The sequence below is a fragment of the Pinus tabuliformis genome, chromosome 4_2 (assembly GCF_031772625.1).
Source record: "Pinus tabuliformis cultivar Carrire ecotype Pingquan chromosome 4_2, CPIR1, whole genome shotgun sequence".
Classification (NCBI taxonomy): Eukaryota; Viridiplantae; Streptophyta; class Pinopsida; order Pinales; family Pinaceae; genus Pinus; species Pinus tabuliformis.
The window spans coordinates 819,982,135-820,126,313 of NC_142304.1; the positions used below are offsets into that span (position 1 = coordinate 819,982,135).

The 144,179-nt window shown below is 41.3% G+C and overlaps 1 pseudogene; it reads right to left on the bottom strand.

Moving 5' to 3' along the window:
- Positions 1 to 65,733: 65,733 nt before the first annotated feature.
- LOC149172186 (18S ribosomal RNA) lies at positions 65,734 to 67,471 on the bottom strand (annotated as a pseudogene).
- Positions 67,472 to 144,179: the final 76,708 nt, after the last annotated feature.

The window sequence follows — 144,179 nt, forward strand, 5'->3', positions numbered from 1 at the left end:
CTGGTGGACGACCCGTGAACGATGGGCGGGCGCCCCGGGTGGACGACCCGTGAACGATGGGCGGGCGCCCCGGGCGGGCAACCCGTGCACGATGGGTGGGCGACCCAGGTAGGCGACCCGACAATGCGACGAACAGTCGAGCTATTTGCGACGAACAACCGAGCTGCAATTTTACACTTAGTGCGAAATGGGAAAAGGGCCGAAGCCTTATACCTTTGCGTTGGAGGCTTTGCCAAGGGCAAAGGCCGACTTGCAAATAAGTTAAGGCAGGGGCTTGTACATGAGTTTTGAGGGGTCGACCTAATGGCTTGACACCCCTTCACCAAAGGCAAGCAAGCGTATATATTAGAGGACGCAAGGCTTCATTTGGACAAGCAAGCACAACACACTTATATCTCTCTCTCATAACTGCGAAGGGGTAAAACAGGGCGCAGAAAGGGAAGTGCGCATAGCTCATGCGCTTCTCTTGAAAGTGCAGTCTTTACTGGAGGTCGAAGTTTGGCAGAGGTACGAGTTGGGTTGAATTGTGTGCAGAGCCGAATTGGAGGAGTTCTGGTGTCTCGGGTGAGCACCCTCCTACCGTGTGCGGTTGCACATGATTGTAAAAGACTGATTGTAAATATTTCTAAGTGTTGGCCTTGGATTTTTCCAGGCACACTTGTATGATGTATTATTGAAGATTCTCATAATATATTGTTATCGGGCAGACTTGTTCGAGAGTTGCCCCTCCCTTTATACTTGTGTGCAATTGTTATGTTCTCGGTTTAATTGTATATTGGTTAATGAATGTGTATGGGCTTCATTAAGTATAAAGGTTAATGCATTTTACTTGGTTGAGAAAAACAAACTAAGTATGTTAATGTGGAAAGGCGTAGTCCATGTGCACGAGTATTGTTAAAATGAAAGTGTACGGTGGTGCCGCACCTCGCCGGACACGGTTGGAAGACTACCGTAGACCTGGGGGCGTGACAAGCTCCATCTTGACATCTTCGTTCTGGCTGATCATCGCCTCCTGAGCTCCCGAGGGACCAGCAAGAGGGCTTTCTGAAACATTCACAGGATCTGCAGAGGGAGTCTCCATGGCTCTCGCGGAGCCATCAGTTGGCATCGTCCCCCGATTGTCTCTAGAATCGCTTTCATCATGGGTCTCCTCAATGAAGAGCACCGAAACATGGGCGTTGATCCGGGGACGGTTCAAAGAACTGTTGAAATTTAAAAGTTATATCTACCTATTCTATATCTATCTAGATAGATATAGAATAGGTAGATATCTGTTAGCGGGTAGAGGGAATCGAACCCGCATCGTTAGCTTGGAAGGTAGGGGCTCGACTGATAAGGAGAGGATGCATAAGCATGCTCGACTGATAAGGAGAGGACCGTTAGGGGCTCAACTGATAAGGAGAGGATGCATAAGCATGCTCGACTGACAAGGAGAGGACCGGTAGGGGCTCGACTGATAAGGACCTTTAGGTGCTCGACCAAGAGGACCTTTAGGTGCTCGACCATAAGGACCTTTAGGTGCTCGACCATAAGGACCTTTAGGTGCTCGACTGTTAAGGATGTGTAAGCAGGCGAGCCAAAGGCGGGTGAGGAAGAGGACTCAGGAGCGCTGGCATCCAGGAATTGACTGGACCGAAGGGGGTTTGCACCATGAGTGCGATGGCAATGGCAATGGCAGTAATGGGGAGAGTCTTCGTCGACAAGGGGGCGCGAAGATCCACCTCAGGAGGTGCCTCGACGGCTAAGCATTCGCTGTCGAGGCCGAACCATGACTGCAGGGCCAAACAGAGTTTCTATGCCTGAGGCCGGGATAGAGCTCAAAGCTAAATTGAATTCCAGAACAGTCACGGGAAGACCATATGCAGGCGGGGGAGTAGCCTAAACAGAAAGGCAAACGCTTGGAGTGGCCAGCAGCACCAGAGGCTGCATAAAAAAACGGAACAAACCCTGAATTTGCACTGTGAATCCCATCCCGCAGCCATATATAACACATCTGCCTATGCCTCGAGGCCCTCCCGCCATTACTGTGGCATTCATGGGAGCCGAGGAGCCGGACCCTGCTTTGCGTGCGGAGGTGAACGGAGCATTTATGCTCCCCTGCTGAATGCCTTTAATTCCAATCCCGCGTAGCTGAGAGTGTCCCTTCCCCCATGTGTGAACAGCTCCTCTGCGCATCGCTGGCAGGTGGCCGCGGGTGATCACCCATCCCATCTCTTCAATCACCCGCATCCGGGGTATTATTATTATTATTATTAGATTGATTTACTTATTAATTTTACTTATTCTATTATATATTTCTAACAATTTTAAATTAATTTAGATTTATTAATATATTAATATATTTGAAATTAATTTATTTTATGATTTACTTATTATATTATATTAATTTATTCTATATTAATAACCGAATTTCCTTAAAAAAATAAAAATAAATAAATAAATATATAAATTAATATAATGCCCCTTATCATAAAATAAATAACTATATAAATAATATAAATTAATATAATGCCCCTTATCATGGTCAAACTAGCCGTTATAACTAACTAATATTTGTATCTAACAGTTCAAAATTAATTTTATTCTTATTCTTATTAATTAATATATTTGAAATTATTTATTTACTTATTATTATTATTTTTAATAATTTACTTATTATAATATATTAATTTTACTTATTCTAGTATATATTTCTAACAATTTTAAATTAATTTAGATTTATTAATATATTTAAAATTAATTTATTTGAAATTAATTTATTTTATGATTTACTTATTATAATATATTAATTTATTCTATATTATAACTGAATTTTTTTTTATATAAATAAATAATATAGATTAATATAATACCCCTTATCATGGTTAAACTAGCCGTTATTAGGTCAAATCGAGTTGTTGTCTTTTTAGCCGTTACCTTATCCAGAAATTTGAGTCATTGGATATTCCGCGCGATCTATTTAAAGTGCATAGCCAATATGCTCATTCAACTTGTCCTGATGATGAACCACGTTGGTTGGTTCGAAAAGCGTCGACAAAAATTTCTCCATGTGATTTTCGCCGAAGAATTCTTCAAAAGTCTTGAAAGTTAGTTTAATTGGTTTAAAGTTAGATGTGAAATTTTTTATATTATTGTTAGTTATTTTAGATTATAGTTTTAATTTTTTAGGTGAGGGTGTATAATTAGGATAAACAATTTATCTAATATTTTAGAAAGTTGTATCCTTTCATTCAAGTAAAATAATAATAATGATGTTATAATATTTTAATTAATTAAATTTAAGTTTGTTAGATTTAAAAAATTATATGTGATTTATAGATAAAATAGTTTTTTTTACAAGAATTCATTAAAATATGGCAATACAATTTCAAGATTTCTTGTTGTTTAAAATGTATTTTTGAATGCATAAATGGATTCGGTGCCCTAAAAAACCCTAGAGCACTTGAATTATGTAGATTGAACAATTTAAACTCAAGTTTTAAAAAATCTTTATCGAATATTGATTAAAACCAACCAGAAAAAATGGCGTGAAAAAGGTCATTTCGTCTATAAGTTAGACTACACATGAAAAATGTCATTTCCTCTATAAGTTAGACTACATCGTTGACAATTAATTTAAAAGTAAAAATAAAAACAATAGTTTTATGGTAGACTACCTTGTTGACAATTAATTTAAAAATAAAAATAAAAACAATAGTTGTATGGTAATCGTATCCTTTTTTTAATGTCGTTCCCACATTTTTGAGAGCTTGGGAATGGGAACAAAGCATTTTGAAACACCAAAGAGCTTGGGAATGGGAACAAAACATTTTGAATATGTTGGAAACAATTGCTAAAAAAATGTCGTAGTTTAGTGAATGTTCTGATATTATTAAGATGGGAGCTTTATAACTAGTTTCCAATACTATCTTAGATCCTTCTTAATTTGGGATCTACCAAGGGTCTAGAGGGATCAAATCTATTTTCACTATAAAAGAGGTTTGCATCTCAAGAGATGAAGTTGGGTAGGTTTGGAGTTAAGATGAATCTAGGCTTATTTAATTAGTAATTAAAATTATTATTTTTTAATTTTATTTTTTGTTTTATGTAATTCTACAGAGTTAAAATGTTTTATTGATAATTATTATTACTAAAGGTGCAAAGGTACATCGAAGGAATAAAAAAATTGGGAATTGTCAATTAGTAACATCGGTGAATGTTGGAACTGCAATAGTAGGTTATCCTATGGCTTCAATGTGTTACATGGAAGTTGTATTCACCTTATCTTCATCATGTGGCTCCACTCAGTGGACGACTCTAAATATCAGTGCTGGCCAAGTCGAATTCTTTGAAAGCGAACATCGTTTCTTTGTTTTTTTTACCGAATTCAGGCATAACTCAGGTTTACCGCTTATCAAGATCCACCACCTATCAAGATCCACCACCATAGGTTCTGGACTAAACCAGATTTGAATATTGGCACACCCAACCAGCTTTGCAAGTTCCTCCCCTTTCCAGTTCTCAACACATCAACTACATTGAAAAGTAATGGAAGAATTGGTTATATGAAACTCTTGATTATCGTGGATTTTTCATTTATATGTTACGTGGAACAATGAAAGTTGTATTCACCTTATCTTTATCATGTGGTTTGACTCAATCAATGACTCTGAATATCAGTGAATTTCAAGTCAATTCTTTGAAAGGATGTGGCAAACATTGGATTCTTTTTTTATATTTAATTTCATCAATAGTTTTGACAACTTTGGTTTAGAAGAGACAAAAATTAAATTTCAATGTTTACAAAGCGAGATAAACTTGGTGAAGAATTGTGACAGTAGAGAGTTTCAAAGTGGAAGTTCCACGATTCTTCTATATTATGCATTTGTTCACGGTGAGGATAAACACAGCTAAACTCAATAGTAAATTGATGTGTGGGTGAAAAAAGGGTTCCACTTTACTCATAATGTTAACGATTTAAATGGTATAGTTTTCTAAATTATTCACATATTTTCCAACAGGGTTATGGGCATTTTCCTACCCATAAGACCCCATCTCCATTGAATTCATACGATCATCCCCTGCCTTTCCCTCTTATACAGGAGGAGATGATGCGTTAGCATCCTCCTTTTTCCAATCTTTTTAAACAATGTACATAATCAGTTGCATTGCTCATAACACACTTCAACTCCATTTGGTTCATGTGAATCAACTGATCCAATAAACATGAGAAGATAAATCCCTATTAATATAACATCAATTATGAGTGGATAATTGAATTTCTTATTAAATTGAGTTTTAATTAAATATATCTTTTCTTTATTGTCATCTCTTCGATTCTATTCATATATACCTCTATCTCCATTAAAGAGCTTTAAACAATTTCTTTGAAAAGAGTCCAAAGTTACACATTAGAATTGTATTAAATATGAAAAATTTAAACAATTCCTTTGAAAATACATTATGAAGTTGTAATATTACTAAATCATAGTAAATGATATTGTATTTCACCAAACTATGATAATGCAAAATTATTATATACTCTAGAGTGGGTCTAATCCATAGTATATTATTCGTCTCACTATTACACATATGGTAGGTGATGCGTTGAGCCAACTCATTCAATTAATTTACATACCATGCCATACGACACCTTGTGCTACATTTGCCACTTAACTTGAATCGAGTTTGACTTTGAATTTTGTTGAGAAGAAGGTGAGAAGGAAGAAAATTAAGATTCATCTTTGTTGCAATGGATCGTTCCACGGTTCCCTTGGTAGTAAGAAGAGTGATAGGCAATGTTGTTGGCATGTTTGTGCCTTCAATGGACTTGGCCATCTGCTAAGGATCCAAATAGATCACCATTGGTTGCGAGATCAAGCCCTCTGCTACAAGTGAGTTCCCCAATGTGCAAATAGCAGTTGGACTTTGGCTGCGAGATCAACCCCTCTCTTCAAGTTATGCAAATATGCAGGAATGGCTTCACTAGTACCCTAAATTCCTTCCCTTCTGCTCTATTTAATTTCTCTGCCTCATCTAATTGAGGCATCCGGAGTAGCTAAAAGGAAGGGTATTCCAATAGCTCTGAAACTCGTGTGGGGTGCCTACATTACAATAGAAAGTATAGAAGAAAAATCATTGATTTGAAAACGGATAAGCAAATTAACAAAATCACTCCCCACCCTCCCTTCAAGTAGCGACCTTGCGGTTGATAAGTTCTCTAGTTACCTTGTTTTACACATTGGGGTTTGATTTTTGTTTGGAGTATCAGTTGAATTAAAGTTTTTTTTTTTTTTTTGTGTTATGCTACTCTTTTTTTGGGTTTTAAACAAGGCTTGAATATCTTCCGTAAGTAATTTTAACTTGTTGTGACCATTTTCAGTTATTATCAAATCAATATAGTAATATCTGAAGTATTTGGCATTCCAAGCATCAAGATAGTTGCTCATTTTTTTCATAAAATATGATTTTTTGAGGATATGAACAATTAAAGCTTGGTTTAAAAGAATTTAGGCAAGTTTAGGTATTTGTTGTGTTTGATTTGTGCCAATTGAACTTGTTAATATTGAGTTTTTTTGCATGGAATGTAGTGTTATTTTCAGTGAATATCGAACGTTTACTACACTAAGCACCTTTTGATGATGTACAGGCATTCTGTCCATAAGATATATGTTCATTTTGCAGACAAAAATGTAAATTTTGAAAGTCAATGGATATAAGTATATCGAATGTATCCCTTCTAATAAACATTCAACACTTCTTGTTGTTTATGATTCAATAATTATGCAAATGAATAAAGTAGCGAAGAAAATTGGGATTCATCTCTGTTGCAATGGCTCATTCCACAGATCCCTTGGTAGTAGGAAGAGTGATAGGTAATGCTATTGAAATGTTTGTGCCTTCTTGACATGGTCGTCTATTATGGATCCAAGCAGATCACCACTAGTTGTGAGATCAAGCCCTCTACTACTATTGACTACCACAATGTGCAAATAACAGATGGGAAATGGTTGCAAGATCAAGGCCTCTCTTCAAATTTTGCAAACATGCAGGAATGGCTTAACTGGTATAATAAATTCCTTCCCTTCTGGTCTCTTGAATTTATAGAGAAAATGCATAAAGAAAGAAAAGAAAGAAATACTATGTAATGGAGATAATATTTAGTTATTATTAGCAGGTCTAATATGCACATCGAAGTTGCAAACTTCATATCTCCAGTTTCAGTATTCTCGAATTTGATACATCCAAGTCAGATATGCATGCTCGAGCTTCAAAGCCTTTGAAATCTTACATATCTTATCATAGTCTCTAGTGCATATTATACTATATCCATAATTGCAACAATCATAATATAGTTTGGAGGAGAATGGAGAATTCGAACAAGTGGTGATCTTTGGTGCAGAAAATAGAGAAAAAACAACGATGAATACAATTGCAAAGTCTCATTTTCGTTTACCTCCATCAAATCAGAATTAGACACGTGGAACAACTGAACCGTGGCATGTGGCTAATCAATTCCAAATCCCACACAATCTCCTCTCGATCTTTGTCCAAGTCTTGTACACCTCGTATTGTATTTCATTGTCCATATATTTCACTTCATTATTGTCTTCCACATTCCCCATTCCTCCTATCAACGTTTCTTTGCACCTCTTGGTGCAATGGCTAGTTTTTAAATGTTTTGAGACTACCTCTTTTATAGCACGCATGAAATGCAAATGGAAAGACTATATATGAACCTAAAAATTATATTTTTATTTGAAAATGTGATATTATATTTATGTTTATTAATTCTTTAATTATTTTTAAACAAACTCTTTAAATTTTAATATTTTTTTAAATAATATTAAATTAAATAAAAGTCGTATCGCCATTTTGTCCTTGCGCCATAGAAGGTCTTAAGTGTACACCCCGATCTTCATGGAATTGTTGGAAAAATCACATGCGTAAGATAGTCAGTCACCAATCAAAACCTGTGAGCTTGTTGTGAACCCACGAACAACTCTTCCTCCGAAAATGCACCGATCACCTGTGAGACCATTACGGCCCCACAACAACCCTTCCTCCGGAAAAGTAAACTAGAGTAAAATAAAATGGATGGTAATTGAACCTGTGAATTCGCTATGAGCCCGCAGGCAACCCTCCTCCCTCCAAAAAAATAAACGAGTCCAATTTTGTATGCGGCGAATGGCTGGCGAGGGGCAAATGGCTCGCCAACACTTTACATGTGTCCAGTTTTCAGTGGACAGAAGGACGACAATGGAGAATGAAGATTGGTCGGGATGAACAGTGTTTGCCCAAACAATTCCATAAAGAGAACACCTTCGGTGTAATTATTAGTTTTATTCTATTTTTATTTTTTTAATTGTATTTTGATCTAATCAAAATGTTAAACATTCTCTACCATATTCAATTGAAGAGAGCTCTTGGATCAATAATATATATATATATATATATATAGATAGATAGATAGATATTTTATATTAATAAATAATAATTTGAATTTTTTTGTTGTTTAAAACACATTTTTGAAAGCATAAATTGATTCAACACACTCAAAAGCCCCAAATGCACCAAATTAAACAAATTAAACTCAAGTTTTAAAAAATCTTTGCGAGATTTTAGTTAATATTAACCATAAAGATGTGGTGAAAAAGGTCATTTCTTCTATAAGTTAGACTAGGCCATTTTTTGGGTAACTAGGCTTGGGTTGGCCCGTTTATTGAATGGAAGAACAATCTACATTTTTTGGATGGAAGAATGGATGCCCCTTTAAATAATTTAATTCTCTCAAAAGTGATTGTCGTCCTCAACCGCTCCCCATGAGGTTTGAACGTAAGAACCTCTTGGAGACTAAAATCCACTCAAATCAATTAGTGTACACTTCATGGGTTAACTACAAGTACATCTTATTTAAAAAATTATTAAACATGAAATTTTAATAAATCAACTTTTATTAATAAAACAATTATCCTCACATGTTGTTATTAATCAATCACATTGTTGATTTTTATTGTATTTCCATATTACAAATGTTAGGCCAGGAGGTAACTCCATAATGTGAATTGTGGAGTTACCTCCTAGCCTAACATGGTATCAGAGTCAACTTCATTTTAGCCTCCCTTTGCCCTTGTAACTCCCTCCTATTCTACCTATTTTGCAGAACTGACACCTTTGCTTGTAGCGCTAATCTGTAGCCTTAATGTGGATTCTCCTCTCAATTCACTGGTTAATACTCAGTCCCTCAACATTCTAGTTATTCTGACCTCGACATTCTGGTTATATTGTGGTGTTTTTTACGCTGTGGTATCAGTCGACTCTGCAGTATGCGCCATACCACAACACTCCTCCTCTGATATTCCTGGTGACTGGTACCCCTCGACAGTCCCTTCGGCCCATACTCCAGTCTCTGTGGTAAAGGTCCTTACTCCCATACCACTGTTGACTCTAGTCCCCAAACAGTCGACACCCCTCATGAGTCGGTTGCATCCCTCCTATACACCTACACAATCCCTTGTCATTCAACAGCTTACCACCAGGCTTCGACTGTGCTCCTCACACCTCGCGAGTTTGACTGTGCTCCTCACATTCCCTCGACTCCTGGTCACTCTGATCCCTCGACTGTGCTCCCACAACACCCTCACAGTCGCCATCTCTCCACCCGTTGCAGTTGCACTATCATATATTACTTCTTGGACACCCTCAACTCCTATGCACAGTGGCATTGGTTCCCTCACATACAATTAATACTAATTCCCAATTCAATACCACCCTCCCCCATATAATAACTAACCCAAATACTCCCTACCCAAATTATACCTCTATCATATATAGAGAGTGAAATTTTTACACCAGAAGTGCATTTTTGCCACCAAAAGTGCATTTTTGCCACTAGAAGTACAATTTTTTTGTAGTATACATTTTTAAATGCATTCATTGATATCTATTATTGTAGTAGTTCTCTCTGGAAATAGAACTATCCATAATGGTCGCGGAAGATAAAACACACTCTCATTTTCAATGAGTTGTGGAAAGGAGTCTGTAGGAATTTACAGGGTAAGTTCCACAGAAAGAATACCAAAAGGACACCGCTCACAACCAGATCTCAAATCAATACACCAGTATTTTTGACGTGGTTAAAACCCTCAGAGTGCAAGGAGGGAAATAGTCCACGGCCTGTCCCAACGTGGGTACTACAGGCAATTTATTAATCAAAGAATGAAAATTTACATAAGCTTCTCTCATGCACAGATTACTCGAACAATGACCCTCCATGCGCTTTAAATAGAACTCATGGACCAATCGGGTGTCAAGCCACGGATCAAGTGTCGGTAATACCGAGGTGAGAGTGAACCGTCGGATCACTACATATCGTGACCGTCGGATTGTAAGTTACAAAATGTACAACGGTAAAGAAACACACTTTACCTAACTCTATACTAGACCAAGTTGAACTTAACTATATCCTATGTGTCGGAATATCCTAACATCCCCCCTTAAGAACAACTTGGGATAGGATTGAAGGATTTACAAATATGACACAATAGGAGAAGGAAGGAGGCACTAGAGCCTATCCCCCCTTAGGGACAACTTCCTGAACTCCAAGCATATATCGAAGTTTAGTGAACTTCGCCTCTATGAGAGCCTTTGTGAAGATGTCTGCAACCCGATCATCTGTTGGACAATATTGCACTTCAAGGACATGGTCATGAATGAGCTTTCTGATGAAGTGCATGTGTAGTTCAATGTGTTTGCTGCGCTGATGCTGGACTGGATCTTTGCATAGCTGAATGGCACTTTGATTATCACACCAAAGTGTGGTTGGATGATGCTGCTCAAAGCCAAACTCTGATAGGATCTGACGAAGCCACAAGGCTTCCTTACTAGCTTCCACGGCACCACGATACTCTGCTTCTGCTGACGAAAGAGAAATGGCAGCCTGTTTCTTACAAGCTCATGCAATAGGTCCTGAACCAAGAGTGAAGACATAACCGGCAGTACACTTCCGATCATCAGGGTCACCAGCCCAATCAGAATCAGTGAAACCAATTAACAGAGGAGCTGCTTTGGCACTGTAATGAATCCCAAACTGTACTGTACCTCGAACATAACGAAGTATTCTTTTAGCTGCTTTCCAATGACTTTCACGGGGGTTTTGCATAAAACGAGCAACAAGGCCAACAGCAAAGGAAAGATCAGGACGAGTATGGGTTAAATACAAGAGTTTTCCAACAAGTTGACGGTATAAGGTAGCATCAACTTCAGGAGAAGTACAAGAGACTGAAAGTTTGACTCCAGACTGAAAGGGAGAAGGGGCTGGCTTACAGTCTTCCATGTGAAAATGACGAAGAATATCACAAGCATACTTGGACTGGGAAAGGAAAATACCCTCTTGGGATTGCAAGACTTGAAGACCGAGAAAATAGTGTAAATGTCCTAAGTCTGTCATTTCAAATTTCTTTTTAAGGCTGGACTTCACATGGTTTATAAGGTTGGGATCACTACCAGTAAGAATAAGATCATCAACATAAAGAACAAGGATGATAAGAGAGTTGCCCACTTTCTTGGTGTAGACAGTATTGTCAGAATGACACCTAGAAAAGCCAGATTCTAAAAGAAAGCTATCCATTTTGGCATACCAAGCCCGAGGAGCTTGCTTGAGGCCATAAAGGGATTTCTTAAGTCGACAAACAAGGCTGGAGTCTGTTTGTATGAAGCCAATGGGTTGTTCCATATAGATTTCTTCCTGCAAGTCCCCATGCAAGAAGGCAGATTTAACATCCATCTTATGGACTTCCCATTTGAAAGAGGCAGCAAGGGAAAGAACAAGGCGGATAGAGTTCATTTTGGCAACAGGGGAGAAGGTTTCAGTGTAGTCAATGCCTTCGACCTGTGAAAAGCCCTTAGCAACGAGACGAGCTTTATGTTTATCAACTTTCCCATCTGGTCCATACTTGGTTCTGTAAACCCATTTACATCTAACAAGTTTGCGTCCCTTTGGTAGAGGAACAAGATCCCATGTATCATTTGTCATTAATGAATGATATTCTTCATTCATAGTTGCTTCCCAATGTGGATGGCCTGAAGCTTCTGAAAAAGTGTCAAGATCATGATTTACTGGAGCTTGAGCCAGTAAAGAAGAGGCTCTTTCAAACTGAGAACGTGTACGTCGCTGATCTGAAGGATCACCGGCAAGATCACCTGCTGCATCCCGAGTAGCACGGACCCATCTTGGAAGTTGAGGATCCTGAGAAGGAGGGGGAGGATTATCATCCTCGCTTTCATCATCTGAAGAAGAAATGTTTTCAAAAATAGAAGAGATAGGAAGAGGTGGCACATCCGCCGGACTAGGCTCGCAGGCCGATTTATTTTCATCAAATTTTACATCTCTTCTAATGATAACATTTTTGGACTTAAATGGAATAAGTCTATAACCTTTTACATCTTCAGAATATCCAACAAATGTACATTTCTCACTCTTAGGTTCTAAAGCTTTATGCTTTTCATCTGGAATATGGGCCCATGCTTCACTTCCAAACACACGAAAGTGACTTACATCTGGTTTAATGGAACTCCAAGCTTCTTCTGGAGTGATATTCTCTAGAACCTTAGTAGGAGTGCGATTGATTATATAATTTGCACAATTAATTGCTTCGGCCCAAAAACTAAGACTGAGTCCTTTAGATTGCAGCATACAATTAGCCATTTCCTTTAAGGTGCAATTTTTCCTTTCAGCTACACCATTTTGTTGTGGAGTGTATGGAACAGTATGTTGCATTTGAATTCCATTTTCGGTGCAAAAGTTGATGAATGTGTTTTTAACATATTCTCCACCATTATCAGTTCTTAGCTTAAGAATTTGATGTCCAGATTGTTTTTCAACAAAGGCTTTGAAGGCCAAAAAAGTGTTAAATACTTCGCTCTTGAGTTTTAAGAAGTATACCCAAGTGCGTCTGGAGAAATCATCAATGAAAGTTAAGAAGTACTTGCAGCCAGAGAATGAAGCAACAGGAAGAGGACCACATAAATCACTGTGTACAAGTTGTAAAGGGGCTGAGGCGTGCCAAGAGGCACGTTTGTCAAAACTGTCCCGATGATGTTTTCCGAGTACACATCCGGAACAAACACCATCTCTGCAAGATACCATAGGAAGACCTGTCACCATATTTTCTTTACATAGATGCTGAAGGGAGCGATAGTTTAAGTGACCAAATCGCTCATGCCAAAGTTTGCTCACTTCATCATTATGAGCAACAAATACTGAGGGAAGATTGGATGACCCAAAGTTGTGAAACTTATACAACCTTTTGGAATCATCAGCAAGACCAGTAGCTAGAATCTGTTTAGGATCTTTTAGATCCTTGATTACAACATCATGAGGTGAAAATTCAACAATTTTACCTTCACCTGAATGAGTTATCTGATAGACAGATAGAAGGTTGCAGGATAAGTTTGGAACACATAATACATCATTAAACTGACCATTGTCTAGATGAACAGTTCCAGTCCCTACAACATTAAGAGATCTATCATCACCAATATATATATTTTTGGTGTTACAATCATTTAAAGAAGAAAACATGGCTTGGTTTTTGGCCATGTGACAAGAGGCTCCAGAATCAATGAGCCACTCATGAGAATGAGAAGAAGAAGAAGATACATTTAATGCATAACCAGACTGAGATGATTGACAATGACATGCAGAAAGTGCCATTCCGGAAGTTGAAGTTGAAGTAGGCTCCACATGGATGTTATGTTTCTTCATTGCGGCTTCCAAGGCTTCCATCTTCTTAAAGCATTTAGATTCTAAGTGGCCATCTCGATTACAAAAGTTACAATGTCTATCAGTCTTCTTCCATTTGTTTTTAGTGGTCTTATCATTTTGCTGAAATGATCTTTCATTTTGAGGCTGAGATGGTTTAGGACCATTCTTGTGAGGATATGACTTCTTAGGATTCTTGGAGTTTGGTTGCTGCTGGGCGGCTAACGCTTTCGTGGAAGAGTTTCCAAGATTAAGAAGACCAAGGTGGAAGAGTTTTTCTTGTTCTCTTATTAAGGAATCACAAAAGGAGTCAAAGGAAGGGGCCTTGTAGTCTTTTCCTTGACAAATGAAAGCTTCCCTTGTAGAATGGAAAGTGGAAACAAATACAGAGTAGGCTGGTCCCAACTTAGTAAGGATGGAATAAATAAGGTTACCATCGTCTTTCTTAACTTTAACACCTTCCAAGAGATATCTAAGGGTCTTGAATTTGGACAAGAAATCTTCAATGCAAGAAAAATTATTAGGATCCAAAGTAAGCAGCTCATTTTCAAGTTGATGGGCTCTAATTTCATTTTTAATCCCAAAAATTTTAGCAAGTTTTTCTAATGCTTCATGAGGAGTCTCAAGTCCTACAATGTGGAATCTAAGATCAGGAGAAATAGACATCCCTATCAGACCACGTGCTTGATCTTGTCTATTTTCCCATTTTGCCGCCTTGTCTTCATCTTTTGGTTTCTTCTCTTGGTTTGTGGCTATTCTGAAGAGACCTTTACTTCTAAGTAAATCTTCCATGTATTCTACCCATTGGAAGTAGTTAGTGCTGTCAAGAATGACTTGGCAAGGAATTTCCATTTTAAAAAAAAACTGAAGCTGAAGATGCTGAAAGTAAGTGTTCCAACGGATAGTTCTCGAAAAAATAGGCGGTTTAAAAAAAAACGGCTCTGAAAAAGACTTCCAGATGAAGAAGTTATGGCTTTTTGAAAAAAAAATTGTTGACGTTGCCGGCAAAGTGCGCGAATGTGCGGGAATGAAAAAATCCGCCCCCACAAAATAGAGACTTGAACCCAAGACCTCTACTCTCTTAAAATAGCTTTGAACCAATTGATCTATACAAAAAATTTGAGAGAGAGAGAGAGAGAGAGAGAAAGAGGGGGGGGGGGGGGGGGGGGGGGCCTTGGTTCGCGTGCTTGCCTTGAGAAAGCTCTTTTTCCCTACAAAACACAAAACACAAAACCCAACACGAATATGCAAAGAAAAACGAACCTTGCGGCTCGAAGTTAGCTTTAGCCAAAAAACTAGAAATTAAAAAAAAATCTCAAAGTTAGCTTTAGCCGAAAAACTAAATATTTTTCTCAATGTTTCTGATTTTCCGAGATCACACTAAGGTGCAGGGAAAAGAGCATACGCATGAGAAAAATCCTTCCTTTCTGTTTCTGATTTGCCCAGATCGCACAGAGTCGCAGGGCAAAGAGCATACGCAGAAATGAAAGGTATAGATCCGGTTAAAAAAAAAGGCTAAATAAACTGAGACCGAAATAAGCAGAGAGAAAATAACAGTAAACTGCAAAAAAAAACACTGTATACCTCCCGATCTGGAAAATGACGCAGCTAGGGCTACCGGAAACCTTTTCGCGTGAAACGAAAGGAGTTCCTCATTGGAACAGATGCTCCGAACGCAACAGAGCAGTCCTCTCGGCCCGAAAGCAGTCAGAAACAACAGATCTAGGAAACGACAGCCGCATGCAGTTCTACCGGCTTCAGATTTGGATCACCAACGGACGCGGCCCTCAAATAGCTCTAATACCATGTAGGAATTTACAGGGTAAGTTCCACAGAAAGAATACCAAAAGGACACCGCTCACAACCAGATCTCAAATCAATACACCAGTATTTTTGACGTGGTTAAAACCCTCAGAGTGCAAGGAGGGAAACAGTCCACAGCCTGTCCCAACGTGGGTACTACAGGCAATTTATTAATCAAAGAATGAAAATTTACATAAGCTTCTCTCATGCACAGATTACTCGAACAATGACCCTCCATGCGCTTTAAATAGAACTCATGGACCAATCGGGTGTCAAGCCACGGATCAAGTGTCGGTAATACCGAGGTGAGAGTGAACCATCAGATCACTACATATCGTGACCGTCGGATTGTAAGTTACAAAATGTACAACGGTAAAGAAACACACTTTACCTAACTCTATACTAGACCAAGTTGAACTTAACTATATCCTATGTGTCGGAATATCCTAACAGAGTCTGTGTAGGAGAAGGAGATGATGAACCTACAAATCCCACCTCAGATAAGGAGATCGCCATTTGGGAAAACAAGAAAAACAAGGCCTATGCCTTGATTGCAACATCTGTAAATGAAGAGATGAGTCGCCATATTTCACCATTTTCAAATGCTTTTGAAGCCTTACAGAAGTTGAAGGAACTCTATGACTCACACTCTGAACTTGAAGTTGTCTAATTGATGATTAAATTGTTAAATATTGAATTGAAAATGATGACCCTCTTGCTTTAGCATCAAAATTAAGATTTATTATGCATGATATTAAACCACTGGTGTTCAAATAGGCATTTCTCTGATAGCTTATGTCAAGGAACTATATCCCACTTATTCAAATTATCTCGAGTCATTGCAAGCAAGTGGAAACCTCAAGGAGATTCCCTTTGACTCCATTAAGAAGAAGTTTGCTGAGAGAGAGAAGGCTTTTCGGAAGAAGATAGCTCCTCAGTCTTCTGAAGAAGTCGTGTGTCTTACACATTGAGAGAAGAATCATGCACAAGATTCTTCTAGAGGAAGAGGTGGTCAAAGAGGAAGAGGAAGAAGAAATTTTAGAGGCAGGGGGGGAAAACATTTCCAAGGAGAAAAGTCTGATCTTCATTGCATACGTTGCAATAGAGATGGACATGATGCATCCACATGTAAATTGCCTTGGGATAGAATTGAGCAGGAAAGAAATGAAGCCAAAGGTAAGACCCATGACAAATAGAAAGGTAAAGCACGTGAATCCGATCACTATGTCATGGAACATTATAATATTGGAGTAACTAAAGACTTGTTTAATGCTTCACTTTCTTCTTGGAAAAATGATTGGTTGTTTGATTCAAAGGAAACTTGCCACATGACTTTTAGAAGAGAATTTTTTAAAGAATTTATTGACAATGTTGATGGAGCATTATACTTTGCAGACAAATCAAAACTCAAGCCATCAGGGCTTGGCACCATCAGGCTCAAATTGTCTAGTCTTCCAAACTTTCTTCTGCATGATGTTTTATATCTTCCACACCTGAGGAGAAACTTGTTGTCTTTGGTCCACATCCGCGATCAAGAACGCTCCATTCATATGTTTGATGGCAATTTTGAGGTTAGAAAAGCATTAGATCGCTCACTTGTCATGACGGGGATAAAAGAAGAAAGACTTCTCAAACTGCATGGTACCTCTACTCATGCACCAAACTTATCATGCAGTTCTCATTATGATGAAGGTACACTTCCATCAAGTCTTTTATGGCATGTTATCTTTGGACACTTGAATTATGACAACCTTTGTATGTTGAAGAAAAATGGTGTTACTGGTTTGCCTACAATTCCTAAGAAACTGAAGCAATGTGATGCCTATATTCTAGGAAAGCATAGCAAACAACGTTTTCACGATTCACATTCCAGAGCACATAGAAAACTTGAACTCATTCATTGGGCCACTCAACATCGGAAGTTTATATTCCTCTCTCAGAAGAACTACATTGGAGATCTGTTGAACATGTGTGGCATGGTTAAGTGCAATCCTTTGACTACTCTAATGGACCAGAACTTGAAGCTCACATCCACTGAAGGAAAAGAATTTGAGGATGCAACAAAGTATAGGCAACTTGTAGGAAGTCTCAGCTACCCTACTACTACCCGACTCGACATTTCATTTGTTGTTGGAATCCTCTCCAGGTTTATGAAAAAGCCTTGTGAGGGACATTGATTTGCTGCAAAAAGAGTTCTAAAGTACTTGACGAGAACTCAAGACTTTGGACTCAAGTATACACAGGTGGGTGACTTCATCTTGATCGGATACTCTGATTCAAATTTCAATGGAGACAAAGAAACTGGGGTATATACTTCAGGTTATGCTACGAGTCTTGGATCAGGAGCTGTCTCCTAGAGGTCACACAAACAATCAATTCCAAAAGATTCCACAACAGAGGCAAAATATGTGGCAACAACTAAAGCAACAAAGGAAATTGTGTGGCTCAAGAAAATTCTGGAAGATTTGTAGGTGAAACAAGTGCATTCAACTCCAATCATGATTAACAACACTTTTGCAATAAAGTTGGCAAAGAACCCAAAGTTCCATGATCAAACGAAGCACATCAATACAAAATAGCATCTGATTTGACATCATGTTGAGGCAAAGAAAATTCATCTATGCCATTGTTCCACAAATGAGCAGATTACAACCATCTTCACCAAAGCGCTTGGAAGAGAAAAGTTCGAAAGATTCATAACGATGCTTGGACTCACCAACATCCCTTCAGATTAAGGGGAGGAATGTTGACACCTAATCATTGGGATTGGGTGAATATATGTAAAATAATGTAAATAGTAAATAAGGAGAATAGGGATATGAAGAGACATTGGGAGGTGAATACCAAGAGTCTCTCCTTCCATGTATATATCCATGAGCAATCTTAATGCAAAATCAAAATTCGCATTGTGGAGTTACCTCTTGGCCTCACAACAAAAGTAATACTATTTAACTTTTTTCTTATTGTACAGTTTAAATTTACAAAAATATTAGAAGTTCATATAAAAATATAATTTCATAAAAGTGTTACATATATATATATATATATATATATATATATATATATATATATATATATATATATTGTTTTTCATCTTCTAATTAACCAGTATTAATTTTTTATTTTTAATATTATTATGATATTAAATATCTTTATACCATCATAGATTCATCTTAAAGACGAATCTAACATGAGCAGAGAGGGATCCAATTTCTTCACGTGCAATTTTTTTTATGAACCGACATTATTTAAATATTTTGTATAGTTATTTAATTTTTTTTATTTTTATTTGGGCCAAAATGAGCAAAATTTCAACTTTGATGACGGACAGACAACATTACACATCATACTGGGCTGTAAAATGAGCCTCTCAAATCAATAATTACTAACACAAATTTAATGTTTTAATTTTCTAGATTTTAATACAATTCAAAAATAATATTCATTAATGTTAAAAGTTAAATTTAATATATTAACATAATTATAGGATTATTATGATTAGTTTATTTTTAAGAGTGGTGATAAAGTCTTTCCTCTAATTACAAGACCATTAAGATTAGCCACGTTTTAGCCAAGGTGTACAACTTATTTTGGAAAAGAAGATTAAATTATGGCTTAAAAACCATGGTAAAAGAGTTAAAGGTCAACCTGTGTTTAAAACATTCATTTAATTGCGGATCATCTTGTTACTATTAAGGTAATTGCAAAGGAATGTCGTAATAATAACGTTGATCTCTATTATTGTTTTGTCAATTTTAGAAATCCTTTTAACACTATTCCTAGAGCAAAGCTATGAAAGAGGCTAGAAAAGGTAATAGTTCTATGACATCCCTTGTGGATTTGTTTCCCCTTGTAAACATTGTAATAATTCGTTGCAATTATGTAATTATAAATTAAAAAGGCCTGAGAAATGGACACATATTCCAGAGTTTGAGGAAGGGATATTACTTGGGAAGTTAGGGATGTGGTTAATAGTATTAGCAATGGAGCTAATTGTATTATTAATGTAGCCAAAAGACAAGGATAGGCCCATGCTCCTGTTGGGCAAGAACTACAAGTAAAGGAAAGGAAAATTTAAATGGGTAGTATGGGTTGTGTTATCGAGGCTGGTTGGTTTGCGTAGGCCACTCAAAAAAGGAAAAAACCATCATAGTTGAGAAAGAAGGGGGATACTCCCTCATTCAGTAACAAGGACGACGAGAGGAGGGGACTCCTACGCGGAAATGAGAAAGGAGGTCAAGGAGGCTCCTGTTGGAAAGAAAAAAGGAGGACGAGAAGGCTCTTGTTGGAAAGGGAAAAGGAGGCTAAGAAGCTCCTACTAGAAAGGGTAGAAGAGGTCAAAGGGTTGGAGGAAGGACATATGATTCATGCGCACAAGAATAAGACTTTGTTTACACAGAGGGAGCGATTAGAGGTCGAGAGGCTCTTGGTAACATTTCTTCCATTCAGAAGGGAGCAGAGTTAGCACAAGGGGGGAAAGAAAGCACACAATTCCTCATGAAGATGAAGGAAATAGGAAAAAGAAACTCAATAGAGAGGGAGAACTCAAACTAAAAGCAGACCAGCTAAAGAATCTAGGAGGGTTTTCTAGTGGAGGATAAAGAGCAATGGCTTGCCAAGGACTGATGAAGCCACCAAGAGTGATTTGTCTTGGACTGAAGAACCCACTAGGAAGTTTGTGGATTGATGAAGCTACTAGTCAAGAGACAAAGATACTCAGGTACTTGGGTGTTGAGGAAACACCAGGGGTGGTCATGAGCTGGGAATACTGGTGCTTGTATTCTCTAAAGAAATACCTAACAAGGGTGATCTTTGTGCTCTCATAGCAGTTTCTCTAGCTGAGGAACCTTCCTTGTTGAACTCCCATCCTCATGTGGTTGCCCAAGGACTAAACAAATTACCTAGTGTGGCTTGCCTTGGGAACCATTGGGAAGATTGTTTTTTGAAGAACCTATTGATTTATCAGAAGTTTGTGACTTAAGAACCTTCCCATATCTGCATATTAAGCTCTCCTCCTCTTGTAATTGAGAAGTGGCGTGTCTAAGGCTGAAGAAACCACCAAGAGTGGTTTGCCTTAGGACTGAAGAAATAATTGGGAAGCTTGTGGTCTGAAGAACCTATTGATTTATCAGTAGCATTCCACTGAAAAACTTCCTATGTCATAAATAATATCACTCTCTTGGTTTATAGAGGTGATTCTATGTGATATAAAAGACCCATGTGGCGAAGCTGACAGAGATCGGACCCTTTGACATGACAGTGGGAAGCTGTTGTGAATAGTTGACGGAAGTGAGACAATATGCATTTGATTATCTGATTAGCTAGTGGATAAAGGTGGGTTACCTTGGAGATCCTGTTTCAGTTGGAATTATTGAGTTTACATGGTTTAGCACTCCATCCTCAAGCTCTGGAATCAGGCTCAAGGGTGACTACTATAAGAAAGACTTGGCTACAGTGTGTCTAAACATGGGTGGAGAGTTGAAATCACAATCCTAGGTACCTAGTTCAATCTATCAAAGATAAGTGTCTCCTATGACTCTTATGTTTTGAATACTTTATGTTTGCTTAATGTATTGATTTATCATGGACTGTAATGTTGAGGAATGAGGCATTCTTGTTTGGATGAACATGGTTGTTTTAAAAGCATGGATAGGGAATGGTTTAGATTCCTATGTTTAATTTGAGCATAATCCTAGTCTAGATGGCTTATCTGCCAAGAATGTTTGAGTCTCATGAGTCCTTGATTTAGAACTATGGTCTATGTGCTTGAATATCAAAGAGATGGGTGAATCTCTGCAATGTTTATATTCTGGCAAAGGAATGGTCAATAGGTTATGTTTCTAATATGTACACGAGGAAGGCTAGAGGTTTTGTAAGGGGAAATGTGCTAATTTAATGCCTATGATATTGTTGAGGAATGTTAATTCCTATGTGAATAAATGATGCTAAATATCGTGTGAATGTTGAGGGATAGTTGATCCCCAGAGGATGATATATTATTGCTTGTTCATGCTCTTTGTGTCATTATTATTTGCTAGCAACATAGTCAATAATTACTTATGTTAATGTTTCTGAATCCTTAAATCAATCTATATGGTTGTGTATAAAAGAGATAGACATATCTTTGTTAATTTAATGGATGTCTACACTAAAACAACTTGGCCATCAACCCGGTATTTACTCATAAGCTCAGGAAGGATAATGTTTTTGATACATAATTATAGGTCTATATATCTATGTATTCATTGGCTTGTTTGAGGCCTTGGGAAGCTCAGAAGAGATAGGGGGAGGTCGGTGAAGGTGAAATCTCCATATACATGCCACAGGGAAACGAGGTCTGAAAGGATACCAAGCTCAAGAGGGATATCTATAAAGAGTTGTGTAAAGCCAAATGGGTGTAAGCCCATGTATTTGCGCAGGGTGGTAATTACCTTATACTTTTCGAGGAAATGTGTTAATCCTGGTTACAACCTTGCGTCCATGTGTTATAACCAGGCGCAAAGGAAAAAGGTATTTGGATCGTCGATCTAAGCAAAGTGTTGTATAATCATCCACATGCCCTAGAGGCTTGATACCCTAGAGAATTCGATGGGAGGTTGGGCAAGTCCCGTCGGGGTCAAAATGTCGAGACGATGTGGCGAGTGGGATCAGATGTTAAGCATTGGTGTGATGTGGAAAACCCTTGAATCACATATAACACGAAAGAGATAAAATCGCAAGGGCTCAAGACTTATGTGGGACCCAAGCCACGTGGAGGGTGTGACGATAGATGACGTTACCTCAGACCCCAAATATTTTGAATGGAGGGCATGAAAAAGCTTCTGGTCTTTAAGTTCCGAGGCGACATGGTGCGTGGGTCCATTCGATGGGGAAAAATGTCGTGTGGTGTAAGAATGTTTATCTACGGGTCAAGGGGAAGACTAAGCCATTGCCATGTAACCTCAATACTTGTAACACCCAGAATTACATCAAAAGATGTTATTAATAATCGACACAAAATATTAGTAAAGATTTTAGCATGAATTTTCAAAAAGCCATAAGCATGGAATACTTACCTATAAAGTGAATATATGTCGTATTATTGATTATGGAGTTGTGGCGCTACTTGAATCACGTTGATTGCAACAATTTTTTTGGGACGACTCTCCACCCAACTGTCGGCACAACTACACAGAGTTTTTCTGGCCACCCTCGAGCCCTCAATCAACTACTACTGCCAAGGAATCCTCTGTCTCACAACATTCTCCTCTAGAAAGAATGAATGCTTCTCATCTCCCTTTTCATCCATTAAATAGAACAAATTGTTCCAAAAATGGAAGGGGATTGGAAAGGGATCCACATGCACATAATCCATGTGTCAACATGCCAACTTTTATTTATGTCTTAAGTTTTACTTAACATTTTTCTTAATTTAACTCTTGCTTATTTTATTCCTTTTTACTTTTTGTTAACTTTATTTATTCTATATATATATATATATATATATATAACTTCAATTTATTATTTATTTACTATTATTATTTTTTCTTCTTTATTTATTATTTATTTGTTATTTTTTCTTCTTTATTTTATTTATTTATATATTAATATTATTTCATTTATTATTATTACAATGCATCACAGACCCCCCTCTTTAAGGAACTTCATCACAAAGTTAAGTTTAATCATTTAACTTCTTCTCTTTTTTTTTTTTTTTTTTTTTTACTTCACCTTCGCCCTACACCCTCTGTTGAACTAGTATATTAGCAGGCATCGAAAGTTACACAACACTAAGGAAATCCCAAGGAATCTCAAGTATTTTTTCCCAACCTTTCGAAACCAATCATAAAGTCTCATCAGTCTATACCATAGCCCTAAGGCAGACACACAACCCAGTACTCTAGAAAGCAGTACTCCAGGAATCTCAAAAGGTTGGCCTAACTCTCTCCACGCTCACTAAGGTGCACAACCCTAGGCATTGAAGTCATACACACACTCTGGACTCCAACATCCCAATCCAATATCTGGCACTAGGTCTCCTCAAGATGGTCCCATAACCCTTCAAGAGTTATTCATCAAAAGTTATACAAGGCAAAAGAACCACAAGCATATGTAGTGTTGCTTAAGTATGTCCCCAACCCATATGGTGTTACATATTCTCCCTCGCAGGTATGGACTCCCACAAGATCATCAAATTACCTGACCCTCTCGGTTTATTTGTGGATTTGTTTTATTTATTTATATATTAATATTATTAACTTTCTTTTCTTTTTTTCTTTTTTTTTTTATCTTCACCTTCACCCTACACCCTCTGTTGAACTAGTATATTAGCAGGCATCGAAAGTTACACAACACTGAGGAAATCCCAAGGAATCTCAAGTCTTTTTTCCCAACTTTCGAAACCAAGCATAAAGCCTCATCGGTCTATACCATAGCCCCAAGGCTCAGACCTCATTTGCCCCAAGGCAGACACCCAACCCAATACTTTAGAAAGCAATACTCCATGAATCTCAAAAGGTTGGCCTAACTCTCTCCAGGCTCACTAAGGTGCACAACCCTAGGCATTGAAGTCCTACACACACTCTGGACTCTGACATCCCAATCCAATATCAGGCACTAGGTCTCCTTAAGATGGTCCCATAACCCTTCAAGAGCTATCCATCAAAAGTTATACAAGGCAAAAGAACCACTGGCATATGTAGTGTTGATTAAGTATGTCCCCAACCCATATGGTGTTACATATTCTCCCTCGTAGGTATGGACTCCCACAAGATCATCAAATAACCCGACCCTCTCGGTTTATTTGTAGATTTCCAATCAGTAACCACACCTCAACATGCAACTCATACATTAGTTATAATCATAACATCATATAAAATAATACATCTGCCCAATCTTGCTCACCATATCTATCATGAAAAGCCAACATCATTATCACAACAAAATAAATAAATAAATGGCGCATATGCATGACATGATTAACTTTTCATCAAAACTACGTCCAATTACCACATACCATCACATCATGAAACATCATCATTGTTGATATGTGGTTATCATTGATGTCAACCCAAGCAACACCAGAAGATGCCCTGCTTTCGTTGACCAAAATGACATGGCAATTCATGATGTTTGTGTCAAGATCATCCTTGATGGATTCTCCTCATCAAGATGATTCTGGTGGGGTATGTGGCATGCCATGATATTCTTCATGGTTGGGGAGATATGCTCGTTTGAAGATAAAAGCCCCCATCTTGTGGGAAAAAGCCCAAAGCTTAACAAGGTGGCAACTCTTGTTGACCAGGTCAAAAAGTTAAATTCATATGACTCTTCTCCAATAAATAAGGATATTGCAAAGGGTTATTCTAAGGGGCCTCCAAATCAAAGTTTAAATATATAATATCTAATGAAGGGGTTTTAAATTTCAAAGTTGAAACCCTCAAAGGGGTTTTCCTTCTTATTTGAATTCAAAAATTCAAAATTCCCCCTCCCATAAGGGATTCCAACTGCCTCACAAGAGCACTTCCAAAACTATAAAAGACATGTATCCTCCCTCCTAAAGGTTGCACCATGATGAACATCATTTGACTAATTGATCTCTGAAATTTAACATGGCCGTTGTGGAGCATTGGAAGATCAAACGAGAGGGTTTGGAAGGGTTGTTTTGGTTATGAGTTTTGATCTTCTGGGATTTTTTTTGTATGGGTTATGGGCTTTGTTTAGCATTTATTTCTTCCAGATAAAGTCCAAAGTATCTCAAGAACTTAAATCCCTATGGCCATCTTATTTTGCGAAGCATGGAATTATTTTGGCCCTCTTAAGGCTACATTCATGTACTTGGAAACGTATTGCAAATCACCAATGAAGAGTTATTGTGTGGCCTTTCTTGAAGAAGATCTTGGGTTAATTAAGGATTGTTGCTATGCTTAAGGTATATTATCCAACTTTGACACCTAACAACAAAAATTTATGGTATCATGTAAACACAAACACCTACCAGTGCTACATGTAAACATTACGAGCATGGAAAACAAACAAGGGCTGAATTCAAGACAAAAGAACATTCCAAATCAAAACCATTGGAAATGATACACACTGATCTATGTGGACTGATGAAGACTAAAGGACTAGATGGTGAACAATACTTCATGCTAATGATTGACGATTATACCAGGATGACAACAATCAACTTTTTGAAGAAAAAGTCCAAAGCATTTGAATGTTTCAGAATTTACAAGGAAATGGTTGAAAATGAAACTGATTTGAAGATCAAATGTTTGAGATCGGATAATGGTGGAGAATTCACCTCCAAAGCATTTCAACACTTTTATGAGGAAAATGGAATAAAGAGACAGTTCTTAGCAGCTAGGACACCACAACAAAATGGAGTTGTCGAAAGGAAAAATAGAACTATGGAAGAGATGGTCAGAACAATGCTCAATGATTCAAAATTGGACAACAAATTTTGGGTTTAGGAAGTTGATACAATTGTGTACGTTTTGAACAGAGGATTTCTTAGAAACAACTCTAATAAGACTCCATAAGACCAACAAATGTCAAACATTTTCAAATCTTTGGAAGCAAACGTTACATTAAAAGGGAAGACCAAAAGACATGAAAATTTGACTTTAGGGTAGATAAAGGCATCTTTGTTGTTTATTCATGCAAAAGGAAAGCATACAGATGTTATAATCAAAGTCTCAATCGAATAGATAAATGTAACATTTGATGAAGCTCGTGGACCAAAAATTAAACAAGGAAGCTTATGTTCAAGCAAACTAGAGACATAAAAGGAAAAACTAGAACAAGTCAAAGAGGAAGCCCCATAGAAAGTGCAATCAAATGAGGAAACAACAACCAACCAGGAAGAGACAAGAGATGAACAAGATGCACCTTTGAAGATTCCTAAGAAATGGTATCAAAAGAACCATCCTTCAGATCAGATCATTGGGGACATCAATGAAGGCACAGGTACTAGAAGAAACTGACAACTACACACACCAGAACAAGCCCATCTCGCGCTCTTTGCCACATTTGAGCCTAACAAATTTGAAGAAGCTATTCACGATGAACATTGGGCAGTATCCATGAATAAAGATTTGGATCAAATTGAAAAGAATGATACTTGGGAATTGGTTCCATGACCAAAGGACAAAAATGTCATTGGCACAAAATGGGTTTTTAGGAACAAGTTGAATGAGGATGGACAAGTTACCAGGAACAAGGCAAGATTGGGCTAAAAAGGGTTTGCACAAGTTGAAGGAATAGATTTCGAAGAAACATTTGCTCTCGTGCCAAAATGGAATCCATATTAATATTCTTGGCCTACGCATGTTCAAGGAAGATCAAAGTATACCATATGGACACAAAATCAACTTTTCTGAATGGAGAATTAAAAAAAAAAAAAAAAAAACAAAACAAAAAAAAAAAACAAAAAAAAAAAAAAAAAACAAAAAAAAAAAACAAAAACAAAAACAAAAAAAAAAAACAAAAAAACAAAAACAAAAACAAAAACAAAAAACAAAAACAAAAACAAAAAAAAAACTGAGGGATTTTTGCTCACTGCTGGTGGGCTCCAGTATTGTAGCAATAATGCTACAACTCCTGGAGCTTCCTTCTCTAATTTTATCAACCCGGTAGTTCGTAACAAACTTGGAAGCGACGGTTCTGTATGCACAAGTACTAGCTCTTGTCGCAACTGTCACTTGGTCAGCTGGCACAAGTCCGCTAGGGCTCAAGCCAACTTCTATATGTTCTCAGAAGAAGATTTTTAAGTGATGAACGAAAGCTATCTCAAAGGAAATTAACCTACTTTGCAAGAATGAACTGAAAGCCAACAAAACATGGAAACCCTAGTAAACCCTAATTTTACCAGCTTAATCCTTACGATGCAGTGGTGGGAATGCAACTTCTAAAAGTGATGCCATTACTTCTATTGAGATGAGATGCATGTGTCTAAACTACTTTCATCTGAAGAGAACAAGTTTTTGTACTTTTGCTCAAGTGGTTGGAGTTATTATGACTGTGCTTCTTACTGGGTCTTGAATGTGCAGGGGTAGATCAAGGGGAGGAAGGCTTGGAAAAGGTCAGGAGGACTTCTGAGAGGGTCCAAGGGATCCCTAACACCATTCCATAGAAGTTCACAAAGTTCAGATGCCTGTCAACCGTGTTTGCAAGCTTCTACAGGATGTCTGCAGGGGATTCTACAGGAAGTTCAGGATTTCTACAGAAAGTCCCGTAACTTCTACAGGATGTTCTGCAATCGGAGTTTTAAGTGATGGATGAGTGAATGAGCTGTATGGGTGGATAGGGAGGTAGGAGGGGAGCTGGTGATGGCTTATGGATAGAGAGATGAGATGGAGAGGGGGTGTGTAAGGCTGGTTGGTCTAGAGGAGGTTAGAGGCAATGGAAGGCCGAAAAGATAAAACAACGTGGATGATAGAAGAGTTGGGAGGAAAATGATCTAACTGGGAGATAAGTAGATGGCCTAGGTACGACTTAGAAGGATAAGGAAATGATGGAGTGGTGCTGCGCAGTGTAAATGAAACAAATCACCCATGCCTTGCGTATAACCGAAATGTCATCAACCTACTCTAACTGTTTTATTAGAAACCAAAGAACAGCAATGTCGTTTTTAAGGGAAAATCGTGCATGGTGCTGAAACAAAGAGTTATTGCTCAAGATCTAAATGCATGGACACTTCTACAAAGCGGAAATATTACGTTAAAGCTTGCATGAACATGTAAAACTGTGTTTTTGGTAGTTGGCACGGTTTGCACTCCCAATCTCTAAACAGAGGTGGAAGTGAGTGTGCAATCAACCCTTTTTTGGAGCTCTGATTAACTCTAATCTCCTTACTCTAATCTAAACTACTGAAAGCAACTTTATCCATAAAACTAACCTACTTAATCACATCAAGAAATTCAACTCAGCAAACTGTGTTTCCAAATGCATGTAAAGGGAAAGAAATACAATGCTGAAAGAAAAGTAACAATACAAGGAAAGGAGGTCTATTGCTCTCAGGTTGGGCCCAACCCTGAGAGCTATAGCTCCTCTAAGAACTCAGAATGGAACTCAAATCTGCCTGCCTTTTATTAAAAGATAATAGTCATCAGTCTCATAACATGCCAAAAATGGCTTACAAAAAGCAAAACAGAGCTATAGCTCGTAATTCAGAATCTGCAACAAAGGTTCAAAAGTTCCCATCGAAGGCTACAGCCTCAATATTTATACATTATGAGGGCCAAGCTGGCCTCCTAAATTAGTGGGGCTTGGCTGACCAACTAAAAGTAAACTGTTGTTCCCTTAGAATCCGTTGGCTGCCTTCTAGCTCGGTGGTGATAGCTGTTGGAGCTCGGAGTTGTGGGTGGAGATCACGAGGAAGGCCATTCAATGGCGTGGACAACCTTCCTACAAAACCTCAATGCCACCTTGGCTGTCTCCTAGCCTTCATCTGCGTGGTTTTGCTCCATTTAATGTCAAAAAACCTGAAATAAACATGTATTAGCCACCTAGGAATAGTGACTGCCCTTCATTCGTACAAATAACATAAATATACTAAAAAATGATGCATAAGTCATGAAAAATGAAGGGTTGAGCAAGGGTAGTGAGGCCAAATGAGCCCAAAATGTTACCAAAATTGAGGCTCATCATCACCCCCAGCTAAAATATTTGCTCATCCTTGAGCAACTAATCCATCTCCTCATCCTTCATTGCCTTTACTGCCACCCTTACATCCCAAGCCTCTGTAGTAGTGTCCTCCTTGCTGATATGGAACCCAGTCTTTCTGTTCACCTCTTCCCACTGTTCATTATCATCTTTCTCTGTGCTGCCTTCCATCAATCCTAGCAGCAGTGGTGGGCTTAGCTTGAGGCCAATCCAGCTGGCCTGGAGGTTTTGCATGGATTTCTTATAGAGGGCCACCCGGATTAGAGCTTCCCTCATCCGAGTTGGGGTATGATACTCTCTGATTTTCAGACTGTGGGCCAATGTATTCCATCGACGGGTGCAAGCTTGGACAGAGTTGTCTCCTAACAGTCTCTCCATGTCCTCAAAATGTGCTATGGCCTGGGCTTGCTGATCCATATATCTCAATGAAGCTTGAGGGTCAGTGGACAAGTGTTGGTGTGCCGAGATTAGTGCAACTAGATCCCCTGGTTCTGCTCTAATTAGCGATGGCTCATTCAGCTCTCGGTTCATGACCGCTTTGGCTTCTGCTGCTCTTTTGTCCTCATGGTTCAACCATGAGCCAAATGCCATTAATTGCATATCTCCTAAGGCCGTATTGGGATCCCATGAAATTACATTAGGCAGGGCCAAATTATGGAGGTAGAACTCCGCCAATTTGGCCTTATCCTCTGATGAACTGGTACTGCATAATTCAGTGAATTGTTGTGGGTCTTGGAGCTGAGAGATACCTATTTGCGCCAAGGTATTGATTTGAAATTGCAGCCATTGGTCTTTCAGGTACACGCCATAGGATTTGGCCGGCTATCTGCATTGGATAGCATCCATGGCCCAACTGGCCATGCATGCCAATTGTGCCTCTTTCTGCTGCAGCTGTTGTCTGAGAGCTTGCACCTCAATTTGTGCTAGCTGTTCTGCTTCCTGTAGATGCAAGGTTGGCTCCCCAAGACCGGTTTGCAGTTCCTTTTTGCCTTGCTATCCTGCTGTGATGTCCCCTGAGGGTGTACCTGTTCCTGTCCTCAGCTCCTGTAGCTGCAATCTAAGCTTTTCGTTTTCTTCCTGTAGGAACACTCGTTGGCAATTTGCCACGTGTTTAGCCATGGCTAATTCACTTCTGGCCTCCTTAAGTTGCTCTTCCAAGGGACCTATGTCTGCCACACCTTTTGATTTGGCTATTTTCATCCACGTGTGTGATCGTACTCTCTCTTCCTCCAATGCAAAGAACAGTGGCACAGTGAATTTCTGAGGTATAATTTTCCAGCCTCTAAGAAGTTGTATTATGAACTCAGACTTGGCTGAGGGCTAGGCTCTGGAATGTGCTCTTTTTCTACTTCTCTTGGTGGCTCTACTTCGCCCTCCCTCGATGGTGATGAGGGTGCTTCTCCTTCCATTCTCTCTGTTTCCTTAAGCCGGGCTAAGGTTTCCTGTAGAGCATCCTCAACATCCGGTAGCCGAGCTTTTGAAGCCAATTGGTCTAACCTTTCTTTCCAAGTAGTTTTCTTCGGGCTCCCCCTCTCATAGGTGACTGATATCCTTGAGGGGGACCTCTCCTTGGGCGAAGTAGGGGCATCATCTATAGTGATGGGGCTGCTGGACGGAGGCTGTGGCTTGCCCGATTTATTCTCACACTTCTCCTAGCTTTAAAATATAGAGGGGTCTCCCTCTTTCTCTTCTCCTTGGGCTTAGGAGGTGTACTGAGGGCGGCCAGCACAGCTGCTGCCTCCCTTGCAAGAACATCGGCTTTCTTTCCCCTTGGTTCTCTTTTTTCAGGGCTTCCTGTAGAAGACCCTTTTTCAGTTGATTTCTGGCTTCCTATAGAAGCTGGTTTTGGTTTTCCTGTAGGAACATGTGGCACCACTTTAGGTTGCTTTGCTGAGGGTGTTTTACTTTTTGACTTGGTTGCGGCTGCTGTCGAGGTGCCTTTGCTGACGCGGACCTGCTCAGCCTTGTCCACTCTGCTTTGTAATCTTTTCTCTCTGGCCGTCAACATGGGTGTGTCATCCTTCTCTTTGGCATCCTTTTTCTCTTGTTTCTTCTTTTGCTCTTTCTTCTACTCCATGGTCGTGGTGTTCTGGCCTTTTTCTTTCTTCCCTGCGGGCACTGACTCCTTCTCCTCACTGCTGGATGAACTGAGCTCTTCGGTCAACATCTTTATATCACCATCCTTGGTCAAATTTCTGAAGGCTTCCCATGAGAGAGGAACCTTGTATGTGTGGAGCGCATCCTCCACAAGGAGTTTAATGAGTCCATGGTGGGCTACCTGGTCTGGTGTGCCTTCTTTCAACTTGGTGGCACATTCAATCATAGACTGTAGTAGAAAGTAGGGGATACTTAGTTTGTTTTCTACAGGTAGGTCCATCTGATGCCTTAATTCCGTGAGTAACCGAAAATGGTACCCATATACAATGCTAAACCGACCTTCGCAGGTGATGTACTTCATAATATGGAGGCTAACTTCACTCCAAAGTGGCAGTAAGCTGGTTCTACGAACCCCGTTTTTATCTTCTGAGAATTCCTCCTCTGGGGGGGGAGAATTCCTTCTTAGCCTTCTGGCCCAATTTCCTCTCTTCTTTATCCCATGGTAATCCCATTGGGAGCTCAGTAACTCGGCTGATGAATTGTGGGGTGAGTCTGAGACTCAAACCCCTGAAGTTGACGGTGGCCAATGTTTTGGATTTCGGCTTCAGAGCTTGCAAGAACTCCTCTGCCACCTCATCGTCATAGCCCTGCAATTTGTCGCAGAACGACATCCATTGCGCTTACGTGAACAGCTCCACCACCTCAGGATTCTCTCTTAGCTTTGTTGAGTCGATTGGTTCCCTTCTCATGAACCCACCCGGCATGGTGAAAAACTGCTGCGTTAGCTGGAGGTGGCAAGTGTGGAAGAAAATTGGCCTACTGGGACAGAGCGTAGAATTACGCCTCTGCCACGCATACACTTCACGAAAACTTATCTCCCGATGAGCCTTAACACGACTTAATTATAACTCACATCCTGTAGGACGACAATTCATGCAAACGGCAGACAATACTTGCAATTTTTTTACGACCAGACTGTAGAACGTCGACTCTGCCACCCTCGAAACCAATTGCATGGAAGGTTCAGGCTTACCTTTTTAATCTGCCACCTTTTGACGTGAGGAACCCAATTTCCTGTAGAAGCAGCTTTCCTGTAGAAGCAGCGCACGGGTTCTGGAGAACACTGCAGTGTTTCTGCGCTCTCTGTGCTGCTTAACAGGCGTTCGAACGGCCGAAGACTTGGAGTGTCGAGCTTCAGAGGAATCCGGATGCTCACTCGACTTTCAAACGGCTGATGATAAATGCGTGGGGTGGCAATCTAGCCGATTAGATTTGAATCCGGCGGAATCCGTGGCGCGGGGGTGAGCTGTCCCTGCCGGACCGTTGGATGACGTCGTCTACTCATTCTTCTGCAAGTTCCCTTACTGCCGCATCATTCCCCGCAGATCCGCCGCCGTCATTTCTGTTAAAACGCGCTTCTCCCCGACTGGATGGCTCTCACGTGTGCACTACCCGTTCCTTTTGCCACGACCACCGTTTACACATCCGACTGGACCATCTGACTGGTCGACGTGGCCAGTCGAATGGCCATACGACCGCTCAACCCATTCACTTCACACTTTGCAAACATTTCAAAGTAATATCCATGTAATTTGACGAAAGAAAGGGCGAGGCACTTACCTGTGCGGCCGCGACATGATCTTTCAAGCTTTTGGACGACGATGACTAAATTTGCTTGCTGCTGCTGGATTGCACAGGTCCGGAGGTTCCTCTTCACAGGCCGCTAATGATGAAGCTTATGACTCGGCTGCATGTGCCTGCGTTTTCATTGCATGTTGCAGGCGCTTGAATGGTGTACACTCTAGTTGGCTTAACTGCTACAGGACTCCTGTAGGATGTCCTATAGCAGTTTTTCCTCCTCGGGTGCATGCTGAACGATGGAGGCAGTGGCATCACGATCATGCTCACAGGGCCCCTGGATAGCTGTGATGGGTATTGCATGGCATCTCATCATCTTTTTTATTAAAAAAAATCGCTTCCTCTTGGTAACTCACTGATTTGCTTTGATTGTGCAAGTATCTTTTTTGCATGTCGACAGGGGTGGTAGAAGGAGGTGACAGCAGTGTGTGAGGGAGAAAATAGTAGCTTGCATGCGTCCATACCGGACCTTGGTCGTTAGATCTCCTCATACAATTAGTTCTGGGCCGTCCAAAACTTTAGAAAGTCTGTAACTTCCTGTAGAAAGTCTGTAACTTCCTATAGAAGACTAAGTTGTGATGAAATCGTGCCCATACCTTGGAGAAGATGAGTGTTCTCAGAGGAGGTGCTGGTAGGGTCTCCTGGCAGCATGATATGGATCCTTGTCTTCAAGTTGAGGGACCTCTTCTTCCTTCATAAACCTGCAACCTGCATGCATTACCACATTGTGAACTCGCTGTCCCTGTTTTTTTTTTTTTGAAAGACATCAGGGGTGCCTCAATGAGGTTTTCACCCTTGCCATCTGCCTCAAGCGCCTCGGAAAGGTTTTCACTCAAGGGTCTTTTTCATATATATATATATATTTTTTTGAAAGACAACAGGGGCGCCTCAATGAGGTTTTCACCCCTACCATCTGCCTTGGGAACCTCAGAAAGGTTTTCACCCAAGGATCCTTTTTTTTTTTTCTCTTTTTTTTTTTTTAGATCTTTCAGGGTATGCCCAAAGCAGAGGCAGAACCCTTCTCTATGACCAGCACTTATTTCTCCATAGTTTTAATGAATTCTTGTCTTGAGAGAGGTTTCCTGTAGATTTTCAGTCGATGCCCATTGACAAGCATGGGGATGGCCTCCTCATCAATGGTCCGAATAAGAACAGATCCATTGTCATGACATTTTTCCACTGCATATGGTCCCAGCCATCTGGTTCTCAGCTTCCCCTTGAAATCTTTATGCCTGGAATCATACAACAGCGCCCAATCTCCTGGCTGGAATTGCTTGTCATTGAGGTGTTGGTCATGCCACACCTTCCTCTGAAGTTGAACCACTTCTGTGTGAAGAAGGGCCTGCATTCGGTGCTCATCCAATCCATTCAGCTGCAATAACCTTTCTTGTTGGGCATGGCTGAGATCTAGGTCCAGCTGAGCTGCCAACTTCAAAGTGTTGTATTCAAATTCAATTGACAACAAAGCTCTCTTCCCATAGACCAGCTCATAAGGTGTGAAGCCAGTTGTGGTCTTCCAAGTGGTGTTGTAAGCCCATGTGGCCTCAACCAGGCGATTTGCCCAATCTTTCCTACTGCTGCTCACCACCTTAGTCAAAATCCCTTCCAATGCTCTATTGGTGACTTCCACTTGCCCATTTGCTTGAGGATGATAGGGGGTGGAAGTCCTATGCTTGATTTTGTGATGAGCTAGTAGGTCTTCAATTAAGTTGGATGTGAACTGGCTTCCTTGATCGGTGACTAGCTCTCTTGGGTAGCCAAATTTGTAGAAGATGTTCTCTCTCAAGAACTCAGCCACCTTTTCTCCTGTTATTGCTTTGATTGCCTTAGTTTCTGCCCACTTTGTCAGGTAGTCAGTGCACACAATGATGTAAGACCTTTGCCTCGAAGGAGGGTTGATTGGACCCACAAAGTCCATGCCCCACTTCTCAAATGGCTCAAGAGTCACTTGAGGTTGGAGAGGCATCTCATCCCTTTGAGTCGGTTTCCCCATTCTTTGGCATCGGTCACATTGGCTGATATATCTTCTGACATCTTGATGAAGTGTGGGCCAATAGTAGCCTGCCTGCAGGATTTTGAAGGCAGTCCTCTTTGCTGCAAAATGTCCTCGACAAGGCCCATCATGATAGGTGAGGAGGATATCAAAGACTTCCTCCTCCCTTACACAACGCCTTAAGATCTGATCAGGGCCAAGCTTGAACGGGTTGCCCCCGATCCAAGTAAATGAGGCACTTTTTCTGATGATTCTGCTCTTCTCTCTTGAAGATAGGTGCGGAGGGAACTGTGCTGAAACAAGGTAGTTCGCTATATCAACAAACCATGGAGAGAGTACTGAAATAGCAAACAGATGTTCATCGGGCATCTGGTCATCCACTGTTCCATCCTCATCTGCAGACAAGTCCAATCTAGATAAAAAGTCAGCAACAACATTTTCTTTACCTGGTTTATCAACAATGGTCAAATCAAACTGCTGCAACAAAAGTAACCATCTAATAATACGAGCATTCACATCTGGTTTATTCATTAAATATCTAATTGCAGCATGATCAGTATGTACAAATGTTTGATAGCCAGTGATATAATGTCGGAACTTGTCCAGTGCATGGACCACAACCAAGAATTCTTTCTCGGTTACAGTGTAATTCAGTTCTGCTTTGGATAAGTTTTTGCTAACAAAGTAAATGGCATACAGAAGTTTTTGTTCAACTTGTCCTAAAGCTGCCCCTATGGCTTTGTTCGAGGCATCAGTGTGGATGTGGAAAGGTAGGGCCCAGTTTGGACCTCTCAAGATTGGGGCAGACACCAACTTGTCCTTTAATTCATTTAGAGCCCTCTGACAATCGTCAGTCCATTTAAACTCCACATCCTTTGCCAAGAGGCCAAACAATGGCGAGGCTAACTTGCTGAAGTCTTTAATGAATCTCCTGTAATACCCTGCTAATCCTAAGAAACTCTGAACATCCCTTACCTTTTGAGGAGGTGGAACCTTCTTGATGAGAGCAATTTTGTTAGGATCCACCTGTAACCCTTGGCAAGAAATGGTATGGCCTAGCACGGTCCCTTCAGTCATCAGGAATTCACATTTTTCAGGACTAAGGGACAGGTTCATCTCAATGCATTTGGTTAGGACTTTTCCCAGGTTGGACAATGCTTCCTGGAAGTTGGACCCATAAGGAGTGAAGTCATCCATATAGATTTCCACTGCATCATGGACCAGCTCCGAGAAGATGATCAAGACAACTCTCTGGAAGGTAGCAGGAGCATTGCATAGCCCAAAGGGAAGAACTCGGTAGGCAAAGGTACCTCAAGGACAAGTGAAGGTGGTCTTATCTTGGTCTTCCGGGCTGATTTGGATTTGGTTGTACCCGCTAAACCCATCTAGGAAAGAGAAGAACTTCTTTCCTGCCAGTCCATCCAACACTTGATCTATGAAAGGTAGAGGAAAATGGTCTTTCTTGGTAGCTTTGTTCAGTTCTCGGTAGTCCACACAGATTCTCCACTTCCCATTTTTCTTGGGAACCAACACCAGAGGGGACACCCATTCGCTATCCGAGATGGGGTAGATGAATCCGGCATCCAACAGCTTTTGCAGTTCTTCCTTGACAATGTCCTTAAGGGCTGGATTCATTCTCCTCTGGGGTTGCCTAACCGGTTTATAGTCCTCCTTGATGTATATGTGATGGGTACAGACTGAAGGATGGACTCCTTTCATCTCCTTATAGCTCCAAGCAAAAGCATCTAGATGACTGGCCAACAGGCTACACAGCTCCTTTTCCTGGGAAGGAGATAGGGAGGAGCTGATCTTTAACGTTCTCTCAGGGCCGAACTCCACATTTTTGACTCTGGGAGTGACAAGGTTGGTCGCACAAAGATCCACTAAGGCGCTGGCTTGGGCATCCTCCACCAATTTCTCTAAGGATAGTGCACTGGGAGGTGGATTCTGGATCAAGGTCTCAATCAAGTCATCCTCGGTTGGGGGGTCTCTTCTAGTGGTGTCTAGGGTGCACAAAGGTGCTGAGTACACCTCATCCTCTTCTCCTTCCTCCAACCAAAGTGGTAAGTCATGCTCTAAGGAGGGTTGGGCAGGAGGGTATAGGACTAGCTGCTTGGACATAGGACCATTTTTGATGGTCATGTTTCCTGCACGACAACTTATGTAGGCATCTGCGGTGGCTAACCAAGGCCTCCCCAAAATGAGAGGGTATCCAGTAAGCTTTGCATTTGGTTGCAGAACCAAGAAATCTACAGGGTATTCCCAAGAGTCAACAGAGACCAACACATCCTCCACAATCCCTTCGGGAGTCACGGTGGAGCGATCTGCTAGTTGTAGGACTGTCGAGGTCTTCCTCAAGGAACCCTGAAGGTTGAGTTTGAGCATGGTATCCCTGGTCATCACATTAATGGTAGCCCCCAGATCAATCAAGGTGTGAGGTATGATGGTGCCATTGATGTGGACATCTACTACAGGACTCCCAGGATCTAGATACTTTGGGCAGATGACTTGTCCCAACATAAGGTCAGACAACTGTCCTAAGACATTGATGGTTGAAGCATCTCTCTTTCGCCTACCTGGGTGTCTGAAACACTTTTCCTTAACCAGTTTGTAGTATATCGGCACATCCTTGATGGCTTGGTGAAGTGGTATTTTCACACACAACTGCTTGAGCTCTCCTAGAAGCTCATCCTCCTCTGGGTTGGGTTGTGTGGTGGTTGTTAGTCTCTCAGGAAAGGGTGGAATAGCCTTTGGTTCGCTTTCCTGTTTGTCTTCCTCGTCCTCTGGGGGAGGAGGTTGGCGATCCGGAAGAGTCTTTCTAGATCGCAGATTGATCTCTTAGATCTCCACAGCATAGGTAGGGCATGATGTTTCCCCAGTGTATACCTGCTGGGCCTGTCTATTGTTAGGGTTCGGGTTCGGTTAAGTAGGCATTTGAGGTTGCCTTGGAGGAGCAGGAGGTAATGGTTGAGGTTGAACTAGTGGTGGAGGCAAAATGACGGGAGGAGTGTTGTACTGGGGCCTCCACCCCGATGGAGGTGCATTCCACTGAGGCTGTGGTTGGGCCTGTGAGTGATACGAATGAGTAGTGGGTTGAGTATGGTACTGAGGTGGATAAGACCATGGAGGAGGCACAGACTAGGAAGGATGAGCAGGGGGACCCCAGGAAGGCATAGGAGTAGATTGGTTGGGGCTGTAATAAGCTTGGGGCGCCCCTTGCATCCCCTGCTGGTAAGGTCTAGGTCCCTGTGGCCTCCTTTGGTTGAGAAATAGAGAGGTTCAGTGGGGGCTTCTGTCCCTTGATACATGGCTTTAAGCTCAGGTAAGGTTGGACACTGGTTTGTGGGGTGGTCCTCCTCAAAAACGAAACATACTTCAACTGAATGTAATGGGCATTCGTTCTTAGGGTGTCTCCTTGTACACCTAGGGCAGAAGATAGCCAAGGCCCTCTCAGCTTCTTCCTTCTTCTGCTGGATCCTGAATGTATCAAGTTGCATGGCAATGGTTTGTCTCACCTCACTTTTGAGATCCTCTAATTGATTTGCAAACTCATGTTTGGAGAAAGGAATACCAGCTGAGAGGAGGTTTCCTCTACCTTGTTTCTGGGCTGCCCTAGAGTGGTTTCTAAACACAGTGTTTATGTCCTCATAAGGCAGTTGGTAAATATCTCCTCTAGCTAACATGTGAAGGGTATCTAAGAGGTCTTCAGGGACTCCTCGGAGCAGGACCAACTTGAGGGATTCAGGGTCAAGTGTGCACCTAGCCCGTTTATAGCTAAGTTGGAACCTTTCCTCATAATCCTCTAAGGACTCATCATTTCCCATGGTCATCTGAAAGATTTCTCCCTTGGTTTCCTTGGACCTACAGTAGTCCCGGTATTTAGTGTTGAAAGCTTGCTGCATCTGAGCCCAAGTGGTGATACTGTTCCCAGGTAAGCCCATGAACCAACGTAATGCTGCATCCTTAAGGGTTGAAGGGAAGAGTTTCAGCTTCTGCTCATCTTCAGTATAGTCATAGGTTCGACAAAGGATAGCAAACTCAAACAGGAAGGTATCAGGATCTTCAGTAGTCAGTCATGGAAGTGAGGTAAAGCGGAGGGGCTAATGTTCTTCATTTTCATGTCTCCATTGGTCTCTCGGATGGGGAAGGCACCTTCTATTCTCTCATCTTCTCCTCTATTGTCAGCCATAGCTTCAGATGGAATGGTCTCTAATTCCTCTTCTGCTATAGGATCTTCGTATATCTCAGGAGGTTCACCTATAGGTTCTTCTGGATCACTGTCACCGAAGAAGAGAGAAGGGTGACTCAGTGATGTGGTGGGGGTGTTGGGTAAGAATTTTCTTGTTTTATCTCGATTCCTACGAGGCATGAAATGAAAATACTTTTGATTGCTTTTGTTTTTTTTCTCTAGTACCTGCAAAAACTGAAACATATTGATCTACAACTAACTATCTTGCTGAAATGAAAATGCAGAATTGAAATGAAAGCAGGAAAGAACTAATCTACTTTGCTCAAATGAAATTGCAGGAATGGAAATGCTAGTCTACGCTTGCAGAATTGAAATGCTAATCTATGCTTGCATAAAATGAAATTGCGGAATTGAAATGTTAATCTATGAAAGCAGGAAATGTCTATGCTACTTTTGCAGAATGGAAATGAAATAAACTACTTGGCAGAAGGCGAGAGTAGGAAAATAGAAGAAAAACAACAATTACTAATACTCTGACGCTTCCCCGGCAACGGCGCCAAAAAGATGGTGGGTTCCAGTATTGTAGCAATAATGCTACAACTCCTGGAGCTTCCTTCTCTAATTTTATCAACCCGGTAGTTCGTAACAAACTTGGAAGAGACGGTGTTGTATGCACAAGTACTAGCTCTTGTCGCAGCTGTCACTTGGTCAGCTGGCACAAGTCCGCTAGGGCTCAAGCCAACTTCTATATGTTCTCAGAAGAAGCTTTTTAAGTGATGAACGAAAGCTATCTCAAAGGAAATTAACCTACTTTGCAAGAATGAACTGAAAGCCAACAAAACATGGAAACCCTAGTAAACCCTAATTTTACTAGCTTAATCCTTACGATGCAATGGTGGGAATGAAACTTCTAAAAGTGATGCCATTACTTCTATTGAGATGAGATGCATGTGTCTAAACTACTTTCATCTGAAGACCCAGTGAACCAATTTATTATGATTTTTGAATCGCCATATATGTTCAAATCCATGCAATTATGACCCAGTGAGAAATGCATTAGGTGACAGAGTAATTAACTCTGCAAAATTATTTGTGCACTCACCCAACCCCATCTTTACTTTGTAGTAATGTTGTTCGTTAATGTAAAGAATGAAACCACCGCCACATCCTTGATGTTTTGCAACACCATCAAAAAAGGCCCATGGGGAATTTTTATCAATAGGAGCAGGAGCATGTGGTCTACGGGGTTGAGGTTTGTGAGGCTCAGGCAACTCATGATAGGCAGATATAATTTGAGCAATAATATGAGGCCAGCAAACAGGTCTGTCATCGAATATAATTCGGTTCCGAGCCAGCGATATATGCTAGCAAATGATTAAGGGAAGGCATTGTAGTTTAGTGCCTTGATGAAGATTACACCAGCTTTTCCATGCTTGACCAATGTTGTCTCCCTCATAATGCTCAATGATATGAATAGTAGAGGAGATATTCTGCCAAAGATTGATCAGGGAGGTGCAATGTAGAAATAAGTGAGGGGTCGATTCAGATGAGTTCTTACATAAGACACACCAGTGAGGACCATGGAAAGATCGGTGGGTAAGTGACTCGCCCGTGGGAATTTTGTCTCTGAGGATACACCAAAAGAACAACCTAGTTCTTGGGGGCGATACTAATTTCCAGATGCTCTTCCACCAAAAAACTGTCTGCTCCGGCTGTTTGTGTGAGATCAGATTGAGATATCCGGTCTTTGGTGAATAGATACCATTCTCTGCAAGACTCCAGATCAGTTCATTTGGTCCTTCTTTGATCCTGATGTGTGATTCACATAGTGCATTTGTGTATTCCTGCCATTCCTGCTGCCACTGTGGGGGAATATCAAGTTGTAAGGCTGATTTCCATCCTTGAGAGAAAATGTTGGTGCTGAGAGGATCCACTATATGTGCTATAACCTTGATCTCATGTGAATGAAGGTGCTGGATGAGATCTCTTGATAACTGGAATCTACCTCCACCTCCAGTCCAGGGATCCAATCCTATGCGAGCCTTTGTTCCATCATTTATTCTCCAGATGAGGTTGTCCCTGATGCTAGGAAGAGAGTGTAGCAGAGCCTTCCATACTGATGAAATACCAGTTTTGGGCCAGCTGGGTAAACAGACCCAATCCATAATTTGTTGTGGCCAAATGTACTTGTGATATGTGATTGTAGTCCATAGATTTTGCCCAGTCAGTAGAGTCCAACCCATTTTTGCAGCCAGGGCTTGAGCAAATATGGGGAGGTCTTTTAGACCCCAGCCTCCCCATTTTTTAGGCAAGGCAATCTTATTCCAGCTGATCCAAGCAAATATTTTTTTGTCTTGGTGGCCATTCCATAGATATCTGCTACAGAGTTGTTGTAATCAGGCCAGAATGTTCCTGGGGATCCATGCTAGTGCCATCCAGAAAACAGGGGTGGCCTCAAGTACAGATTTGATGAGCACAAGTCTGCCAGCCCTGGATAAATATCTATGACTCCAGTTAGAAAGCCTTTTCTCCAGCTTGGTGACAAGCCAGACCCAGTCTGCAATTTTCTGGCTGAGAGGCTTAATCCAGAATCCCAGATATTTGAAACCCCTGTCCAGGGGAATGATGCAATAAGGGAAGTGTTGTTGTGCAAGTTGAGACTCCTGGATGGAGGTGAGGGCCAAGGTGATGGTAGATTTTCCATGATTTTCCTGCATACCTGTAGCCGATGAGAAGAGGGAGAGAAGTTTGGAGAAAGTGAGAGAGTCTCGAATGCTCCCATCCAGGAAAATGAGAACATCATCCACAAAAAGGAGATGTGTGAGAAAGCAGAAATCAGTAATCTTGAGACCACGTAGGCTGCCGTCTCTATTGGCAGAGGCTAGTAAACGACTGAGCCCATCCATGACAATCAGAAAGAGAAGAGGGGAGAGGGGGCAGCCCTGTCTGAGTCCCCTCTCAGCATGAAAGAAGTGGGAGGCAGATCCATTGATGAGGACACTGTAGGTAGGGGAGGTAATGCAGGCCATAATCCAAGCAATGAAATCATGGGGGAATCCTAGATGAATAAGGAGCATTTTGATGTAGAGCCAACTGACACGGTCAAAGGCTTTAGCCAGATCGATCTTTAATATGATGGATCTGCCAATTCCATTGTAGAAAGGCTTGCTAAACTGGCCATAGATGTTAACAAGGAAGTGTGGTAAAGGTAGAAAAGTCTTGTATTTAAGATTCTGGGAACTGGAAGGAAATCCTTCACATATCTATATCCTATTTGGTACCTCAGATTAGCAGATCAAAATGGTATACTCTCGCCTGTGACAGTAATTCAAAATGTGATCTTAAGGGGCCATAGCATCTTCCCAGAGGAGGTCCTTGTCATCTCAGGTTGTCTTGAGAAAAAGGGGCACATAGTCAGTTGAAAGGGATTCTTTTGAATATAAAAGAAAGCTTGAACAAGTAGCAAAGTGAATATGGGTGTCTACGTGGGATTATTCCTTTTTGAATTGGCTTCCACTTATCATGATGTGGCTAGCACATATAACTAGTGAGTGCAACCCACCACATTCCAACTGGAATCCTTTAGCTACAAGGTTGCGGGTGAGGCTATCGCAGGTATTGGTGTACAAGTAACATGAGCACAAGCACAAGCATGTCATTGGATCAACTTGAACTCTGCTAGGGCATGAAAAGCACTCTACTTTCACCAACTTGGAAAGATACCTTTGACAATGGGGATTCCCATTTTCATAAAGCACACTACAGTCTCGTCCCTTTTCCATTATGGAGTAGATGAGCTGAAAAATGAGTCCGATGAGGGAAGATGCTCAGCTCCCACTCTTGAATCCAGGAGCCATAAGAAGAGCCCATGACGGACTCTTAGTTTGTTTGTTGAAAGGGCGTGGAGGAATGCATTCTAGTATGCTCTCTCCACAGCTATCTTGCTTGCTTTTTTGCGGGGTACGAGGACACGAACTATTTGCTTTTCCCCATGCCACGAGGTGGGAGGACACGTGGGACGAATGTCATTCCTGTGCTTTATTTGCTTTACAGGGTACGAAACTATATCTTTTTCCGCGAACTCATATCCAGCATGAGACCTCCCCGCGTAGGAGGATAACGGCCAATATGATCCTTTCCGTTCGGTCAGTCTCAATCCTACAATCTTGAGGCGTATGTGTGGACTGGTTTAAGCCTGCGTTTTCCAGCGACAACTCAGTATTGATACCCCACTTCGTACGACAACATAAGCAGCATGATACCTCCCTACGGTAAGATAACACCTAGTATTATACCTGCACGAACTGTTTCAATTTCTAATGAATGTAGTACAGGCAACCCAGATGCAGCCACCCAATATGTACAGGAGCTATTATAAGGTGTTTATTAATATCGAATGACTGTAGTACAGATAGCTCTGTAGCGGCCACCCAGGTGTACGTATCTATTCTGAGTCGGCCATAAGGAGCTCCTTGCCTTGGATGCGGCCTGCCCCTATGGAGACTTCCTTTTGTTTGGTGAACCCTCAATAGGACTAATTCTGTTGTACAGGCCTATTTGCTGCGGCCATCAAGATGTACGTCGCTATGATGAGCTGTCCACCGCTACTATCCCAGCATGAGGCGTCCACCAAGAAGGAGCTCCTTGCCTTGGACGCAGTCGGCCCCACTACTTGGGAGAGGTGGGACGCTCGTTTGTGAAAAGGCTTAAAAAGGCTATACTCTTATATAATAGAATGGCACGGTGAGGTCTCGTGGGCTATGGAGATAGTGTAGCTTTCTCAGGGTGTAAAAAAGCTTAATAAAGGGGCATCCTCGGTCGGCTGTTGGGTCACTGCGCGTCAGAGTCTAAACTCCCGCCTAGTGGAAGCACCGGCGTCACAGGAGCTGCTTAATGAGGTTCGTAAAAAAGACTAAATATAGATGTATATACTGGCCTTAGTATTACAAAGACTGGTACGGGTTATAAAGGAGCTGTCCCCAAATGTACAGGTATATGTTCTGAGCGGGCACCACTACTTGCAAGAGGTGAGACAAAGACTGTTTCGTCAAAAGCATCAGAAAGGGCCTATTATTTATATCTAAGAAAAAGGCACGATAAGTGCCTTTGGGGGGTATCATCAAGGCGTACCTTAATCCAAATTCCTGGATCAAATAAATATAAATAGATATAAATCCCGTATAGAATTAATATCTCTCCCGTATACAATATCTGTTCCATTGCATTGCATAAGGAAACAATATCTACTACAATTATCCCGAAGTGATCTCCTCGCAATCCGCCTTTAGGACGGGACTGATGTATCAATTTAGAATAAGTCTCATTCTCAGTAGCTAGCTTCACCATGCATGAGATGGCTCCACCTTTTTCTTGCTCCGCTTGGTCCATGATCAATAGGGTTTTCCGAGCCACTGTTTTAACGGGGACATCAAGGGAAGGTCATTGCTAGCAAGAAGCTCTACTCGCTAGTCATTGCCAGGAGTCATAGCCATACTACCAGAACCGACTGATAAGGACCCTACGGGATGACACTGAATGCTACGGAACACACGTTCTCACATAGAACGAACAATAGTTCCACAACACTTACCGCTACGGAACAATGGAATGTTCCTACATCGACTGGATGGAATGACAAAGTATTGCATACGTTGATTCACCCAGAGCTTCTATTTGATCTTTATGATTGATAGATGTTGCTCTTGTGTATTAATATGGCTAGATTGGTCACACAAACTAGCCCACCCATCACACACTTTCGTCAAACCACCAGACGCAAGAGATTTAGTTCACTAAAGTTGGCACGGATAGAGAAATGACATGCTACTGTTGGCCAGAAAGAGCGGACAGTTCGGGAGGTATTAGGGGAGATACACTTTTATAATGCGGAATATTTTGTCGTAATTCTCAATATTAGAGCATGGAACTTACTGCAGAAGTTGGAACAGAATTGAAAAACCTTATCATTTCACTATCCACACCACCCATTTCCTAGTTTGCACCATACCCGAGGGACATAAAAGAATACTTACCACAGCCCTTACTGGCAAACAGCAGAAGAGAATAACCCTTTCAATCCTTACTCGACTCAGAGGTAATACCCCCTCACAACAAACACACAATATACCAAATGGGGCACACTGTTAGGTTAGGCACATGCTCATTGAGAATATACTTTCCGCTTGCCAAAGGTAGAAATCTTTCTTACTTACGATACATATACCTAGGGATGTGAACACCGAATGGACACAGTCATGCTTACCTGCTGCCTTCTCTCTTTTGCTTTATGCTTGCTGGCTTTTCGATTCACCCTACGAATTCTAAAAAAGATTTCCACGGAGAGACAAACGTGTTATAGTGCTTAGTAGTACGGCTCTCTAAAAACTAAACCAAGTAGTTGAAAGTGCTTTAACTTACTGCTTAAGACGGAAGGCAATTACCAGCTAGTTTCCATGGAACTCACTCAATGGAACCGTGGAACGAAGGCTAATACGGAACTTGTGGTAAGGCTTGAACTCCATGGAACTACAGACAAAGGCAAGTAAAAAGACAGTTTCAAAGCTAGGCTAGTAGTACCACCTCTTGGCGCGGACAACCTTACTCTTTATATCGCATTTTTACGTGATACTTTAATCAATAAATTGGAATACTTGGGCCCAGACACAAAGTGTGTTTGCTTGGAATAGATCCCAGAAAACCTTTGAAATACCTGATATTGAGTTATCAATGGCCTCAGATCGAGATCTCATATCCTAGTTTACCTTTTCCCCATTTAAGTTTGATTTGCCAGACAATCTTGATTTTTCAGTTGAATACCTTGCCCCCCGGAGGGACAAGCGGCTTCGCTCCTTGGTTGTTTGGAGCAAGCAATAAGTTCGAGACAGTCCCATAGGGCAGTCCATATCCGTGTGCAACTAATAAGGCTATGGCAAGTCTATAAGGTGTGAAAGAAAGGTGCGAAGCTGCCAGAGGAGAAAAAGGAGGGGCCGGGGGGCAAGGATTTCATTGGTACGGAAATTTGGAGAAACCTTCTATTGCTAATCACATATATCACTTATAGGGCATTCCAATAATAGCCAATAGTCTTTAGTCCCCCCATTATGAAGTATACCCCTTCAATTAGTCCCTTGGCATAACAGAGTGAGTTAGGTGCACGGATGCTTTATTGGAATATATCTGACGCTGATGCTACTGATGCTCCTCGGTCTCGATCTAGATATGTGAATGGAACATGTGCTTTAGCCACCGAATTAACTTATACATACACTACATCATATGCTGAACCAACTGCTGCTGTAAGATCAGTTCAGTTATTAAGATAAAGATGTGCTATTGCCTTTTTCACGACGTTTCTCTATGATTGGATGGATGAAATCATTTGCTTTTATTTAGGTTGAAAGGGAACCTCACCACTTGCTAGATTTATGGTGGGCGAAAGGAAAGGGCGGCTGCTGGCAGAAGAAATGGGTGCACGTGCTAGGAAAAGAATACAAACAAACAACGGGATGGCTAGGAGAAGAAACAACGGGCGCGCTTACTTACGTGCTTCTTGCCTGCCTGCCTGATACTGCTTGACTTACTGCTTTCGATCTCATTTCTACCTTTCGACGACCTCACGAACTGCCTTCATCGAACTTGCTGCCGTATCTCTGCTTACAACCTGATATCTCTTCTATCGACCTTCCTATCTGCCTTTTCACTTACTGCATTTCTTTAAAGATATACATGCCTAATCTCTCGAATGCTACCTGTACGTCTCTTTAAGCAGTATATATATTGATTTACCCGGAAATAGATGATTAACTTGCAAACGATTGCTTGCTTTCTTATTTACCCCATTCCCATGTCTGAGAGAAACAGGATAAGGTAGGCCCCGTTCAACCCTCCATACCTGAGATGTACCCCTGGTTTTAATACTTACCCAACTGATAGGCCGTACCCATACGCGTACAGTACGGAGTCTACACTGTAAGGCACACTGACTGCTGATCCAACTTGCTGCCTTGCCGAAGGGAAGTCTCTTGCTTCTTACTTATGGGACACTGACCTAAGGATTGCAAAATGATAGTCCACTGTCACACCTACCTGCCTTATTGCTGCTCGCTTGAGCCTATAGCTAACTGTAAGCCCAGTCCGCGTAAGGAACCTGCCAAAACATGTCCACCAAGCCAAAAAACACCAAGTGAGGCGCCATACAGGAGGGATTGAGTGAGTTTCCTAGCACGTGGTAGTTATAGGGAAAGTGACCTAGCATGTGGGCAAGAAAATGGATGGATGACTTGCTTTTTAGACTTTCCGGGTGTAAAGAAGCCGAGGGTGGACGAGAGGAAATGGACCCCACCAACTATATTGCTACGGAACCATAGAACTCTACCTCGAATCTAGACCTCGACAGAACCATAGCCCTCGAACTAAAACACACGGTCTCACTTACCGGGAACACAGGAATGGTGGTATTACTTGGAATAGAGGGATGGAATGAAGATGCGTTACATACGTTAATTCAAAATAGGTAGAGTCTTACGATTCATACAGAGCCGAGCATTTATAGTGATCACCTGCTTTAACGACGATTGATAGTTTTGGTAAGAAGACTTGCCACCACTGCATATGTGTGCAAGAATCCTAACAACCACTGTCACCATTGCAGCATTGATAGTGTCTATCAAGCAAAATTTTGGAAGATGCATCTAGAGCTAAATCCCTAGAACTGCAAGCAGGAGTCCAAGAATAAGAATCTTATAAGTGTGGACATGGGGAAGGAGAGAGAAAGTACCTCAGATGTGGACGGAAAAACTCTTCCTAACAATAGTGCAGAAGGAGGTGAGCTTGAGTAGTCTCCGTCACAAAGAGGAGAAGGAGATGACGAAGTTGTTCCATATAAAGATTCAAGTCAAGCCAAGTAACAAATCCAAGCGGAGTATCCAAGCAGCCCCGGTGGAGTATCCAAGCCCAACCGAGTAGCTGAGTATCCTATCCCAGCTATGACTGGCATCAAGTAGATTGACACCTGGATCATAGAGTACCGGCATTTAGTGAATCACCACCTGTCATCGAGTGCATCAAGACCTGTATCGACTATCGGCTATCGGCACAGACCCTCTTTCTGTCTATGATTGGCTAAGTGAGTTGGCTATGTCATCCATGTGGGGCTATGTAGGCAGCTATGCGGGGTGGCCTTTTCCCTGTGGTATGTCTGTCGACTATGTTAGGTGCTTTCTTCTGTCAGCTATGTGAGGCTATTTCTGAATGTTGTATGAACCTCAACCAGTGAATAATGATCTCTAACGCTTGTTGATTCCTTGCTTCCATACTGTCTAGGTAAGAACATTTCCCAATGGCGTTCGGTAGCGGTAGAGATCGAGGTCGAAGGCTCAGGTTTCGTAGAGTTCTAGTTCGGGGGTAGAGGTCTGGCTGCTTCCTCTTTCATGCTACAGGGCTTCTGGCTCTTCTCTCTCTCTTGCTGGTATAGTTGGATGGTAAACGCCACCTGAATTTGACTTATTTGGTGTGGGGGTCTTCGATTTACCATCTCTTGCCCCGCCGTTCGAACACTCTATCATCTCAATACGCCACTTTCTTACTCTTTCATTTACCACCAGGTTTGCATTAGTTCATTTCTCAGCTACTCGTATTTTATCAATTCTGAAATAACGTAATTACATATATAATGAAATCTCTCTTTGTACACGATATTATTCAATCATGTTTCGAATCACACACATTTTTCTCTCCTTTCTGCTCCCTGTCTATCTTCTTCCCATCCTATTGGGATTATTCTTGCCTAGACCAGATAAAACTGGATACTAATGTCTACCCTACCTACCCTGTCCCACTTTTTTGCCTCCAATCACATGCGGGGTACCGCCCCCTCCCTACGTGTATATCACATCTGCGAATGGCACAGTCCAAAGAGAAGAGGAACCCGAAATCGGATACCATAACTCGGATCGGGACCCCTCCCCCTCTCCACCCCTCCACTCTGAATCGGAAACCGAAAGCCCGGAACTGGACCGACCGACAAAGCCGGACCCACTGACAAACCAGATTGACTAGACCCCTCGCACCCGCACCGAACCCGAGACCCTACAACGACCACAATGAAAAGAATGACGAAAAGGAGAACAACAGCAGGCCAGACGGACAGGGGATAACCACCGCACCCGGGCAAGCAGGGTTGAGAGAATAGAAATGCAAAACGACCAGAGAACAACAGGGAGGGAGGAGCAGAGCATCGATAAGAGGCAGGCGGGAGCCAGCTGGAGAAGGAATGAGGAAGAAAGAGGTGAAGCCGAGGAGGCTGCAGGCCCCTCCAAATGATGCTAGGGAGAGAGAGCTGCTAGCGAGCGAAGTGGCCAAGGTCCCGGAGGGGCTTGCGCTTCCTAGTGCAAGGACCCAACAGGGGGCTCGACTGATAAGGAGAGGATGCGGAGCACGCTCGACCAACGGGCTGCCATCATGCCCCCGGTAGGGTGAGGTACGAACGCTCGACTGTTAAGGCCGCCATCGCCCTTTTTTTTACTTATTTGAGAGGGGCCACCCAATAAGTAAAATGAATTTATTGCTTGCTTGACGTTAGGAAAGCAAGGTCCTGGAGGGGCTTGCGCTTCCTAGTGCAAGGAATGACGCCCAGAGCGAGTGAAGAGAAGGTAGACGAATCACCCCCAAGTAGGACATTAAGTCATTATGTTTTCGTCCCACTTGCTTCAACCAAGTTACGTAGCTTGATCCTCCCTCGGGTCGGTGGGGAGTTCGCGTCCAAGTCAAATCCAAAACATGAAAGAGTCATTATGTATGGACTAAGCTTACCTCATTGATTCCTTATGCCTGACCTAACAACATTATGCGGTTCATCATGTACGCTAATAAAGAGAGTTTTCTCATGTATGGACTAGCATATGATTTCCTCTTTTCACCACTAGACGAGATATAACCACTAGACGAGAGCTATTCTCAGATATGATATGATTAGATTATATAGTCAGATATGAGGAGCAGGGTTGGTTTATGCATCGAAGCCTCAGATCAAGTATGATGACTAGCGAGAGAAAACCCTAATATCCAGTATGATCACTACAAAGAATCTATTCACTCTTTTGAGCCATGATCAGTCGAAGGGTGTGACATATATAACAATGTAAGTAAGTAGCTTATTTCACGATGCAGGGTCGATGATTTGATGTTATGAATCCCACGTTGAACTATGAAATCCGGAACTACCAAAAAGAGATTATTTTCTTATAGCATATACAGGGTTTAGAGTTTGATGGACTATGAAATAATGGGCTGCCTATGAAAGACTTATAGACTTCCTATTAAACCAAGAAGCTATTGGTTCTATTTCTTGGATACGCGGTATATGAAATACTATGGCTATTAGTTCTATTTCTTGTATGGACGGTCTATGAAACTTACTATGAGAGACTGCCTGCCAGAGACCCATTGATGTTATTACTTGTCTTTGCCCAATGAATGAATGACCATAGACCATAGAATAGATTTTCTTCCTGAATGACTTATTTGGTGTGGGGGCCTACCTCAGGAAAGCGCTTCGCTGCTGTATGGGTATTTGTTAGCGTTATTACGTATATAATAGTGTAATTGGGGAAATACCGGATATCCAGAACAATACCTGCTGGCGCCGGGGTTAGGCAAGAACATACCTAGATGGGAACATCCCGAATCCAGACCTTTTGGGAAGATCGACTTCCTCTTTTTCTTGGACAAACAAGTGGAGATGCCTCGCAGAGCCTTCGGATAACATCTCTGATCCTTAAGACTGTTAATAGAGGTATAGATATTATTTACTACAGTTTATTCTCTATTTCTCCCTTTTGATTTCATGGGCAAGTGGGCACGTCCCGCAGGGCACCCTCGGAGAGCACCTTATTATAGGCAAGCGGGGACAACACCTATGGTGCCGGCTATGCTTCTTTGTCGATAGGTGGGGAAGGCGAGGTGATACCGTTAACCAGCTATCGAGGGATATAGGTGTGGGAAGGCAGAGAAAGAGGTAGTAAGGCTGGCGTTCCACGCACGATCTCTGTGGCTGGATTTCCTCCTGCCATACTGAAGTGTTATAATAGTTGCTTCTCCGCTGCTCCGTTCCCCCTCTCCATCATTCACGAAGGAACTCTCAATCCTCCGCTGGCGAAATCAAACTAACGCGGTAAGGTCACTAAAGCAGTGAATGGCAAGGCGACGACTCATCAATATTCCCGAAGGGCCATATGATATCTACTCATTTCCTCTCTCTAAGGGCAGGGCACGCAGTAAAGGCAGGACACTAACAATGCAGTAAAGATGGTACGCACCTCCATTCTATGATTGATCCATGAATAAGGGCTTGCCTTCTGACTTGAAACGAGGTGTTTCATGAACGTAAAGTTAGGGTTCTCTCCTTTCTTGGAAGCATCCCGGATCGAGACGCGAAGTCCATCTCCCGAATTTTGATATCTTCGAAAAGATCTCTGCCTCATGGGGAAAGCAAAGCGAGGTGTATTTGGTTAGGTAGGGACTCCAACCTATCGAAAGCTCCCAGGCTTCCTTCCCGAACTTCAGACGCTTTACACCACGAGTGTTGTAACCACGGCGGGCTCAATACCGCGGCGCTCTCCCTCCCTCTGCATGAGAGAGGAAAAACGATTTCAACATTGAAGGTCCGGAGGGTCTTGCGCTTCCGAGTGCAAGGACCCGACAGGGGGCTCGACTAATAAGGACCTTCAGGTGCTCGACCAAAAGGACCTTTAGGTGCTCGACTATTAAGGAGAGGAGAGGAAATTCTTCTTCAAATATTGGTCTCTTATGGATAAAATTGGTTCTTCCAGTCATTATTTATATATGTAAAACACTATATTAAAAAGGTGTTCTAAGAAGGTTTAACGCCGGATCGGACTAGAACTAAACAAATAAATCAAGGTCCGGAGGGTCTTGCGCTTCCGAGTGCAAGGGCCTACCTATTTAAAGCAAGGGCTTGCTCGCTGATACGGCTAGCTGGGCTGGCTGGGATCGCTGGGATCAATGGGTAAGCCGGATGGGATTGGTTGCTGGATGGGAGGGGCAGCTGGAAGAGCTTGCTTGGTTAGACTTACTTGGGATTTATGGGGATTATAGGTATTGCTGGCTTGGGATGGCTGGCCTTGCTTAGTGAGCGACTGGTAAATGAACTAGTAAAAACCTGGCCTTGCAAGTAGTGATAACCTGGCCTTATATCTTCTTTGGCTCTTTCAAAGGTCCCGAGACGCCACCTTTTCTTCCTTGCCCTCAGAAGCGCAAGACCTACGGACCTGAATTTCCCATGCATGCGTGACTTAGGTTTCTTAGGGGATTTGACCACTACTTAATAGGCTACCCTTGAACTAGCAAAATTACCACAGCTTGGCTACCTTCGTCATGGGGGGATGAATTAGCTACTCTTCAATACGCCACCTTTCAGTGGGGAATTTCCCATCCTTCCTTACTGTATAGTTAACCGTCACAGTTGGGATATTGTGATCAGTAACTAACCCTATTATTAATGTTCACGCTCTCCTTCGTAAGGCCATTCCCTCTAGCGAGTTGCTAGATAACTCCCCCACCAGCCCAATAGCAGTCATTAGGAGGGAGGGTCTCTTCTCCGCTTCTTTGTCACGGTTATTTCTTTATCGATAGCTTGTTCGTGTGCCACCAGTTCGGATTAGACCATTGAATCTTGGACAATGAGTTAGGGAGAAGCAGTAGTGGGTTAGATAGCTTGGATGGTTCAGTGAATCAGTTCAGGTAGGCAGGTAAGGTTGGGGAAAGCCAGGAGGAAAGACTCTAGACGATGGAATGAATGTAGATGCTGGAATGTCTCACTAACGAAATATGCCCATTCAGCCAGACAGCCAGACATTACCCATTCAGCCAGACAGCCCATTGCTAGAAAGCCAGCCATTGAAGTTCCTGTCAGTAAGTCAGCCATTTCAGTGGGCTCCGCTACGATGCCCATTCCAGCCAGCCATTGCCAGAAAGCCAGATAGACAGTCAGACAGCCATTGCCCATTCAGACAGACAGACGTTACCTATTGCCAGAAAGCCAGTCAGAAAGCTAGCCAGACAGAAAGCCATACAGACAGACAGTTACTACCTAACCTAGCCAGTAGCCAACCACCAGGTGACAAAGCCAGCCAAGTCCCCCCTACCAGATGAGTCAAAGGAGCAAGCCATAACTCTTTGGATTTGACTTTACGAATGTCGTTTCACGCCCCCAAATAGCTACGCCTTTACGACGACGAATGAGGATCACTATATAAAATAGAATAGGGTAGGTCCGCCTATAACGGCGAAACGAAGTAAGTGTACACCATCCCTCGGGTCTAAAATAGTGCGTTTCTATTTTGCCTTTACTTCTTTTTCGGCTTTTCATGGCTCTTGGAAAGTGTTTTAGGGCACATGAAAAGGGGCCTCTTCCCTATCTGGTTCATCATCTCATCAGCACCGTCACTGCTGTTTATAGAAAAGCCTATAACGAATAAGTGTACCCACCCCTACGCCGCCTTAAGTGATGAGTGGGCTAAAGTCAGTAGTGGTTTAACAGTGTTATATGGGGAAGTGTCGTATCTGGGCCCTTATGAACCACTCGATCCCTGGCCTAGGTACCACTAGTTACCGAAATAAGTAAGATAGAACATGAAATAAACACAACACACAATATTTTGGGTGGAAGCTGGGATATACCTAATATATATCCGAAGATTGGTAAGGTTAACAGAACCCAACGCAACACACCTTCCTACCATCAACTATGCTTTTCTAGGCGGGAAGTTGGGTATAGAAGTAGTTCATTATCACTAGCCAGTCTTCGTAATGCATGCCAATGAACCAACCTTGCCCAACTATAGCAAGTTTTCTTCCTCCCGAACCCACTATTCACCGTGTGGAATCCTATTTCCCACTATCAAGAATTTCCTCACCAACTATGGAACAGGAAGAACACCCTTCTTTTAACAGAGATCACTTTATTCGTGTGTCGGAGAGGGCGGGTTATGCAATAGAAAAAGAAGGAACAGCTAGTCCACTTAATCTGGGCATCTTTTCGTTTCATTTGTTGCCCGGAAGTTGCCATTTGAGGATATCTCGGAAATTGATGTTGGCCAAGTTCGTGGGTCTCCAGATACCAGGCACTAGCACCAGTTCGTCTCTCTACGTACTCTATAGCAGCATATGTAATCTAATTCAACCGTCAAAAAGGTAGTGCACAACACCATTCAATTCGCCTGTACAAGCTGCTATCTAGGTTCATCTCTGTGTTGACAGGTAGGCTTTGGAATCCTCTATTTTCATTTAAGCCAAGTTTCTGGTATACGCCCAGGTTTACTCTTAAACCTCCTCTGCCTAGTCCTCCAGTCATCGTTCTGACACCAGCGATACCTCAACATCCAAGAAAACTCCTTTCCTGGATACCTATGCTCGGACATCGAGCCCCCCCCCTCAATGAAATTTGAATCTACCCAACAACTTATCAGAGCGACCTATGGTCGTTTCATAAAAAAGGCAGAGAATAACCTGTATTGACCCTCTGGTTTATCCCAGCATGTTGTCCCATATGTCTTTCCTTTCCCAGAATTAATGTTCCCTCTGTGCGCATAAATTGAACCCTGCTAAAAGCTCTAGAACGTCTTTCGATGGATCAAAGGTCTTCCCCCAGTAACCTTGAATTCTATCGCTGCCAGGTTAGGAACAAAGTTCGGGTCCACTACCTTGTGTCTTTACAAAAAGGATGAATAAATGATATCTCACTTGCTAATAAAGTGTCCTTATGCACTTCAAATCTAGAAAAAAGTAGAACAAGTTACTATCTTATTTGAGGAAGAAGGAATAGTCCGATCTATGATAAGAGATCTCATTCTCGGATGATGTAATAGCCAGACTAAGTCCCAAAGTCTTTCCAACCAACTTCAATTGTGAGGCATCCTTTTCTTAATAGACTGATCCGGGCGGGTTGGAGAGGCATCTGCCTATAGATAGACTGAAAGAAGGAAGACATCTTTCCAGTGGGGAGGGCCAATCTTCTCTTTTGATGTGAAATTAGTCAGTTTGAGGTTTGATCTCTATAATGTTACAATGGGCTGCGCCCAAACCATTCTTGGCTTTACAACTGCAGCGCCTACGGTTGTTGATGAGCTTTCTTCCATTTATATGGTAATGCGGTGATTACAGAATTCCATTGCACTAATGTTGATCATAAGCAAGAAAGAGAATCGCTTTGATAGAGACTCCCAGGTGCGTATCTGGTCAACAACCTACAGGAATAGCCGGATGTTCTATTTCGAAATCCAGAAATGAAAATGACTGGTGGTACCTGTAGAGTTACTAAATGTATCGTCTTTGGATTCTTCTTTTTGTCCGAAAGTCTTCTTCGGGAGTCTTCATTAATATGCTCCCAGTGGTTCACGGATAAAAACAACCGACTACATCAGAAGAAAAGGCAGAAGTCTGGGGCACCTGCTACCGGATCCCGTTGAAGTTTACGAATAGAGTTCGGTCGAACGCAACCCAACGAGTTCTTATTCTTCAATAGCAGTCTGGGTCGAGGTACCATGCCTTCTCCTTGACAGATGGAGCCTAGCTTTCTGACTGGGCAAGCAGCTCCTACCTCGTTAGATGAATTCGCTCCTAGAGGAGAGCTAAAGTGATTTATTGAGTCAACCGCTTTATAGCCCTGCCTTTCTTTATTCGGATTCCGCTTGAAACTAGTCCCGTCTTCGCTGCTTTTCTAAGAAGTTCCGTTCCTATCAATAGAAATCTCTCTTTCTTCTAGTCGAGCGTCTTAAAAGCGACTGACTTCCATTTATATATGTAATTGTTGAGATCGTTGAGATCAGGCCTACGAGAGGTATTGTATTCAACAAGCGCCACTCAACTGCGCAAACTAAGCCCTCCATAGAAGTTCAAGGAAGTCAAGCTACATACTACTGGAAAGAGATGGCTAGATATAATAGATTCTAATTCATCCTAGCTTGATATAACCTTTAGGAAGGAGATTGCTAGTCCTATAGAGGAGAGACCGGAAATCCAGAACTAAGACCGAAAAGCAGATAAGCATATAGAGGAGAATAGGTAGCTGCTCTTGAGCCACAATAGAAGGTTAAAAGAAGGAGTCCCAGACTGATAACTGTTCTTCCTCATTAGACTCAAGAAATTATATGAGATAAACGGCTTCTATGCCCATCTTTCTTTAAGCCGAAGACATCCTCAAATGAACCTATAATTGGAGAGGGCTAGCTTAACCTCTAGAAAGTCTCGTTGAAAGGCTTTAGAGAGAGCCCTGGAGGGAAGATTAAAGAAGAGAGCTACAATCGAATCTATTCTAACCTGTCCTCCTTATCTTCTATAGCTCTCACTTGAGAGATCCTATTTGATATAATTCATCCTAGCGTGCTATAACCCTAAAGTTAACAACAAGGTCCGGAGGGTCTTGCGCTTCCAAGTGCAAGGTTTTTATCCCAGGTTTGAAGAATTCGATGACAGGCCTTCGCTGCAAAAGATCCCGGAATTGGTAGATTCGGAATCGGCGTACAATAACTCATACTGGCTTTCCCTTAGCTTCACTCGTAGTTATGATGACTAGTAAACTACTCTTCACTTGAAACTGTTCCGCAATCTCATTATTGTTTGGGTCCACCCCTTGACGCGTACCCCGTCTGTCAACCGTAACCCTCATATTTTCCTAAAAGACGAACTAGCACATTGGGATCTAGTGTTTGAGAGAGCAGGAAATAGAGAGTCAACCCGGGTAACAGGGGCAAGTCAAGGTATTAGGCTTAGCCTTTCTTCGGATCAATCAATCCACCTAAAAAGGATATTCCTATTGGTTAGGAAGTCGAATAACTAAATAGCTCACCTCTCCTTTCCCCGCGTGTGTCGGGATACCCTTTTGGATGCTTTTTTGGAGAGAGAAAAGGAGACGAAGAAGTGGAATAAATAGAGTCAACCGTGGAAGGGTGTAGAGAGGAAGAGAAATCCATAGGATCCACAGGCAAGCCTATTCTCCGTAACCCGAGACTCTTTCCTTTATTATGATATTACGGTGATATGAGTTTTCCAACTAACTGGACGATGAGTGGTCATCTGTTCCCAGCCCTCATAAAGACCTAGGCTGTTGTTCATCGGAGGTATGGTTGAGAAGGTCTACTGAAAGAACACACACCCGTAAAAATGGACTAGATGGAGAGCTGCTCATAGGGTCGTTCTGTTGAATCTACTAAGGCTTTTCCGGTACGGGTTGATCCTTGTACGACAGGCTTCGGACTTCACGTTCTGTAAGGCCGGGTTAGATAGGCCCTCCCATCTCATTCCATTTCCTAAGATCCGTCGATGATTTATGAATCGTGGTTCGGAGTCTCTTAGCGATCTTTCTTCCTTCCACGAGGGCCTGTGACTACCGACCTGTTGTACCCGGAAAAACAGTATTTGACTAGCCTGTGTTAAGCATCGAAAATTCTGTATTCTTACTGAGCTTTTAAAGAGCTGCTTTTTACTCTCTTAAAGAAAGGTGGCTGACAAGTGATCAATAGGCTCTTACAGCAGACGTTGACCGAACCCACATAGGGCCCCTTTGGGCGCTGCTTTTTCGATTCCAATCTTTCACAAAGACATCCACTTTCTTCTCTATACGCAATTCTTGATATATGAAGCAGGGAAGGCTAAAAGGAAGGCTCAATCCTCGCTGTCCGAACCGGGAGTCAATACTACCTTGCTCCGGTCAGATTTAACAAGCCATTTGTTAAAACAAAGGTGCGAAGCCGCCAGAGAAGAAATAGGAGGGGCAAGGTCAACTTTTATTTGCCAGCTGGATGTTAGTTTACTATATGAATTCTTCTTAGGGAAGATGAAAGGAGAGGTTCACTTGGCATCATTCACGGGTCATAATTTTCATGCACGATTAGAAGCAAGCAGTCCAAATCTTCAGCTCATTCATTCTCCAACATATCATTTTGTGCGGCTCATACAAACTCCGTTTACCTACCCGGTCTAGCTTCCATCCCTATCGGTCTCGAGGTCGGAACCTCAACAATCGATTTCTCTCTCCTTCGATTTATGCCAGCGAAGGTTCCAAAAAAGGGATAAGATTCTTAGAGCTGAGGGACCATGATCATAAAGTGAAAAGCACGTGGTAACCAAATCGAATGAAAAGTACAGCCTATCTCGATTAGCTGATCGAAAGCTAGCGCATCATGTTCTCGAGTCGCCAGGTGTTTATTCTCCCAACTCTGCCCACCAAATTCGATATATCTATCTTGTTACTAGTTGGATCGGAGCCGACACAAGGAATTGGTCGACGAAGCCAACAAGCAAGGGACTAAGCGCTAGTTGAGCTAGGAGTTTCCAGCGCTAAGTCCTTTCCTTCGGGAAGTCATTCCAGGCAATAAAGCCAATCAGGGAGGAAAGCAAGTCAGTCAATCCGGTGAATCGCTTTCAGTCTCTCTTTTGCTTGACTAGGAGCTCTCCTGATAGTTGCTCTTCCGCTTTTCTGGAATCTTTCTTCCGGAAACTCTCCCAGTCGATAGTAGGGTCTGAGGTCGATAGGCATCACTTTCTCGATTTCAGTATTACGAATATCTTAACTTGTTGTCTTCTGGTCTACGACCAGCCTCTACCCCACCTTGGACGCATCACTGGACCAGAAAGAAAGGTGCGGAAAGTACACACAAGCAACTCAATTCCATTCCTTTTCTACTCCGCCCCCACCGAACTACAGCCCTAGACCCTATACAGCAGCCCGGGCTAGAGCCTCAAAGGACTGATCTTCCTTCTTGGCCTTGACTCCACTTGGGCAGATGGGAACTCCATCTTCACCCCAATGCAGCCATCGAACCAGCCCAGCCGCCCGAATGATGAAAAAAGTAGAATTGACGGACGGGCTCTTTCGAAGCTATCGGTACCATGATGTGTACTGGACTGAGCCAAGTTCAAGCCCCCAGAACTGAGAGCAAGAGGAAGACGGAATGCCCTTGCCAATGTCACGGAGAATAGAGCTCTTACGTACCAAATGGTTCAATCTTCTAATACACAGCTCCCGTCAGATGGAACGTCTACCAATTGTGAATGAGCGGATCGGGCTTGCTTGGAATGGTGAACAGGCCCTGACTGGAAGTGCCGAAAGAACCACTACAAGAGGGGAGCCGGCTTTCACACCCATGCTATGACCCTTGCTATGAACTTCTCATGCCAATTCCCCAAGACCTCTTGTACCCTTTTAGAGCTAAAAAGGAGTTGACCAGCCCTTTCGCCCAATCGATTTCCTGCATCATTCTTTTGGGCATTCCTTCTTCTGGCCAAAGAGACTTCTGGAGAAAGGTCCGGCTTAAGACACCTTGATTTGGAAAGCGATCGATGATCAATCCATCTGTCCGCACTTCCTCCTGGTCCTGCTGTATCTCTGCCTAGGACTTTTTTTTCTTTCTTGACCCTGGAGACCTCCCGTAAGTGGCCTCTTACCTCTCTTGCTTCTAAGTGAGCACCCAGGTGAACCGTAGTGCCCAGGGCGTTCCCCTTTCATTTCTAAGTCAATTATGCTTCGGTCTTGCTTTCCTTTCTTCACTTCATTAATCTCTCTTCACGCCCCCGCCTTTGTACAATTAGAATCCTAGCACACGTCTTTTTGAACTATGAGAGCTGTTTGTATACTTGCGTAAGAGGCTTTTTCCGTGATTCCAGTTAGGGACTCGCCTTATTTCATATCTTTTTTTGTACTGCCCCATAAGAAGAATCAGTAGGCTCAAGTAGCCTTTTTGATGCATAAGATATGGAGGGCTTATGCGCCCCAATCATTCTATTTTCGTTTGTGGGGGGAACCCCCTTTGAAAGCTTCTTTCATTGAATTCAAAGATCGATGGCTTCAGCTGCGGCTAAGCGAACTACCTATTCTATATATTCTATAGAAGTGAATATGAAAGAAAAAGCTCTTCTTTCACATAGTGGGAGGCTGGCCTTCTCTCTTCCCAATTCTCCCAATGAGACCTCTTTCACTCACTTAGTGGACGACCCAGAGGACTTTAATAAAGCCCCCTTTTGCCTCATCCTGATCTCCCTGAAAAGAGGGTGAAGTAGCGGCTCCCTCCTAAACCTATTACTGGGGTGGAGTCGAAGCTATGGCACCAGAAAGTAAAAGAGATTCCTTCCCGAACCACTCGTGTAGTCTTCTTCCTGCCTCCCAGTTAGGCCCTATCTCGCTTTCCAAGTCTCATTTGGATGAGGCGCCGGCGCTACTAAATGCAACTCTCATTTCAACATTCTTTCTTCTCTCACAAAGGAGTGTCCTATGATTGTGATTGGACAAGGTAGAAATTTGACTGATTTTGATCTCTTCTATGAGGGGAAGTAAAGGACCAGTATGATGCCATGCTAGTAGGAGTAGTGATGTCAGAAAGAAGGGCGATGAGCTTCTTGCGTCTATAGGAAGGTTGATTAAGGAAGGCATTTGAAGAAGGGAAGGGGTATCGAAGAAAAGGTCTCGGAGAACCAAAGCAGGCTGTTAAGGGTAAAGGCGAGATGTCTGGTTTGCAATGGGAAGGCGCAGCTAGCCGAGCAGAAAAAGTTCTGGTTAAGGATTCCATTTAAAGAGTTGCAAGGAAAAAGAGCTTTCTCGGGCAAGCAAGTCTGCTCTGTCAGCGATTAGTTCAGCACGGTTAGGTCAGCTAGTCAGTCTGCTGTCTTATAGGTGTTAGCGAACATAGTGGTAGGTTCTTGTTGTTGAAAGCCCGTCCTTCAGCCCAAGCCCCCCTTTCGTCAAATAGGGAAGCTTCGGGAATTAGGAACGGAACTCCTTATAGGATTAAGTAAGGTCCTAGCTCAACTATTCCTCTTGAATAGGAATTTGCCATTATGGAGGCTGCAGTGGATTGGCCTTAGTTAGTCTTCAATGGCTTATTAGGTCCTTGCATAGCCACCTCTTTCTTTCCCTCTTTTTCTCTAGAGATCTAACTAAAAGGTTCAGCAACAGTCGGAGAAGCATAACTTGTCCTTCCGGGTCATAGGGTATTTGGTCGATCGCCTCACTGCATTTCCACAGAATGGATTTGAAGGATAGATATGATGAAGATCTGTTTAGTGGCCTTTTTTCCCCAGCATCATAAGTTGGTAGATAAGAGAGGTCCCTAGAAGGATAGCTTTCACCAGAACTCCAGGGGGGTGCTTCAAAAACAGTAGCTGCACTTGGATAGAGAGAATTCTCAGCCTTTGACCCCCCAGCATCCCCTACAATCAAGCTCCTATCCATCCGATTCGCGGTCTCTATACGTATCCCTCTTTTCGTGCTATGTTCTAGTTACGTCATGCGCTCTAGTAAGGATCTAATGGTTGCTAGTTTCAAGTCTCGGACTAGAGTATCTTTAGTATCTAAAACCTGCTTTTATTTTCTTAGGTTGACTGCCTTTCTTGCTTCCTCCGTCGAGTTGCTTTCTTATTTTCCTTGCCCCCCGGCCCCTCCTTTTTCTCCTCTGGCGGCTTCGCACCTTAAAAAATCTATGAAAAATAATGGAATGGGAAGGAAGTGAACTTCTTATGCTTTCCTGGCTCTCACTTTTTGGACTCGGCTTTATACTGACCAGCTACTGGCCCCTTTCTTACTATATTACTGGGCGAGAGGTTAGGCAAGTCCTTTCTTACGGCCGCTTCGATCCTGATTGATTGGATGAATCACCAGTCTTGTCTTATGTTACGAGCACCTGCTTTACTTTCTTTTCTATTTCAGCAATGGAACAAGCGGTCATACATACCTATTAAAGAGAAGAGGTGGAACTCTTTGGGCTTCCCTGCCCGCCTATTGAATGAATAATAGGGGCCCGGTCTACCTAAGAGGATGGCGAACTCAAGCAAGCCGGAAATCCGCCTTCACCCTTAGAAAAGATAAGCAAGTCATCTGCAAAGCAAAGGTGGAAGATTTGCTCTTTTCGACACCGCCAATGGTATTTAAATAGCCTGTTCTGCACCATGTTTTGCATAAGTCCAGAAAAGGCCTCCATCACTAAAGAGAAGAGATATGGGGATATTGGATCCCCTTGGCGCAAACCTCTGCCCCCTGAAAAGAATCCACATAGCTCACCATTAATGTTGATTGAGAACCTAGATGTAGAAATGCATTTTTGGGAAATGAAAGTCACTAGCTAGTTGAACAAGACTCAAGGGTATGAGGCGCGAACGATTAAGCAAGCGAAGCGATCCCGCTACGCACGCACCAAAAGAGATAAATTGATTCAAGTAGCAGTGAGTGAACCATCCCTATGATGATGGGGCACGAACGATAGAACACACATTCTTAGCACAAGCACGAATGGAACGATAGAGGGGGTTCGGGGGGAATATCAGCTAGCCGAGCTGAAGCTCAGATATGAATTGGTGAAGTTCGCCACGAAGAAGAGCCATCTTTGCTTTCTAACAAAACTCTAAAAGTAGCGAAGAGGTAAGCAAGACAGTCAAGGTCCCAGAGGGGCTTGCACTTCCTAGTGCAAGGGCCCGACAGGGGGCTCGACTGATAAGGAGAGGACCGGTAGGGTGCGTAGCACGCTCGACTAATAAGGATGCGTAAGCAGGCTCGACTGTTAAGGAGAGGACCTTTAGGTACTCGACCCCAAGGACCTTTAGGTGCTCGACTGTTAAGGATGCGCAAGCAGGCTCGACTGTTAAGGAGAGGACCTTTAGGTACTCGACCATAAGGGAGAGGAGAGGGAGAGGATGCGCAAGCAGGCTCGACTGTTAAGGATGCGTAAGCAGGCTCGACTGTTAAGGAGAGGACCTTTAGGTACTCGACCATAAGGACCTTTAGGTGCTCGACTGTTAAGGACCTTTAGGTACTCGACCATAAGGGAGAGGAGAGGGAGAGGAGAGGACCCTTTAGGGGGCTCGACTGATAAGGATGCGTAAGCAGGCTCGACTGTTAAGGATGCGTAAGCAGGCTCGACTGTTAAGGATGTGTAAGCAGGCTCGACTGTTAAGGAGAGGACCTTTAGGTACTCGACCATAAGGACCTTTAGGTGCTCGACTGTTAAGGACCTTTAGGTACTCGACCATAAGGGAGAGGAGAGCGAGAGGATAGGACCCTTTAGGGGGCTCGACTATTAAGGAGAGGAGAGGAGAGGGGCTCACCATTCCAATGGTGAGGACCGGTAGGGGCTCGACTGTTAAGGAGAGGAATTTATTGCTTGCTTGACGTTAGGAAAGCAAGGACCCGACAGGGGGCTTGACTGATAAGGAGAAGAACTTTAGTTGCTCGACTCTTTTGTTTACTTATTTGGGGGGGGCAAATAAGTAAATTGAACCTGGAGGGGCTTGCGCTTCCTAGTGCAAGGACCCGACAGGGGGCTCGACTGATAAGGAGAGGATGTGGAGCACGCTCGACCAACGGGAGAGGAATTTATTACTTGTCCCGCATCGGGCAAGGACCGGTAGGGGCTTGCTTGACGCTAGGAAAGCAAGGACCGGTAGGGGCTTGCTTGACGCTAGGAAAGCAAGGACCCGACAGGGGGCTCGACTGATAAGGAGAGGAACTTTAGTTGCTCTTTAGTTACTTATTTGAGAGGGGCCACCAAATAAGTAAATTGAACTGGCAACGGGGCCCTTTTTTTGACTTATTTGAGAGGGGCCACCCAATAAGTAAATTGAAACTTTAGTTGCTCTTTAGTTACTTATTTGAGAGGGGCCACCAAATAAGTAAATTGAACCGGCAACAAGGCCCTTTTTTTGACTTATTTGAGAGGGGCCACCCAATAAGTAAATTGAAACTTTAGTTGCTCGACCACCGGGAGAGGACCGGAGGGCCCTTACTTCTTCATAGGGGTCACTCACTATTCCGATGGTGAGGGGCCCTTTTTTTGACTTATTTGAGAGGGGCCACCTAATAAGTAAATTGAAACTTTAGTTGCTCGACCACCGGGAGAGGACCGGAGGGCCCTTACTTCTTCATAGGGGTCACTCACTATTCCGATGGTGAGGGGCCATTTTTTTGACTTATTTGAGAGGGGCCACCCAATAAGTAAATTGAAACTTTAGTTGCTCGACCACCGGGAGAGGACCGGTAGGGGCTCGACCAACGCCCCCCCACCCAATAAGTAAATTGAAATTTATTGCTTGCTTGACGTTAGGAAAGCAAGGACCCGACAGGGGGCTCGACTGATAAGGAGAGGAACTTTAGTTGCTCGACTCTTTTTTTAACTTATTTGGGGGGGCAAATAAGTAAATTGAACCCGGAGGGGCTTGCGCTTCCTAGTGCAAGGACCCGACAGGGGGCTCGACTGATAAGGAGAGGATGCGGAGCACGCTCGACCAACGGGAGAGTAATTTCTTACTTGTCCCGCACCGGGCAAGGACCGGGTGAAAAAAATGAGAGGGTTGATCAGGACCTTACTGGCTGGGTTGACCCAGGACCTGATAAGACCTTTCAGGCCCAGAATCAGGGGGGCCTTACTCTTCAAGTAGGTTCGCCTATAACGTGACAGGGCCTTGCCATGACTTATGTAACGAAATAAACACCAGGGTGCGTTAGCACACTCGACTGTCAAGGAGAGGAACGAAGTGCTCGACCAAAGGGAGAGGAACGGAGTACTCACCCGTCGTGGGTGAGGTACGGTTAGTGACTCGCCCCTATGATCAATCGAGTCACGGAGTTGCGAAGAAACCAAAATAGTGACCCATAACCCGATACCCCAAAAGACATAACTCCATAACACTACTGCTATTTTTAGCCCCTCAATCAAAGTTTCCATGGTGCTGTGTAACTTACTATTTTCCTTGCCCCCCGGAGGGACAAGCGGCTTCGCACCTTGGCTTTATTCTATCTATAGTTACCAAAATGATATGAGTAAATACGTTATAAAAGAAGTAATACTTCGTCAAGGAAGAGCCATGAAAAGCCGGGGAGAGAAGTACCAGGTGAGGGAGCGTGTGAAGGTGAGGCGTAGCATATTTCAAGTTAGGCGTAACGTATTTCAAGCTAGGCTACACATAGGTATATTGAAAGCTAGGCATAACTATTTGACTTATCTCCTTGGCTTAGCTTTTAGGGGAATAAATATGAAGCGTAACGTATTGAAAGCCAGGGCCATCGCTTTACTTATTTCATAGGGGGGGGGAGGGCCTGGTCGACAATGGGGTGCGGCGAATAACGGGATTCGAACCCGTGTTTTCGAATTCACAATCTGACACTCTGACCTATTGGGTTATACTCGCCCTTAGACACGTCTATACTCGCTATCGGATCCGGACCGATACCCCATATTTTGTCATCGCTCTATTGCGGTGCGTTCGGAGAATGCTGAATGGATAGGAAATGCGACCGCATGATGGAGAATGTGGATGCATCTATTTCTCCCAGTTGGATTGAGATCTGTCTGTGGATGCCTTATATATGTTGCATTAGAGATGGCAAAACGATGCATGATGAAGCAAACATGCATGATGGAGATGCATGCATTATCTACCAAACATCATGATGCGCATTATACTATGACTTATGTTTAGAAGTGTACACCAGGGTGCGTTAGCACACTCGACTGCCTTTAGTTACTTATTTGAGAGGGGGGCCGCCATCGCCCTTACTTCTTCATAGGGACGGAGTCACTCACTATTCATATGGTGAGGACCGGAGGGGCTCGACTGTGAAGGAGAGGGATTCGATCCAGCCGTAGGTTCCCCTACGACTACCTTGTTACGACTTCACCCCAGTCGAAGACCCCACCGTGGTATGCGCCAATAAGACCACCCCAACCATAGTGGGCCACACTAGTGGAACATATATAGATAGGGTGATCATTGGTCTGATGCTTCGGGCGAAATCAACTCCCAGGGTGTGACGGGCGGTGTGTACAGGGCCCGGGTACATATTCACCGCGGCATGCTGATCCGCGATTACTAGCGATTCCAACTTCATGTTCTCGAGTTGCAGAGAACAATCCGAACTGAGGCAATCTTTCCGGATTCGCTCCGCCTTACGGCCTTGCTTCCCATTGTCATTGCCATTGTAGCACGTGTGTGGCCCAGCCCATAAGGGCCATGCGGACTTGACGTCATCCCCACCTTCCTCCAGCATATCACTGGCAGTCTCTTGTGAGTGCAGCACGCACCTGCCTTCATAGGAGTGTCATCAATCAAAAAGAGGCGCTTGCCTCCGAGAGTTCGCTTACTCACCCTCGCCCTTGAGAAGGGGCGATGACATTGATCCGTTAGCGCATGTCTCAGCAACACAAAACGAGGGTTTCGCTCATTATAGGACTTAACCAAACATCTCATGACACGAGCTGACGACAGCCATGCAACACCTGTATGAATTTTCGCACCATCCCGTTAAGGACAGGCACACTTGTTCATATGTCAAGGGCTGGTAAGGTTCTGCGCGTTGTATCAAATTAAACCACATGCTCCACCGCTTGTGCAGGTCCCCGTCAATTCCTTTGAGTTTCAGTCTTGTGACTGTACTCCCCAGGCGGAGTGTTTCACGCGTTAGCTGGACCCCTGATCCTAATCCTACCTAGTAGGCAGGCAGACCAAGGACGAACACTCATCGCTTATGGCATGGACTACCAGGGTATCTGATCCTGTTTTCTCCCCATGCTTTCGCACCCCAGCGTCAGTGGGGACCCAGAGAGCTGCCTTCGCGGTTGGCGTTCCTTCGTATATCTTAGGATTTGATCCCTCCACACGAAATTCCACTCTCCCCTATCTCACTCAAGTGAAATGGTCAAGAAAGCACCCCGCTAGTGTTTTGGCGACTTTCACTTTCCACCCTTTTCACCACCTACGTGCCCTTTATGCCCAGTCATTCCGAATAACACTTGCCCCCCTCGTATTACCGCGGCTGCTGGCACAGAGTTAGCCGGGGCTTCTTCCTCGAGTCCTGTCATGATCGAAACTCGACGAAAGAGCTTGACAAGCGACAGTGCCCTTCTTCACCCACGCGATATTGCTGGATCGGGCGTGAGCCCATTGTCCAATATTCCCCACTGCTGCCCCGTGAGAGAGTCTGGGCCATGTCTCAGTCCCAGTGTGGCTGATCATGCGAAAAGACCAGCTAAGCATCATTGGCTTGGTCAGCCCTTACCTAACCAACTACCTGATACTACGTGGGCTCATCGAACAACGCGAATTAGCTTGCTTTATGAATTATTCAGGATTTGGAGTGAACTATTCGGCAGATTCCCACGCGTTACGCACTTGTTCGCCACTTTGCTTGCCGTGCCCCATGCCGAGCGCACCACTCGCATATCATTTGAGTGAGTGAGCACGCGCTAGGAGGAGGCCATTCATCTTGCCCTTCTGCCCCCACGTGGATGGATGGGGAAGCAAGCCACGTTCGACTTGCATGTGTTAAGCATATAGCTAGCGTTCGTTCTGAGCCAGGATCAAACTCTTTTTTTGAGTATGATCTATTTTGAGCATCAAATGCCCCTCACCCATATGAATGAGTGAGCGACCCCTAAATAATATAGGGCCTTTCGAATGCCGGCAGCCTTCATATTCATATATTATATATGTCATTACGGTCATGATCGAATTCATGACGATCTCCCTGCCTGAATGAGATAGGTAATTACGCTTTCTTATAGGCGTACTTCCTTGATGCTTATTGGGTGGCCCCTCTCAAATAAGTAACTAAAGGTTGGTCGAGCGATGGCGGCCTTTTAGTCGAGCGTTCATTACCTCTCCCATAGGTCGAGAGTTCTACAGGCTCACCCTGCCGGACCTCTCCTCTCCTTATCAGTCGAGCACCCTAAAGGGTCCTTAACAGTCGAGCCCTGCCGGAACTCTCCTTATCAGTCGAGCCTGCTTACGCATCCTCTCCCTCTTGGGTTTACTTATTGGCCCCCCAAAATAAGTAAAAAAGAGTCGAGTATGTAGGAATTTACAGGGTAAGTTCCCCAGAAAGAATACCAAAAGGACACCGCTCACAACCAGATCACAAATCAATACACCAGTATTTTTGACGTGGTTAAAACCCTCAAAGAGGGAAACAGTCCACGGCTTGTCCCAACGTGGGTACTATAGGCAATTTATTAATCAAAGAATGAAAATTTACATAAGCTTCTCTCATGCACAGATTACTCGAACAATGACCCTCCATGCACTTTAAATAGAACTCATGGACCAATCGGGTGTCAAGCCACGGATCAAGTGTTAGTAATACCGAGGAGAGAATGAACTGTCGGATCACTACATATCGTGACCGTCGGATTGTAAGTTACAAAATGTACAACGGTAAAGAAACACACTTTACCTAACTCTATACCTAACTCTACACTAGACCAAGTTGAACTTAACTATATCCTATGTGTCGGAATATCCTAACATCCCCCCTTAAGAACAACTTGGGATAGGATTGAAGGATTTACAAATATGACACAATAGGAGAAGGAAGGAGGCACTAGAGCCTATCCCCCCTTAGTGACAACTTCCTGAACTCCAAGCATATATCGAAGTTTAGTGAACTTCGCCTCTGTGAGAGCCTTTGTGAAGATGTCTGCAACCTGATCATCTGTTGGACAATATTGCACTTCAAGAACATGGTCATGAATGAGCTTTCTGATGAAGTGCATGTGTAGTTCAATGTGTTTGCTGCGCTGATGCTGGACTGGATCTTTGCATAGCTGAATGGCAGTTTGATTATCACACCAAAGTGTGGTTGGATGCTGCTGCTCAAAGCCAAACTCTGATAGGATCTGACGAAGCCACAAGGCTTCCTTACTAGCTTCCACAACACCACGATACTCTGCTTCTGCTGACGAAAGAGAAATGGCAGCCTGTTTCTTACAAGCCCATGTAATAGGTCCTGAACCAAGAGTGAAGACATAACCGGCAGTAGACTTCCAATCATCAGGGTCACCAGCCCAATCAGAATCAGTGAAACCAACTAATAGAGGAGCTGCTTTGGCACTGTAATGAATCCCAAACTGTACTGTACCTCGAACATAACGAAGTATTCTTTTAGCTGCTTTCCAATGACTTTCACGGGGGTTTTGCATAAAACGAGCAACAAGGCCAACAGCAAAGGAAAGATCAGGACGAGTATGGGTTAAATACAAGAGTTTTCCTACAAGTTGACGGTATAAGGTAACATCAAATTCAGGAGAAGTACAAGAGACTGAAAGTTTGACTCCAGACTGAAAGGGAGAAGGGGCTGGCTTACAGTCTTCCATGTGAAAATGACGAAGAATATCACAAGCATACTTGGACTGGGAAAGGAAAATACCCTCCTTGGATTGCAAGACTTGAAGACCGAGAAAATAGTGTAAGTGTCCTAAGTCTGTCATTTCAAATTTCTTTTTAAGGCTGGACTTCACATGGTTTATAAGGTTGGGATCACTACCAGTAAGAATAAGATCATCAACATAAAGAACAAGGATGATAAGAGAGTTGCCCACTTTCTTGGTGTAGACAGTATTGTCAGAATGACACCTAGAAAAGCCAGATTCTAAAAGAAAGCTATCCATTTTGGCATACCAAGCCCGAGGAGCTTGCTTGAGGCCATAAAGGGATTTCTTAAGTCGACAAACAAGGCTGGAGTCTGTTTGTATGAAGCCAATGGGTTTTTCCATAGAGATTTCTTCCTGCAAGTCCCCATGCAAGAAGGCAGATTTAACATCCATCTGATGGACTTCCCATTTTAAAGAGGCAGCAAGGGAAAGAACAAGGCGGATAGAGTTCATTTTGGCAACAGGGGAGAAGGTTTCAGTGTAGTCAATGCCTTCAACCTGTGAAAAGCCCTTAGCAACGAGACGAGCTTTATGTTTATCAACTTTCCCATCTGGTCCATACTTGGTTCTGTAAACCCATTTACATCTAACAAGTTTGCGTCCCTTTGGTAGAGGAACAAGATCCCATGTATCATTTGTCATCAATGAATGATATTCTTCATTCATAGCTGCTTCCCAATGTGGATGGCCTGAAGCTTCTGAAAAAGTGCCAGGATCATGATTTACTGGAGCTTGAGCCAGTAAAGAAGAGGCTCTTTCAAACTGAGAACATGTACGTCGCTGATCTGTAGGATCACCGGCAAGATCACCTGCTGCATCCCGAGTAGCACAGACCCATCTTGGAAGTTGAGGATCCTAAGAAGGTGGGGGAGGATTATCATCCTCGCTTTCATCATCTGAAGAAGAATTTTTTTCAAAAGTAGAAGAGATAGGAAGAGGTGTCACATCCGCCGGACTAGGCTCGCAGGCCGATTTATTTTCATCAAATTTTACATCTCTTCTAATGATAACATTTTTGGACTTAAATGGAATAAGTCTATAACCTTTTACATCTTCAGAATATCCAACAAAAGTACATTTCTCACTCTTAGGTTCTAAAGCTTTATGCTTTTCATCTGGAATATGGGCCCATGCTTCACTTCCAAACACACGAAAGTGACTTACATCTGGTTTAATGGAACTCCAAGCTTCTTCTGGAGTGATATTCTCTAGAACCTTAGTAGGAGTGCGATTGATTATATAATTTGCACAATTAATTGCTTCGGCGCAAAAACTAAGACTGAGTCCTTTAGATTGCAGCATACAATTAGCCATTTCCTTTAAGGTGCGATTTTTCCTTTCAGCTACACCATTTTGTTGTGGAGTGCATGGAACAGTATGTTGCATTTGAATTCCATTTTCGGTGCAAAAGTTGATGAATGTGTTTTTAACATATTCTCCACCATTATCAGTTCTTAGCTTAAGAATTTGATGTCCAGATTGTTTTTCAACAAAGGCTTTGAAGGCCAAAAATGTGTTAAATACTTCGCTCTTGAGTTTTAAGAAGTATACCCAAGTGCGTCTGGAGAAATCATCAATGAAAGTTAAGAAGTACTTGCAGCCAGAGAATGAAGCAACAGGAAGAGGACCACATAAATCACTGTGCACAAGCTGTAAAGGGGCTGAGGCGTGCCAAGAGGCACGTTTGTCAAAACTGTCCCGATGATGTTTTCCGAGTACACATCCGGAACAAACACCATCTCTGCAAGATACCATAGGAAGACCTGTCACCATATTTTCTTTACATAGATGCTGAAGGGAGCGATAGTTTAAGTGACCAAATCGCTCATGCCAAAGTTTGCTCACTTCATCATTATGAGCAACAAATACTGAGGGAAGATTTGATGACCCAAAGTTGTGAAACTTATACAACCTTGTGGAATCATCAGCAGGACCAGTAGCTAGAATCTGTTTAGGATCTTTTAGATCCTTGATTACAACATCATGAGGTGAAAATTCAACAATTTTACCTTCACCTGAATGAGTTATCTGATAGACAGATAGAAGGTTGCAAGATAAGGTTGGAACACATAATACATCATTAAACTGACCATTGTCTAGATGAACAGTTCCAGTCCCTACAACATTAAGAGATCTATCATCACCAACATATATATTTTTGGTGTTACAATCATTTAAAGAAGAAAACATGGCTTGGTTTTTGGCCATGTGATAAGAGGCTCCAGAATCAATGAGCCACTCATGAGAATGAGAAGAAGAAGAAGATACATTTAATGCATAACCAGACTGAGATGATTGACAACGACATGCAGAAAGTGCCATTCCGAAAGTTGAAGTTGAAGTAGGCTCCACATGGATGTTATGTTTCTTCATTGCGGCTTCCAAGGCTTCCATCTTAAAGCATTTAGATTCTAAGTGGCCATCTCGATTACAAAAGTTACAATGTCTATCTGTCTTCTTCCATTTGTTTTTATTGGTCTTATCATTTTGCTGAAATGATCTTTCATTTTGAGGCTGAGTCGGTTTAGGACCATTCTTTTGAGGATATTACTTCTTAGGATTCTTTGAATTTGGTTGCTGCTGGGTGGCTAACGCTTTCGTGGAAGAGTTTCCAAGATTAAGAAGACCAAGGTGTAAGAGTTTTTCTTGTTCTCTTATTAAGGAATCACAAAAGGAGTCAAAGGAAGGGGCCTTGTAGTCTTTTCCTTGACAAATGAAAGCTTCCCTTGTAGAATGGAAAGTGGAAACAAATACAGAGTAGGCTGGTCCCAACTTAGTAAGGATGGAATAAATAAGGTTACCATCTTCTTTCTTAACTTTAACACCTTCCAAGAGATATCTAAGGGTCTTGAATTTGGACAAGAAATCTTCAATGCAAGAAAAATTATTAGGATCCAAAGTAAGCAACTCATTTTCAAGTTGATGGGCTCTAATTTCATTTTTAATCCCAAAAACTTTAGCGAGTTTTTCTAATGCTTCATGAGGAGTCTCAAGTTCTGCAATGTGGAATCTAAGATCATGAGAAATAGACATCTCTATCAAACCACGTGCTTGATCTTGTCTATTTTCCCATTTTGCAGCCTTGTCTTCATCTTTTGGTTTCTTCTCTTGGTCTGTGGCTATTCTGAAGAGACCTTTACTTCTAAGTAAATCTTCCATGTAGGCTACCCATTGGAAGTAGTTAGTGCTGTCAAGAATGACTTGGCATGGACTTTCCATTTTTTTAAAAACAACTGAAGCTGAAGATGCTAAAAGTAAGTGTTCCAATGGATAGATCTCGAAAAAATAGGCGGTTTTAAAAAAAACGGCTCTGAAAAAGGCTTCCGGATGAAGAAGTTATGGCTTTTTAAAAAAAAATTGTTGACGTTGCCGGCAAAGTGCGCGAATGTGCGGGAATGAAAAAATCCGCCCCCACAAAATGGAGACTTGAACCCAAGACCTCTACTCTCTTAAAATAGCTTTGAACGAATTGATCTATACAAAAAATTTGAGAGAGAGAGAGAGAGAGGGGGGGGGCCTTGGTTTGCGTGCTTGCCTTGAGAAAGCTCTTTTTCCCTACAAAACACAAAACACAAAACCCAACACGAATATGCAAAGAAAAAACGAACCTTGCAGCTCGAAGTTAGCTTTAGCCAAAAAACTAGAAATTTAAAAAAAAAAAATCTCAAAGTTAGCTTTAGCCGAAAAACTAAATATTTTTCTCAATGTTTCTGATTTTCCGAGATCACACTAAGGTGCAGGGAAAAGAGCATACGCATGAGAAAAATCCTTCATTTCTGTTTCTGATTTGCCCAGATCGCACAGAGTCGCAGGGAAAAGAGCATACGCAGAAACGAAAGGTATAGATCCGGTTAAAAAAAAAGGCTAAATAAACCGAAACCGAAATAAGCAGAGAGAAAATAACAGTAAACTGCAAAAAACACTGTATACCTCCCGATATGAAAAATGACGCAGCTAGGGCTACCGGAAACCTTTTCGCGTGAAACGAAAGGGGTTCCTCACTGGAACAGATGCTCCGAACGCAACAGAGCAGTCCTCTCGGCCCGAAAGCAGTCAGAAACAACAGATCTAGGAAACGACAGCCGCATGCAGTTCTACCGGCTTCAGATTTGGATCACCAACGGACGCGGCCCTCAAATAGCTCCGATACCATGTAGGAATTTACAGGATAAGTTCCTCAGAAAGAATACCAAAAGGACACCGCTCACAACCAGATCACAGATCAATACACCAGTATTTTTGACGTGGTTAAAACCCTCAAAGAGGGAAACAGTCCACGGCCTGTCCCAACATGGGTACTACAGGCAATTTATTAATCAAAGAATGAAAATTTACATAAGCTTCTCTCATGCACGGATTACTCGAACAATGACCCTCCATGCACTTTAAATAGAACTCATGGACCAATCGGGTGTCAAGCCACGGATCAAGTGTCGGTAATACCGAGGAGAGAATGAATCGTCGGATCACTACATATCGTGACCGTCGGATTGTAAGTTACAAAATGTACAACGGTAAAGAAACACACTTTACCTAACTCTATACCTAACTCTACACTAGACCAAGTTGAACTTAACTATATCCTATGTGTCGGAATATCCTAACAGAGTACCTAAAGGTGATGGCTGCCTTAACAATCGAGCCTGCTTACGCATCCTTTGAGTTTCAGATCTCAGAGCGGGCTTTGACCATGTCTCCCGAGAAAGATCAGTACATATGGCGTAAGACGATTTCACATATCGAGGTCGGTATGGGATCGGGTGTGTTTCCTGTCTGACAATGATGCCCGCCCAGGAAGACATCTCAGATCTTCGTGCCGGCGCTTTTGGCTATTCCTAAATGTGTGGATACATGGTTCGAGAAATGCACCGCGCGAGATGACGAGATTCTATTTGCGAGATGACAAGATTCTATTTGGTTGGCGATATCTTTGCGATTCTCTACGTCATTGTCGCTCTTCTTAGATCGTCATTTCGACACTTTCTCGAGCAGACACAGTGCATATATTATATATGTAATTACGCTATCGAATTCATTATTCGATCGAGAGAGCGTGAATGCATATATTATATATGTCATTATGCCATGAATGATAGATCGATTTCTTCCCCTCAATTCAAAAGGCTGGTCCTCCTTGACCATCTTAGGACCAACCGGTAACCCGATTGAGGTCGTTTTTTGAGCCCTAATCGAGGGTCAACCGGGTGGGAAGACCAAGGGCCTTCTACGTCCCAGCCTGAGCTTATTTGATCCGTTGAATTGGTAGCCGTTGAGAGGCCCTCCTGACCAGGGAGTTTATTGGAAACATACTGTGCCTGTTGGATGTCGCGTTTTCCTCTCCCTCTCCTCTCCTTATCAGTGGAGCCCCCTAAAGGGTCCTTAACAGTCGAGCACCTAAAGGTCCTTATGGTCGAGCCCCTACCGGTCCTATCGATGGTGGCCCTCTCCTATCCCTCTCCTCTCCTCTCCCTCTCCTTAACAGTCGAGCACCTAAAGGTCCTTATGGTCGAGCACCTAAAGGTGATGGCGGCCTTAACAGTCGAGCCTGCTTACGCATCCTTATCAGTCGAGCCCCCTAAAGGGTCCTTAACAGTCGAGCACCTAAAGGTGATGGCAGCCAGTCGAGCCTGCTGAAGCATCCTTATCAGTCGACGTTGCCGGTCCTTATCAGTCGAGCCTGCTTACGCATTCTTTCAGACGAGATTCCACTCTCGATGCATGCCTCTGGAAAACTACCGCAACATAGGCTGGCTAAAGAGAGATAGATCGAGTAAGTGAATCGGTCTACATTGAATTATATATGTCATTACGATCTGAATCTCTATTTTATGAAGCCGCAACTACCATATGCTCATATATAACTACCACCATTTCACCATCAATTAGGCGGTTTATACGATTCGCTCGAATCATCAATCATAATATCGTATAAAAAGAGATATCTCATTCATGCATAATGACCAGCAGTCACTTACTCATTGTCTTGGTCGGCATTCATTATATACGTAATTACGTCATTCGAGATAGGAACCAGAATAGAATCACCCACCTCCTCTTTTCAATTTACTTATTGGGTCTCTCAAATAAGTAACTAAAGGCAGTCGAGTGTGCTAACGCACCCTCACCATATGAATAGTGAGTGACTCCGTCCCTATGAAGAAGTAAGGGCGATGGCGGCCCGGGGGTCGAGAGTTCGGCAGGCTCACCCTCACCATATGAATAGTGAGTGACCCTATGAAGAAGTAAGGGCGATGGCGGCCCCCCTCTCAAATAAGTAACTAAAGGCAGTCGAGGGTGCTAACGCACCCTTGCCCCTCCTATTTATTCTCTGGCGGCTTCGCACCTTCATTTGTACGTGTTCCTACTGCTTATGTTTTGGCATAAGCGATTATTCCAATAAGTAGTGTTTTGGGATCTGCACATGTTCCAAGTTATGTTGTTCCGGCATCTGATGGAGTTCCAATAAGTGCTGTTCTGCCAATAGCTATAGTTCTTACTTGCGATGTTTCGATATTCCATGTAGTTCCCACTTGTGTTAATAACGCTGTTCCAACGAGTTCAAGTGTTCCAATGCCACTCAAGTTGGTAAGATTGGTTTCACCAACAACTGCCCCATCTTATTTATAGTCGTTCCGATTCGTTCCAATCTTCCCCACTGTCAGTATTCTGCTCCACTTCAATCCTAGTCACTGTAAGGTCCGTGGATCCCGTAGCCAGTGAGGCCGCAGGCATTAAGCTTCAAGGCGCATCGATCTGGTGTCACGCTAAAAGATAGGTCTTGCTAACGCATAAGGAATATATGGTACTAGCATGGATTCTTGTCATTATTTGTATAGTCATAACCATATCTTCAGGAGTAATTCCCCTAGTCATTCCAAGCCATTCCGCATGTAAAAGCCAGCATCAGTATATTAAGCCGTTGAAGCAGCAAAGGCACCATCTATAGCAGTTTCCCCAGTTCCATACATTGCATACCCTCCATCTCTAGATCCAACACCAGTAGCTTCCCAGCAGTAGGGTCAGTAGCATAACCAGTGGTTTACCCATAAGCAGCCGTTGATGCAGTCGTTGATTCCGTAGTTGAAGTAGTTGAATAAACAACAGAAGCAAGAGTAGCAGATTGAGCAGTAGATTCAGAAGTAGATTCTGTCGATTAAGCAGTTGATCCAGTAGAGACAAAGGCTCATCTAGGAAAGACAGATGCAAAGGCTACAGTACCTAAAGCAAAGCAGGAGCAGTAGAAGAACCACCATTAGCAGAAGCAAGGGTAGATATAGTTCCAGGTCCAACAGTGCCCGTAGCAGCTTCTGTCGATCCAGGAAGTTCTTCTGTTGGGTTAGCATCAGTTTATCCAGCAGCAGAGTAAGCAGAGCCAAGTCCAGATACCGTTGACTCAGCAACAGCTGATTTAGCTATTTCTTTTCATCTTTCTCTCACTCCCTTACATCGATATTTCCCTTTCAATTCTTCCTTCACCCTCTATCCAATCTTTCCAATCCTAATCATTCTGATTTCCTCAATTTCAATAACTTCCATTTATCCATTTCATCCATTCACTTGTCCTTGGGATGGGGATCTCCTAGCTAGCCTTCGCCTACTGCGCCGAGAGTAAGGAGAACTAAGTTCCACTGTTTGGTTGGGTTGGGACATTTCCAAAACCTCACCCCCCATTATAATAGTAGGGCCTCAGGCGAGTCCCTCCGGGCCTTGTCATTTTGCTTTTTGCTATCCAACCGGATTCCGTCGGTGCATCTATAGCTAATCAAGCTAGCCTTTATCGAGTGCAGTATCGATAGTGCTCACTCTCCCCGGTGCGAGCGCAGGGTCGACTACCTAGCTTGACTGACTTGACGGAGCATAAGTAACACTCTTCCCAATGAATCAATGAGCATAGGCAGCCGTCACGCCTAGCCTATAATCACTTGCCATCTATAAGCAAGCTACGAGGTGCTCTATATTTATTAGCGAGCGGAAACCACTTACAAACTTCTATAAACAAGCAAGCGACATCGAACGAACAAGCGGATGGGAAGGAAGAATCATCGGCCAAGCCGGGTAAGGAGGAACGACAGGAACACGCAGGGAAGAGGTCTAGACAGCTCTCCGATAGATCATGACATCTCCTCAGCTTGCAGAGCACCCCCAAATACGACTCCAGAAAAGAATCCATGCTAAAGAGCGAGAAAGAATAAGCATACCTGCTGGAATAAAAGAATCCATGCTAAAGGCAGTGTCCTAGCCCACACCTCATCTTGCAACGACTCTGCCTCCTACCGTCGGCAGGGAATTACACTCTGAGATTCCTTTGAAGATCCAGAGATCCCCATGCTTTGTTCTATCAGAGAGTTCGAGTGGTCTCCGACAGACAGTAACTCCGAGTACAATCCCCTAACTCTGGTCCATATGGGTGGTACGTGTGAGTCATCTATCATTCTGAGGCGTTTATCGCTGCTTCTCTGGATAGGATGGATGGGATCGTTGGATTGAACCAATGGGATGAATTAGATCGCTGGCTTTGAATTCGTTAAGGCATTGATTGGCCAATCGTTACTTGCATCGCTCGTTACTGGCAGGTGCTGGTCCAAGAAACAAACAGGCTGGGGCTGGTCAAATCTGGCTGGATGGGTCTCTCTTGCAAACTGGAGACAATGAACTTGACGGCGGGCTTGCCGCTGGCTAAATTGATGGCGGCGGGCGGCTGCTGGCTAGATGGCGGCTAGGGGGTGGGCAGAAGAATGATTGCTGGCTTACCTAGCTGGGATGAATTAGATCGCTGGCTTCGGATTGCTTGCTTTGCTGCTGGACCTGGAACAGGTACTCCAACTAGTTATGCTACTTATGCTGGATAAGCTAGATCTTATGCTTAATCGACATCAACAGCTGCATTCCAACTGGTTCTTAAGCTACTGGATATGGATCTCACTATGGAGATGGGTATGGATCTTGATCTGGTTAAGATGCTTAAACGTGCGCTTAAACCTATATATACTTATGGATCATATACATAAACAGCTTCTGCTGGTATTGCTGCTAGGTCAACGACTGGATCTACTGGATAACCCACTGGATCTACTTGTGCTTCACCGACTGCTTAATTGACTGAACCTTGAAAGGGGCTTCATCGATCTCTGCGTATTATGCTCTGCGTATTATGCTGCTGTTCACCTTACGTCCAACGTTCAACCTACAGTTATCATCACATCCAGTTGGTCACAACACAACACTGTTACGCCTCCAGTCCACACAGTGAAATCGCATACCCGAAATGCTTAGATCGACCTTGCGACCTCCCCCCCTGAGAGAGAACTTCAGCGATCTTACTGCTGCCTTCGACCTGATCGAGACTTCGATTTATGATATCCGGATCTAGATTTATACCCGGATGGATCTCTCTTACCTGGATCTAGCCACCTGAGATCGAAGATCTTTATACCCGGCTGGACGTATCTAGATTTATACCCGTTTCTCTATCTCTCCCTCCTAATCTTAGATTGACCTCCTAAACCTTTTCACCTCACAAAACAGACCACCCATTGCACTCATCGTGAAGCATAGAAACCGTACCACAGTGAACCACAGTTAGTTACACCTGATGCAGTTCCACACCTAACTGCTTGCTGATCAATTGAACTTGCTGCTTGCCGAAGGTGGTATCTCGCCTTATCGATCTTGCTATCCCTGGAGATGAAGATGAGCTTGCCTGTGCTACGGGTTTTCACTGTGGTGTCACGATGGGGGCCTTCTCCTGTCAACCAGTCAGTGGTGGGGCCTTTTATCCCTATGGGTATGATATTGAACGGGGTATGATATTGAACGGGGTCTGGATTGAATGGGTCCTTCTCTCTCTCTCATCTGGTGGTAACACGGGGAACATAATCTCTCGCATATGGTGGGTCGACGAATGGGTGTGCTGGGTGGGCTATTTTTTGTGACCAATCTAGTGATCAAGAAACAATAGCAACTATAATTGATTCGAGCAAGTAAGCAGCATCTATCACTCATAAACACATAGAAGCTCTGGGTGTATCGACGTATGTAACGATCGTCGTCATTGCATCCAGTCTCGATGTAGGAACCTATTGTTCCGTAGGGGTAAGCTCCGTCCTGGGGTATGTGGGAAATATCCTTTCCATTGATGGGTAACATCTTGATTGTCTGGGAGCTTGGGGAACATATCTTTTCTCGTCCGGTGGAAACTTGACATATCTTCTCTCGTCTGGTGGTAACGTGTGGTCCTTTCTTCTCTTCTCAGCCAGTGATGGGGTCCTTCTCCTCTCCAGTGATGGGGTCCCTCTCTCCTCTGGGGGTAAGTACATATCTTCTCCCGTCTGGTGGAAACATAATCAATATCGTTCGGCGTATCAATGGTGAAATGGGTGTATGGTATAGCTCATCGTAATGAGTGTGATGTTCATAGCTAAAAGGGAGGTGTGTTATGCTATAGCTAAAAGGGAGGTGTGTGACTCACTCACAGTGTTGACCCCATACCATGTGGTTTTTTTGTGGCAGGTATCCAGTGATGGGGAACTCCTCTAATAGTCTGGGGTTAAGTACTTCTCTCGCGTATGGTGGGTGGATGACTCATATCCTATCCCCTGGCCGCACCTTCCTTCCGGCCAGCAGCATCAGCAGAATAGTCCGTTATCTATCCGTGCCAAGTTGGTGGGTGAACTCAATCAATCTCTCTCATAGTCTGTCAGTAAAATGTATCGATCAATATGCTCATATGTAAACAACATGGCTCAATCCAATGTATTCCGGTGGGAACTTGGGGGACTGCTCCTTCTATCTCGGCCATGGATGGGGAACTGTTGTGAACTTGGCTCAATCCCTCTAATCTGTTGAGAACATGGGAAACTTCTCTTTCTTTCGGGTATGTAGGAACAAAGGACCCCCAGCAGAAATAAGTTGAGACAAGCTGTTAACATATGCGATATAAATATGTAAACCAAGTTTACAACATACACGATAAAGAGTGAGGTTACCCATCGTTACTACCCCGAGAGATAGGAGATTTCCCCCCATGTGCCATACGAATGAGAGAATGGCTAGACGTGTTGCTAGAGTGAGTTACCTAGAACGTGGGTGGGGCAAGGGGTGAATAACATGGATGGAGTGCTGTTTTCATCTATGTGCCCGGCCGGGTCGAGGCTATGTGCGGTGAATGGCTGGCTTAGTGCAGTCTGTGAGTGGCTTCTCTGAAGGGCTTCTGTGAACGGATTCTCTGAATGGCTTCGTGCAACGAATGAATGGTTGGTTTATTTCTTTAGAATGGATTTTTCTATGTGCTGTGAATGAACAACTTATGTTAGTTGATCATCACCAGTCAGAGCCAGGAGGTCATTGACAGCCGGTCAGTGCTAGAAGGTCAGCTGATAAGAAATCCTCACCATCGGAATGGTGAGCCCCTCTCCTCTCCTCTCCTTAACAGTCGAGCCCCCTAAAGGGTCCTCTCCTCTCCTCTCCCTTATGGTCGAGCACCTAAAGGTCCTTATCAGTCGAGGCCCCTAAAGGGTCCTCTCCTTAACAGTCGAGCCTGCTTATGCATCCTTAACAGTCGAGCCTGCTTACACATCCTATCCCTTGGGGTCGAGTACCTAAAGGTCCTTATCAGTCGAGCCCCCTGAAGGGTCCTCTCCTCTCCTTATCAGTCGAGCCCCCTAAAGGGTCCTTAACAGTCGAGCCTGCTTGCGCATCCTCTCCCTCTCCTCTCCCTCTCCTTAATAGTCGAGCACCTAAAGGTCCTCTCCTTAACAGTCGATCCTGCTTACGCATCCTCTCCCTATGGTCGAGCACCTAAAGGTACTTATGGTTGAGCACCTAAAGGTGATGGCGGCCTTAACAGTCGAGCCTGCTTACGCATCCTTAACAGTCGAGCACCTAAAGGTCCTTGGGGTTGAGTACCTAAAGGTGATGGCGGCCTTAACAGTCGAGCCTGCTTACGCATCCTTAACGGTCGAGCCTGCTTACGCATCCTTAACAGTCGAGCACCTAAAGGTGATGGCGGCCTTAACAGTCGAGCCTGCTTACGCATCCTCTCCCTTGGGGTCGAGTACCTAAAGGTCCTTATCAGTCGAGCCCCCTAAAGGGTCCTCTCCTTAACAGTCGAGCCTGCTTATGCATCCTTATCAGTCGAGCCTGCTTACGCATCATCAGTTGAAGGCCCGGTTACCTTTCCAACCACGCCTACTTTGTTCTTTCCCCACAGCTAGAGCTTACTTTAAGCGAACACCAGAGGGATGGATGGATGGAGGAACTTCCCTTCCAAACACCGCATACTGCCCCTTACCGCTTCTAACCTTTCTTACTCCGCCTACTTTGTTCTGTTGGGCCCCAAAAGAGAGGAACGCGAAAAACACAAGGCCGCCATCGAAATATGTGAAAACCTCCGCCTCCTGAAAATGCTATAATAGGAGGGAAAGATGTGAAAACCTCCGCCAAGCTAAAATGGCCGAATTAGTAGGATGCTCGACTGGCCGCCATCGAAATCTGTTCAAACCTCCGCCTAAGGGGATTGGGTGGGTAAATAGTGGTCGAGCCTTAAAGTGCATCCCCAAATCGAGTTATCGCTTCATTCTTTGGGGGGTTTATATATTGCTCAAGGCTGCCTCTAGCTAGAAAATCACTATCATTATATATGTCATTACGCCATCTCGCCGAGGTGCACATCTCTATCTCTACCTAAACTACCACATGCTCATATATAACTAACTACGCCGTATCTAGCAACCAAGCTACTTACGGAGGAGGCTTATAAACCGCCCCATTATGGTAACCCTTCGACCCAGGAGGCTTATAAACCGCCCAATTAAGGATGCGTAAGCAGGCTCGACTGATAAGGAGAGGACCTTTAGGTGCTTGACCATAGGGAGAGGATGCGTAAGCAGGCTCTCAATATAAGGAGAGGACCTTTAGGTGCTCGACCATAGGGAGAGGATGCGTAAGCAGGCTCGACTGATAAGGAGAGGACCTTTATTACTCTATTTTATTCACTTTGGTTCGGGAACGAAGAACTCACTATCTACAGTTAGATGGGTGCGCATGGATCGGTCAAGGTTGTCAGCGCTGCTGTTTATGTTCATCATTGCATTCGGCAAACTACGTAAGATGGGTCAATAGTAGCTGGTAGGGCTATTGCTCTCGTAGTGAGATGCTTCAAGAGTACGTGTCCGCTCTCCCTATATCGTTTAAGCCAAGACTAGAAAAATACTCAAGACTCGCTGGGCGGTGCCGCCATTATTTATGTCATTTAGCCTTTATTGATCTATCAAAGTAAAGCAGCCGGTATCGGGTTCACCTATGATTTACGAGATTCGGGTTCATTCAACCTTTTTTCTATTTCCAAAGCCCGCTCCCGTCTTCGTGCCCTTACAGTCTCCTCGTAACTAGGTATTGTTTAGTTGATGTCTTAGTGGCATCTGCACCCACGTCCGGACCAGTCTGACTATTAGTCCCTCTACGTACATGTATTCCATTATATATGTCTCTGTTAAGTCTCCCTATTCTCTGCGGTGCTTTCTTAAAGCCAAAGGAACCAAGCATTGGAACTATTTACCCACCCACCCCAATCCCCCGGCGGAGCCAGCTCTGTTTCTATGCCTACTCTGGGATTGCTTACTCTCGTTCTACAACTACTGTATTGGCCGTATAATACTGTAGATACAATGACTCTGGGTATGCAAATAGTGTTATCCGTATGTGGTAGGATGCGTAGGGTAAGGATAAGTTATAACTTCGCTAACGTGTTTTGTTGTTCTGTACGGGTTGTGACCCGTCTATGTCCCACCCACGTAGTATTAGTATTTGTTTGGGGCATGTATTGGTCGTATTATGTAGGACACTATCATTCTATCTCTTGGTTGTATTATGTATGATACCGGTATGCTTGCTATTGGTGGTATCCGCCAAGGCTATTGTTTGAATTGTTCATGTTCTGTCAACGTGCAACGCATGGACCATTCTTTCTCTTGCCTGTCTCTGGCTGTCCCCCGTATGTTCCACTGTCGTTCCCTCTCGAAAGGGAGAACCTTGTCTATTGTAATGTCCCCTGTAGCATCTCTATATATATAGAGATGCCCATATCTATTTTGTCTTTGCGTGTTGCTTTCGACAGGATGGCCCTTGCTTGCTTCCTTCGTTGGCTTGCTCGCTTCCTTCGTTGATTGGTTGGAGGCCAACATCTTTCGGGCCTTTCACCACTGGCTTTGTCCTCCCCGATTGGTCCTGACCTTCTATAGCTGTGTTTGCTATCGCTCGTAATTCATCTTTGACGAACCCGAGTTGGGACGACTACTTGTGGCGAGCTCCAGGGGCCATATGCCTAATTTTGATACGGTTCCCTAGCACTTCTTATCAGTGTTTTGGTTCCCTAGCACTTCTTTCCATTGGTAACGCGCTACTAATAGCAGATCTGGGTTCGGGGGTGGATATCCAGGATGAGGGTATCAATTCGCCTTATGCATTTCTATTTGTCTTCTGTTTTCGCTCATTACAGTGGTCCACCCTCCCTAATAGATGCTTACGAGATACGATTAGCTGCTAGCTGTGGATGATCATCATTGGTCTCCTGTTGTACGTGTCCCAGATAGTTCTAGGCATGCTCCAGACGGTTCCATACATGCTCTGAATGCTCCTTGGCCTTATGGTTATGAAAGGGTGACGGCTCCTGCTCTCTAGGCTTTATCTGTACGGGGTGTGATGATGCCACTGGCTGGGATGGATTGATTCATGGACGGATGGACAGATAAGCGGGTTGGTCATACGGATTGGTACCTTTGCTCTCCTATGCTCTATCCACGTTGGTTGTTTTCCCCATGCATTGCCTTTCCTCCGCTCTGTTTAGGTGTTATCCAGGCTCTTATGTTGTACTCTATATGCCGTGTACTCTATTATAAGAGATAGAATCAAATCAAAGCGTAATTACGTATATAATATCTAGAGATCCTCTCCCTCTCATCCTCCTCTGTCGGATGAGCGTTAACACCCTCACCTCATGCTTTTCTTTCAGTGGCACCCAAAATTTGGAATAAGTAAGTTGCGATGTGTTCGAACAACAATGGCAACGAAATCGAGCTACAGCAGCGAAGGATTCATACATTGAAATGACTCTATTTATTTCATTATCGATCGTACCCTAATAGAAGAATATCGTATACAAAGAGATATCTCATTATATATGTCATTACGCTAAGGTAAGGATTCGTTAGAAAGAAAGTATAGATAAAGCAACTCTTTGGCAAGCGAGTTCTTCTACGGATAGTGGTAGGGCCTATGGTTCGTAACTGAAGCCAACAACACCTGACTCGGGTATAACTTATGATTCCGGATCATCTAAAGCCACTGGAGCGACTTGAACTGCTGATGCTGCTGGTGCGGTCGATTTCGCATCTATATGATCTCGGTCTGTCAACATATTGTCCAACATGTGAATGTTTTGGCCTCTGGAGTGTTTCTCATGCTAGCTACGGTCACTCGACCTACGGCCACCTTCGCATCTCCGTCGGAAGTTTATCGATCAACATTCAAAAAAACTGGCTATTTCTCCCGGTCGGCTATCATCGTACATGAGAGAGGCTGAACGTGCGATCCCTTGGGCGTGGTCGCTGAATCCGTTTTGGATTTTGGATTCCCGATTCATGTGTTGTTAGCGCGAGGGATTACCGTGGCGTTGGATTCTTGGTTGAAAAGAGATAATTGTTTGGCCCAGCTCACAAATTACCATTCACGTTGGCATACCATTCAAGAACGGATTGATCGCGCGCATACTTCTTATTCATTGTCCTGATCATCTAATTATGAATTAGTTTATGATTCAAGATCTCCTGTGGCATCATATTCCTTGCTCGGTTCCTGCTACTGCTATTAGTATTATGAATTACTCTTCTTCACACTATAGTAGAATTCGCTCTTCGCTCCTACCATCCTTTCTCCTTGGCCTGCGGGGTAGTCTATGCCTTTCAACGGGCATAGCATCCTTGTTCGCTTCTGCCTGTACCAAAGCCTGAGAGTTTTTCCTGAGCGTACTTCTCGTTTCCCTTCTCCGACCGATAGTTAGGTAGGTTCATTAGAGTCAATTAAGTTGCTCGATGATGGATTTCATCAGCTTGGGTCGATTAAGTTGCTCGATGATGGATTTCATCAGCTTGGATGGATGGGGAGCTCGCTGGTTAGCTGGATGGGGAGCTTGCTGGGGAGCTGGTTGGTTAGCTTGCTTGCTAGACCTAACTGAGGCTGGTCGATATAATCTGAGGCTGGTTGAACACAGCTGCTTGCCGGTTGATTAACCGAGCGAGGGCTGCTTTAACCCGTGAGGCAAGAACTTACGCTAGAACGTTTGGCTATACAGGTTACACCCGATGATGATTATGCTCAGATCTACAATAAAAAAAAGCACCGATTGATTTAGAGATTGATAACGACTGAAAAGCCTAGGTTGGTGATCCCACCTTGCCCGGATAGTGAGTTATTGATTTGATTGATTGATTGACGACAGAAACCCTAGCTTCTACAGGACGAGACGACAAAACCCGTTATCTAGCTAGAAACCCAAGGGATGGAAGAACCCGTTATCTAGCTAGAACCTGTCTGTGGTGGCTAGACGTTAGGATTGAAGGAACTAAATATCTGGGCTGGATTGGATAGTCGAAGAACCGACCGGGCTGGTTGAAGAAATGAGGACCGGCAACGGGGCTCGACTGATAAGGAGAGGAACTTTAGTTGCTCTTTAGTTACTTATTTGAGAGGGGCCACCAAATAAGTAAATTGAACCAGCAACGGGGCTTGACTGATAATGATGCGTAAGCAGGCTCGACTGTTAAGGATGCGTAAGCAGGCTCGACTGTTAAGGAGAGGACATTTAGGTACTCGACCATAAGGACCTTTAGGTGCTCGACTGTTAAGGAGAGGTAGAGGAGAGGACCCTTTAGGGGGCTCGACTGTTAAGGATGCGCAAGCAGGCTCGACTGTTAAGGAGAGGACCTTTAGGTGCTCGACCATAAGGACCTTTAGGTGCTCGACTGTTAAGGATGCGTAAGCAGGCTCGACTGTTAAGGCCGCCATCACCTTTAGGTGCTCGACCATAAGGGAGAGGAGAGGGAGAGGAGAGGAGAGGAACTTTAGTTGCTCTTTAGTTACTTATTTGAGAGGGGCCACCAAATAAGTAAATTGAACCGGCAGGGTGCGTAAGCACGCTCGACTGTTAAGGCCGCCATCGCCCTATATTATTTAGGGGTCACTCACTCATTCCGATGGGTGAGGGGCTCGACCATAAGGGAGAGGATTTGAGATTCTCGTTACTAATGATATTTTCCACTTTAGAACATGCTCGTAAATAATCTATTTGTTATAAGCATCAGTAGTGCCTAGCCTGGTATGCCCGGCTGGTAGGTGGGGTGCCTATGCCTGGTGAGGATAGCAGGTTCAAATGAGAAGGGTTGGGGAAGCTCAGTGTCTAAGTAAGGCCCGCCCAGGACCATTATAAGATCCATAGCCAGAAGCCTGGAGCATTTGAATAATAGCCGCCTTTACCGCTACTAATGAGACTGAGAAAGATGGGTCCACGGGGACTAGATAGGAATCTCTGCTACTAGGTAAACTGAGTCAACAACAACTTGTTCCGCAACCCTGCCTTCACTGCTTATACCTTGACTGCTTGCTTTGCTCCGTAATATGCTTGTGATTTCCTCCTGTCTGTAACCACGATTGGCATCGATCTGACTCTTTCACTTGTTTAAGGTAAGCAACTGGGTCTCGCTAAAGAAGAAATATCAGAATCTTCCTATCGATCACGAAAGACAGGATCTGGATAACGAAGGTATGAATCACGATCATCAGGAGGAACTGCTCGATATCGTCCTGTCACTTCACTGTGCCTGGGCTGAAGCTAGCTGTTATGCTGCTAGTTCAATAGGTGTGCTGGATCACTGGTATTAGAAGTTGCTGCTAAAAGTTTTTCAATGCTGCTGGCTGGGACAAGCTCCCCCTTCAGATTCAGTATACACCCCATCACTATAGTCAGTCCTCCCCATTATTTTCACTATCGTTACCTAAGGTGAAAAATAGACAGGGTTTATGGTTTACGTTCAGGCGTATCTGGTCAGGATAAACACATAGATAATGGGCAGGGCCAGCACAGAGATTCTCTTGCATGCATAGCGGTTTATTTCCTGCCGGCATGCGTAGTTTAGATTATTGACTGGCGTATTTTATCTAAGTCAGGAACCAAATTAGATAGGGCTAAGTAAGGCCTATACGCTAATAAGGCCAATAAGGTAAGGCTAATAATACCAACCAAGAGAAGGTCTGTAACACGAGAGGCTGTAACCAGATATTCTGTAACAGTCCTACCTATGCCTGAATTAGTGATTAAACCGTAAGATATATTAATGGCGATACTATTAACGAGAAGATAGTAAGAAATGCTAGAATAGAAAGCTTTCGTTCTGTCTGTTCATTCAATCTGGGCATCGAGTGGATATATAAGGCCTTAGCCCATATATATATAATGGAATTGGGCCCATTACCTTTTCTTCATTTCTGCCGAATTCGGGAAACTCCTTATGTATGTGCGCAGCGAGGGAAAGAAAAGGAAGGCTGGGAATTAATAAGGTGGAAAGTAATACGGACGAAGTAAGACCTCGAGGACAACATCTCAAAACCAATAGTTCTTTAAAGAAGACATAGTATAGTACCTCGTGTCCTCGGACCTAGTTTCATTGGGAATCAGAAAGGAGTCCCGTAAAATAAATAGCACAGGAAATAAAAAGAGGGCAAAGAATATTGTTTTGTACCAAGCTAGCCTCATACCCCGTCTCAATCATGGGAAATAATTAGTCCCCTTAAACCATGGAAAAGTCAATAGTTTCGTACATCGTGCAATAGTTACCCATGGGATAATAACCATGACTAACCTACAAGCCGAGGAATAGACCCTGCCTGGGATTCTTGCCTGAAAATGACCATCGCTACATCGTGTGTTAGTGGATTCCCTTATCACCCCGCTAGAGAAGAGACAGACCCTGCTTCGCGACCTTAGAACGACAGCTGCCCACCCAAGGATTAGTCTTTGAAACGTTCCTTGACCTTATTTACTGCCGAAATACTAGGACGATGGGATGGCTTCGCTCCTTACCAACCCATTCTTTAAGCCATGAAAACTTAGTGGGTGGGATCATTGGAAGAGATGCCCCGGATATATTCTCAACAGCCATCAGAACTTAAGAGACATGGATGGCTGGATGATGGGATGATGGATGGTCGTAGCCAAGAGGTTTACCTTTATCAGATATCGTTGAACTCCCGGATGGCTTGGCTTGGATTATGTGGTGGTCCATCAGACAGAGCAACCTCGTTAGATGATGGGGACGGGCTTCAGAAATTGCTAGGAAGGAGGGAGATGTTCACACTTGCTTAAATCATGCCTTGTTGGTACGACACTCTAACTCTTCATACTTTTACACTTGCCTTACCTTTTATTAAGTGTTAACAACCTATTCACCGAAAGAAATACCTAGACCTCTCTCTCTTACTGAATGAAGCGCTTAGTTAGTGAGTTGGGACTGCTGCTAGTCACAACTCTTTGAAGCACAGAATGGCTGGAGGGAGAGATGGATGGAGTTATGTTCAACCCATGACTTTATCTTACAAGCAGCACCGGATGAATGGATGTTCAACTTACCCCCTGAACTTACTAATGCCCAACCCATTCTTTCTACCTGGAAGAGAAGTAGAGTCTGAGTATGGATAGAATGCTATGAACCCTTCTCTTAGATGCTTGTATCAGAACGGGTTCAGACTACCTTATGACCCTTATCCCTCTTAGCTCATGTGTTTACGAACTACCTTGTATATCTTACGCGCAACTGACATGAGGCGTTTAGCAGATATCGTCATGAATAACCCTTCTATTACAAGCTTGGTATCAGGAATAGATCACTTCGTCCCTCATACCCTTTCTCTTAACTACCCCACACGTAAAAACATTGAACAGAGAAAGCCCCAGAACTTCTTATACCCTTCTAATATCCCTTACTGAAGTGTTTACTAACTACCTGATACTACCCTATATCGGATTAATGAAGCACTTAGGCAAGGGACGGTATCGCTATAGACCCGAACAGAGTTTAGCCGTTCCCACAGACACACAAGTGCGGGCTAACCCCTCGGACCCCGCCTTTGACAGCCCCACGGATTATGAAACTGCTTGAAATAAGGATTATCAGGGCTGGGATGACACCACAAGCCTTTAAGTGTTTAGTCCAGATCGAGTGGATGGCCTCTTGTGCCGAGCCAATGGCTTCATGGATCTGGCGATGCTCAAGAAAGGCAAATTGCTGGGGAGTGATATGTCGAGACAGAATGGGTCGAAGACGATTTGCAATGACCTTTGATATGATTTTATACAGACAATTGCACAGTGAGATAGGCCTATAGTCATTGAAAGAGGATGGAGTATCAGATTTCGGGATAAGGGCAATAAAGGTCGAATTGACAACATTATATAAAGATCCAGATACTCTGCATTCTTCCACAACTTTTAACAGATCATTCCCCAGAAGTTCATAGAAAGCAAGATAGAATTCTATCGTCCACCCGTCCAGACCAGGACTCTTGTCCTTTTTGAACCATTTCAGCGTACCCTCCAGTTCGCCTGCCGTAACAGGGGCGATTAACTCCTCGGCCTCATCTTCATTTACAAACCTGGGAAAATGTCCTGCCACATTGATGATATCAGCCAGATTTGACCCAGGAGGGCTTTTGAAAAGATTCCTGAAATGAGTGGTGGCAAGATGAGAGAGTTTGTTGAAGGTGTCAGCCACTCCCCCATCAGGTAGAGGTAAATTCCAAATTGTGTTTGAAACTTTTCTACCTTTAGCAAAGTTTTGAAAGAATCTAGTGTTTTCATCTCCAGCTTTTAACCATATAGCTCTGCTTCTGAGGCGGCAAGATTCCTCTTTCTCCCTCAATATCCTTGCCTTTTGGTTTTCTAGCTCAATCAAGTGGGCTTTTTCATCTGCTGAGGCAAAACCCAGGTTTCGATCATCAAGCAATGTACTCAACTCAGATTCAATTTGTGATAAAAGCTGCTCCTCCCTCTGATGTTTCTCTTTTATCCTTGCAGTCATCTTATTTTGTGAAGCATCAAATTATTTCAGCCCTCTTAAGGCTACCTTCCTCTACTTGGAAACTTATTGTAGATCACTAAGGAAGAGTTATTTCTTGGCCATTCTTGAAAAAGATAATGTGTTAATTAAAGATTGTTGCTATGCTTAAGGTCTATTATCTAACTTCAACACCTAATAGCACAAATATGTGGTATCACTATGAAAATAACGACCTAGGGTTTCCTCAGTCAGAGACCTAATGTTTTGCGGCTTGATCAGAATTATCACTTGCAGATTAATGTTGCAACAGTCCTAAAATAGTTCAACCTGTGGACATAATGCAACAACAAGAATTACTCAATTACTTATTCTTGGCCCATTTACAAGCTTTGATTATGTTGGACGTTTGTGATAGTCTTTAACTTATCTCAAAGGTGGAAGCACACACATATTAATAAATGTATATGTGATCTAGATGACCTATGCAAGCCTAGAAACCTACAGTGAAGGTCTCGACCTGCATACACCAGGTGGTATTTTGATAGCAGTGATCATTCTGAGTCACATCAAACTGAGATATCAATATATATGCATAGTCCAAGCATGCAAAGATAACCCAACTTATAACTAACAAATTGTCATCTACAACAACAACTTCATGGTTGCAGAAGTGTGATTTTTTTTCCCCTAGAGCAGGTTTTATAGTCAACATAGAACAATTCATCATTGTTATGCAAAATACAAGTTTCAAAAGTCTTGTATTTGAAGAAGTCTAGGAGGCCAGATACAGGAAATAAGTCGCCATCAATAAATTTACCATGTTACCTTCAACAACAACAACATCATGAGAAAAGGTATCTGTCATTGTCATATTATTTTGTAGTAGAGTATACTATTATCTTGAAGCAAGAGTTTTGCTACAAGGGTTTTAGTTTGAGATTCATTATTGTATCATTTTAGGTTTCATCATTTCTGTGAGGGTTTCATTTTCTATAAAACATTGGAAGTGGGTCATTATCCCCGGTATAGGAACCCACAAAAGTATATTCATTGTAAGTGGGTCATTGTCCCTCACATGGAAGCCCAAAAAAGCTTTCATTGTTCTTTGCCATTTCAAGGTGGTTGGGTGGTGCTAGGTAGGTGGTTGAAGCCACCTTTAGGTTGGAACCTGAAAATACTTCAGGGTGGTAGGGTGGTGCTAGGGTGAGTTGGAGTTTGCTAGGGTGTTGTAGCATCCTTTCAACTGATTGTTGATAAAACTAAGGTGTTGAATCGTCCTTCTAGTTGGGGTTGGAAATATGAATGATTTTCTAGAGTACTAGGGAGTTGGGGTTCCCTTTCAGTTGTAGTTGAAGCATTTGGATTTACTCACAAAGTTATTAGAAAAGCATTCAATGGTTTTTTATCCCAAAGGTGGTTTTCCACCTAAACATTCTTGTGTTCGTTGTCTATTGCTCATTTATGATTTTGACTTGATGTTGAAGATTAATTAATTTCTGAAAAAGATTAATAAGTTATTAATTGGTAAGAGATATTGATTCACCCTCTCTTACTACTTCCAACAATCACAACATTATACTTCAACATTTCCATGTTGGCATAACAAATAACTGAAACCATAACCTCATACATAGTACCATAGTGTATCAATAAAATTTAAGTAATAAGATATGATTACTAAGTTTCACCATCTAAAGCTTAATCTCTAATTAAGTTATTACTAGCCTTGTTACACAGTAATTTGTCACTGTCTCCCTGTCAGTCACCCTACTGTGTCAGGAGTTCACAATAATCAAGTTCATGCCTTCTGAACTGGCCAAAAACCCACTTTTCTAAAGTTTTCCTCATCAACGCGTCTGTTTCTAAAATACCCGCGCTGACTGGCGCTTCATAACAGACCGCGTGCGCTGCCAGCGCGGAAGCACACGACTTTCCCGCGCTGATCGAATTTCATGACCAGCGCAACCTCTGTTTGTATTAACCCGCGCTGACAACAGCTTGACCATTATTGCCTTGCGACGTCAGCGCGCCAGACCAGTTATGCACCCGCGCTGATCCAGTTTGGGCGAATTTGTTCCAACAGCCAGCCTTCCAGATAACTCCAGACTTGGTTGTTGGCCTTGTGAGTATCACTTCCCTTCTATGGCATGTCTGTTCGACCCTTTGCAACTGCTTCCCTTGAAGATAAGCTCATCCTTCCACCATTCAAGGAGACTCCTTCTCCTATATAAACCTCTACCACTACCATGAGCAGGGAGTTTGGAATAGCTTGGATTGTGTGGAGCTTATAGTGCTCAGATTGCTGCTACTATAGGTAGTTGGTGTGATAAGTGTGGAAGTGCTTGATTGCTTAGGGAAGGTTGTGTTGTGTTGCTTGTGTGAGAGAGAGAGTTTCTTGTCTTGGGAGAATCATTTCCAAAGGTGAATGCTTAAGAGACTTGCTGAATGACCCCTCCTGAGAAGGATATCGACGTCAGAACACTTGGTTGTACTCTTCTCTGTTATTGATTAATAATAGATGACTACTATTATTGTTCCATTCTCATTTGTCTCTGCAATGGTTAATGTGAATTACATCCTTTCTGACTGATGTATAATTGCTTTTATTAGATTTCACGCTTGTGTTTGTTCTCTCTTCGTGTGTGCAGGTATCTATTCGCGGAGATCGCGAAGGATCGTGACCAGCCAGAACGAAGGAGCGAAGGTGGCATCTCTTCATCAAACGACAACGCTGGAATCCAAGTAGGTGTTCTTTGCCTACCTTTTAATTGCAATTAGGAACTTGCATAGTAGCATTGACTGATTGTTGCTAGACCCATTCTGGGCTAGTAGGGATTGCCTCTATCCGTAGAGGGGATTTTCCTCTCCAACAATTTGGCGACTCCACTAGGGAGTTCAGCCTTTTGTCTCTTGTGTCTATTCTTGTGTTTGAATTTGATTGTTCTCTCTTTTCGAGTTTGGGGATTAGTTCTCTGCTTTTAGACTTCCTGGGTCAGTCTGGGAGGTGTATGAATTGTTTAAAGAGTTCTGGCCTTGGTTTGGGAGTTCTTGGCTTGTTTTTGCCTCTTTTTTAACCTCAGCGTGGTTTATATCAAAACAATTGAATTGACAGCGCATAGCTGTTTCTTTAAACCTGTTGTCATCGCGCTTGTACGTAAAACAGTCGCGACGGTTCTAAAATCGAACCAGCGCGCTTAATCCGTGTCCTTCCGCGCTGACAACGCCAAGTTGCTACGCGTGACCTAGTTTCAGCGCACAGTTGCTGAATGCTACCCGCGCTGATCCTGTAAAATTGAAATTGTCTCAGTTTTACCTCCTGAGCATGTTGGTATGGCTATCTCCAGCTCTTTCTACTTGGTTTGTGACTTGATATTCATTGTTTGAACTGTTGCACACTTGCCTGCAAAGCCTTGTCAAACGAATTTCATTTTTGCGTCCCGTGACCTAGTGCCATCATCCAGTTTCTGCTGGACCAACCTTGTTTTGTTCGCTTGTTCACTTGTTCGCAAAAGTTCGTTGCTGCTTGCCTTTGCTACTGCGTAAACCTTCCTTTTCGCTTTCTTTGCTTGGTTGTTTAGGTGATTGTCCTCGAACCAGTCCTTCGGTTGTTTCAGCTACTCTTCGCCACCCAGACATAGATTACAATTGCTTGGGTTCAACCAACGCTTTTCGCGCTTGTTGTGTGTTCCATTGAGTGATTTTTGTTCTCTTTACTCGGTGTTGCTGTCTCTCAAAATTCATTGTAAGTGCATTGTGCCATTAAAAAGGAAATCGAACTAATATCTTTTGCATTCAATAGTTAATCAAAGGAAAGAGCATTTTGTTGATTTGTGTTCTCAAAAGAAAAGTCTCATTTCTTTGTCATTAGCTGCATTAGATCGTTTGATTGATCGAGTTCGTTTTGTTTGATTGAAAGTTCTTAACCTTCTCATAGTTAGAATTCATTGAACGAAATGATGTTCTTTGGCATATATCTTGCATCTAGGTAATTGTGAGAGATCACACAATAGAGCCTAAAATCGAAACTTAATTTCAAGATCAACCATAAAATGAACTGAATTAACCTAAAAACGCATTGGAACTAAACGCAAACATCTAGAGGTCTAGGTTAGAGACGTGTTCCGGCGTCTTTAAACATAGTCACTATTGTTTCACATTACGGTTGGGTGATTCCTCCTTCTGTGACTCGATAGTGGTCTAACACGGACTGTGCTCCCACGTACCGTCGCGTATATAGGGAGACCCCACTAGGCTTTTATCCTTGATCCATAGGAAGCCGAGTCTGTCGCCTTGTGAACCGTAACGCACCGAACACAACATTCGGGAAGATTGACTGCAGTACGGAAAGTCCTTGGCTCTCATACGATTGCTAAGGTGTATAAGCAGTTTTACGGATCGCTTGGTAAACCCTTTACCTAGAGTCTCCAGAGCAGTCACTTTTGATCCTTTTCGGACTCCCTAAAAGAAAAGGTGCTTGTGAGCGTCTTGTCACTTCGTGCTCATTAAACATTCGAAGGAGACTGGAGTCATCTTTTCGTCCTTTTCTCGACTCTTGAAACATGAAAAGGTCAAGTTTGGTTCCTGTGTCTTAAAAATTTATTCGGCCACGATAACATTACCTGGTTAGATCTTGTGTGCATTAGCTTGAGTAGGTTTCTTTTTGTTTTCCATGGCAACTTTTCTAGGGTTCACCAACCCAAGTTCCCCTCCTAACGGGAATCCTGGTCATTTCCCTCCTCTCGAGAATGTTGGTGCTCCTTATATGGCAACGTTATCCCTTCCAGGGTTAACTGTCGGGTTGCCTGTTTGGTTGTTTTCAACCTCTTTGGTCCCTACCGTGTCAGCTGTTAGTCCATCAGTCCCTCCACCTGAACAACGTCATGTTGACCTTAAGGTGGATCTCTCCCCTTCGACGCCTACTTCTACGTCTTCCTCTTGTACTTCGCCTGGTGAAACTCTCGATGTAAGTAACCAGGTGGCTAAGAAGAAGAAGAAGAAGACCAAGAAGAAGAAGTCCCCTAAGGGAGAGCTTACACGCGTCGTCCCCTCCTCAAATCCAGCTACCCCCTCCACTACATCTGAGATAGGGCCACCTCCTGCTCCTCCGCGGAAGGTTAAGTTTCCTTGCCGATTATGCAAGGAGGACCATCTTCTTCGCGATTGTCCTGGCATTCCCAGGGTACTAGAAGTATGGTCTCGTGATTCGTCCCACCCCTCATCGTCCTCTGAAGCTCACGACGATGCTACCTTATCAGTTGGGAATGGTAAGGGAAAAGGGAAGATTCGAATCCCCTGTAGACTTTGTGAAGGCAATCATCCCCTTCACCTTTGTCCATTAATGGATAAAGCCTCTGTTGTCTTGGAATGTCTTACAGCTCCTTCACCCCAACTCCCCGTTGGATATCAACGTCTTTCTGCAGCTGCAGATCATCCGCGTCCCGACAATGAGATTGGTTCACATTCTTCTCTTGTCCAGGCCCCTCTTCCCGAACCCGGCTGTGTCCAGCCTGTTCCAGACCAACCATTGGTCGGAAAGAGTGTCGACTCGAGTCCTTTAGCACAAGGGGGCAATCATATGGTTCCCCCACCAAGTAGTCTGGTCGCTTCCTTTGATTGGAATCGCCTGATCGTCGGTCGCCTTCCATCCCATATGCCTTTCCAGATCACAGTACATGCCTGTGCTAAGGTAGTACCTGGCACTATTTTGGATGAAGGGGCGTCTGTCAGTCTTATTCCGTACACTACTTGGCAAGCTTTAGGTTCCCCGCAGCTCGGGCCGGTCACGCAGAATCTGTTGGCCTTCGACGGAGGAGCCTGTCCATCTCTAGGAGTTCTCCCGAAGTTCCCTATTACTTTGGGAAGCAAAACCGTCTATATAGATGTCTTGGTTACCCAAGGTGTTTTAGACTTTAGTCTTCTCCTTGGTCGCGACTATGTTTATGCCATGGGGGCCCTTGTTTTTTCGCTTTTCCGTGTGGTTTGATTTCCACACGAAGGAAGAATTGTGACTATCGATCAATTGTCGTTCGTTAGTCCCCCAATGCCTCCTGCACAGTTGTCACCCCCTCCTAGTTTTTATCCACCAGTTGTATCTGCCCCACCGCAGATCAACTACATGACCACCTACCTCGTGCCTATATCCAGTGATGACACCGTCGTGCATAGTGTCCTGGGGGCATTGGGCCCTGACTTCCAAGATGTTTCCCTTCCACTGGGAGTGGCAATCTTGGAAGCCCCGACTTCGTGTTCATTATGATGAAGTTCGGTTGGAGCATAGTTCCTTTCCTGTGTCAAGCTCCTTAAAAAATGAAACTGGATCAGTCCCGAGGATAGTTCTGATCTTGTGTCGACCTCGTTAAAAAACGAAACAAGGAGTCGAGCATAGTTCCTGATCTTGTGTCAAGCTCATTAAAAGATGAAACAAGGGTTACGAGGATAGTTCTTTTACTGTGTCAACCTCATTAAAAAATGAAACAACCCCTTTTCCCAATTGAGTCTTTGATTAAGATCTCGTGAAATCCAAGTCGAGTCTTTCCAAGCTCTCAAAGGTGAATCTTCATTCCATCCACTGTGTTGAATGCAATGAAGCTTGGGGGGCATGTACCTCATTTTGCGTCATTATGCTGGGGGCATGCGAACTCATAACAAGCATAGTTTTTCGTTTCAAGCTTGTGTAAACATGAAACCAAACCCAAGCAAAGTTCTCCATGGTTCAAGCTTGTGTAAAAATGAACCCATACTCGATTTACATCTCGTGATTGCCATTTTTATCCGCTGAATTCTGCTAGATGAGCCTTGGTTGTTTCATTCCATTGCTACCATCTCCTTGGCCGATCATATGCTCTCACTTGGTTGTTTATCCTTTCCTGAGGAACCGCAGCGATGAGTGGTTTTATTAGCTAGCCTCTTGACCATTACATGTTTTGAGCAGTTCCACCATTGTGGGAACCAGTTGCTACCCTTTATACCACTCGTTCCTCTAGGACGAGTCGCCTTTAAGCTCTTTTCTGACTCGTAAAATATGAAAAGATTGCCGAGTATTTTTCCGTTTTTGACTCGTTAAAGAGAATAAAAATGGAGGTCTGCTTTCAGCTCTTTTCTGACCGTTTAAAGAAGAAAAGATTGCCGAGTTTTCCCTCTCGGCTCGTTAAAAGGAACAAGAGGCGGTCGTTTTTAAAGCTTTTTTTCCGACCATTTAACTTAAAAAGATTGCCGGGTGTTTGTCGTTTCGCGCTCGTTATTGGCTCCAAAACGATGTACTTCTGACCGCTTTTTTACTTTTTCGGGTCAAAGTTACTACTTACAAAAACTACTCCTCGATCATACTGGTCGGGCGGTTCTTTCGAGCATTGTTTTATACTTTTTCGGGCTCGAGAGACACAACTTTACGAAAAAAGGACCCCCCTAGAGTTTTCTTTTCTGCTGTCTTTTCAGACTCTCTAAACAAGAAAAGACGCCGAGTTTTTCCTTTGTCAGGCTCATTAAACACTTGATGACATCGGGCATCGTCGAAATGATGCTTTCCAAGCATATGCTATCCCCGTCAAGCTTGTCACCCAAAAATAATCGGGGTACCTGCCAAAAATGGTGGGGAAAATGGAACTGTAATAATGGTCGTATCGGCAGTATGTCGCTCTTGAACATGGCACTCGTCTGCATTCGTGTCTGGGTGGGGATTTCTCATCTTGTTTTACACTAGCCTCCATGGGTTTGGGTTATCCTATTTGACCTCTCATCTGCTCATTCCCTTGTCACCATGACCTCTGCTCATTTGACGTCAGATACTGCCAAATCCACTGTCGTGCCGTCGATATGTTCAAGAGAAGTTGACCTCTGCAAATTTACAACCTCCCTCTGGTGTCTCAAACAAAGTATTTTATCCTTCTCTGTCTCATGTCGATGATGTGGGAAACATTATGGCCCACCTTCGATCAAGGTTACTTCCTGTCGACTTCAGCTCATTATCCAGGAAAGTGACCTAGAGACTCCCTCCAGGTGCCTTAAAGCCTGCATGCCTCAATGGCAGGTTCTTCGTGTTCGACGTGAGGTTTTCATCATTGGCCTCCGATCGGATGATTCTGCGGGTGTTCGACACCAGCCCATTGATTCACACGCCGCAGATTGTACCTATAGTACCTTGAGGACCATTGTCATTATTGGTGGTACCTCTCGCGTTTGTTAACAGTTCTCATCATTGACTGGTAATCAGACGATGTTCATGCATGTTCGACTTCAGCTCATGTATTCACATGCTTGGACTTGTACTTTGTTCGGGTCGGGACGGAGCGCAAGACCCTGGATCTCTGTCTGTTATGGTACAGGTTGCGATTTTGTGGATGGTCATTACATGACTCATTGATGGATGGCTGCGCCCATACCCGAGTCTTCATGGATGGCTGCGACCATACCTTATCATTATTCTGGTCTCTTTAGCTGGGTGGTTGCGTCCATTCCACAGACCTTTTCGCATGTCTTTCGGATGGCTGCGCCCATGCCTAGACTGCATGTACTTGATTATCAGAGATATTCGGTCCTTCCTGGTGGTGTTCCAGTTCGACAAGTTTTGTAAAGCATTTCACCCCTCCCACTCTCTCGGTCTTCATGCTTTAGGGGGCATCTGTTACATAGTAATTTGTCACTGTCTCCCTGTCAGTTACCCTACTGTGTCAGGAGTTCACAATAATCAAGTTCATGCCTTCTGAACTGGCCAAAACCCACTTTTCTAAAGTTTTCCTCATCAGCGCGTCTGTTTCTAAAATACCCGCGCTGACTGGCGCTTCATAACAGACCGCGTGCGCTGCCAGCGCGGAAGCACACGACTTTCCCGCGCTGATCGAATTTCATGACCAGCGCAGCCTCTGTTTGTATTAACCCGCGCTGACAACAGCTTGACCGTTATTGCCTTGCGACGTCAGCGCGCCAGACCAGTTATGCACCCGCGCTGATCCAGTTTGGGCGAATTTGTTCCAACAACCAGCCTTCCAGATAACTCCAGACTTGGTTGTTGGCCTTGTGAGTATCGCCTCCCTTCTATGGCATGTCTGTTCGACCCTTTGCAACTGCTTCCCTTGAAGATAAGCTCATCCTTCCACCATTCAAGGAGACTCCTTCTCCTATATAAACCTCTACCACTACCATGAGCAGGGAGTTTGGAATAGCTTGGATTGTGTGGAGCTTATAGTGCTCAGATTGCTGCTACTATAGGTAGTTGGTGTGATAAGTGTGGAAGTGCTTGATTGCTTAGGGAAGGTTGTGTTGTGTTGCTTGTGTGAGAGAGAGAGTTTCTTGTCTTGGGAGAATCATTTCCAAAGGTGAATGCTTAAGAGACTTGCTGACTGACCCCTCCTGAGAAGGATATCGACGTCAGAACACTTGGTTGTACTCTTCTCTGTTATTGATTAATAATAGATGACTACTATTATTGTTCCATTCTCATTTGTCTCTGCAATGGTTAATGTGAATTACATCCTTTCTGACTGATGTATAATTTCTTTTATTAGATTTCACGCTTGTGTTTGTTCTCTTTTCGTGTGTGCAGGTATCTATTCGCGGAGATCGCGAAGGATCGTGACCAGCCAGAACGAAGGAGCGAAGGTGGCATCTCTTCATCAAACGACAGCGCTGGAATCCAAGTAGGTGTTCTTTGCTTACCTTTTAATTGCAATTAGGAACTTGCATAGTAGCATTGACTGATTGTTGCTAGACCCATTCTGGGCTAGTAGGGATCGCCTCTATCCGTAGAGGGGATTTGCCTCTCCAACAAGCCTTATCATCATTCCAGAAATCATTGTTTCATTTGCAATACATTGACTTGTTTAATCCAAATAGATAACTTATCAATGATATGTCGACTAAGGAAATTCTAATATTTTCTTACTTTATTTATGAAAATTGACTTGTTATAGAAAGCATATCAAAAGCTCCATTATAAGTTGATCTTGCTTCTTCCCTATCAATTATTTCAAACTTTTAATTTCATGAGTTTTCTTTATCATTGTTAATAATGTGGATCATAAAAATAAAACCAATGCAATAGTATGATATTTACATTATTTAGTGCATTAATTATCCATAGAAACATAACTTGCTTATGCTTGTTACTACCTAACAAATGTAGAACTAAACATTAATGGATATAGAGTAATTCAAAGATAGGGTGCACTATTTGTTCCAAGTCAACCAACCCATTATTTTACCTTCTCTTCTTGAGACTTAACATCCTTGGAGCAAAGTCAACCAAATAATTATTAATTATGACCTAAGCTCAACAATCACCTTAAATTCATCCTTGATATCCACATGGAATTTTCATTCATAGGATTCTCCTTTTCATTAGCTCTATTTTCTCTTAATTAATCACACCATCTCTTCTTATTTTTCTCATTTTATCTTATATTATTAGTCATAAATTATTTACTTGTTACATCTTATTGAAAAAAAACTCTTAATTACAATCAAACTATATTTATTAATAATATATATTCTATTAAACTTTCAATACTGATAATATATATTCTATTAAACTTTGAACTTCTAATATTTTACTAGTATACTATCTAAAAATTCTATAAATTACTTAATAACCATACATTTTATTTATTATTTAAATAAAAATATATACAATAATAACATGTGATAATTCCCCTACCATATGACTCAGACTCAAAACATCCTTATGTCGGTGGTGAGATGATATGCCAAAATTATAAGGATTGATTTAAAAATACTGATTTTGGATTATGCACTCACAAATTTAAATTTGTTATAAGATAAAGAGCTTTACTCTCTTATATTGTAAAACCATAACAAATAAAGTTGGAGAGATAAATATCTTTGCATATTCAAAAGAAAATCAAAGTATCTTTTTAAGTTCAAATAAAATGATAAGGTGATTAAAATAAATAAAGTCTTGTGATAGAAAATTATGGATATTTATAAAAGGTAAAGAGGAATAGGATGCTAGGTTTAAAAGTGGATTGTTTTTCTGTTTTGGCATGGTGGCATTTGAACGGTTGATGAATGGAGTTCTGATTTGGGGTATATTTTGGTTTTTATATTTGGGAGTTTTTTTTTTTTTGGTTCTGGGTTTGAATTTGAAAATTCTGACCACAAAGTAGTGAGCATTTTATTGGAAATTTATTGTAATGTGCATGACTGTATGGTAGATGTAGAACACTGGTATTTTTTTATGTATCAAATATTTTTATTAATAAAGATGTTATGTTTTTGTTCGAACAGAGGAAAAAATTAATAAAAATGTTATGTTTTTTTTTCTTATAAAAAGAAAAAAATACATTAAAAATTATTAATTTTTTATGGTTTATAATTAAATACATTCTATATTAATAAGACAATTTGTAAATCGATTCTAAACACCAAAATTCCAAATTTATATTATCTGTGAATTAATACACAATATTCTAATTATGCTACAATGGCTATGAAATCACAAGTCTGTACGCTCAAAAGCCCGCTTAGCCTGTTACTCTCCTCCCCTCGTCACTCCAACGGTAACATTCCAACCGGAAGATGCCTGGTAACGTTTTCCATAACGGGAGACGCTAATTTCAGAGGTTGAAAAATTGGTTTTCAGAACAAATACCCAATTACCAGTTTATATATATATTATCAAACCTTCTCAAAAACGAATTCTGGAGCGAAGTCAATGACCATGCAAAACCAACACTAATGGTTCCATTCGGTTAAGCGTTGTATAAAAGTATTGAATTCAAACTTGATTTAGTTCAGTCATGAAATTCAGATTTTTGATTGGTTTCTCATGGGAAGAAAAAGACTTTACAGAGGGGATTTTTATTTCTCATTTTGTTAAGTTGAACAATATATAGATATTTTTAATTTTGTGGATTTTTATTTCTCATTTTGTTAAGTTGAACAATATATAGACATTTTTAACTTCGTAGACATTAAAACAATTTCTTTCTTTCTTTCTATATAAAAATCCTTCTCTTCTCATTTAAGAAAACCCAACCCTAAAATAAAATAAAATAAATAGAATAGAAATTGTGTTTGCCGAGATTTTTTTTTCCCTTTTCTCTTCTAAAATTGAAAATGGAAGAACACCGATGAAAATTAAGTGGAATAAAATGTTATTCTATGATACTCTTTTCCACCATGGAAAAGTTGGGATTGGGCCTTTTTTATTTAAAAAATAACCAAAAAAAAATTTATAATAACATATTCTTTTCTCTTCTAAAATTGAAAATGGAAGACTTTAGGGAAGATAAAATGTTATTCTATGATACAGCCCAACTCTTTTCCACCATTAAAAGGATGGGATTGAGCTTTTTTTATTTAAAAAATAACCAAAAAAATAAATTATAATAACATATTTAGAGTATGCATGTTAGTATATTGTAGAGTATGTTGATGTACAAATAAGAATGTATATTTAATGATTTAAATAAAAAAATTATATATTTTCTTAAAGGAATGGTATGGTATGGTATTTATTTAATAACTTATATAATTATATTTAATTTTAGAAAATATTTATATATCATTATTGTGGATGTATATGTTGTTTAAAAAAAGTTTATTTTATTTATTTAAATTTATTTTGATTAAATTTATGTTTATCATTGGAAGTAAAAATTATTGATAAATCTAATTAAGTATTTTTCTCAAACACGTATTTAGAGGTTACGTACACAAAGTTGAACTTGCTCTGATACCATATATAACATCTACATCCAAAATTAGAATATATAAAATAATTACATTAGACGATGCTATTAATAATCGACACAAAATATTAGCATAGATTTTAATATAGAATTTTCAAGAAACCATGAACATGGAATACTTACCTGTAGAGTGAAGATATGTCATATTGTCGATTATGGAGCTGTGACTACTTGAATCACTTTAACTGCAACAAATTTTTGGGGACGACTCTCCACCCAACCGTAGGCACAACTGCTCAGATTCTTTCTACAATTGACTACCCCCGAGCCCCCAATCAACTACTACTATGAGGGAATCCTTTGTCTCACAACATTCTCCTCTAGAAACAATGAATGGTTCTCATCTCCCTTTTCGTCCATTAAATAGAACAAAATTTTCCAAAAATAGAAGGGGATTGGAAAGGGATCTGCATGCACACAATCCATGTGTTAACATGCTAACTTTTATTTCTTTGTCTTAAGTTTTACTTAAAATTTTTCTTAATTTAAACCTTGCTTATTTGAGTCATTTTTATTTTTTGTTAAATTTCTTTATTCTTAGTATTTTTATACATAATTATTTAAAACTTCAGTGTATTATTTATTATTTTATTTATTTACTATTATTATATTTTCTTATTTATTATTATCATTTCTTTATTATTATTGTTTTATTTATTTATATTTTAATATTATTTCATCCGTTATTATTATTATTACGGGGCATTACAATACTCATACAGAAGGCACCCCAAAACCTTAAGAGGGGGCCTTGGGAAAAAAACTCTCGAGATTAAATCAACAGGGTTAGGTGGCAGTGGTGGAGCCCCAAGCTCGCTACAGTAACCAATGCCATCAAAACACTTAGAGGAGGGACCACCAGGGATCCACGTAGCTTGGAAGGCCATCCCCGACAGTTTCAATTGGGAGTTGTATTAGAACTTGCCAGGATTATATTCCCGAGGTGACATGGCCATAAAGGGCTTGCGCCTGCATACATCGAATATATAATATACATTATGTTATAGTTTGGGCCATGTGAGTCATCAAGGGGGGTTAATTCATGAATTGGTTGCAACTAGGGTAACACTTCCATGTGGTAGTGGGATGGCTGGCTTGGACAACCATGTGGGCACCATGTGGCAGGTTAAGATGACATGGCTCAATATGATTAGCCAAGACTTTTAATCGACCATATCTTTCAACCTGAGAGTCAGATTGAGACGAATTTGGTATCATTGGAAAGGTCTCGACGAGTTGAACACCACGATGTTATCAGTTTCTTGTTTTGAGCAAGTAAAAAAAATTAGACTCCATACCCATAACGTGACAACATGAGTTGGGTCAACTCGGTAATTGCTTCCTTTTACCCTTAGTTGGGGCCAAAATTAGTAGGGGGTGTGTTAGAGAGTGGTATCAGAGCTTCTAGGTTCAAAACTTGGACTGGATGGGCTCTATCATAGAAGAAATGAAGGTATAGTGTTTGTGACCCAATTCGAGGGTAGAGTGGTTTGATAATTACTTATTGTAGGTGTTGGTTACAACATTATAATCATGGCTTGTATATTGATTGTTTGCTTCTGTAAATGAATGTTGGGCGTACAATTATGATGGAAAGGTCATGAGAGTAATGAGTTGATTACATACATGATACATTTATAAATGTGGCATCTCTCTCTCTCTCTCTCTCTCTCTCTCTCTCTCTCTCTATATATATATATATATATATATATAAGATGGCAAATGCTGATGTGACATATGTTTTTCTAACTAACCCCTTTGAGATTGTAGATGTAATGGTTGTTGGCTTGGGAAATGAAGGTTGACTACAAAAATGCTAAAGGCTGATATTTAAAATTTTAGGATGATAGTCTCAGTAAAGAGACTAGTGTTCAACTTGTGTTGTTGGCCTTGGTAAGGAGGTTGATTTTAATTATGTTGTTGATATAGATGAAAGACTAATTTCTAAACATGTGATAACATGATGGCAACATGTTGACATGTGTACATGGATTCTAAATTTTGAAACCCGGTTAATGTATATGATTAAAATTTTTCCCTAGTTAAGAAATGTGACTAATGAAGACATTGAGATATGTGTACAACCGCAGGGTAATGTGCTTGGCTTAGCATGGCAAGGTAGCAACTGTCATACTTATTATATTTCATTAAAACACTAACATCTGAGTGCATGTGGCAACATAGCAAGACTTAATGGCAATAAAAGAAGCTTGTATCTGCAGCAGGTATGAATGGTTGGAAATTTCCTGAGCTTTTATTCATGAAGAATTTGGAACATCATAACTCATGGGGATTCAATTATAATGTTCTTGAATATTTTATGTTTTGTGTTCCTCTTTTGATTTATGTTTGAAAAGTCCCTTTTGACTATTGGGTTGCACATGGCCATGCTATTTTGTTATGTGATTTTATAATTCGGGTCATGAATTTCTTTTTCTTTTTACTATTGCCCTCTTTTCCTTTGGATTTTGCCTTTCACTTCATGCTTTGGGGGCGTTGGGAACATTGGTTGGGTCTGCCAAAAAAGCCATGGGGCTCTAGTAAGAGCGCTGAGAAGGACCAACATAAATTACAACATGAAAGTGGCCCTACGAATAATTAAAGTTTATGAACAAAAATGAGCAAGGCCGATCAAAATGGACATTGCGAAGATAACATGAATGAGGACATGTTGATATTGGGTAGATGGCCTAGAAAAAGGCCATCACTGGAATCCCTTGAAACATTACTCCTGAATGTAACAACAAGCATAAACAAGGAAATATACATGGTTAGAATTTGATTGTGTAAGCAGTGCTAACAAAAAACAATCACTGGAACATTGGTAGCAACAACAAGGAAAAACGTTAAAAGGGAGGAATTGGACAAAGAATTCCTTAGGCAAATGTTGTTGAAATTTCATTCATGCTTTGCATAAAGGAAAAGAGTTCTCTAAACTTTGATTTTAATTGACATATGTTAATATATGTATGTCCATGACTAAGTGAATAGTAGTATGATATCCAAGTGGGTTAGTTTGGTCCATGGGGATAATGGACAATGATATGGAAACCATGAAAATGGCTCAAAGGAGGTTCTCTTGACCTTGACTCTGATCACATATGAAAATGTGTGTTTACATATATATATATATAGATATATATGCGATTGTGTCTGACAGAGTGTTGTCGGGAATAATTCTTGTGGAAGAATGATTGTATAAAAAATTAATTGATGCAATTCAAATGGGCATGTTAATAATGTGTGTGAATGAATGAGAACCCATTCAAATGACAAGACAATAAATATAATTTGAATTATTACAATTCCTTTATGAAGAATCTCATGAGAGATTATATGCCATGTTACGAAGAAGCATGGAAATTTCCCACTCTAGGTGAATGGAGTTGGTTGCAAGACAAACAAACAACAATTTGAAGATATTAGAGTGTACAACAAAAGCACTAAGAAGACTGCAAAAAAGTCATTGAAAGATGGTCGATGTAATGGAATATATATATATATATATATATATATATATATATATATTGAGTTGTTGGGCAAGCGCCTTTATCTATGAATTGTAGTTGTATAAAGCCATGTATATAAAGCCCCAAATCACTCATGTTATGGTTTAAAGTGTGTTTCTGTTTAGTGTTTAGTCATAAAACAGCGAGGGCAGTGTTCCTGTAAGGGGGTGGGGATTGTGACATGCCCTGTGGGTTTATTTCCCGTTGTAAACATTGTAATAATTCCCTACAATTATGTAATTATAAATTAAAAAGGCTCGAAAAAGGGACACATATTCCAAAGTTTGAGGAAGGGAGATTGCTTGGGAAGTTAGAGATGTGGTTAATAGCATTATTAATGGAGTTGATTGTATTATCAACGCATCCAAAAGAGAAGAAGATCCCCCGTGCTCATGTTGGGAAAGAACTACAAGAAGAGGAAATAACAAATTAAATGGGTACTATGGGTTGTGTTGTTGAGGTTGGTTGGCCTGCATAGATTACTCACAAAAGGATAGAACCATCGTGGCCGAGAAAGAAGGGGGATATTCTATTCAATATGATGATGAGAGGAGGGGACTATCGTGTGGAAATAAGAAAGGAGGCCAAGGAGGATCATGTTGGAAAGAAAAAAGGAGGTCGAGGAGGCTCCTTTTAGAGGGGGAAAAGGAGGTTGAGAGGCTCTTGTTGAAAAGGGTAGATGAGGCCGAAGGGTCGGGGAAGGACATATGATTCATGCACATAGGAAGAAGACTTTATGCATGCAGACGAAGTGATTAGAGGCCAAGAGGACCATGGTAACATTTCTTCCATTCGAAAGGGGGCAGAGTTAGTGTAGGGGGAAAACAAAGAAATAAATTCCTCACAAAGAGGAAGGAAACAAGAAAAAAAAACTCGATAAAGAGGGAGAACTCAGACTAGAAACGGATCAACTAAAGAAGCCATGAGGGTTTTCTGGTGGAGGATAGAGAGCAATGGATTACAAAGGACTGATGAATCCACCAAGATTGGTTTTCCTTCGATTGAAGAACCCACTAGGAAGTTTGTGGATTGATGAAGCTATTGGCTAGGAGACAGAGATATCGAGGTATTCGAGTGCTGAGGAAACACTAGGTGCATCCCTAAGCAAGGAACATTCACATTCTCTAAATAAATACCTAATAAGGTTGATCTTTGTGCTCCTATGGTAATTTGTCCAGCTAAGGAACCTTCCCATGTTGAACTCTCATTCTCCTGTGGTTGCCTGAGGACTGAAGAAACCACCCAATGTGGCTTCCCTTGGGAACCACTGGGAAGCTTATGGTTCGAAGAACCAATTGATTTATCAATAGTTTTCCACTGAAGAACCTTTCCATATCTGCATATTGAGCTCTCCTCCTCTTGTAATTAACTAGTGGTGTGTGTAGGGATGAAGAAACCACCAAGAGTGGTTTTTATTAGGACTAAAGAAATCACTGGGAAGCTTGTCGTCTGAAGAACCTATTGATTTATAAATAAAGTGCCACTAAATAACATTTCCATGTCATAAATAAGATTACTCTCTTGGTTTAGAGAGGTGATTCTCTATGATATAAAAGACCCTTGTGGTGAAGTTGACCGAGAGGATGCCCTCTGATATGATAGTGGGAATTTGTTGAGAATAGTTGAGCGAAGTGAATCCCTATGCATTTGATTATTTAACTGGTTTGTGGGTAAAGGTGGGTTACCTTGGAGGCCTTGTTTCAGCTGGAATTATTGATTTTACATGGTTTAGCACTCCATCCTCGAGCTCTGGAATCTGGCTCAGGTGTGACTACTACAAGAAAGACTTGGTTGTCGTGTGTCTAATTTTGGGTGGAGAGTTGAAGTCCCGATATTAGTTTCCTGGTTCAATCTACTAAAGATAAGTGTTTGTTATGACTCTTGTGTTCTGAATGCTTTATGTTTTCTTAAAGTACTAATTTACCATGGGTTGTAATGCTGAAGAATGAGGCATTCTTTCTTGGATGAACATGGTTGTTTTAAAAGCATGGATAGGGAATGGTTTAGATTCCCATGTTTATTTTGAGCATAATCCTAGTTTAGATGGCTTTTTTGCTAGGAATGTTTGAATCTCATGAGTCATTGATTCAGATCTATGGTTTGTGTTTTTGAATATCGAAAATATGGGCAAGTCTCTGCAATGTTTATATTCTCGTAAAGGAATGGTCCATAGGTTATGTTTCTAATTCGTACGCCAGGAAGGCTAGAGTTTTTACAAAGGATAATGTGCTAGTTGAATGCATATGATACTGTTGAGGAATGTTAATTCCTATGTGAATAAATTATGCTAAATACCATGTGAATGTTGAGGGATGGTTGATCCTCAGAGGATGATATATTAGTGCTTATTCATGCTCTTTGTATCATTATTATTTGCTAGCAACAAAGGCAATAATTGCTTGTGTTAATGTTTTTGAGTCCTTAAATTGGTCTATATGCTTGTGTATAAAAGAAATAGATCCATGTTAATTTAATGGATACCTGCACTAAAGAGACTTGGCTATTAGGCTAGTTTTTACTAATAAGCCCAGGAAGGATAATGTTTTTCATACATAAGCATAGGTCTAAATATCTATGTATTCGCAGGCTGGGTTGAGGCCTTTGGAAGCTCAAATGAGATAGCGAGAGGCTGGTGAAGGCATAATCACCACAGGTACTCCATATTTATGCCATAGGTCGATGGGGTTTAAAAGGATATCAAGCCCATGAGGGATAGTTCTAAAGAGTTGAGTAAAGCCAAATGGGTGTAAGCTTGTTGGGACCCAAGTGTGATTAGGGTGCATGAGGATGAGATTGGGTTTAATTACGAAAATTAAATGTAAAATGACATGTGATGAAATGAAATGATATTCAAATGCCATGAAATGTGCATTTCTAATGTAGGGAAAAACAATTAAGATATTTTCATTAAAATATTAAAATATTTCCCTCTCATGAATTAGACAAGTTTTAGGGTTAGGGGTTATGTGCGGGCAGTGAATTGAAGTTCGGTGAAGAGTTGCATATGAGGGTTGTTGAGAGCTTGAGGAGAGTCTTGGAGGTAGTGCAACCTCCCTGCCGCCATGGCAAGGACAACTTGCATGTATGTAAATTTTGTTTGTGTTAATGTAAGAGGAATCATATTTTAGTATTTCCAGTTTCGTTCTCTTTCTTTGTAGCAATTTGTTGGTATAGTTTAAGGGTTAATTTGCTATGTTTTTCGTATATTTTTTGATATATTTACTTTTGTATTTTTTCATTTTATTTTTGTTGTCTCTCCTAGCCAAAGGGTAGAAATTTTGCTAACAATTTGCACCAATTGGGAAAAGCTTGGTTCCTTTCTTTAGTCAAGTGGCAACAATGATGAAGAGAAGCACATGGGGATGAACTTGTGGTCAAACATAGGTTATGGGCCTGATCAACCTGTAGATTTAGGAAGAGTGCAAAACCATTTACTTTCAAGCTAGAAATTTCCTGGGTTCTTTGTGTTCGAGATTGAGACCACACACAAGTTTGAATACATTTTTTACAGTGGCTCAAGTGCCTTCATGTGAAAATGATCATCAAGGTTTTGCGTTATTAGCAAGTAGTCATGCTCTTGCAAGTCCTCCATCTAGTAATTCTTTAGGGCCTTCTTAGCTGCATCATAAAGCCATGGGACTATGAAGTCAAGATTTCCTACCAGGATGGCATCAGCAAGTGAACCTCAAAGGAGGAGGTCCTTTTGTTCCTCCATCCCCACTCGACGCAACACACACCCCTCCTCTTCCATCTACCACTGAGCACAGATGTATTGTTTATTTGCGTGTAACATGGACCAAATGCCAGCGAAATAGAAGGAGAATTATATGCTATGGAGAAGATTGCTCACAATTATTTGGCCTTCAATGGAGAAGAGAAATTCACTTAAGGACAAAGTGTTGATGTCGTTGACGTAAAGCACTTTATTATTGAAAAAAAATGTGGAATGGATGTGACGAGCAGGAAGAGAAACTCGCAGTGGAGTATGACCACTATGCAGTGGGAGAGGAGCGCACAGTGTCAAGGAGGGATGCACAAGACCCTCTCCATGCTCAAGTTCGAGTCTCGCATGAAGAACCAAGATCAAAAGCAAAGTTGTGGGTCTTACGTGGATGCCTTTCTAGAGGATGCATGGTGAGGGTGCGATAAAGTTCTGAGATATTGCAGTGGCTGTAGTTATTATAATTATTATTCCCCAACTCGATCTTGGCCCTAAATCCCCAAGGGATTATCACATGATTTGACTGGCCTGAGAGGACCAGGACTATGAGCCGACTGCAAATTTTTTCTAATCACTGGGATCGATCTGCGATTCCTTCTTATCTTTGTATTTTTTTGTTAAAAAAGTTGATTTTTCGGATGAAATGTTGTGGCATTGAGATGCATACAATTTAATTAAGTTGTTAATGGGTTTTTTTATCTATGTAAGTGGCCATAATGCATAGGTTGTGTGTGTAACATCTACTTTGTTAGAAAGCCCAAGGTGTGTTGATGGATAAGACACTTTTGCAGATGAGGATGTCATGTGTTTACATGCCTGCTTCATAGTCATGATGTAGAGGAAATTTCTTTGTGGACATTGAAAACACACACACACACATATTGGTTGTATGAAAAGTATGATGAATATTAAGAGGGTAAATTTAGCATCACGTGCGGGAGATAGAGACAAAGGAGGAGCAGATTGTGCAAAGTTAGTGTGAGTGTTGGAGTCTGCTCAAGGTCTTGTGGTGCCCTATCTTTCGTTAGATGGAAAAAGCATTAGGATCCACTTGTTGAGTTGTCAGAGCATGGACTTGTAATTATTGTAGAAGAACGAGGATGCCTTTACCCATGAGCTTAATTCAGGAAAAAGATTTTTTGTAGTTATGCTTACAATGTTGAAGTGCGACCAAGGCATACGACTCATAGTAAGATCCGAATTATGTCAGGGGATACATACCCTAGAACATGAAGAACCCATAAATTTTAAATTTTATTACAATGGGTTTATGTTAATGTCGGTTTATTTTCAACATTATGTTTTTCTGTCAGCTCATGAAGAACCCATGTAGACTCGAGTAGAAATCAAATATGGGGCAAAGCATATGGGAAGTCTGTTGAAGAATGTAACTAGGTTCGATCTTCATAAATGTATTTGAGTCATATTTTATTAGTCAAAGTCCCCATTGTAGACTTCTAGGATTTATATTGAGACACTAGAGTCATTGTACATTTTATGAGACCCTTCTTGGGCTTTTGAATCATGTAAAAATGTTTATTATTGAGTCAAATAAGGTATTTGACACCTCCACACCAAGTGGGCTTCAAACTAGGCAATTCGACCTCACCTAGAAGCCTATATATACAAGTAGTTCGAATTCATTTGGAGGTATCTGTTGAGCCCTGAAACTACCTCTCTTCTACATACTTTCCTAGACCTTTTTCCCCTCACTAGTGCCTCATAAGCTATCAAAGATCATTACATATTGATTATAAGAGTGCATTTAAGTGGTTTTCTAACTATATTTTTGTGTTTTCTATTTGACTTGGATTTTGTTCATCAGTTGCGGAATGTAGCCACTTTCTGCAGCTGACTCGTGATTCCATCGTTGTTTTTATTGATCTCTAGGTTATACGTGTTGGCAAGTAAAACGAGGCACGTGGGCAGTTCAGGAATGATCTGGGCATGGACCAGGTCATATCGTTTCAGCCAAATTCGTAAAGGAAAGCCTTGGTCAAATGATGGTCAAACGAGGAGTTCTACAACAAACAGGTCTCTGTTTTCAACACGTGAAAGGTCCGAGACTGTTCCTAGATCCGTGGATCCATTTTGACAACTGTAGACTACCTCCACGATGCAAATCCAACATCCACCTTTTGGTAGATTGAATGATCACGGCAACCAAGACGCTAAGCTCACGGGTTCTGTCTTTTTACGTGTCCTCTACTGAAGGTGTTTCATAGGAAAAACAATTATGTAATTTCCTCTATAAATAATGCATTTGCAAACGCATGTAGTTAGTTTTTTTGAGATAGTCTTGCTGTTAGTTTATATACTGTTTCCATAACATTGGTCCTGCTATTGTAACGAGAGGATCCTTCTTCTGTTTTGCAATATAAAAGGTCTTGTTTCTTATCACTGTGTGAACGTAATTTCGGATTGACAACGTGTTAACCAAGGCCATGCAGAGGGCCCCTACTGGCTGAGGTTTTGTTTCTTTATTTTCGTAAAGTCTTCATGTATCGTTTTCTTATTTCCATTGTAAATATTTCATAGCTTGTTCATCTGTGTATATATTTCCTAATTCATTTATGATGTTAACGTTTCATTCCTATACATGATTTTCCAGCACTGTATATTTTTGCTAACACTGATCAGTGTGTTTCAGGATAGGTTACACTCGAGCATTTTCATATAATTTTTGCATCAAATAGTGACATGAGATTGGCCTCTCTGCTGACTTTGTTTTCTTAGCTTTTCAATTTCAGTTATGCTCTGATTTCAGTCTTATTTATTTGTTGTTGTTAGTTAGTTTAGATATCAAATTCTTCATGTCATTTAACGTTATCTCCAAAGCCATGGCTTAACCCCAAAAAGCTACTTGGCGAGCTATCAGATTACGAATGAAGTGATTTGGTTTTACTTTCATTTTTGCAATTAGATGTCAGATTCTTCATGTCATTTAACGTTATCTCCAGAGCCATGGCTTAACCCCAAAAAGCTACTTGGCGAGCTATCGGATTATGAATGAAGTGATTTGAGTTTACTTTCATTTTTGCAATTAGATATCAGGTTCTTCATGTTATTGACGTTATCTCCAGAGCCATGGCTTAATCCCGAAAAGCTACTTGGCGAGCTATCGGACTATAAGTGAAGTGACTTGATTTTACTTTCATCTGCAATTAGGTAAATTATATATCAATTCTTCATGTTATTGATGTTATCTCCAGAGCCATGGCTTAACCCCGAAAAGCTACTTGGTGATCTATTGGACTATAAGTGAAGTAAATTGATTTTTCTTTCATTAGTCTGCAATTTTTGGTTTGTTTGAGTGCAATAGCTTAACTTTTATTTCTGTATTCAGATGAGCAACAGAGACAATGATTTCATGATCAGTAGTTCATCATTTGTTTAATTTGAATAACTGCACATTTACATTCTTGTTCAAGTACTAATCTTATCACTAGGACGTTTTGAGATCCTTTGAAGTGTTAAGCTCTGGAAGTTATCATAAGGGACATAATTATCTAAAAGCTATATCCATACTTGCCTTCTAAAGTATTCTTAAAACTTAGGAATAGGATTTCCATTCGCATTAGGAGATAAACAAAGATAAAACCCCAAAACAAAATAAAATTGAAATCAATAAAAAGTAAGAAAGGGGTTGTCTTGCACATATAGTGCGCCGCACTTCATCAGTTTATGATTCCAGGATTGATAATTAATGTAGCAATTTAGGACATACTAAATTGACTAAATAGTATCTCTCTCACAAGTTCGATATCCAAGTGAAGGAGGTAGAAAAAGTGTGAAATTCCAAGAAGAGAAGAAGAAGTGTTGGAAGGATCAAGGTCGTTTTGGGCTATCTCTCTCTCTTATGCAAAGTTACCGGGCCAATTACTAGATCCCAATTTTACTGTTGGAAGGGTCAAAATTTTGAAAGTACTAGGTCGAAGATTTTGCTGTTGAAAGGTTGAAATTATGGATTTATTGGGTTGAAGTGCTGTTGCTGCAAGGTTGAAGATCTAGGTTGAAGTTGCTGGAAGGAGAGGTTGACTTGGTGGTTGGAGGAGGTCTATGTTTAGGTTGAAGAGACTTGGATTATCTCAAGAAAACTATTGAAGGAAGATATTTTGACTGGGTTTTCCCCTAGATAGGGGATTTTCCCTAGCAGAGTGCCTAGATATTGTGTCTCATGTTTTTGTGATCTTCATAAACATATAATTTGGTAATATCTTAATGAAAGATAATATAACAAATAAGTGAAAGAATCCAACTTAATTCACAAGTAATTACCAAGAAATAGAAATTTAACCTTAACTCTACTAGCATTGATTCCTGAACATGGAATCAGAGCAAAGGTCAAGGAAGATTGAAGATCACCCTATTGGCTCGAAGGAAATGGTTACTCCCTCTATGATAAGTTATATGAGAATGGGATTCAACACTGCAGGAGGTTGGATCAAGAAGATCTTCTATTATTTATTCAACAAGGTCAAAAGTCAAGGGTTATTAGCTGCACTTACAGGTTCACTTAATGATGATAATGCATGGATTATTGACAGTGGAGCATCAAGGCATATGACATGGGAGAGTAAAAAAATTCACACTCTATCAGGGGAACAATCTTCTCATGCATTGGAATTGGGAAACAACAAAAGCTATGCTGTTAGAGGCTTGGGATTAACATCTTTGAAGTTGGGGAATGGAGCTAAGCTACATCTCAACAATATATTTTATGTTCCAGGTTTGAAAAAGAATTTTCTTTCAATTTCTTGCTTAGAAGATAAAGGGGATAGAGTTTTTTTTGTTGATGGAAAGGTTTTGGTTTGGGGAAAATATTCAAGTATTAATAAAGCTAGGGCTATTGGGGTTTGTGAAGGAAGCTTATATAGAGTCATAACACCATCTCCTCAAGCTCTAGTTCATATGTAAATCAATCCCATTGATCTATGGCATAGAAGATATGGTCATCTAACTGGTTCATGGCATCCCCAATATCAAAGAAGATTGTGAAGGAGTTTGCAAGGGATGTTCTTTGGGTAAACATACAAGAAAACCATTTATAAATAGTGAAATAAGGTCTAAAGAAATATTAGACCTCATTCATTCTGATGTGTGTGTGCCTATGTCTGACAAATCACTAAGAGGTCATCTTTACGATGTAGCATTAATTGATGATAACTCTAGAAAGACATGACTCTACCTTCTCAAGAAAAAGGATGAAGTATTTGAGAAATTCAAGGAGTTTAGATCTGAAGTGGAAACCCTAACCAAAAGAAAAATAAAGACTTTGAGATCTAGTTTTAGCCTTGTGCTGCCTCGCAAGCTCCTGATACATAAATCAATGATGTTAGCAAAATTTTCTTGATAAATATCTCCTTTTCCCATAATATTTAGTGTTTCAACCCATTGTTCCTTCATGCCTTTCATTAATGTTGTTTTTGATACATTGTCAGGTAAGGGTAATGATGCATAAGGAGATCTTTGAAGATTATATTGAAAACTTTCAACATATTCTTCTAATGTCTCATTAGGTCTAGCTACCATCTGAAATATTTCATCTTTTAACTCTCTGGACCTACAATAATCCTGATATTTCTTCAGGAAATCACCTTTCATCTGATCCCAGTCATTTATAACACCTCCACCCAACCCCATAAACCATCGTAAAGCAGCTCCTTTTAATGTAGAGGGAAATAGTTTCAACTTTTGGGGATCGGTGGTATAGTGGTGGGGAATAAACTTCTAAAGAATTGATTGCATATTGTAAAGAAACAAGAATTAAGAAGGAGCTCATTGTTCCCTACTATCTCGAACAAAATGGAGTGGATGAAAGAAATAATAGGACAATTGAAGAAGGTATATGAACAATGCTCCTTGATCAAGACTTACCAAAATTTCTATGGGGAGAAGCAATAATGACAATAATATATACTCAAAATAGAAGTCCTCATATAATTCTTGAGAGTATGACACCTGGGGAAGCATTCACAGGGAAGAAGCCAAGTGTGGAACATCTTCGAATCTTTGGCAGTCCTGCCTATATCCACGTTACAAAGGAAAAACGAAAGAAGTTAGATTCTACAAGCATCAAAGGGATCTTTGTTGGCTATAGTCTCTCCTCAAAAGCATATACAATATACATCAAGGAAGGAAGACATATTGAAGTAAGCAAGGATGTTATATTTGATGAAAATCATGCCTCCTATTGACACCTAATCCTCAACGGATGGGTGAACTGGAACGTGAACAGTCATCAAGAAGATGAACTGTTCCGTCTCCTTTTTGTATATAATTAATAGTTCTCTAATGAAATTACATATCAGTTTTTCTTCTGCTTATTCTGGAGTTACCCTGGCCTGACATGGTATCAGAGCACAGGTCCCAGGTTCTAAAAATAGTTGTAACTCCTATCTCTGTCCTGAGCGCCTCTGTCCTGCGTCTCAATGATGTTGATTCTCTGCGCCCTCTGTCCTGAGACTGCGCACTGCCTGGTTTGAACGCCTGCGCTATTTGATATTTTTCTATCCCATTCCTTGTAAAACTATACTGAGACTGCGCATTGTTTTTATCATACCGTTTTTCTCCCTCTCTCTCGATTACCCACAGCAACAACGCCCGACATCTGAGCAGCTTAGAGGCATGGCATGTATGGTGATGGATCCTATGCCCGTCATTCCAACCGGGTCCCTTCTTATCATTTATTAATTTCGATGTAGAAACTTCGCTGGCTCATTTATTCCATTTTGTCAAAGAAATTTCCGGGATTCTGCTCGCTGTTAGTGCCATTAACTCAAACTACTACACCCTTCGAGTCCTCTCCAAAGTTTTTTTTCATATGAACAGTTTTGTTGGGAAGCAGTTAACTAGAGTTCTCAAAGTTTATCATAAACTTTGAATCCTTGGCCGTGCAAGTAAAGCCTCTCTACGTGCATCTATTACAACAGCGAAGTCAAGTGAAGTTAATATGCGTGGGCGCAAGTGATGATGCAGATTTGATTGAACATTCCCTTGCCTTTCTCTTCGATTGATATTGTAGATGTTTGAGATGTCGACTCCAACATTGGAGACGACTCCATGTAGAAAAGAAGATCAGCAACGCAGAAATGATTTTTAGCGAGGTATGTCAAAATCTCAAGGACACGACGAGAAACAAGAGGTGGTACACCATCTGAGATTTGAGAACGTGCATAAACCACATTCCATTGGCATCCGGTGGTTAATTTTGTAGTGTGCAGTCAATTCATATCGATTTACTTAGTGATTTAAAATCCATTTATGTTGCGGCGTGTGAGTTTGCTATGTGCTTCTTGGGAGCTTGCTGTTAACACCCACAGGGATGGTTTGCATTGAACGTTTTTTAGTGAGTACATCATTTATGAGTGTAATCTGACATTATTCCATAATGCGGGGGTTTTTGTAAGGGCTGAGAGTCAATCTGGTTATGGGCTCAGGTCTAGAGAATCAAAGGGATTTATGGTGATTTTTTAGTCTTTTCAGTGAACTTTGAAATTGTAATACCGTTGCTGCTCCAACTTTGTAGAGCTCGCGGTTAATACTGTTGTTGCTCCAACTTTGTAGAGCTCGCGGTGAATGACTGATTATTTTTAAACAACCAAAGTTATTTCCCATAGAAATCTTTTGAGTACAATTTCACTGTACATCAGTAAAAGTTTTTTATCAGCAGAAATTTCTTATCAGCAGAAGTATTTTTTTACAGAATGCATTCAATCATTTCTATGGTAGGAATAGTTCTCACTGGCAAGGAGAACTATTCTGAATGGTCTCGGATGGTAAAACACACCCTCATTTACAATGAGTTGTGGAAAGGAGTGTGTGTCGGAGAAGAAGACAAAGACCCTGTGCATCCTACATCAGATAAAGAACTTGTCATTTGGGAAAACAAGAACAACAAAGCCTATGCATTGATCGCAACATCTGTAAATGAAGAAGTAAGTTGTCATATTTCATCCTATTCCACTGCCTTTGAAGCTTTACAAAAGCTGAAAGAAGTCTATGATTCACATTCTGCACTTGAAGTTGTTCAGCTCATGATTAAACTCTTCACTCTTGAAGTGAAAAATAATGATCCCCTTGCTCTTGCATCTGAAATAAAGTCTATAATGCATGATATTAAATCCACTAAGGTTGAGCTGGATATCTCTCTTATTGCCTTTCTCAAGGCACTCTATCCTACCTACTCCAATTATCTTGAGTCTTTACAAGCAAATGGAAATCTTAAAGACATAACCTTTGAGTCTCTTGTGAAGAAGTTTGCTGAAAGAGAGAAAGCCTTTGGAAAGAAAACAATCCCTGAATCTTCTGAAGAGACTGTTTGCCTTGCTCATAAAGAAAAGCATCCTGCTCAAGATTCTACAAGAGGAAGAGGTGGATGAAGAGGAAGAGGAAGATACTTCAGAGGCAGGGGGCAGACATTCTCAAGCAAAAAGGGTAGATCTGCATTGCATTTGTTGCAAACGAAATGGATCACATGATGCTTCTACATGCAAGCTACCATGGGACAAAATTGAGTAGAGAAGAAATCAGCAGAAAGGTAAAACTGATGACACAGACAAAGGTAAAGCACCTGAATCCGCTCACTATATTGAGGCACAATGTAACATTGGAGTAAATGAAGATTTGTTTAATGCTTCACTTGCTTCTTCGAAAAATGACTGGTTGCTTGATTCAGGAGCAACCTGTCATATGACTCATAGGAAAGATTTTTTTGAAGATTTCACTGACAATGTTGATGGAGCAGTATACTTTGCAGATCAGTCAAAAATCAAGCCATCAGGGCTTGGCACAATCAGGCTTAAACTGCCTGATCTTCCAGACTTTCTTCTGGACCATGTTCTATATCTCCCACAGCTCAAGAGAAACTTGTTGTCCCTGGTCCACATCTGCCAGCAAGGTCACTCCATTCATATGTTTGATGGCAAGCTTGAGGTAAGAAAGGCATCTGACCACTCACTTGTCATGAGGGGTATAGAAGAAGAAAGACTTCTTAAACTGCAAGGAACTTCTGCTCATGCACAACATTTCTCATATATTTCTCATCATGAAGAAGGTACACTTCCATCAAGTTTATTATGGCATGCTAGATTTGGACATTTAAACTATGATAGTCTCCGCTTATTAAAGAAAAATGGTGTTGCTGGTTTGCCTACAATTCCTAGAAAACATAAGCAATGTGATGCTTGCATTCTAGGAAAGCATAGCAAACAGTCTTTTCATGATTCACATTCAATAGCACATAGGAAGCTTGAACTCATTCATTCATATTTATGTGGTCCAATGCTTGTTCCTTCTGCAAATGGAAATAAATATATCATGACATTTATTGATGATTACACCAGAATGTGTTGGGTTTATTTATTGAAGAACAAATCTGATGCTTTTCAAACATTCAAGAATTTTCATAAATGGATTGAAAATGATGCACAATCTCATATTGGGTCTATTCGCACTGATAATGGAAAAGAATATACATCAAATGAATTTGAACACTATCTTCGCCAACATGGGATTAAACATCAAACGACCGTGCCTTATAATCCTCAACAGAATGGTGTAGCTGAAAGAATGAACAGAACAATCTTGAATATGGTACGATCCATGATTTTCTTCAAAAATGTAAAGATAATGTTTTGGGCGGATGCTGTTCTATGTGCTACATATATAAAGAATAGATGTCCATCTAGTGCTATAAGAAACAAGACTCCTTATGAATTGTGGTATGGACATGTTCCTTCGGTAAAACATCTCAGGATTTTTGGTTCCACCTGTTATGCTTTAATACCAAAGGTACATAGAAACAAACTTGGTGCTAGAAGTCGTAAGTGTATCTTCCTGGGGTACTCAAACACCTCTAAAGCATACCGTCTCTATGATGAAGTAAATAAAAAGTTTGTTGTATCTAGAGATGTCATTTTTCTTGAATCATCCAAATCTGACAGTGTTGTTGAGCGGCAACTTGATCGCTTGGATAGATTCACAAAAACGAAATCATTTCAAGAGTTTGATAATCAGATTCCACATCTTGAAGGTGGGATTCCTATACTAGATCAACATGTGGAATCTTCTTCTGAAGAACAATCTCCTGTGCATGAAACTCCAACACCGGATGATCCTTTAAGTGATGTAATTGATAGAATTGGGAGACTCAATCTTGATTCAGTCCCAACTCAGTCAACAGAGCAACCTGGACCATCTCAAAAAGGTCCCCCAAAGTGGCTGACAAAGACACTTGAAAGTGTTCATCCTGATGAAATTGGAAAAACAGGAACCAGAAATACAAACCGACAAGATGGAGGTGATGTAGATAACTCTAATTCACCTGTTGATATGGATGTTACTTATGATTGTGAATTGAACTTGTCTGCAGATTTTGAACCAACTTCCTTCAAAGAAGTTGCTTCTCATGATGAATGGAAAGAAGCGATGCAGAAGGAGTATGATGCCCTCATAAAGAATGGCACTTGGAAGCTGGTTGATCCTCCATTTGGAACCAAACCAATTGGCTGCAAGTGGGTCTACAAGAACAAGTACAAAGCTGATGGCTCACTTGACTAGCACAAAGCTATGCTTGTGGCAAAAGGTTTTGCACAGAAGGAAGGGGTCGATTATGAGGAAACTTTTGCCCCCACAGCAAAATGGGCCACCATCCGGACACTCTTTGCACTAGCTGCTCAAAACGGTTGGAAATTCCATCAAATGGATGTAAAAACCGCATTCTTGAATGGAGATCTAAAAGAGAATGTTTTTATGTCCCAGCCTGAAGGATTTGCTGTGAAAGGACATGAACACAAAGTATGCAAACTTGTGAAGTCCTTGTATGGCCTCAAACAAGCACCACGAGCTTGGTATGAAAAACTAACTGAGCATCTTCTGAAACTCAACTTCAAACATTTTGATCTTGATGATGCAACTTTATTTGTCAAGAAAGTTGGCAAAACAGTTGTATATCTTGTGGTATATGTAGATGATCTTTTAATGACAGGGAACAATGAAAGCTATATTGCATCCATAAAGAAAGAATTAGGAAAAAGTTTTGAAATGACTGATTTGGGATATGTTCATTACTATCTTGGCATTGAAGTAACCCAACATCCAAAATCCATATTTCTTTCTCAAAAGACATACATTGGAGATTTGTTAAACAGATTTGTCATGACAGAGTGCAATCATCTTTCTACTCCAATGGAACAAAACTTGAAGCTCACATCTATTGAAGGAAAGGAATTTGAGGATGCAACAAAGTATAGACAGCTTGTAGGAAGTCTCATCTACCTCACTACTACCAGACCAGACATTTCATTTGCTGTTGGAATCCTCTCCAGGTTTATGCAAAAGCCTTGTGAGGGACATTGGTCTGCTGCAAAAAGAGTTCTAAGGTACTTGAAGGGAACTCAAGACCTTGGAATCAAGTATACACAGGTGGACGACTTCAACTTGATTGGATACTCTGATTCAGACTTCGATGGAGACAAAGAAACTGGGGTATCTACTTCAGGATATGCTATGAGTCTTGGATCAGGAGCTGTCTCCTGGAGATCACGCAAACAATCAGTACCAACAGATTCCACAACAGAAGCAGAATACGTGGCAGCAACTGAAGCAACGAAAGAAATTGTGTGGCTCAGGAAAATTCTTGAAGATTTGCAGGTAAAACAAATACAATCAACTCCACTCATGATTGATAACACCTCTGCAATAAAGTTGGCCAAGAACCCAAAGTTCCATGATCGTACTAAGCACATCAATACTAAATATCATCTAATCCGACATCATGTTGAGGCCAAAACAATCCATCTCCGTCATTGTTCCACAAACGAGCAAATTGCAGACATCTTCACCAAAGCACTTGGAAGAGAAAAGCTTGAAAGATTCAGAACGATGCTTGGACTCACCAACATCCCTTCAGATTAAGGGGGGGAATGTTGACACCTAATCCTCAACGGATGGGTGAACTGGAACGTGAACAGTCATCAAGAAGATGAACTGTTCCGTCTCCTTTTTGTATATAATCAATAGTTCTCTAATGAAATTACATATCAGTTTTTCTTCTGCTTATTCTGGAGTTACCCTGGCCTGACACCTACAAAAGATCCAAAGATATCCTAATTGATTCCGATGAAGAAGATATACCAATATTCAAAGAAGAAGAAGTACACCATGACAATCCTTGTACAATTCAAGAAGAAGAAGGACCAAGTGAGCCTATTCAACCTGTTATCATACCAAACACTAGGAAGAGGTCAAATTGGTTAAAAGCTACTCTTGAAGATGTTGAAGGACATGGAGTTGTGAAAGGAACCTTTAGAGAAAGAAAAAGGTCGAAAAGATATTATGGATATGCTGCATATATGACAAAACTGATTGAAGCTTAACCATTTACATTTGAAGAAGATGCCCATCAAGAAGTATGGAATAAGGCAATGCAGGAAGACTATCAATCCATCATAAAGAATGGGGTTTGGGAAATTGTTCCTAGACCTAGTGACTAATCGGTTATCACCTCCAAATGGATCTACAAGATCAAGCATGTTGTTGATGGAAGCATAGAAAAATACAAAGCTAGGTTTGTTGCAAGGGGTTTCTCTCAAAAGGAAGGCATAGATTATGAACAAACCTTTTCACCCACCGCCATGTATACTACCATTAGATCTTTGGTTTCATTAGCTTCTACAATGGGATGGAATATCCATCCAATGGATGTAAAGACAACTTTTCTGAATGGGACCATCGATGAGGAATAATACATTGAACAACCCGAAGGATTTGAAGTAAATAGCAAAGACACTCATGTTTCTAGACTCAAGAAGGCCCTGTATGGTTTGAAGCAAGCTCCTGAGGCATGGTATGCAAGATTGAATGCATACCTTCTAAGAATTGGGTTCCTGAAAAGTATTGTTAATCCAAATCTGTACATCAAGGTTGTGGATAATGAGCCAATCATTATTCTACTATATTTGGATGACCTATTCATTACAGGTGTGGAGCGAAGGATACAAGAATACAAGAAATTGTTGGAAGCCAAATTTGAGATGAAGGATCTGGCACTAATGCACTATTACCTAGGTGTGGAAGTATGACAGAAGTCTGGGGAGATATATTTGGGGCAACGAAAGTACATCATCAAGTTGTTGCAAAAATTTGGAATGATGGATTCCAAGCCCATGAATACTCCTATGATCACCAATCTCAAGAAGTTGAGGAGCTCTGACTCAAGTCTCATAGATCCTACTTCCTATTGTAAGTTGGTCGGTTCTCTGATGTGTCTGGTAAATACTAGGTCGGATATATGTTTTGCTGTGAACATTCTTAGTCAGTTTCAGTTGGAGCTCCGTCACAATCACTGGATAGTTTCCAAGCATATATTGAGATATCTTCGTGGCACTATACATCACTGCTAAAGTACGATAACAAGGAAATCAAGCTTTGACTTCATAGATTCTTATTGGGGTGGTAGTGAAACCGATGGAAGAAGCACTGCAGGTGGATGCTTTAGTTTGGGATCTACCATGATTTCATGGATTAGTAGAAAGCAAGACCTTGTTTCTTTGAGTAGTGCTGAAGCAGAGTATGTGGTTGAATGTAAAGTAGGAAAGGCAGTTGTATGGTTGAGGAAGCTTCTGACACATTTGTTCGAGAAGCCTTTGGGTCCTATTGTGATAAACTATGATAATCAAAGTTGCATCAAGATGTCTGAAGGTTTCATGTTTCATGCTAGGACGAAGCATATCAACAATAAGTTCCACTGCATTAGGAACTTGATGCAGGATGGGATCATGAAGCTACAATATGTCTCGACCGACGATCAGGTTGCTAATATACTAACAAAGTCTGTTCCTAATAAGAAATTTGAATATCTTATAAAGATGTTTGGTTTAATAGATGTTGTTGATATTGTTAATGATGATAAAAATTTGGAAGGGATTTGTATGTGAGACACCTTGCCTAGGAGGACATCAGGCCAACACTATGTGTTGATGTCTAGATCCCGAAGTAGGGAGGGTGGAATTGGTCATAGACTTCCGACCTTAGATACGCACCTGGATCCCCATGTTGATGGCTAGCAAGTAAGTTTGATGGAACCTAGAAAGACTGAAAGCTTTAGTCCATCTTAGTCCCACCTAGATAGATTTCCCTGGTGAGGAATCTAGTCCATGGCATTATGGTGCCTAAACTCTTCACAGTTCATATGTTTTGAGATCTTCCTTGTACTTGTATATGTTATTATGAATACCTACCTAGTTAAGAGGGAATTTTGAAGAATGTAACTAGGTTTGGTCTTCATAAATGTATTTGAGTCATTAGGTAATGTACTTATCAAAAGAATGAAAAAGAAAAAAAGTTATATTGTTACAATGACTTATTAAAGCATGGGTTTCATGCTTGGGTCATATTTTATTAGTCAAAGTCCCCATTGTGGACTCCTAGGATTTATATTGAGTCATTAGAGTCATTATACATTTTATGAGACCCTTCTTCAGCTTTTGAATCATGTAAAAAGGTTTATTATTGAGTCAAATAAGGTATTTGACACCTCCACACCAAGTCGGCCTCAAATTGGGCAATTAGACCTCACCTAAAACCTATATATACAAGTAGTTAGAATTCATTTGGAGGTATCTCCCACAAGTTCAAAATCCAAGTGAATGAGGCAAAAAAAGTGTGAAATTCCAAGAAGAGAAGAAGAAGTGCTGGAAGGATCAAGGTCGACGGTTTTGGGCTATCTCTTTCTCACTTATGCGAAGTTACTGGCCCAATTGTTGGATCAGAGTTTTAATGCTGGAAGAGTCAAAATTCTAGAAGTGTTGGGTCGAAGATTCTGCTGCTAGAAGGTCGAAATTCTGGATTTGCTAGGTCGAAGTGCTGCTACTGCAAGGTCGAAGATCTAGGTCAAAATTGCTGGAAGGAGTGGCTGACTTGGTGGTTGGAGGAGGTCTTTGTCTAGGTTAAGAGTCTTGGATTATCTCAAGAAAACTATTGAAGGAAGATATTTTGGCTAGGTTTTCCCCTAGATAGGGTTTTTTCCCTGGCAGAGTGGCTACATCTTGTGTCTCGTGTTTTTGTGATCTTCATACACACATATTTTGGTAATTGATTGATCAAAGATAACATAACAAAGAAGTAAAAGAAGCCAAATTAATTCACAAGTAATTATCAAGAAAGATTAATCTAACCCTAACTCTATTAGCATTGATTTCTCAACACAATCTTCATTAAGATCCCCAATAGGTGTGGCTAACTAGTCTTTCACAAACCAATTGGCACACTACCTTTCAGATGTCCTAGACTAGCAGAAGATGTAGGCAGAGAGACAAAGTTTCACAACTGAACAAAGAAATCCAATGACATCAACAAGTGACATAATGCAGAGAATTTGAGCAGGTATGACAGACAATGGTAGTGGAAGAAAGAAGAGAAACATAAATTTGAATGTAGGTTGTAGTAGTTGATGATGAATTAGCAGGAATATGTGGGGTCTTGCAAACAGAGGTTGAGTTGCCCACAGAGGAAGTGAAGAGATGGGGTCTTGCGAGTAAGAGGTTGGTATGTCCATGGGAGGACGAAAAAGTGCACAAAGAGAGAGTGCATAATAGAGTAGAGGTTAGAGAGTAGCCCACAGTTAAGCATTTACAGGTGCACTGGGATCTTGTAGTGGCAACACGAGCAATTGTGGCTGTCTGATTAGACCTGAATCGGGACAAGCTAATGATTTTTGTCGAGGGCTTGTTGGGACCCAAGTGTGATCAGGGTGTATGAGGATGAGATTGAGTTTAATTAAGGAAATTAAATGTAAAATGACATGTGATGAAATGAAATGAAATTCAAATTCAATGAAATATGCATTTCTAATGGAGGAAAAAGAAGTTAAGATATTTTCGTTAAAATATTAAAACATTCCCCTCTCATGAATTAGATAGGTTTTAGGGTTAGGGATAATGTATGGGCAGTCAATTGATTTTTTTTTTTTTTTTTTTTTTTTTTTTCGGTGAAGCGTTGTATATGAGTGTTATTGAGAGCTTGAGGAGAGTATTAGAGGCAGCGCGACCTCCCTAACCGCCATGGTAGGGATAGATTATATGTATGTAAATTTTGTTTGAATTAATGTAAGAGGAATCCAAATTCTAGTATTTCCAGTTCTGTTCTCTTTATTTACAACTATTCACTGTTATAATTTGATGACTAATTTGTTTTTTTGTTCATAGATGTTTTGATATATATACTTCTGTAAATTTTTAGTTTCTTTTGTTGGCCCTCCTAGCCATAGGGTTTAAATTTTTCCAACAAATCCCATGTATTTGCATAGGGTGGTAATCCCTTAGAATTTTGGAGGAAAGACGTTAAGCCTTGGTATAACCATGCGTTTAGGAGTTATAACCAGGGGCAAAGGAAAAAGGTAATTGGATCGTTGATGTGAGCGGATCACTTTATAGCCATCCACGTGCCTCGACCTTTTAATACCCCGGAGAATTCGATGAGAGGCTAGGTATGTTCTGCTGGGGTAAAAATTTTAGGACGATGTGGCGGGTGGGGTCGGATGTTAAGCACTGGTGTGGAAAGGTGGAAAACCCCCAAATCACATATGACGTTAAAGAAATAAAATTGCATGGGTTCAAAACTCATATGGCACCCAAGCCATGTGGAGGACGTGATGACAAAAGATGTCACCTCAGAACCTCAGACAATTTGAAATGGAGGAAATGGTAGAACTCTCGAGCTTTAAGTCCTTGGGTGACATGGTGTGCAGGTTCTTTCAGTGGGGACAAATGTTGTGTGGTGTGAGCATGTCCTTCTATAGGTCAAGGGGGGGAATAAACCATTTCCATGTAACCCTAATACTCTCACAGGAGGATCCCCAAAACCTTATGAGGGAGCCTTAGGATTAAATCAACAGGGTGAGGAAACAATGGTGGAATCCCAAGCTTGATATGATAACCAGTGGCATTGGGACGCGTGGAGGAGGGAATATCAGGGATCCACGTAGCCTAGAAGGTTGTCCCTCGACCATTTCAAGGAGGACTTGTATTGGAACCCACCAAGATTATATTCCCACTGTGATGTGGCCATAGAGGGCCTATACCCACATACATCAAATATATAATATACATTATGTTATAGTTTGGGCCATGTGAGCCATGGAAGGGGGTTGATTTATGACCTGGTATGAATGAGATGACAGTTAGGGTAATGCTGCCATGTGGCAGTCAGATCGCTGACTTGGATAGCCACATGGCAAGTTAAGCTATTATGGCTCAATATGATTGGCCAAGACTTTAACCAACCATATCTTTCAATTTGGGAGTCATATTGAGATGAATCCGGTCTTGCTGGAAAGGTCTCAACTAGAAGAATGCAAAGATGTTATCTGTTTCTCATTTTGAGCAAGTCAAAAAATTTAGAACCCATTCCTATAATGTGACAATAGGAGTTGGGTCAACTTAGTAATGACCTCCTTTTATCCTTAGTCAACATCAAGGTTTGTAGGGGGTGTGTTACAAGTTCCTCTGGAGTTGAGGGTTGTCATAAGGTCATATGAGAATGTTATTTCCAAGCTTAGGACCATTGAGGGTTGGTCAGAGGAAATTAAACACAATTTTGGAGCCAAACAAGGGTGTCGCTTATCCTTTACCATTTTTGGAATATACATTGATAAGCTAGAAAAGTGTTTGGAGTTTGCCCCACATTCACTAGTATGGTCATAACTTTTGTCCTTTATACTGATGATATTGTTGTTTTGGTGAGGAGCCATTATGATCTTGGCAAGAAACTCAGAATCCTCCAAGATTTTTGTTCCAAGGTGGATATGACTGTTAATAGTAATAAAACTAAAGTGATGATAATTAAATCCAAAAATATTACCTATGACACTTTCATTTATGGCAATAACTCCTTGGAGGAAGTTTTTAGTCTGGGAATCGAATTCCATCATAAGTTCAATTGGAATTATAACAATGAGAAAAGGAATGTAGGATGGAAAAATTAATATGGGCTTGAAACAATTGTAAGTCGGTGGATATTTGGATTTGGGATAAAAAGAAGGCTCCTCTTTGAGGCTCTCATCACTCCTATTGTTTTATATGGTTGTAAGGTTTGGTGTAGCAATATATCCAAAGAATCATGGAGGAAGATTGAACAAATCCCAAAGCAGTTTATAACCTATAATCTCAAGATTAACGGAAATACTCCCTACCTTATCCACCTGGTCGAAGTGAGTATTTCCCCCATTGAAAGCATGGCAATGACTAGGTATCCTATGTATAAGAAGAACTAATGCAACATGGATGCCCAAAGGCCTCCTAAAATTGCTTTTAACTCTAACCAAAACCCCCACCTTTAGCTCAAGCACGAGTGGCATCAAGATGCCCAGTCTTGGCTAGACCATTAGGGAATAAAGGAGAACATCTTGCAGAATTCAGATAATACTAAAAATATCATTAATTCCAAAATTATGGAGAAATTAGTGAAATAAAGAGCTAGAGGTAAAAAAAACTATAATATTATAGGGAGGTATCAACTCTAATATCAAAAACCAAAATTATCTTTCTGTCTTGGCTAGTATTAAGAAGAAAATTAATATTGCCAAGATAAGAACTAATTCTCATGAGCTTCATAATGAAACTAGGCATTCATCAATTCCCAAAATGCCATGGGATGAAAGATTTTGTCACGCGTGTGACCTTAAGAGGGTTGAAGATGAAATTGTTTTCTCTTAGATCTATGTTTTCAAAATATCTATCACATTATAGACCTTCTTGACATTTTAACCCAATAAAACTATGGTGATGAGAGAATGTTTTCCTCACTTCTTTTTAGCCTAGAGGTAAAATGTTAAAAAAATATGATTAATCTCTTGCCTTCTTAAGTTCCATTAAACCATATAGGTCTTACTAGAAGATCATCAATAAAGTCTATTCTATTATAATATAAATATTATATAGCAAGTCTAGCACAAAGTAGTTACAAAATTATCCTAAATTAAACTTTAATTTGTTTAAAATAAAATTTAAATTGTATTTTCCTAGGGGCAGCTCAATTGGTGATTGAAATAATGTGAAATCTTGAAAACTGAGAGATCCAAGGTTCAAATCCCCCGGTTGTGACCCAATTTACAGAGAGGACAAGTCGTAGGCTCCCAAAGGTTTACTAGTAGTTACGTGTCAAGCAAGTTGTTGGGTTCCTCAGGGATACAATTAAAAAAAGAGTAAATTGTATCATTTTTAGGTATATTATAATTTTATTTATTTATTTTTTAATGGAAAAAATATAATTAATAGAGGAAATGTGTTTTTTAGCTGGAATGCATCAATATGATTTCAAGCAAGATTGTGAGTTCTTGTTTAAAATGCACTTTTGAATGCATTAAATGGATTCAACACGCTAAAAAACCATTGAATAATTTAAACTTATGATTCTTAAAAAACTCTATAGGATTTTGGGCAAAACTGACCTTGAAAAAAAACCATTTTGTCTAGAAGAAACATTTTTTAATATATAACATTATCAATGTCAATTTAACATTTTTTATAAATCTAGGTGAAATTTCTAATCGTTCTAAATACATTTACATTTTAAAAATCCGTACCACATTAATATATATATATATATATATATATATATATATATAAACTTGGTCTATTTCGAATATGGTTTCTAGAATTTCCATTTAAAAAGAATAAAAATTTATGGATGAAATAGATTTGATAATCTCAGTGTTTTCATATACACAATACAACGAATGAAATAAAGGATTTTCAAATCATTTTTCTATTTTCTACCCGCACTCTTGTCATAGAGTTACAAATTATCAACATTACAAATAACACATACATATTTTGATTTCTATTAATATTTATCAACTATTTAATTTAGACATAGTCTAACTTATAGATGAAATGACATTTTTTTTTTCAGAGCATTTTTCTAGTTAATTTTAATTAAAATCTAGCAAAGATTTTTAAAAACTTGAGTTTATGTTCTTTAATATGTAGAATTTGAGTGCCCAAAGATTTTTCAAGGCGTTAAATTAATTTATACATTTTTAAACCACAAAAAAATCACAATCTTACTTGAAATTATATCACCAAATTTCAATAAAAAAATTATTTCATCTATAAATTTAACTACCTTTAATTTATATAGCTATATTAAAATATTTATATTCAATATTAATTTTTAAACCAATTATATAACAACTAAAAAAAATCCATTATCATCCATCCTAAATTTCCAACTTGAAAACATAGATGAAAAGTCCCTCCAAACTATATTTCATATGGTAAATTGAGTTAGCTAAATAACTCTGTTTCCAAGTTTTTAATCCGTTAAGTATATTTGTGGGTAATGACGTTAGGTTTAAGAATATAAAAAAACCCGAGATATTGTCAATGCTGTCTAATGCTATCATTAAATTAATAATATATTGTAATTTTTTTAATATTAAATATTTTAATTATTTCATAGTAGTTAATCATTTTTTTAAGGTGGTTTTTTTAAGGTTAGGTTTAAGAATATAAAAAAACCCGAGATATTTTCAATGATGTCTAATGCTATCATTAAATTAATAATATATTGTATTTTTTAATATTAAATAATTTAATTATTTCAGAGTAGTTAATCATTTTTTAAGGTGTAAAATGATGGTAAGGTGTTAATTAATTATATTTAGTGAATTTTTATTTTTTTCCTACTATATATGTTTAGTAGCCCAGTGAAGTTCGAACACAAGTTATTTTACTAACAAAACTTCTTCTCAACTAGTTTGTTTTTAAAACTAAACATGATATATATATATCTATATATATATATATATATATATTTTTAAATTTTTGTAAGAGGTTAATATTTTAGAATTTTAGGTTTTTACTAATAAATTTAATGAAACAAATTAGTTTTTGTAAAATTACAATCTTTGATTTAAAGATATGAATGTTTTTAATGTAAAAATGGATTCAATGATTTTAAATACCCTTAATTTAATTAGGTTATGCTATATAAATATTTGATATTTTACAATTTTATTTGTCCAAAATGATTTCTATTAAATTTCATAAAAAAAATTATGTTGTTTTTTTTTTCATCGTATTTTGTGGGGTGGAAAATGATCAATTCTTAACATGTTTACACTACAACTTATATATATGAGAGGTGAGTTAAAAAGTGGACTTTCTCAATATTTTTTGTTGTGTTATTCTTCCCATTGAAGTAAAGTTCCACTTTGATCTACTCATTTTCAAATTATCACATTCCAAGTTGTCTTAAAATAGGCTAAAACCACTGACAATCTCCCTCAACATCTACAATGCCCTATAGTGCAAGTGTCCCATCCTCTTATGCCATAACTCACATAGTTTTTCACTGCTTTGATACCATTTTAATTTTTCTAACCCTAACAACCTGACAAATTTCTCGCTATTGTAGATCTAGTGAATAAAGGAACAACTAAGATTTTAATGTGTAAATAAAACAGATAACAACGTAAGCAAAATAATCACACCAATCTCAAACACATGCACCATAGATTCATTCCGTTCATTTCTGTTATTTCATTGATCAATCTTCAAGATACAAGGGATTCCTTACTCGGATAATGGCCCTATAAGGAAAAATGTAAATACAAAAAAAACTTGGAGACATTTCAGTTGATCAAACCCTTTGCAATCTATTCTTCGATATTGTTTAGCTGACTTGGATCCTTCTCCCGTGTTATCCCTTGCACTCCTCCTCCAACTTTTCACACTTGGATGGAAGTCCTTCACCTAGCTATTGAGATCCTCACTATCTCACCTTGTCTTGTGCTCAAAAGATGTGTCTTTTCCCTAAGCCTGGCCTTCCTTTTATACGTTTGAGTTATTGACACAATCCACCACCCTAATCTCTGAAGTGATTGCTGATTGATATTAGATCTTAACTTCACTTGATATTAATGATTAATATTCATCTAATTAATTGATGCAAATAACCTTTCCATTTCGTTAAATTAACTCACTTTTTCTAATAAAAGAAAATTACTTTAATAATTCCTTTAATTAAAGTAATTGCTATGGTTAAGAGACCTTTGAATGACTTCCACATGTCTAGAGAGTTAGACATGTGTGGAAATACCTATTTGATGCTACTATCATCAAGGAGTTGAAAGTAACTATACAACAAATCTAGGTTATAATTCTCTTTAGTGTTTTTATAATCCAAAAGAAAAGTGGCGGTAGTTGAAATCATGAAGAAACAAAGTCCCTTGGAAGTCATAATTGCTTATGTGGTTAGCCTAGCACAATAAAGTAGTTACTTGTGAATGTTTAAAAAAAATGAATAATGTGGGTCCAAGTATTTATGTCTTTAGTAGAAAGGAAGCAAAAGCCTACAAACACATTTTCCCTAAGTGTTTCTTTGCCCATAGAGATGGAGGGTTGGTTAGGGAAGCATAATATCTGGAATGAAGTATGTATAAGGAATATCTAAATATTTGATATGATAGATAAGACTTGAAAAGTTGCAGGGCTATACCCTATTTGGTTCTCCAAAGAATTTGGATTGCAAGAAATTCTATTGTACTTGAGGATATGTTAACTCATACTTCTCAAATTACTTCACAAGTCATGCTCTTTTTCATCATCGTTAATCTCCTTAGAAGCCTATGGCTCATAGGCATGTGCATGAAGTACTGGTATATGAAACTAAATCCCAAGGGTATTTTGGTAAGGATTGGCAGGGCCTAATGTTATGTATAGTGTGGGGGGCTTTTTATATATTATAGATTCTCATTATTTTTAGTTTAAAGAAAACTTAGATAGAGGTACCAATAACTTTGGATAATTTATGGCTTTCAAATATATGATGAAGATATTTTTAGATAAAAAGTAAGACTAAATTAACTTTGAGTATTTGTTGATTCCTTTCTTGTTATCTTTTGAAAGATTTTTTTTTTTACTTCCCCTTCTTGAAAAATTTAAGTAAAATAAATCTCACTTCGATCTTAACTCTTTCACACATGTGTATATTGATTTAAATACCTCAATTGATGCCCTATAAAAAACAAGGTTGCAATTTACCTGTTGGCCAACTAGTTCTAGAGGAATTACTAGATAGCCATGCCTTTGGATCTAAACATGTTGCTCAATTTAAATTTACCCATAGATGTGTTAGTGTCAACTTTTGGATTTTGCAATATATCATTTAGGGTCTTTATATCCATGATAGTCTACAAATACTAGTGTGTTCTGACAATGATCGGAATGCCCTCCCTACCTTTTTGATGATCATGGAGGATTTGCTAATTCACTGGACATTGAGAACATTACTTCCATATTTTGTAATGCGTTCTAAGCAACTAAAGAGTGTTTTTTTATTATTTATGGATTAAAAAATGTGAATTTTTCCTTGGAAAATATTATCTATTATTATTCCAAAATAAGGTGTAGAGGTTTATTAAAAATTCTTAAGCCAAAATAAAGTTTTCTAGTTATTTTAAGGGGTTGTACATAGTCTATAGAAATCCTTGCCATTAAACAACATATTACGTTATATAATATTTATCTCAAGAATGGTTAATAACTAAATTCAATTAAACAACATATTACTTTATATGATATTTATCTCAAGAAATGTTAATAACTAAATTGAATTTATGGTTGGAAAGAACTCCTAGGGTGAGGCTTTCCTTGAATTTATTTCAGAGTTTTGTGTTTAATATTATTATGGACCTTTTGCTACCAACTAGTAGTGTAACCTACCTAAGATAATTGGTTAACACTTTAAAGTTGCACTTAGGGTTTTTTAAATACAAAGTTATGTTTAAGTTGCTTCACCATAATAAAATTAAAAAAATAGAGAAATTACATAATGGATACTATCCTTTTATGGAGATGGAAAAGAATAGAATTAGGATTTACTAATAAAAATTGAGTAAAGAATGCAATATCATAGGATGGATTAATATTATCTTTTTAATGGACAACAACATAACACATATCACCTTTCATCTAAGTAAATGCAAATCAAAACTTATTATAAAAAGGCTTTAACCTTTACTCCTTGGATGGACTATAAGGGAGGAGGGACAAACTAGCCACTAACTAACAACCTACAAGGACCACATTTGGGGAGGGGATTAATTAGCTATTGAAAATTGGTTGTCATTGATGTCAACTCAAGTAAAAGGCAGAAGAACCCCCACTTTCCTTGCTCTTGTTATAACATATGATTATAAGAATGCACGCTAGACCATCATCATCTGATAGTACTCATCATGTTGTTTCTGAAGGTAGGTGTAACACCACATAACTCCTCAGAGTTGAGGAGATATAACTTCTTAAATTTGAAGTCCTGAATTCTTGGTCAAGGTGCCCCAAATAAATGGTAAAGGAAACTCTATGATTGGTTCACAATTTGGCATATAAATTCATAAAAATATATGTTGCTTGGTAGTTGCAAAAATGGCCTCAATTTCACCCTTTTCATTGACCAAGTCGATCCTTAAAATAAGTTTTTAGTTTTTTTTTTTTTTTTAAACAATGTTTAAAAAGTTGTCAGGTCAACCTCATTATGGGGTGATTTTTCTTTTTAAATTAAATTTGAATTTTTAGGGCAGGTCAACCCTCCTATTTTCCCCACCTTCACATCTATATCTAGGGCATTAGTATGCCCTCCAAAATCATCATTTTTGTGCATCATCTACTCATGTATTCTCTTTGAAATATATAACGCCAGGGTAGCATGCAAATATGAAGCAGCGTTGTGTTTGGGCTTGATTATTTTAACTTTTTGTATGGTGTTTTCATAGGGACAAGGCTGAGTTTATAAGGCCTAATTTGAGGCCATTCTTGAGCCATATTTTGGCCCCCTTAAGGCACAATTTTGGCCTTGTCTGAGGCCACTTCTATGATTACGGAGATCGAACTTATAAATGTTCTAATCATTGAAAGAAGGGCCAAGATTAGCATCAAGTTTAAGCTACAAAAGTAGGATTTTTTTAGCCAAATTTCAGGGAAGATGAGGAGGCCTGTGAAGCCACAAAAGAAGGCATGTTATGGCCGAATCTTAGGGTAGTCGAGGAGGCCTTTTTAGGTTGCAAGAGGAGGCTTATTGAGCCGCTAAAGAAGGCCTATTTTGGTTGAATTTCAGGGCAGCCAAGGAGGCATGCTTTAGGCCGCAGTTAAAGGCTTGTTTAGGCTTGTTTTCTAGAGTAGTTTGGGGACCAAAATTCCTATGAATTTGGGTGTTGTTCAAGGACTAATTTGATGTTAATTATGAGGGAAAGTTCAGTGGCATCTGAGTGTAAGAAGGAGACCTAACTTAGACCCAATTCAAAGCAACTTTCATGTGACTTAAATCAATTTTATTGTATCATTCTAAACCTCATTCAAGAGAGTTGTAATATGAGGTACGAGGCTTATTTTGTAAAAAAATTGTGTTGTACCTTGCTATGAGTTAGATTAATGCTTGATAAAGGTTTGTACACCAGTTAATGGTTTATAAAGGAATATCTATAATAATATTCAAGAAGCAGATCTGGGACATTGATAACTTGACATTTTGACAAAGTTCGTTTATTGAAACACCATTGCATATAATTTGTATTGGCAAAGACAATGAAGTATCATTGAAAGTGGTTGAATACTATTGTAAGTGGGTCATTATCCTTGGTACGGGAGCCCACAATTTTCTCTATATCCTTCTTTTAAGGGTGGCAGGGTGGTGCAAGGTAGAGATTGAAGTCTCCTTTAGGTTGGAGCTCGAGAACACTTTAGAGTGGCAAGGTGGTGCTAAGGAAACAAATTGATGCTAGTAGGGTGTTGGAGCATCCTTCTAGTTGGAGCAAGTAAAACTAGGGTGTTGGTGCATCCTTTCAAGGAGTTGGAGGTTCTTGATAAAATTGAATGCTTTTCTAACTGAGTACTAGGGAGTTGGTGTTTCCCTTCAATTAGTGTTGGTAAATTATTGTACTCGTCATTTATATTAGAAAGCATTTGATGGTTTTTCTACTAGAAGGGTTTCCACCTAAAATATATGTGTCACATGTGAATGCTTTTCATGGTGTTCTTGTATTACTAAATGATTTGCTTTCATGATATGTTATAATGGTTAAAATTGGTATAAATTGAATACTAAAATATCGATCCACCCCCCTCTTAGTATTTCCAACAATTGATATCAGAGTAGCTTCCTTCATAATAGTCTAACCACTGGAAGGTAGATCATGGATTGCACTAAAAATGGAACTCCATTGTTTGACAAACAAAACTATGCATTTTAGAGTGGAAGGATGAAATCATTTGTGCAAGCATAGGGATTTGATGTCTGGCACTCTATAGAAAGTGGATACATTGAACCTCATGCTCCTCCAATAGATGATGTTGGTAAGAAACTTTATGAAAGCAATGCAAAATCCAAGAATGTTATTTTAAGTGGCCTAACATGTTCAATTTATGTTAAAGTAATGCACTGTAAATATGCAAAAGAGGTTTGGGACAATATTCAAAGCATATATGAAGGAGATAAGAAAATCAAATAGGCTAAGCTTCAAACCTTCATAGGAAAATTTGAGTAGCTGAAAATGAAGGAAGACGAAAAAATTGTAGCCTAATTTCTTTGTGTAGATGATGTAGAAAATCTTGAAGATTCACAAGTTCATGTAATGTACTCAAGCATAGGAAAATAATCTACTTCTACTTTCAACTAGCGGAAGCCAATAGATCGATGAAAACAATATGAACAAGAAGAAGATAAATCAATGGCACATAACACAAGATGTATCTGGGGAAAGCCACTACTCAAAACCCCGCTATTTGTATTGCATATATCAGAAATATGAGTGAAGATGCAAATCTTGTTCTCACTAGAACAATTCCGCACAAGTATGCTCAACTCTCTTAGCTCACAAACTAGCTCAAGCCAAATCCTTAGCCTATTCAGTAGCTCTCCAAGCCCCTAGTATCTTGTGTAATTAATAGGATGAGTAGCCCACATTTAAAGGGTATTCATGCTTCCAAAATTGCGCAATCCAAACATAGGATCAATCTCTTATGAATGCATGATATTTACACTCCAGTAAATAATACCACTGATAATACATTGTCCATGTACTCTAGTCTCAACTGGGTCTTTCTCAGAATCGACATGCATGAGTTTCTCATAAGGGAATCTTCAGTTAATTGGAGTAGCACTAGTGGATGCACTAGTGCACCAACTGACTATTAGTCCTCTACTAGTTCCTCAAATAGTTTGGAACCAATTTAACTTAACTTAACTCAGTAAACTGAGTGATCTAATTTCCAACTCAATTTAAACTCATACTAGACCCCATAAAACTTGGGGAGAACATATACATGACTTCAGAAAGACTTCCAACTTGAAATTCCTAAGTTAATTAAGTTAATTAAACTTAATTAAATATTTACAAGTTTCTATGAGAATAGAATTCGATTTAATTCTCAGTTTAATTAAATGACAAATTAAACTGGAATTTCTTGTTGCCATTTCTCAACACTCCCTCTCAACAAGAAAGGGATTATCAGCTACCTTGATCCTATCTCTGTGAACCTCAAATTTACATCTTAACAATGACTTTGTCAAAATGTCAGCATCTTGCTTCTTCGTGGGAATGTACTCTAACAACATAATCTGCCTCAATACATAATCTCTGAGATGATGATATCAGATATCAATATGCTTGGACCGATCATGAAAATCTAGATTTTCAAAGAGTTTGATATAACTCTGATTATCGCACTAAATCTGTTGTCTTAGTGGGGCCTGACCCAGGTTCAGAAGTGATTTAGCCAAACAAATCCCAGAACTACCGGCCCTTTCAGCAACAATCCGCGAAGCGCGGAGTGAGGTCTCACCCGAGGTAGTATGGGAGGGTGCTGGAACCAGGTTTCCGCACCCTAGGGATGTCTTGATGAAGTCTGGGAGTTCGCGAACTGAACCTGCGCACTTGCATTGCTCCGTGCAGCCATCTGAACTTCGCGTAGCTCTATAAAGAGCACAAAGAGGCGCTGTCTAGATCCTTTATCCTTACTGTGTTATTATTATAGATCTTAAGTTAATTATGTGGCCCCAATATTCTCATCAATCACTCAACATTCATAACCAGTGCGCGCAATCATAAACTGTAAAGAGATGAATAAAAAGAACGGAAGCATAGACACATAATATTCCAAAATCAACTTATCTTTTATTAATCCTCTGTTCAAATACAATTCCAACTCCACCCTGCGCACTCAGCTGCAGGGGTCTGTGCACACAGCTGCGGACTCTACCAGGCCTCTGCGCACACAGCTGCAGAGCCTCACCCTACTACTACAACCCAAGACTCGGACTTAGAGAATCTGAGGGAATTCTTCATTCAAAACCCATATTATTTCTCCAAGCTCAGACTAAGACTACTTTACACTTAGGGCCTCGCTTTATTTATATAATCCCATGGTCCGCAAACCATGGGTAGGCCGACTTACCATACATTAAATTATATTATTTTAGGGCGGACAACCCTAGACTCTTGTGCTTCACGCTCACATTTTGCGGGGTCTTTACATTACATTGACCAAAACTCTGGCTTTAAGCCCCAAAAACCCGCTATGGGGGAATCCGTTGCCCAACAAGCCCCCAACACAATCATCATGACTCGTCCCGAGTCACTCAGCTGGTGCGGTGATCTTCGCGCGGAGTTCATCCAGCAACCTCTGCGCTTCGATTACGCCCACAACACATTCTTCCGTTGTCCGCTGTACCAGTTGTGCGCGACCGTTTGATGCATCGTTGTTAGAGGCACCACTTGTCTTAGCGCATATGTACCCTGCATCTGAGCCAACTTTACCTCGATCGTGGTGGTGAGTGTGAATGCTTCCTTGAGCCAAGGCTGGATGTGCACCTGAAGCACTACTTCTTTCTGGCGCGCAACATCCACCTGTTCTTTCAGAGCCTGGGCCTCCTTCATCTTGGCAAGTCATTGGGTAAGGGAGATTGTCTGTGCGGTCCCCCTGATATTGTCATATGCCTACTGTAATTGCCATGCTTTTGTCTCCAGGTGTTGTATGGTTGGATCTTCCTGCAGTGAGGTGAGCGTGAAGAGGGACTGGTCCAACAATTCCGTGCAGCCCTGTACAGCGTGCCCTATCGCTTCCAACCTCGATTGAATGGTGTGGTGGCACTGCTCTTTGACTTCTGGGGGTGTAGAGGGCTGCGCCTTCAGTCGCAGCTCCGCGATCTACAAGTTCAGCTCCAACTAAACCTTCGCGGCCTCCTCTTGGGCCTTGTGGACTCCAGCTACTAGTTGGTGAATCTTTTATGCTATTGGGAGTGCCGCTAGCATGGCCAACTCCGGTATGCTGCTACAGGCCTCCTCCACGGCTTGTTCCAATCCCTTGGTTTGTGCGACCAAGTTGTCACGCTGCAGGCTGAGCTGTTTTAAATTTACCTTCTGCTCGCTCAAGACTTGGAGGGCGCGGCCCTCGGCGCAAAGCTCAATAGTTACCCCATCCTGCAGCTGGTATAGGGTTTCCCTGGGGAGTGCGGCCAAATTCAACCTCCAACACCTCATGTCACCCTCGGCTATTGCTAAGACTACACCTTCTGGTAACACAAAGGTGTTCATTGTGTAGGTGCGCAACATCTGATTGCCTTCGGATGCACCTTCTGCAAGGTGTGGTGTCATCATTCCTGGGGGTCGCACCCGTAATTCCTGCAACTGCGCTCTAAGCGCCCCCAACACAGTTGTCTGCTCCGTCATCAACTCTTCCAAAGCATTCTTGGTGGCTTCGCGAGCTGGTTCATCAATGTCAACAAGGTCTCCCTCAGAGGTCTTTGTTTCCTTTGTCTTTTTCCGTGCGGTTGGCTTCTCATGGACGCGCGACCTCTTTAGTTGGGTTGATTTTGGTGCGGATCTTTGCGTTCCTCTGTCTCAACCTCCCCTAGTATGTCCAGCTCCGTGGACATTTCCTGGCCTTCCTCAATCTTGTTGGTGGGCACGGTTGTGGTTTCTGCCATTTGTACTGCCATTGCCTTAGCTGCTTTCCACTGCATAGCCGCTTCTTGTTCATGGCGCTTTCTCTCCGCCAGCTACGTGATGCGCAGCTTGGTTTCCTTCTTTTGCTGCTATGCTACGATCTTTTCTAGTTCCGCCAAGTCCAGAGTGCCCCACTCTAGAGACCATGATGCCATCACAACGAAGATTACATCATCCGTCACAATGATTGGAAGCTTTACCCATGTTCGGGCTGGATCCTTGCATGCTCGAATATACAGGTTATGCATATCCGCCTTGAACTTTGCTGCGCTTTGAAAGCTATTATATACGGTAGGGAAAAAATGTGGCCTATGGTTGATCCATGTTTGTATGCTCGCCTCTACAAACACCCAAAACACTTTTATCTCGCAAATCCTCGTCGCGTCTTTCGTTGCCCAGAGCGAGGTGTACCTCGTGGCTTCGGGTAGCCCACCTTCAACCGTGGGAAACTGATTGTCTTCTGGCAGCTCTCCTACAACCAACAAGATGGATCACAACAACCACGCATAGTAGAAGGTCTTACCCTACTCCTGGGCCTCTCTATAATTTGTCAAAAATTCGTCACAGAGGAACTGTGCCCAGTTGAACTGGACCCCCTCTGCGCACTGCTCTGCCAATGCAACTACAAATGCTAGCACTTCGTCGGCCTGACATTTCTTCATTAGCTTGCCGGCCAGCAGCTGGGTGGTTGCACGCACCCCTTGCTCCTTGATGCTCGCTATTACGTACCTTCGCTTCCTCTTCTCCAGCTTATATTTGGCCTTCATAGTTTCTGCAAGGGCCAAGTTGCCGATTTTTCGTACTATAGCTGTGGGGTCATTTCCTTTGATGGGCAGCTGAGAAATCCAGTGAATTAAATCGGCTGTGATGGGAATCGACTCCTCTAGCCAGAGATACCCATCATGTACTAGGCAAAGAAGCTGCCAGATGACAAAAATTGTGATGGGCGTGATGGTAGTGGGGTATCCATCACAGATGGAGTAACCCAACCCCTTCCACATCACGTAACCATTTTTTCTTTAGTAACTTCTCCGCGGCCAACTATGGGAACTTCTCACTATCTGCGAGATCCCAATCTTCGAACTTCATATTAGGTACCCATCCCAACGGCGGACCTTCAAACCTTAGTTCGTCAAGGAGGAGCGCGGTATGGAGCGCACTCTTTGTGGCTTCAAGTTCTTTTGGTATCTTGGCTTTCCCCTTCCACGGGGGGGTGTAGGAGGGTAACTTTATTGCCGAAGGCACTTGGGAGCTAGTCTTCACCTCATTGTCCTACTCTTCAATTTCGGCGATTAGGGCTTGCAAATCTTCCTCCTCCTCATCAGTTTCAAGGGTGATGGATTTTCCCTTCTCTTTCATCGACAATTTACTAAACTATGGGTTTCATGGTGATACCCGGATTGGCCCCATTATTTTCTTATCCTTCTGTGGTCGCGACATGTGTGGTGACTTTGGGACCTCTAGTGCAGCTGCCGCCTCTCCAGGCTTCTCCTGGATCATATGGGGCTCTAGGGTTACTTCCGCGAATCGCACCTTGGTTCTTGCAATCGTCATCGTGTCTACACTAGATCCGTTCAGCCACATACTCAAGGGTGGCAAGAGTGCTTAGTGCTCAATGCTTTGTACCGGCTCAAATATTAAACAACCAAGTGTTTCCTTGAGGCTAGCCCAAGGGATTTTATAGTATCGTTTGAATTTGAATTTGAGCATTCCCTCCACTTCTGAGTCGTTAATACCTTCTTGGAAGCAGATTGTCCCAAATCTAGCTCTTAATTCCTATATTAATTGCCCACTGCCCACTCCTTTTTGACTTAAATTGGAACTCTTGTCATGAACAGTGACATCAACGGTCACCTTCTAGCCTACCAGCATAGCAGCGCAGCCCCTTATGCGCGACCGCGACCCCTATGACATACTGACCTTGCGCATCACCTCCTTCTCATGCAACTCTCCTACATACTTGTTTATAGTCCCACGCTCTCTTTCAACTGCTTGGAGCGTTGAGACTGTGCTTCCTACAGATAGTCAGGTGGTCACACCCTCGGTGCGAGGCTTCAATTTTCCTGCTAGCCCAGGCCGCGAGCACCCCTCAACTACCCTTGCGTCCATCAGTGCGTCACATTCTTCTTTGTATGGTACGCTCCCTTGTTTAGTAAGGTGCGGTCACAACCATGGTAGCAGGGTCACAACTTCTTCTAATGTAGTAGTAGGGCTGGCTAGACCTCATCCCATCGTGCTTAGTTTCTCGGCGCAGCCTGCTTGCGTGACTTCGGTTTCTAGTTTGTTGATTTCTTCATCCAATGTCATGCTTTTCTTCCTCAACCATGCCCAATCTTTGTCGAGTTCGCGAAGTTTCAAGCTCCCTCGCCGAATGGCTTCCTGTAACTGCCTAATTCCTTTACCTAGGTTCTCATGTCCTGTCCCAACTGCGGGAGCTATGGTATGGGGATTCTTCTCTGCTCTCCTAGTTTCATCTCTTCTCATCAATGTTGGGGTCATTTCTACGCTCCGGTTTTTGCTTATGGCCCTATAGGCCCATCGAACCGCTGGTACGCGCAGGTCCCAGTCAGTTTGTTTCGCCTGGTGAACTCTATTCATGATTCCGCATAGCTTTTTGAATGCCTCGACATGGAATTGTTGTCGCTTCTCCTGTTGCCACGTCTGGTTTTGATTTTCGATCCTTAGTCTGGGATGTGCTTGCACAACACACGTCTGCACCCATCGACACAGGTGGGCGCACAAGCTGCTTCGTCCTGGCTGCCCGGTTTTCATTCATCGCTGGGGACTTCCAAACTGTAAGTGCATCCGTCTTCTACATTCACGCTAGTTCCCCAAAGTTTTCTAGTGTGTACTCCACCATTGTGTGGGTGTCACACGCAACACCCATTCCATTACACCGTACCGTTGCTGTTCCAGTACTGCACTTTCAAATTTGTCTAAAAATTCATCCACCGTTGTTACCCCATCATATGCTGGCAGTTCCCTTGCTTCTGCCGTCACGCACCACAGTGATCTAATCATCATGTTGCAATTCAGCGTTGTCACTTCGTGCCATCAATTCTGCCATCGTTCTACTTCTTCATCTAAATCTGAAATACAGGAATTGTCGTGTTCCCATGAGATTCTTCTATCTGCAGTCGGGTTCACTTGATCCTGGTCTTGCGCCGCTATCTGGTAAATGCAATCTAGCTCATCGTCGCTGTCATTGTCGCGTACAGGTTCAGTATAGCGCGCTCCTTCGGCTGGATCTAGCAGAATTACTACGCGTAGGGACTTTTTCTCGAATATCATCTTCCGCTTCTTCAGATTGATGGCGCCATTCATATCAGTGGCCTAGTCTACTCCTAGCAACGCGGGATAGGGGTTGCTAACATCCACAATCTATATCACTTCAAAGTCCGTCTGCATGCTCACTCCTTCAATATCGATTGTTACCCTTTGCAACCTCCCCATGGGGAAAATCTTCTGTTGGTTCGCCATTCATAATTGAATAGGGGACCACTGCAACGCTGGCCTACCCATGCGTTCCCATGTCCACTTTAGTAAAACATTCGCGTCCAGACCTAGGTCTAGGATTACTTGATCCATTTCATACTCGCCAATATGTGTCGTTAATCTCATTTCCCTCCCAGTGAGCAATGTATGCTTTCCTAGTTTCCGAACTATGCACGGTTCACCTGACCCTATGCACCTAGTTATCAACTCCTGTAGTCCTTTAACTGCCCTATTGTCGCGCAACAGCTTCATGCATGTCTCTAAAAAGGTAGTAAGCATAGAAGGATCCATTCCTGGCTTTGGTTGATCCTTATTTCCTGAAGTAGAGACCTCCGCGAAG